Here is a 142949-nt window from a genome sequence, read left to right as displayed (position 1 = left end):
TACAATTTTTAATTTACACACACCTGTCTCCAACGTCCGGTCTCTGGTGTATAATATTCTAGTCCTGCAAGCCCAGCCCGCACCATATTCAACCAGTTCACGTATAAAACATCTTGTGCTTCCTGAGCTTCGTGTCCAAATATCCTGCACACAGAGATATAGAGATGGTAGAGAGATATAGAAATAGCAATAAAACAGAGAAGACAGAAGCATGGTCTCCTCAAGGAGAGGAGGACATATATGCAGACAGACTTTCCTCCATATTGTTTTGCCTTCAGAAACACAAAGTAATCCAAATACTTCTTAGAAGAAGTTGGCTTGTGTTTGTTTTCCTTACCGTAGGACTTCTTCATTGACACACAGGTACAATCCAACGCACTCAGCTCTGCACTCTTCATAGGAAGAAGCAATGGTGGAGAACTTACTGTCCCATGTCTCACCTTGCTTGTACCAACTTGTTATCTGAGAATGGAAAGGAAAACAAGGTTATAGGGATATGGGGTGGTGTCAGTGAACCAAAACAGAAAACTAAAAGAATAAGAAAAATGAATAACATTTGATAGATAGTATGAACAAAATGAAAGAAAAGAAAGTGGAGAGGGAAAATATATGAAATACAGAGAACAGCAAAATAACGAACACACATTAAAAGGGTACATTACTCACCAGCTCCCCAGTTTCTGGGTTAATCACAGTCTCTTTGTCAAAGTTAAATGCCCCTTTTTCATCCTGTAAAAAAATGAGTAATTTGTGAGAGCCATAATAACAGAAAGAAAATTATTTGTTACAAGGATACACTGTGTGTTTACCAGTCTATAAGAAACGTACAACACCAATAAAACTGTACGACATTATGAAATCAAAATAACGTATATTAGGTACTTTCTGGATATGACATTATTGTATGTGGAACTGTCATGGCTGTACTTACCAGAAAGAAATCTATTATGTTACAGCGGTCCAAGCGCCAGCAATTTGCGCTATACAGAGGTATATGATGGCATACTATTAAATATTTATTCTTCGCACAGAGGCAGAAACAAATCTATGTTTTCATGCAAAGCAGCTGTGTGATGCCGTGAAGATTTTTAGGCAGAGAAAAACATATTTAACTAAATGGCTAAAGTGAGGTAAACACTAGAGAAAATAACCAAATCCCTGACCTGTACAAGGAGCTTTCCACTGCCGTGGCCGAGTAGCTCATGTAGACCAACTTGGACTTCAAAAGAGGGACCACGATACTTTATAAACAAGTCCTGCAGCAGGATACAAAATATTAATGCATGGTGAGGAATATTACGCATCAACGTATACACATCCTGAGTTTAGAACCCAATGCAATGCTCGACAATATCCACTTAGTTTGCTGAAGGCCAGGAGGACCCCAGACATGGCCTTTGTAAGAGTTATGCTTGTTTTTGGTCCAAGTGCCTCCTACTCATTTACATGAGCCTTGCTGTGTCAGTATCCCTATTTCAAAAGAACATTCAAATAATAGATGATCTGAGAAGGGAGAATATGGTTCTTGGTGCCTGGGGCAGGGTTGGAGATCCCGTCCAGTGCCAACGTCACATCCTCTGCAAACTTGCTCCTCTTGCTCCATGGAAGTTATTAGCCCTTGCACACAATCATGAAATGATAAAGTGCTAACATAGCCTGAAGTCACTTATGGAGGGGAAGGTGTTGGCGCTACTGCACCACACAGAAATAAACTGGCAGTATAAAACATGAAGAGTTGCTGAAACAAAAACCCAGGCGGGTCCAGGTCATGTTTACAATCACATAGTCATTATGCACGCATGGTTATGTTTTTGCGATGGAACAAAACAAACTCATTAATTTGTGCAGATTCTCACCATTGCAGAATGTTTACCAGTAGAATATAATGAGCTTCGTGCCACAACATAATGTAACATTGGTTGCAGATGTGCAGTGTAAAGAACAACGCTTGTCACGACTGGGGGAAAGCCGATGTAAGGTGCACAAGGAATCACTCCTGCAAGAGTAACTGGCAACAGCTAATGAGCCAATGTACAAGCCTGCTCTATAGGTCTGCCAAGGACATGTGGCAACGAGACCCTTTATTCTTGTCCCTTCTACACTCCAGATTGTAAGCTCGCAAGCAGGGCCCTCTTTACCAAATGTAACGGTTCTTTTTAGTATTGGCATATTTATGCTGCCTGGTTTCTCAAACTGTACTAGCACTAAGGATGCTCTGCTTTCTTTCTGATTATCAAACATATTTACCAAGGAAAGACTTGAAACAAACACTAACATGTGAGTCCACTGCAGGTGAAGTTCTAGCATGTGTATTTATAAAGGGTTATATACTTACCTTAGTTTTACAGTTGTGCACTGCATTAACACCTATATGTTCACAGTTATGTTATACAATGCTGTGTATGTGTGTGAATGGACTGTATGTGTGGGTGAATGGATTGTATCCTGCGAATAGAGGATTTGGATAAGGGTGTGCAGGATTGCAGCCCGCCAGGTTGCCATATTCGCATGCCAGCTAGCTCAATAAAGTGGCCTAAAAATATTTTATATATACTGTTTTGACTAAACTGTATACAAAGCAAAATAGAAAATATTGTTAAGTTTACTATAAAAGCTACAAGTGCAATCAGCACATATACTTCATATATTGTAGCAGAAAAGAAACTAATGGTCCAAGTAGCCCTCTTGGAAAGGTTGTTTACTTATTTATTCCTTAGGATAGCCTTATGGCCCAGGGCTACACAACTCCAGTACTTGAGGGCCACAGACAGGCCATTAAATATATGTGTATTGCTATCTGGAAATAGGTAGTTGAATTTATTATTAATTGAGGTACCTGTGCTTAAGCCCAGATTTAAAAAAACTGCAACCTGTTTGCAGCCAACAGGGATTGGAGTTGCAGTCCTGCTTTATGCACTTCCTACTCTGTAATGTTACCCCACATAATTAGAAACACAGAAACATAAAATTTGATGGCAGATTAGAACCATTCAGCCTATTTTGTCTGGTCACGTCTGCTGATTTAAAGACTCCAACCTTAATCAGTCCTTGGCCTTGCTAGGAGGATGTTCTACTTATCTACCACCTTCCTTATTTTACATCTAAAGCCCACGTCTACTTTAAGATGACCTCTTGTTGTAACAATTCTTCTTCTTTGAAATAAACTTTGTGAAAGGACTTCTGTTGTTGCTGGTGCTTTACTCTAGCACCAATATTTTTAGACATTAGTGCAGATTGGTGGTGTTTCTCAGTGCAGTTATTTTCCCCTAAATATATAGCAACATGTTTACTTAATATAGACATTAATGCAATAAAGGGTACCTTATCCTCTTCACGTAGAAATGTCAGCTTCTCACGGTCTGTGGCTGATCCTACTGACAGAACATTTCCCAGGGACACGTTCTTAAACCCAACAGTCTGTCTGATATCGTCATCTAAGAAAGGGAATAAGGGTAACAAGGATCAGCACTCAAGGAATCGTCATTAAAAAGAGCATCATGCCTACAAAAAATACCAGACCATAAATAGTAATACAAGTCACTTCCCAAACTTATGATATTCTAGCATGCAATAAAAAAACATATGCAACATACATAGCGATAGTCAATTTATGCAGTGATCTTACAGTTTGGGATATTGATCCCAGCGGGAATGCCACTTCCACTGAAGGATACTACATCCAGAGAGGTGAAGTCTGGTCGGAGGAAGGTATCCTTTTCAAATGAGCTTGGCCATGGGAGAGATGCCACAAGACTTTCGGCTACAGAGACCAGCATTGCAAATCGAGCGCTCACGGATTTATTGACCACTGCCACAAAGCCTTAACAAGAAGACAATGAAAACATTAGTTTCTGTTGACAGAGGCCGACATTAGTCTATCCCTTCTCTGCTTTAATTCAATATACCTCCAGTACAGTCATCAGCGCATAACCTTCCTTTAGCATGCATGATGTATGCTTCATGCCAGAATAAGCTGTTAACCTTCTGTGTTTCTCAACCTCCACACCAGTCAACTTAATGCCGCTCACTCTCGATGCCGCTCACGCTCACTCTCTCCACTCCTGTCTAAACCCCCCACCCAGAGCGTCCCAGTCATGGTCTCTTACCCTCAAACTCTCCACGAGATCCAAAAGGGTCTCTGTAGCTCTCAATAAATCCAATGTAACTGCAAAGAAATGTCTCTTGAAAAAACAAAATCATACTGCATGCAAGCTCCCATTTTATACTTGGATCCTTGCTAATCATCTCCACAGCACACTTAATTTCAACTTTTTTCTGGGGATTATTTTTTAGAATGCTTTACTCCAATTACCCTCATTAACAGCAACACTAACATTTATTTATTTCTTCTATTATTATTCCATCTGGTTTTTATTACCTCTCCACTATCGGCCCCTTGTCCTGTACCCAATATTTGGAACCCTCCTTATGAGCTTGAATAGATCCTTCTAGGAAGCTCCGTCCATATTCTTCAAGCATTCTCCGTTGGTTATCATTTGATGCAAAGGCCTGTGAGTTGCAGGGACAGAATACAGTGAACACTTTAATAAATACAATTGGGATCTTGTTTCCATTAAAAAGGTAGAATCTTGGGGTTTGGCGTGAAGCTTGGAGGCTTGAAAGGAAAGGTTCTCACCTTGGCCTTTTCCAGGCTTTCACACACTTTTAGCAGCAAGGGGGAGTAGTCTCCTCGTTTAACACAAATCTCATGACCCTCAAACTCGAAGACTCCCAGAGACTGTTCAAGATCTGATGACTCTGGGGCACAATCTGAGAGAAAGGGAGCAAAATAAAGAAATGGAGATCAGGTCACTACAGTAAAGCTAAATGCTTTCCTCCACTTGACCTTTGTTAATAATCATTGATTTACTCACCTTCCTTCTTGACAGAAGCCAAGCGCACCTCATATTTACTTTTGCGATCCTTATCCTGAGTCTTAAACAGTCTAGTGTTGTAAGCGCTAAGGTTCTGTGAAGGAAACCGAATGACGCTATGAATATATTGAATGGGTTAATGATGCAAAAACCTTCATAGATTGGAAATTTAGAAGGGTTAGTGGGGCAACAATCCAAACATTTTGAGATGGAGGGTTTACAGTGTCCCTGTTCTTTTGTTACCTTTGAGTCCAGAAATCTCTGAGCCAGTTCTGCGTCTTCCATGGTGCAGTTTCCAGAGAAGTAGGTGGTTATGCCCTGAGATAAAACAGGATACTTAGTACTTATATATTACATTTATAATCCACAACGAGTGCATATTTTGGTCAGAATAAATATATTTAAGGTAAAAACCTAGCTGACAGGCAAATCCTTTTAGCATTCTTCACTGTTCTGTCCAGTGGTTCATGCTTAACAGTTCAAGAAAGTGTTCAGAATTGTAAATCCAAAAAGGTCTTCACAAGCATGGGCAATACCAGCATGTGGAGCATCGGACACATCAAGTCTAATAATATAACTACAGTAACTGGCATTCCATTTGGAGTTATCATCTAATAGTGGCCATGTCCATTAAATCCATATGTTGCTATGTTCCATTATTAGAGCCTGCAGCACTCACTTGATCTCCAAGTCCCAGCTGACGTTCTCTCGCTTCCAGTGAGTACATGCGATCCCCAATGTCTTTCCATAACAAATCCATTCCCTCCGGGTCCGTGGCATATGCTTCACTTGCATGCAACAGCTTCTCAAACTTTTCCTGTATAAATAAAACACATTATGGCCCACGCTTCCACTAAGACAACACAGTTACCGCCATCAAAACCCACAGCTGAAGGTAGCTTACCTTTGCGACATTTGGGACAAACTTAGTGTCTCCAAATGATTTGTAGTTTCCCATATTGGCAAAGAATCCGGCAGAATAAACCAGTAGAGCCTGTACAGTGAGACAGAAGTTGCATATAACAAAGAGGATAAATTACTGTAAAATGCGCATGCAATACATTTTTGAACAGTTCACAAAGGAGTGAAAAAAATGGGAGATCTAATAATTACAGAATTACACTTTCTTACTTGGGGCTAACTATATCTAAAAGCACTTAGTAGCCTCGGAATACCTAATGAGGGTGGCACAACTACTGTATTATGTAAGGCTTGTCCATCCCGAAACAAAGAATTAAATTATTGAGGTCTCAAGCGACCTTTTCATCAAACTAAGTCAAAAATTCATATTCAAAATGTAAATATTTAGATTTTTGAGATTCATTTAGGTTATATTAGGTAATATAATGAGGCAGCAGTCCCTGACGTCACAGTATACATGATTATATTGGTACAGATTGGTTGTCAGATAGAATGGGGAGGTTTACTGGAATTCCAGTCAAGAGATCCACATTTGGCATCACCATCTTAGTCTTCACCATCAAGCAAATTTGAAACCAGGGATAGAGCTTTTAAGATTTTTGAATGCAACACCTACTGTTTTTTGCAATGGGTAACACAGTTACAGGGTTAGAAATGGATAAAACATGTTCTTTACATGTGAAATAGTTAACTGAACTATGTGGGTTAGTTGAGTAACTATTACTATAGTACAAGGTACCTGATACTCTTCCTCTGTCCATCCTTGGTCCAAGGCAACCACCTGAAGTTTTGCAGGCTCCTGGGACCTGAAGAGCCTATTTAGCAAAATGTATATTCCTGGAGATTCTGGTGATGTCTGAAACAGGACTATTAGACCACCATAAAAAGACGCTCGAGACAGAAAGTGTGTGTACAGCTTCTCCTCTGCCGACAGAAGGGAGAAGGCCTCCTCGCAGTCGAGTAGAGCCACAGGAAGATCATTAGGAAGGATGTACTGAGAAGGGGCAGCCATGTTAGGTTTGAGTGATGGTGAATCTGAAACAGAAAGAGTGTATTATTTTTTTTATAAGATTATAATAAAATGGGTGCAACTCTCTGCTCTATGTTTTGGAAAGAGTTTGGTGAGCAATGGATTATATTTGATCCTCTACCAGTTATTTTTCGGGACTTAACTTCAGTTCTGGAACGCTTCATATGTTGTCACCACAGCGAGATCTATATCTGTTTGGTCTCCTTGTCTTGAACAGCTAAGGTTGGGCTTGCAGCACAAAACCAATGAGCTTCAATCTGGAGTTCTGCCAGTAACGTCATTGGGATCCACAGCCGATAATACTCTGATCTAGTTGTTTTATATAGTGTCTACTCTGATCTAGTTGTTTTATATAGTGTCTACTCTGATCTAGTTGTTTCATATGGTGTCACTATATATGCTGTGGATTTGCCCTTCTGTTCTGGGTGTTACACTTGCTGTGACTGCTCCCATGGTTAAACAGGAAAAGAGAAAATGGTTTTAAACCTAAATTATGTTGTTTTTTATTATCGCATTAAATTTTATTAGAATTAAAGTTTAAGATCTTAATCTGGCTTTTTATTTATTTTTTTTAAAATGAAAGAGTGAGATTGTAACTCTAGCTTCAATTTAGATTCTTACTGTAATGGTATAAATTAAACAAATGTATTTGCCATTTATACGTTTCTGCAGGTAAGCTTGCTCCGTACAAGCAATCTATATATATTATATATTTTCCACTCATTCCTCCTCTTTTACTCACACAACAAAATAGTTTCATTTCAAATATTAAATGCTAAAAAGAACAAAATTGAGTCCTAGAAAAACTACTTTATTATCACTTTTAACTTAAAAGTGTGTAATTCTATGTCATTTTTTCTTGGTAGGTGAGACATTACAGTAACGCAAGAAGTAAGTAGTCATCGCCACAGGTGCTGAAGAGAGAAGCCATCACATATATATATATATATATATATATATATATATAAACCAAGACACAAAATACAGTTGCTATCAATTATTATGAATGGGAAGAGTCATACAAAGCGGTATAAAAGGATGACACGTCTAAATCCATAGACTGCATTTATATTACGTTAATGCGAAAGATATCTATGTCTGTTACAGTCTCTGACATCAGCAGAAAAGTAACAACAGGGTAAATAACAGAACCCCAAAAACCGTATTTAATCCATTCATAAGAATACTCACCTGTTTCTGCACGCTCCGAAACTGAAGGCAACCAACTTCCGGGCTAGCGTCCACCCCTCAATCTCACTTGCCCCGCCCACAAATAGTAAAATCCGTCTATCCAATCAACTGTTTGAGTAAAGACAGGGCGTACCATTGCTGTGAAAGACTGTGGCTGGCAAGCTCAAGGGGCGGAGAAACAGTGACCAATCAGATTAAATCTGTGAGTGATTTAAGAATGACAAGTAAGGGTACTGATTTTGAGAGGAATAGAATGATGTTCTGTCCCGCCTCCCTGTAAGTGCAACCAATCAGAGACAAGCAAGGTCAGCGCTCCATTGTCTTGCTGTTGAACGTATTGAGAATGGTTGCCGTATGCTCGGTATTGGGAAGCCCTATGGGTTCCTATAAGACATTTCTGGCCAATGCTGGAAACGTTTGCCTTTTTTTTCTGGCACTGTTTGTTTGAAAATAGACAGGAATATTCGTGTTGTAAATAAATAAATGGCTAAAAAACAACAACTCTTTTGCAGAACCAACTAAAGCTGGGTCCTTCCAGTGAGCTTAACATCTGGCATCATGGCTACCCTCAGACCAAGGCTGGTTTAAAAGAGATGTGTTTTTTTTTTTAGGTGAGTTCCTGCGGGAGACACCCTGCAGAGTGGTGGCCCAGTCTCTTTGGTGCTGTGTTGGTTAGTTCCGCAGGGCAGTATTATGATTGTGGCATGGACAGGTTGAGGATATATGACAATGCATATGGCAGACAGATTCCCAACGCCTGTTTACACTGTCAACACTATGTGTTCAGTGGTAGCTGTCTGTCTGCTAAGTATACAGGTTTGCTCATTGAGCTGATTGAAGTGCAACGGTAATGCTATGACGTTGTCCTCCATCACTCCCCCAGGCTAGGCTGACCAAGTCTGGTGCCCCAATCAGCCACACCAACAAAGAATGCATATAAAAGTTTGTAAATACCTTAATATGCATTATTTATCCTTTAGGTAATGGCTTAAACAGTGAAAGAAAACACTCATTGAAATCACGCACACGGGGTCTTGTTGGTCAGTGCTGGATCTGATTGCAAGTGAATACCCCATGTGGGTGCAAGTAGCTGGAGGAAGGGAAAGAGGCAAATACACATGGGGATTCTGTAGTATCTGTCCATGCATTTGCAAGGGGGGATTACACAGACAGTTGGAGAAACCACTCAGCTATGCATTAACGTGTCCCTATATGGCCGCCCCCTTACCCAGAACTCTGCGTTAAAGTAGGAATCGAACAGAAGCAGAAATTATAATGTCATAAGTATTTCGAATGCATATAAGGTTATCTTGAATACAAAGTGTTGGAGAAAACATGGGTTGGGTGTGCCGGATAATACTGTGTTGCCATAATTGCAGAGGTTTTCATGTGTTGGCACTTTTACACATCATTTACATTATTTACCGACTATCCTGCCTTGCTGCCTCTTACTGTATCTGCTAACATGAACAGCATGCATGAGAAATTGCTGGAACCTGCTAAACAGGTAATAAAAGGAATAATCTGATCCGGAAAATGTGTTTTAATAAAACAGACACCCAAACTAGAAAAAAAAAAAAAACAATATGGAGACAAACTGCATTGTATCCTGTTTTTTTTGCCATTGAGGTGTGCTGCTCCAATGTGAAGAGCATGAGAATGCTCCAGAGAGAGCCACAGAGGTGGCCGAGTCCCAAAATCTTTAGAGGAGACCCTCCCCGAAGGGATATGCCACCTCTTCCTTCCTTCTAAGACATGAGCCTGAAGAAGGTCTAGAACTTGTATGCCATTTCCAGCATTCATTATATATATTAAATTATATATATATATATATATATATATATATTCAAAAGTAGAGGGGGGTCATGTGTAGGTGAATATTCTGCAGAATCCCCCCATACGCATTTGCCCCTTTGCCATGCAGGAAATGTTTTCAGACAAACACATCTCACCGCACAATATGTTTAGCACTATTCAGCTCCAGCTCTGATTCAGTGAGCATTCCGGGGGTCTCAGAAGACCCCCACGTGCCTTCATAAAAGGCACTCCTATTGATTTCAAAGGAAGTGCTTTCCTGCCACTTTAAGCAGCCAATGAGGTCTGAGATAAGAGAAGTAAAACCAGTACCCGTGTATGTCACAGGCCTCCCTCATTGGTCACTGGGCCCTTGCTGTCTGGTACCTGAAAGATAAGCTCCTCCCTTAACGTATTTTATTTTTATTGTACTTTTTTTTTTTAGCACGTTAAGTGGAGTGCTTTCATACGCATGCGTTGCTCGGTGGGCTGCCTGGGAGTATTCTGTAAGGATGCCGGCTGAGCTTCCTGTTATCCTCGATTCCTAGCAACCCCTTCACGAATCTATGTGTAATGCTCTCCTGCAGACTTCAGAGTTCTGAGCAAAACAAGTCACGCTGAAACTTTATCTTCACGTCTCCACTACAGGAGCCATTTTGATGGAGCAATCTGCGTAAATCCAAGCGGAACCTTATAGCCTGCAAAATGGCCGCCTCAGGACAAATATGTGCCGCGTACTGGAGACAATCCAGGACTTGAACTTCTATTGGTGCGACAATGTAACCACTCTGTTTACAATTAGTCTAAGGGGATTCGAACTTTAGAAAAAGCCTCTGGTAGAAGATGCTTAACCGATATTCGCTTCCCGTAGCTCTGGGAAGTAACACGAACAGTAAAGTCTGTAGGTCCATTCAGGAACCAGCGTGAAAACTAACACAGCAACAGCCAATAGGGGAGAGAGGAAGAGCATATTAGTAAGTTTTAACCAATGAAAGGACAGAATTGTGTCGAGTAATATTGACGTGTTTGTTGACCAATAGGGAGTTGAAATGCTGTTTTTCGTCCCTTCATCTCCCTGCTCCGGCCAATTACGTTGAGCTGGAAGTGTAAGTCATTCACATGGTTGTAGTGAAGGTCGGAAGACGGCCGCTTAAATAACAGGAGAGGCACACGGAGGCTGCAGGAAATACGGTAGGTCACGGAGAGCGATTGCTATGTGAACGGGTGACACCCGGCGCCTTTCAGTCGGAGTGGCTAGTAATGAGTGACCTCCGAGAATGACTGCAAAAGTGAGGGTGTGATTGACAGCTATTCTAGTGTAAGTGACAGGGCTGAGTAAAAGCGACAGCACTATTGATAGCGACCCATGGCCAGGGAATCTGCATTTTCTTGACTCATATTACAGGAGCCATCAGATTTCATTGGCTGAACGATTTGCAAACTTTGTCGTTTATTTCACAGATTATTTTTTTTTGCAGCCATGTCTAAAGCATCTCGCGCCGCCAAAACTGTAAAGAAAATCGATGTGGCGGGAGTGATTCGTGCGTACGTCAGAGCTGGCCAAGCGGCTCCTGGCCCACCTTTGGGACCCACCTTGGGACAGGTATTATAACATTTTGCACTGCACGTTTAAAGCGACTCCACTGTATCCCTCGATTATTACCTTAAAGCGTGGTATGCTAATATATCCAAGTACTTAAATAAGTAACTTTATTGATAGGCTATTTGGGACACCAGGTTGTGCCTTTTATTTTGTTTTTTGTTTGTCATCACCTTATTTTTTTTTTCTCTCTCCTTTTTAAGAGGGGGATCCCAATTGGCCAGTTTTGCAAAGAATTCAACGAGAAGACCAAAGACATCAAAGAAGGAATCCCTCTTCCAGTTAAAATTTGTGTCAAGGTAAGATTTTTCAACAAAATAAAACTCGTATAGTTCTAGTAGCCCATATGCAAACGGAATCGTTTAAATAAAATGCTTTTCAAATTCAAAAGAAAACATAAAGTTAACAAAAATCATCAATAGAGTAATTCAAAAGCATACAAATTTAAAAAATGCCCCCAAAAATCCATGAAACAAAAGAATAAGCAGTAACAGGAGAGCTGTACCGCAGAGTGCTGAGACATTGGGGGATATCCATGGAACAGCTTCTTTGTCACTGCTTATTATTTTGTTTCATGGATTATTACTTTTGTTTATTGTTTTTAACTTGTGTGCTTTTGAATTGCCTTATTGCTTTTTTCAACAATATTGTTTTCCTTTGATTTTTAGTGCTGTTGTTTTGAGTAAATATTACATTTCCCTGATCTGTTTGTTGGTTTTGTGCACCTCCTCACCTTTCTGTTTGCTGTAACAAGGTAAGATTCTTCAAAATATGCTGTGGTCCCGCGCAACACTAATGTGATAGATGCTCCATAGCTCAAAAATATTAGATGGGGAGCTAAAATGAACACATTTTAGTGCTTCACCAGCAATGGTATCCAATGGATATTTGTGCATCCCTTACCTTGTGCAACAAAAAATACATGTTAATAATCATTGTATTCAATGAGGACCTTTTGTCGACAACGGTAGAGATAAGGTCTACATCAACTATGTTATAAAACCCCTTTTGCGGACTGTACTGACAAAATCATTTAAAAAAAAATACTGCAGGTTGACTACCTTGGCCAGTAAGTTGGCTTTGCACACCCATTAGCTAGTACATTTTTGCTGTTAGATGTTCTCTTAAGTAATTTAATCCTCAAGATCCAGGTTGAGATCTAAACCAATGCCACAAGTCCATGTAAATTTCCAGATGAGCTAGTAATGTCATTATACCTTTTTATTTTATTTGATAATTCTTCATGGGAGATGAGACACACACAGTTTAAACTTGAATGCAAATGTTTCAAGTTGTCGCCATGAAATTACATTTCACAATGATGCAGGACTAGTTTAACCCTGCTTGTACTTGGTTAACCTAGTAAATAAACCCAACTGACTGTTTCCGTCACAAAATAATGTATTTTTTTCTCTCTCAATATTTCTAATTTCAGCCTGACAGGACATACGACCTGAAAATTGGGCAACCTCCGGTGTCATATTTCTTAAAATATGCAGCCGGCATTGAAAAAGGAGCTACACAAACGGGTAAAACAATACATAACTTCCATGAATAAGGGGGTAGAATATATTCCAATAATAACAAATCCATTCTCTGACTATATGTGCAAATCTCACCTACTAAATCATCCTGTCGCCAGTCTAGTGCAGTTTCCTCCAGTGGTATTCAGTGCCAGACTTTGTAGCGCAGTGACCGGGTTTGTGGTTCATATATATGTTAACATTATTTTTCTTTAGTTATTTATAGGCTTAATGATATTCCCTTTTTTCCCTATTTTTCTTGCTTCAGGTCATGAGGTGGCAGGAATGGTGACGCTGAAGCAGGTCTATGAAATAGCATTGGTGAAGTCAAAAGATGAAGCATTTGTGCTGCGGGATATGGAGTTAAAAAATGTGGTGAAATCCATCATAGGAAGTGCAAGATCATTGGGAATCAAAGTGGTGAAAGAGTAAGCCGCCATTGCCTAATCTGGGATAGACAATTACACTTAAGTAATATTGCTCCAGGGGGTTAAAAAGAAGTTGAATAACAAAAATTTCCGGTATTGTGAAGGTTTGGCTTCATTTATGACCTGGTGTTCTTCCACGTTAATTTCACTGTGTTTCTCCGCAGCCTTTCAGCAGAGGAATATGAAAAGTTTTTAGAAGAGAGGCGACTATTTCTCCAAGCTGCAGCTGAAGCACAAAACGCAGAGGCCACAGCAACATCTAAGAAGAAATGACCTCAAAATGGAATGTGACTCTTTGAACTATGTGAAACTGAAAGGCCCCTCAAAGGACTCCATCCATGATTGAGACAAAGTGGCTTGCAAACCCCCCCCAAAAAACTGTTTTTGGTTATCGAGAAAAATGTGCCAGAGAGACCTGAGCAGGGTGTCCCCTGTACTATGTGTTGTAATAAAGAAAATACAGCCAGCTGGCTGAAACTGTTTTCTAACTAAGTTTCTTCTCCATTTGTTATCTAGAATAGTGTTAAGCGAGTGTTTTAGAAGAAAGCATTAAGTGTTCACTACCCAATGTAAAATAATAAATCGAGAGGGAACTCTGCACAAACCTGTTTGTTACACGGTGCACAACAAATCCGTTCCCAACAAACAAAATACCAGTTTGTATGCAATAATTGCAGCAGTCAGTATTTTTGGCAGCTCTCTCACTCTCGGAACCAAATGATCTCTCTTGCTCTCCTATCAGGAGGCTACTTAACTGCCTCTCCCATTAATTAGTGGAACCAGGTGAGTAGTAGGAGAGTTTCTGTTAATCTCCGGACTGGATTCTCACCTGCTGGTCTTCAGCTGCTCACAAAATGTGGAGTGGAGCACTGGCCCGCCCTACTCTCCAAATGCTCCACCCCAGGGACTCAAAATACACAAATAATAGACATCCAACAATTCCATTATTAACCCCTTAGTTCCCCTATAGACGTACCGGGACGTCCAAAAAACGCCCACAAAGAAACCCCTATGGACGTCCCGGTACGTCCAGCCTTTCGTGCAGCGTCAGGGACACATCCCTGCCGCTGCACGGGAGACCAGGCTGTCGTTTGACAGCCTGGACTCCCCCCTGGCAGCAGAAGCCGGCATTGCCGGCTTTCTGCTGCCCGATCTCCCGTAACAGCTTCCGGCATGAAAGCCGGTAAGCTGTTACGGTTGAAAGTGCCCGATCGCGCGATCGCGCAGTTGAAACGCGCGATCGGGCATTCCCTTCCGGGTTACGTCACTGCTGACGTAACCCGGAAGGTCATCGGAGGACAGGATATCCCCTGCGGGGATATCCTGCCCTCCGATGAGGCACAGAGACGCTGCGATCTCTATGCAGGTCTGTGAGGACCTGCATAGAGATCACAGTGTGATCGGTGCAGGGGGATCGCGGGGAGGGGAGTGAGAAACCATCTCTCTCACTCCCCCTCCCGTCCTGTAAGAAAAAGCAGAAAAAAAAAAAACGGTTAGTCATTTAAAAAATAATATTAAAAAAATCATTAAAATATTAATATAAATAATACAAAAAAAAATTATAATGTGGGATGTGATGTCATTGTGACATCACTGGCATGTTCAGGAGGTCCCTAGGAGGACCTCTTACCATTACTGTGTAAAAATAATATATGAAAAATAAAAAAAAATGTAAAAAAATTAAAATAAAAAAAAAATTAAAAAAAAATATATAAAAAAAGATAATAAAAAAATTATTAAAAAACCTTACTTCCCATTGCCCTAGCATAACATCTAGCCAGTATAACCCTCCTGCCCCTGTTCACAACCCCCAAACCCGTTAAGCCATAGGCATACAAATTTTACAAAATTGTACACCTAATAGAACGCTCCCTGGTGCTGGGAAAGTCTGGAAAATCTATATAAATTAGGTATTTCTGAAATCAGGACACCTGAATTAATAAACTTGGAGGGGATTTTCCATCACTTTACCTAATTTTGTGAGGATTCAGAGGGAAAATGTAAAAAAAATTAGTTTAATTTTCTAATCTTCGCTAGTTTTTACTAAATTTCTCATTCTAAATTTCCAGCTAATCATCCAACTATGGTATCAAACGAAAGCTCTATCTCTCCTTGAAAAAACGATATATAGTTTACATGGGTACACTATTCACAGGAAAAGAGAATCATCGCTAAACCGACATACCCCAAAAATGGCAAAATTGCTCTGGGCTTTGAGGTACCAAAAACCCCTGGGATTGAAGGGGTTAACAATACATCTCCCTGGGGCTAGTAGATACTATTGTGGGTAACCACCCTGCAAAATATAAGGGGATATATAAACTCCCTCCATTATCATCCCCTGCTTTCTGTCACAATATATATATATATATATATATATATACACTGCTCAAAATAATAAAGGGAACACTAAGATTACACATCCTGGATCTGAATGAATGAACTAATCGTGTGACATACTTTCGTCTTTACATAGTTGAATGTGCCGACAACAAAATCACACAAAAATTCTCAATGGAAATCAAATTTATCAACCCATGGAGGTCTGGATATGGAGTCACACTCGAAATCAAAATGGAAAACCACACTACAGGCTGATCCAACTTTGATGTAATGTCCTTAAAACAAGTCACAATGAGACTCAGTAGTGTGTGTGGCCTCCACGTGCCCGTATGACCTCCCTACAACGCCTGGGCATGCTCCTGATGAAGTTGCGAATGGTCTCCTGAGGGATGTACTCCCAGACCTGGACTAAAGCATCGGCCAACTCCTGGACAGTCTGTGGTGCAACGTGGCCTTGGTGGATGGAGCGAAACATGATGTCCCAGATGTGCTCAATCAGATTCAGGTCTGGGGAATGGGCGGGCCAGTCGATAGCATCAATGCCTCCCTCTTGCAGGAACTGCTGGCACACTCTAGCCACATGAGGTCTAGCATTGTCTTGCATTAGGAGGAACCCAGGGCCAACCGCACCAGCATATGGTCTCACAAGGGGTCTGAGGATCTCATCTCGGTACCTAATGGCAGTCAGGCTACCTCTGGCAAGCACATGGAGGGCTGTGCGGCCCCCCAAAGAAATGCCACCCCACACCATTACTGACCCACCGCCAAACCGGTCATGCTGGAGGATGTTGCAGGCAGCAGAACATTCTCCATGGCGTCTCCAGACTCTGTCATGTCTGTCACATGTGCTCAGTGTGAACCTGCTTTCATCTGTGAAGAGCACAGGGCGCCAGTGGCGAATATGCCAATCCTGGTGTTCTCTGGCAAATGCCAAACGTCCTGCACGGTGTTGGGCTGTAAGCACAACCCCCACCTGTGGACGTCGGGCCCTCATACCACCCTCATGGAGTCTGTTTCTGACCGTTTGAGTGGACACATGCACATTTGTGGCCTGCTGGAGGTCATTTTGCAGGGCTCTGGCAGTGCTCCTCCTGCTCCTCCTAGCACAAAGGCGGAGGTAGCGGTCCTGCTGCTGGGTTGTTGCCCTCCTACGGCCTCCTCCACGTCTCCTGATGTACTGGCCTGTCTCCTGGTAGCACCTCCATGCTCTGGACACTACGCTGACAGACACAGCAAACCTTCTTGCCACAGCACGCATTGATGTGCCATCCTGGATGAGCTGCCCTATCTGAGCCACTAGTGTGGGTTGTAGTGTGGGTCCGTCTCATGCTACCACTAGAGTGAAAGCACCGCCAGCATTCAAAAGTGACCAAAACATCAGCCAGGAAGCATAGGAGCTGAGCAGTGGTCTGTGGTCACCACCTGCAGAACCACTCCTTTATTGGGAGTGTCTTGCTAATTGCCTGTAATTTCCACCTGTTGTCTGTTCCATTTGCACAACAGCATGTGAAATTGATTGTCCATCAGTGTTGCTTCCTGAGTATATATATATATATATATATATATATATATATATATACCGTACTTCTATTTTGTGTGCCATTGCTGCTTGGATACATTTCTCTATATATATATCTATATATAATATACAAAGGCACCAATGGGAGAAAAGAAAAACAGAGTAACGGTGGGACTGAAAAAAAGTTGACACACTGGAATTATAAAAACTTCTGAGTGTTCTAAGCCACTGGAAACAGATGTTTGGTATATGATTAAAATAATAGGATTTTAATTTTGTATAAAAGGTAGTGAAATTATTATTATTAAAGAGGGCTGAGTTGTCCATACATAATGAGATCGGCAAGTGAAAAAGTTCTACTCCCAGGTTAGTGAATACACCCACATTAGCTAATCTCTCATGCTGCAGTGATCAATTGTATCAAAAGTTTTTGGAAATTTAAGAATTCTGAATTGTTCCAGCTTAACCCTATGAGGTAAAGTGACCAGTATGCTTTTGAGACCCGAACCTGTGAACTCGGGCAAAGGTTTCTCCTTAGGGGGTACAGCGAACAAGATATAGACAGAGATGATCTTATAAAGGAGGCTAGGTCAAGAGATGACCTGTTAACTAATTACTATTAATTGTTTTAAATAGCAGCATCAAATTCCGTAGCGTTGTACAATAGACCCACCATGGAAGCTTCTAATGCACCCAAAATGGATTACAATGAAGTGATCTTCTCTTTCATATGATAGAATCAATTCTAATTAGGTATCTGTCTGTATAGTGGTTTGACAGAATATATATAAAGATATCCTTAAAACAAGTGTTACATTTGTGCCCAAAAGAGCTAAAAGTTTAAGAAATATACCGTCCATAAGTTTTTTTAGTTTTTTTCATCTAAACTAGCCAAAAAAGCCACATACCCTTGCGGTCATAGAGTTTGTACCAGATATGCCCATGCCAACATAAGTAGACCGTTTTCTTCCACAGTTAGAACAATATATAAACTGCTCTACACGTTATGTCACGTATTTAATCCAATGTGGTACTCAATGTGGTGGCCGCGCTGGGAGGAAACTCAAAGAGCGCGTCAGAGAGCATATCTCAGATGTGGCAAATAAAGTTGAATCATCCCTACAAGGCAAACGTTTCTCCTTGTGAAATGGTGGAAATGTATCTCTTTTTAATTTTATAGGCGTTGAACACGTTACCTCTTCACCCCGAGGTGGTGATCTAGTAGCACGCCTCAACCAACATGAGGGTGATGCATCCTCTGCGTGTTAGCCTCATGCATCATTTGCTTATGATCTTTTCTCTCGTAGATAGGTACACCAATTGGGTATTTATTTTGGTGCTTTCAATTTGAGTTGAAAAGTCTGTTTTTCCCTTTTTTTCTCTTTGCTGACTAAACGTTACACTTCATGTTGTGCGTTGCACCACGTTGCCCTGTGAAAACCTGCCTCTCCTTGCAGCTTCTTATCCCAGGAACTCATTTTGTTTTTTTATTCTTGGAAAGGTCTTTTGATCCTCCCGTGACCCTGTATTTTTGTATGCACTCACTATTTGGGGGGCATGTAGCTGCATTGTTAGGAAGCAGGTTTCCTTAACGATCAGGATAAACTCTCATTTGCGAGGTAATTTTTTTGTTTGTTTATTCATGCTTTCTTTGTATTCTATTGTGGTCCTGGCCGGTGCTCTATAATGATCTATTATCCTGTTTTGCTTTTGTATGCATTTACTATGTGACCGTCACTAAGTAATTGAACTTGATCGCTATGCAGTTAGTTTGTTTTTTATCCCTGTTTGCATCGTGTATATTCTCCATTTAACATAGAGATACACTTATGATTCACAACTGCATATCACTACATGATTAGGGCTGCCGCTGTGGCCATCCACACACTACTGAGAATCAAAGTTCTGTTTTATTCTTTTTTTCTTTTCTTTTCTATAAAATATTTCTTTAAGGGCTCTTTGTCCTCATCTGAACTCCGTACTTGCTGGTGGGATTGTGACTGCAGTGCCAGATAGGTGTTCTTAGGTTTTATTCTTAATTCTTGCATTCTTCTTTGTTGGTGTCATCGGGGATAGTAAATTATAAATTTATGTACCATTTTTATATATTTTAACTTTTTTTATGGGAGAGGAGGTTTTGACAGCACCTATGCCTTCACAATGGCTGATCCCTGCATCCTTCTTTTAGATTTGTTGCCATGGTGGCCAGCAGCTACATCACATTGCCTGCTCCTTGCACCATTTTTTAAAGTGTAGGGTTGCCTTAAATTCATATATTTTTTCTGGGGACATGTAATTGTCATGCGGCATGGAAGCAGGCACTGATAGGTTGTTGCCACAGAAACTGAAAACACTTCTTAGAAGGTTCTGTGTGTTTCGTGATCAAACCATTACATTAAATAATGATATAACGCATGGTCTGCTGAGGTCTATTTTCTTACTAGAGAGTGCAAATAATATTTTGACTAAATGGAATGAAACCTTTATGCATGTCAGTGTCTGCTTTTTTCATACCAAGCTTGTTGCATTGCCCTTTTTGTGTGTAAATTTAGAATAAAAAATTAGAATAACGTTATGTGATTGTAAAATAATGAATTTATTTTATTTTAGTAAATCGGCAAGATTGGCTTGGATACCGTTGTCAAGCTTGTAAAAGGACTAAATGGTGAACCCTATACCTTCCTAATATGTTATAGTGGGAATAAATAAAGGTATTGAAACTAATTGAACCAAATATATGCAGTTAAAAAAAAAACTCAAACTGAAAATCTAAAGCATCTAAAAAGTATAAAACTCTAGAATCCCATCATTAAAATAGACCATGTTTCTCGTGTAAATGTACCAACTAAAAATGGCTAACTTATATCCTAATAGAGGGGTCTATGAGTGAACTCTAACTGGCACCCCCTGCCTAATTGCATAAGACATTGTCAAGCTTGTATCCCAAATGTTTCTCTTGGCCATTAAAAAATATATATATATATATCTATATCTATATGTCTTCAAATGATGGAGGTTAGCCCGTAGCCCAAATTGGGTGCCATTGTACTTGTTCTTGTGGCTGAGGTGCTAAATGTAACTTTAAGTACTAAAAAAAAACCCATTAACAATTCTTCCTTAAATAGATGCTATTCATGTAGTTGTGCCCTGATAGAGATCTCTCCTGCCCTGCACCCAATTCATCAGATTGTACCCTTTCCCCCCGAAAACATTCAAACAACTCTGTATATTTTTCCATTTTTAATAATCTCCATTAAAAAAAACACTTTTTTTTACAAGACCAGGACATTACATCACCAGCCCATCACAAATCAGTTCAATAGACATTAGAAAAAAATTATATTTATAAATATGTATATTTATAAATGTACACATAATGTTTTAATATTTCACCATTTCTCTCAAACTTTGAAAAATAGCAGTTCAGGAAAAAATATCCTTATACTTAATTCGTAGCAAAATCCTACGTCATCTTTTATGGCACTCCGCAGCACCATAATTTTGATAAATAAATTCTTTTAATGACATTTTAAATAAGACATCTTTTTAAAATTTTAAATAGATGTTCACATTTTAGTTGGGATTTTCTTTAATCCTCTATTAGGTGCAATAATGTAAAAAATATATACCGATTTAAAAGGCACAATTTACATTGTGTTTAAAAGCTGTTTGTTCCAATGTTGCTCCAGAAATATTTATCCATATTTTAATATAGATAAATGTAATTGTTACACAGGAAAATATCCTTTTTTTAGTGGAAGAGAAAATAAAAATTTGTATTTTATTTTAAATTTTGGTTCTTTAAAATTTATATCATTCGGAGAGTTTTTTTTTAAATTACAGAATACGTAATTGTATGTTTTTAGTGAAATACTGCTTTATGAGACAATTATCTTTGTTTCATTACCTTAATATGTTTTTGTTTTGTTTTGTTTTTTTTATAGATGAAGCTTTTGCTCATTTACAGGCTGGTGTAGTATCTTTTTTTTTTTCTTTTTGCTAAAATGGCTTAAATGGACCTCAAATATAAAATCTAGCATTGCATTAAGGTCCATCCAATGAGAGACCATGAGTCCCAATAATATCCTTTAATGGATATATTAATATTAAATTAAACCATTTACATTACACATTACGCCTTCAATATAAGGACCGTTAATAATATTAGCAATATCTTTGTAATACTTTTCCATGTATGCTTTTGTTTCCTGCACGTCTTTCTGGGATTAATGTAACCCCAGTATTTTTTTTTTTGCACTTAGTAGTTATCCATTTTGTAAAACAACACGATTTCACATGAAAACGGAACCAACGAACCAGTTTTAGATATAATCAAAAAAATACATTTAAAGGATGAAAAGTTGAGTTTCACCTAGTTCATGCCTTCTCAAAAAAGACATTATAAGGAGAAACAGTTGGGCCTATTTTCTATGAACATGTGATAAATATTTTCATCAGCGCTGATAAATCAGGAATAGTATTAAATAAGAGGCCTGAGATATCTTTAAGTGAACTTAGCTGTTTCATGGTAGAAAAATGAGCAATACAATACCCATTTTATCACTCCGAAATTTAACAGGTCTGGAATTTAGCATTTTCTTGATTAATTCACATTTTTAGCAAGAATATGGTCTTTTACATGAACTTAAGTACATGCTTAGGCCGCCTTATGTTTAAACATTAATTTTTTAAATTATTTTGTTTGGAAAACAGGTAGATAATATACGTTTATATAATTCTTTAGTTTCACTACGAGTGAATACATTTTGTTCATATGTAAGACTACTTACAACTTCCTTACACAATAACCACTTTTTCTCTCTCTTCAATTCTTCAAACCCTTTTTGTATAAATAGACATATTTGTTGTACAAAAGTTGCGTCTTCGGAACAATGGCCCATCCTACTATTGACATTTAAATTATGACTTATGCTTTAAAAGGAAACTCAGGTTACATAAGGAAAGAGGAAGATTTTGATTGTCCAAATGTCATTAATTGCACCTTATGATTTTAGTTGTATTTTGATTATATATAATAATATATATAATTTTTTTTAATATATTGTCTTGTTTCCCTTTATGAAACGATAGATCTGTGAGGATGGGCCATTGCTTTTCATTATTATAAATGAAAAATAAAACGATATATCGATCTGTATCATGTAAACGTGCACTAAATCCAGAAAAAGAGAGTAGAGGAACGAAAGAGAAAAAGGGAACGAAACAATTTAGCAATGAGTAGGGAGATATACGACACAGAAAGTCGTGTTTTCTCCCCCATCTTGTGTGTTTTGTTCTTTATAAGGCAGAAAAAAATCTGCTCAGGATATGACAATATGCCATACATATCGAAGTAAGTCACAGACTTATTTCAAAACGAAGGTTTTCCACTTCCATCTGTAGAAAGAAAAAAGAATAGAATTAGTATGTTCTAATCCACTTCCAGACAATAGCCTATCAGTAATAATACAGTTAGATTACCTTTGCTACTGTACTGTACTATTAAACATGTTACAATAATAAAGATTTCTTGTTCTGTTTGGGGTTAACATTTCAGATGTCAGTGTCATCCTGGACTGATATTTCAGACTATTGCATTTGTAACTTCTTTTTGCCTTTTTCTATTCAGTTACCGAGATATGACCCAGTAAATGAGACACTAAGCAAACTAAGTTGGATCTGTTCTAGCTGACCTTGCATTCATCTTATTTCCTTTTCATTTGTTCACAAAAATACTCTTTGACCCATGCAGTAATATCTCACCTTGCTGGAAGCCGTCTTGTAGCTGAATCTGGAGTTGATACAACTCATCATTAAACCGGTCACATGGAATCTCTGAGGCACCTGCCTCAAGGTCTGTTTTGTAGGACATCAGTTCCTCTAGGAAGTTACATTCTTCTGGCGACAGATCAGTCGTCACATTCGAAGTTATGGATGGAGATACGGAGAGGTTCCCTCCTACTTCATCTTCATCCAGGGGAATGCAAGGAGACTCTCTGGCTACAAAGGGTGGTGAATCAGGATAGTCTTTAAAAAGGCTGCAAACCGGATGGCTACCGGCTGGGAGGGGTTGCTCTTGACACATCAAGAATAGAGACAGATCAATGCTTTTCCAGGATCGAGGTAAATGAAGGGAGACATCAGCATCTGGAAGACTGGCAGGGAGGGAGACACTTCGGCATGCCAGTCCATGGCCACCCACCATCATGCTATCAGAGCAGGTGATGTCCTTGGTGATATCATTGTTAAAGACATTGGCCAATGAACCTATTTGCTTGACCAAGAGGTCAATCTCACTTTTCTCTTGTTCTGAATACCTGAAGATTGCTTGGTTGATAGGCGAGGTCTCTGGTGTTACTAAACCTTCTGGAAGCATTGGCAAGTCCACAAATAAGGGACCAGGAATTTCAGGTACTGTCATGACTGTGCAATCACCACCATCCCCTGGGCTGTCTGGGGTTGGGGGCAGCTTCTCATAGAGGGAGCTGCAGTAAGAGTAATACATTTCTGGGGTAAGTGTAGTGGAATCTTGACTACTTGTTGCTTGAGGGGCACCTTCAGAAGCCCCAAATAGGAAAGATAAATTTTGGTGTGGCGTATAAGGAGGAGTACAGGTGAATTCTTTGGAGGCAACGGCCCCAAGTTGATCTCTTGTGAAGCCCATATGTGCAGGTTGAAAAAGCGTAAAAAGAGATTGATTTTCTGCCTGCCCTTCACTGGCAGCTGTGTCTTCCATAAGTGGGGCAGTACTTTGGCACAGGATTGGGTCTTCCGGGCTGACCGACAGAGCCTCAGTAAACTCAAAGGATTGTCCAATGCTTGTAGGTGTATTTGGCAATGGGGTGAACACCTGGTCTGGACTTGAAATGTCTCCAGGAGACAGGAGGGTGTCCTGTAAGGAGGGGGTACCTCCTGTAGAGAACGGAAGTGGTGTCTCCTCTGATGACAGCTGCTGTCTTAAGCACCATGCTTCAGTCTCACTGGAGAAGAGAAAAATACTTTGCATTAAACTACAGTTAATATAAATGAGACCAGATTGCTTATATGATTATATGTATATGTGTGCCATTGACTACAGTGAAAAATGATGGATTCACTCCTAGTATTTATGTGAAGGCTTACCTAATTATGTAGTTGTAAGATATGATAGTGGCCTCAGTGTTCTCCAGTAACAGGAGTGAATACATCCAGGTCCACTGCTGGTCACTTCTCTGTAGACGTAACACAACTTCCGCTTTTGCTTCACCAGACTCATTTACTGCATGAGAGAATGCAAAATATTAAAGGAATTGTTTTCTTCTGAAATTTCATTTTTTCCATCCCGCATTCCTTCATCCTTCTAGTGGTGAGTGTCCCCCCCCATTTTCTCTATGTCTTCTATGAGCCCCCACAGCTTCCCTTCTCTCCCATTTGCTGTTTTCATTCACATATTTTATTTACTGTAAATCCTCTTTTTATTATTCAATGGCTGTATATGTCCTTTTTGTATAAAGGTGTGCATTTTTATCTATATGTCCTTTGTCTTTAAGTTTCCTTATGTTTGTAAATATCTCTAACACTTTATGTAGTTAACCCAACAGGTCTTTTCGTTTAAACAAAATATACTTACATAGTCTGTAATGCTGTGTGGACAGTTGAGTGAGATCTTCGGGGTGAATTAAATTGTACCACGACTTGCAGATTAGATCGCTTTTCTCATAGCCTAAGTGGAGCAGTGAGCTGAAAAAAACCCACAAAACAATTGTTACCACACACGTAGTTTTTAACAATCTCATAAAAATAATACAGTGACGCTTCTGCCACCGTTTTTGAAAGGGCAGACATTTATAAGTTGTAAGCCTTTACCTCTCTTGCACATCCAGCACTGAAAGGTCCTTTGCATGTCTGCTCTCAAAGAAGTCCACCAAGAAATGATTTTGAGTAACCCTGGGCTTTGGATCCAAAGGAATGCAGAAAGCCGTGAAGACTGGGTTTGATGACCAATAGGTACCAGGTGGTGGCTGCTGAAACCTCCCTCTGATCAAAACAAGTTTGTTTCCTGCACTCTGCCTTCTGGCTGTCTTTGACGTGTTGAATCGGCATCTAAACATCCGCTCTATAAACAACAAAAGATTTCGTTAACTTTGCTACGTGAAGGACCTTTTTAAGAGAACATATCAACGTCTCTGTAAGAACATAACTGGGAAACTAGCATCAGGGACAGACTACGCTGATGAATTATGTACTATAGTCAGGATATGCTTAAAGGAGTGTTCAAGAGGGCATTACAAAAAAGTATTTTGATGTCATAACATATCACTTACCAGTATCAAGAGATGATGGCATGGCAAGCTGGTTTCTCATGACAAAGTGGTCAGAAGGGTCAATTATGTCATAGATGCTGTCTCCTTGAGCAACCAAATCAACCTGAAAAGCATTAGAACAATATATTATGAAATGAAGCATTTGAATATGGATTGAAATGCATACACTGTCTAGACACTATCCTGGCTGTTTCCATTTGTCTTAGAACTTAACAAGCAAGGGGCAAACTTTGGACTCAGCCTACAATTGTGTTGCTATAAGCAGAGATATAATTATTGTTCTAAATCACCAATTCAAACTGGTTTGTTATACACAGCTACAAGCATCGTCAGAGTCTGACTCACCATTGAATGTCCTAAATGGTCCGTCACGTTTTCAGACACGTAGATCAGTTTTCCTTCACTAGTATATGTCAGCAGGAATCCAGGGAGAGTGTGAATAAAATCCATTATTTCTTGGCTGGAAAGGAGACCTTCTAGCTCATTCAACTGTTGACCTGTTGATTAGACAAAAATATGAAATCTTGTTAAAATCTGTTTATTTAATTCTATCCCATTATCAGTATATATATTTTGTAATTATTATGCATTCCTTTCTGTGACCGGCTACATCCAGAAAATCCAGATGTAGACTTCTTGCGAAGCTGAAGACTTTTCAGAACCTTGGAAAGCGATCACCACAATTCAATAAGCCTTAGCATTCAGTACCACGGACAGCAACAAGTAGTGCATTTTAGTCATCAAGAGATTTTTTTTTGCACAAAAAGAGAAAAAATTATGTAGTGCCATCATTACAATATATTTTCAAATGACAATTCTCACTACTGGATGCTTTTATGCTTGTGAATGTATACCAGGTTTCTCAGAAAACATTAAATCTAGCAAGAAATCTATTGGTATTAGCATCAGGTGAGTCAAGTGCATCATTGGAAAATAGGGCAAGAAATATATAAAATGTACACATCTTTTTGTGAATCGATGGCAAAGCATGCAGCACTCATCACTATGTACTGTAGATTTTATTACGCATACATTATAGCCATTTCAGATTCATGTATTCAAAAAACATACCAATCATTTTCTTACCTTTGGAGAAGAAAACAGATTTTCTGGTGTATATGCAAGCCAGGGACATGATGTGAAGGTAAGAGAGTCGGACTTTATCACTTTCAGAGATAGGAAGAAGATCTTTCAAATTTCGTATCTCAGCGTTGATCTGGTCTCTTCTGGCTTTGGAGGCACCCTTCGTAGACCTATACATTTTGAATGGGGTCTCTGGGATGCTGAGGAATAGTCAGTCCAGAGATCCCCTTTCTCCTGAATGTGTCTCGTCTTCGTCTTCTGTCTCACTATCTCTATTTTCTTCTTCACCAGTGGGATATCCTTTTTTTTCTCTATCCCTGATGCCTGTCTCTCGGATTCTGGTTTAAAGAACCGTAGCTAGTGGTTCTCTTTATATAGTAACCAAGGAGTGTGTGGGCAGGTGAGACGCTAGGGGAGGGGGAGAAGAGTGGAGTTTAGCATCAATGGGTTGCATGGTAAGGGAACTGCCTTTCTCTGCTATTACAGGCAGGCGTCATCAACTCTTACGGATGACGCTGAGCCACGGGAGAGGAAAGGGATGAAAAGGAGGGGGTAATGGAGGGACTGGGGGGGAGAGGGCGGGTGGGTGGTTGGATAGAGAGACTTGAGCAGAGCCAAATATCACATTCTGTACCCAATTTGGAGAGAATTACAGAGAAAAATCAAAATGATTCATTTTTACATAAAGCGTATGTGTGCACTTTGAATTTTAACACACAATGTATATACACAAAGGAGCACATTAGAATTCCCAACAAATACACATCTTGTTATAGATGCAAGATCAAAAAACTCAACGTTCAGTCCCAAAGAAGGACTTTTTCTACATGTACATGAATATGTGGGTAACTGCAGAGCCTTGCAAGATTTGATAACTCATTATCTTGGTAGTATACCAACATGCAACAACATTATGGATATACAGACGGATCTTTGGTCACTGAAGCTTGGAGATCTGATGCAGGTCCTGGAAAGATTTCAATAATTGTACTTAAAATGAATGTACATTGAAATAGAATGGGTCTAGAATGCGAGGAAGCACTTGGATATAGAAACTGTTGGCTGAAATCACTGCAGAACAGGGGGAAAAAAAAACGAAAAAGCCAGGTGAAAATAAAATCTCATTTAAATAAAAATGCAGCTGATTTCCCTGTTATCTAACAGCCCACACAATCCAGATTTGGTTTCAGAAAAGACTATTTTAGTAGGATATGATTAATTTAGCAGCATTTTACCCACTCTCCACACCAGCTGTAAATAGGTATCTGATTCTCATTTTCCTGTCTTTCTATATATTTATGTCTCCATCTCTCTCCCTCTCTTTTTCCCTTTTATTGTTGAAGGGATAATTAGATGTAGGTTGGAGTGACGACACTCTTTTGTGAATGACGGCTGCTTATTTGCATACTCTCTGTGTTTTATCCATATTTGGTAAAGGGCTCGGTATATAGCAGTTAACTCTATGTAGCTCTTCAAATCTCGGTTAGCTGTATTCGGAAATGCTTTCCAGCTGAGCTATTTTTATACTCCCCGGTTATGGTGTGCATCTTGTTGATAAACAGCTCACTGCAGCACAGTTCAGGCTTAACATAAAAAGTCTGGGTAGGGTTTACTGTCATTGTGATTGATCAACCCCATTCTTTCCGGTATCTTAGAGGTCTACATTTTGCAGCCAAAAAGAAACATATTGGTACTATGTACAAAATCAAACCATACATTTCTTGTAACAGGACCCTCTACATGTCTGCCATGGCTTTCTTGTTAGCTCATCTCTGTATAATGTGTTCTTGCCTCCATTCTTCCCCTTCTTGTTTATCCATATTGCTGCTTTATGATAGAACTATATACAGTGTAGGGTGGATATTGAACACACACTCCCATGAAATGGAGTAGAAGCTAAGACAGTAATAGGAATGTAAACATGCATGGGATCAGCCTAAAGCTTTCCTGAATCTAAAATGAGACCCAAGAGTAGGATTAAGGTCTGATCTTTACAGCAGCAAAATGAGCGGACTAGATGGGAAGAATGGTTCTTATATGTTGACAGATTCTATGTTTCTATATTTCAAAGAGGACTATTCTTCAACCAGGGGGAATGGCATCATTTAATGACACTTTGGGGTAGTTTTTGGGGGATCCTAAACTCAATATCTGTTAAGGTGCTGGAACTTAACGTACAATGTGTCAGTAGTACATAATGTAACATCAACAATGATCAGACTGTAACTGCTGGTGTCAAAACTTGTTGCCACTAGAATGCTTACTAATATCATCAAGGTCAAAATCTTTTCTCTATGTTCTAAGCTCGGTAACATGGCTTGTTTCCATATAACTTTGCTGTGTTTTGTATATCGTTATCCATGATCAGTTCTATAGTTTGTTAAATCTTTCTGACATCCCCAGTGTTGTTCTGTATAGCTGCTGACACATCTATAAGGCAATTATGCAACAAAACTTTCTAAGATAGATAACTTTTTGGACCAGGGCTAGAAATCATTATCAATAATGAAATAAAGGAGAGGTTGTTGTTTCCTAAACAATCTTATCCAGGTATAGGCATGTATCCATTGTACTCATCAATTTCAATGTGAGTCTAGCCAGATGTCAGGGAAACCCCCTACAGAAGGAGAAGGTGTGAGATACCCTTCTGCTGACCACCTATGGTCTGAATAAGAATACATCAGTATGTGGTCAATGTGACATTATGTGTGGATTCTGGATTGCTGGTGCTGAAAGGAACAGCAATACCCAGTGTCTAAACCTCAAAGTTTGGGTTTTGAAACCCAACAAAGTCAAGCTTCCACAGCGGATACTGATGACTGATTCTACAGTTTCAGAAACAGCTTGAGCTGATAATTTGGCTGATGGTCAAATATAGCATGTACATTTGTGGGTCAGGAAGGGACTGCTACCTGCGGCTTGTGGGTTGAGCCCAAAGTTTTTAAAGCCATCAGAAGAAAGTCTGAGTATCAATGTACAACAGAATACAAAGTGAAACTTAACATGCAATATTAGGGTTGAGACAGACAGTGTTTCTGTTTAAAATAATAGGACAAGGTCAGAGCAATCAGAAGGTTGGATCAAGTAATCTAGATAACAAGCCAAAGTCACGACAAAAAGTTCTCCAGGATCAAGAACACTTAGTTTCAATAAATTGTGCTCTTGATCAAGCAAAGAATCAGTGATACTTTGCTCCTCAATGACCCCGTGCCAAGTCATTGTGCAACACACATTTCACCTTTGCATGTAAAGGAAAAGTAGAGCGTTTTAATGTTATAGGATCCAATGTATTTAATTCTGCCACAAATTCTTCGTAAATGGCATCATAACGTTTTTTCCAGGTGTAGGTCAGTGCCTTGGGACTTACCTGTGATCCACTATCCTGCAAGGGAAAACCGGGGCTGTAATTAGGGATCTTTGTGCTTGGGGGCAGCAATATGAAAAGCGCCCCTAAGCCAGCTCCATAAAGTGTGTGACATCAGAGTTGATCGTGTCAAGTCAAAGGTTGCACCCAAAGCTGATGCCATGGCATAAGGAAGCATACATAGGAACAGGGCTATTGCCACCTTATGGCGCTCGGGCAGCCCACACTCTTGCCCCATGGAAGTAAGAGCCTTGGGGGAAAAACTACCTTGTATGCTTATGATATTTTTTAAAATTAATAAACATTCTCCAGCTGTCATAGAAAATCTGCCAAAACAATTTTATCCGGGTTGACTAAGCTTTCCTGTACATATTGAAGTCAAGATAAAATGGTTTATCTTTTCCAGAGTAGGGGAGGGCAAGAAGGAGGAGAACCATACATATAGGAACCTTACAGAACAAGATAACAAGAGTCCTTCATAGTTCCACCATCTGCTCTCAGATGAGCATAGAGGCAACTCTTAGTCAAACGTTCAGCTATTATGGGTTTCTGAGAATTCTACATGTTCTGGGTTCATTCCCAGAGATGAGTATGTACTCCCACAGACCTTGAATGTTGGATATTTTTAGATAGACAATATGTTCATCTAACAAAGAGGCATCTCAATTAATGAGATGACACATCAAGAAATGTAGCGATGCATTGCTGGACAACAACATTATCCACAAAGAGGCTAAGAGATGATCCTGGATTTAGAAAAAAATATGCTGCTTTCTAGAGAATGTTAACAATAAGTATAATAGTTAATAAGTATAATATCTGCAGTCTCGGAATACAGTAGGTGTGGATTTACCTGCATTATTTAGGGTTCTCCTGTATAGCATATTCTACATGCAGTATAATGGAATGAAAACCATCTGGTAAAATGAAAACATTTCGACTCAAATGAGGGTCTGAGTTTAAATCAGACAGATGGGGGTAACAGGTAAATGATGGAATAATTATAGAAACAGAAATGAAGGAATATGTATTAATTGATAAAGTCCTACACTCTTAGTTATGGCGGTATCAGTGGCTATGGATCAATAGCCAAATGGAAAGTGTCATAGTGAAAGATATAGAATATGATGACTAGTGGCAGCCTGCCATGGGCAACACAATTTGAAAATTTGTTTGAATAAAAGCAATATAATTATATTGACTCTTGAATAGCAAGTAGAAATGTGTATACAAAATTGTGGCTTTTTGTGTGCTGAAGAAAAGCGACAATGTAATCGTTCCTCGCCACATTGAGTTTGTAGCCAGTATTTGAAAACAAGTCCATTTAGAGACTTTGTGTAAATCACATGTTCCTACAACATTCGCTCAATGTCTTACAGTGGTCCTTCAGTTTGTATGGCTCCGATTGAGGTATGCGAATACATTTAGCATATGACAGGAAAAATAAGCTGTTATCAAGAGGAAAAATAGACACCAAACACATTCAACTGCGCAAATCAATAAAGAGGTTTAAACAACACAAGTGTTTCAAGTATCTTATTTTAAACCAAACCAATACGCATTAAGTCATTAAGGACATATCGTCTACAGCTCAGGAAAGCAAATAGCAATCAAGAACAAGAACAAAATAAATAGTATAACAAGGAGATGGAAAAGAAGAGTTGGGGGAAATGTGAATCATATGATGCAAAAGATAGAGGCTGTCAGCGGGTCAGCAATAGTCAATGATACTATTTGACGCGGTAGGATAGAAGGTATGGTCATTTTTTTAATGCTAGGTAAATGGTTGTCTAGACTCTAAAACAGAAATAGTTGTTTTTTTCTAATGACCTCTTTCAACACTTGATATTAAGTTATCTTTTTGTCTCTATGTATTAGTGTGCTGTTTTTGTAAATTCCCAGCGTCCCATGATTTCTTCATTTACTAAAGGCGTTTATACACCAAAGTGGCAGTTAACAGGAGAGCGTGCTGGTTTCCCCATGCAGAAAGAGCTGAATTGGACCTACATCATACATGGTGAACCTACATCATACATGGTGAACCTACATCGTACATGATGAACCTACATCGTACATGATGAACCTACATCGTACATGATGAACCTACATCACACATGATGAACCGACATCATACATGATTTAACTATCCATTATACAGAGTATGCCAAGCTCTTCTACAGACAGAAGCTTATTGAGGTTTGTGGTTTTAAGTCTCCTGCCAACTCTAAATGTTCAGTTGAGTTCTACAAGAAAATATTTAACATGCAGATGTGTATCAAGTTTCTCTATGTGCTACTAAGCCAAGTATGTGTGTCATTTTGTGTTACTGACACACTCTGGAGCCATGCAATCAGGTGTACAGTGATGCACAGGTTTTCATTGAATAGCGCTGTTATTCAAAGCCTTCGTAATTTGTATGATTTGAAAGCACAACTCCTGTTTAGGTTTGCTATGCTAGTCTCAGAGGATAGTTACTGCGTTGAGGTCCATGAATATCACCCCCTATCTCCCTCCTCTTTTCCTCTCCCACCTTTCCTCTGCTTCCCTCTGTCCTCCTGTCCCCAGCAGTGGACTACAATGCTGCCTAAATCTGTTGCTAAAAATACCGTAGGTGACTCAGACTGGCAGGCTGTGACTCAGAGGCATATGGAGACGAGAGAGAGTTGTAGATAAACAAAGAGCACTGGTATAGAATTGAAAATGAAATGCAATGAAAGCGTGAAAGGAGAGCAAGACGAATACAGATCATAACTCAAGATGGGAATACAATACACAGATAAAGATTATTACGATATATACACAATGGTAGATTTTTTTATGTCCGGGTGTCATCCTATTTATCTTTTCCTGATTTATTTAGTCTCTTGCCATTTTATTATGCCATCCACATGTCTTCATTTCACAAACTGCCTTGCCATTTCTCTCAGTCCATCTCTTATCTACTATACTGTATCGACCTATTTCCATGTATTTTTAAATTCAATGTTCTTTTCACACAATGAGCTCTCATCTTTTTAGAGCAAACTATTTTGTCATTGTACTGACAATTCTGTGTAACTGCCCATTATAATTAATAGACGTGGTTTTGCTCCCCAAACTAGAGGGCAGAAAAGAACCATTCGGCCCATTTAGGCTGCCCATTTTTTCTGATGTAGAGACCCAGACCTTAATCAGTACTTGGTCTTGTTTTAGATTCAGGATAGCTTTATACCTATCCCATGCATGTTTAAATTCCCTCACTGCATTATCCTCTACCACTTCTCACAGCAAGCTGTTCCACTTATCTACCACCCTCTCAGTAAAATAAAACCTCCTTACAGTACATTTAAACCTCTGACCGTTTTAGATTAACATTTCTTATCTGAAATAACGTTATCTGATGAACTTTGTTATGTATTTAAATGTTTCTAATACATCTTCCCTCTTTCCTCCAAGCTATAAATATTGAGGTACCTTTACCTTGTATACTAATATCTACAAGACGATGCTATAGATTTCAGACCTCTCATCAAGACGACTATTAAAAGGAATTTATTTTTGGGAAGGAGATACAATAAGTGCTGTCTATCGAAAATGGTATAATGAGTTTGTAACTTGTACTAGATATGACTTTTGAGTAACGAGGGCAATTGAAATGTTTTCCTGGAAACTTTCAGAACATGCTTAGAATGAGCCAGTCATCTAGTAAGCAAAGTGGCAAATTGGTTAGTTGAACTTTAGTTTGTTGCCAACCCATGATCATACTGTCTTGAGAGGTTGATCAGTATTTAGGAGCACCGGAGTTTCTGTGCTATGGAGAAATAGAGAATAACAAGCCTGGTTTAAGTATAGGTTGAATCAGTACCATGGACAGCGATTCATGATTTGGATTACAGAAGTAGGTTTGTATCAATCATATGGTAATTGCAAGAAAGGAAAAAGGACTGTGAGTCGTAATAGAGATCTATAAGAGATGTGTGGCTATAAAAAAATGAACATGTTGCAGAGAGTATAAAACAGTATACAATGGTTAGTAAAAATAGGCTCTAAAAAGGCAAGATAGAATGCAGTACAGGAGATGAATGGCAAACAAGTGGCTGGGACAGACTGACATAGAAAGAAACAACAGGAGGACTAGCCAGAAAAAAACAGGCAGTAAAACAACAGAAAGCGAGTGAACTAGAGAGGGAGGGAGAATGAGTGAGCAAGAGAAAGAGGAAAGAGGGGAGAAGGGCGAAGGAGGAATGCAGGGGAGAAACAGAGGAGTTTAATCATCAGAGAAAGTTCTAAATTTAGCCAGTGATGCTATTTATATTACAGGACAAATGTATACAGGGATAAAAAACATGTACATAGTGTACAAGCTATATATAGACACATCAGAATTCCTCTCTACACAATACATTGTATTGTGTTTACAAATATGTACACAACCATAACATAATCAGTGCACGTTATCCACGTCATGTACAAACACCAGCACCTGTCTGTCAGCGCGCGCCCCTTAAACAAATATAATATATATAATGTATTTTAATGAACGTTTCCATTCTTAAAAGCTGCTACACAATAGTATTACCAACCCTGGGGTCCAGACGGGCTGGTATTGAGTTGGGCTTTTGAGTGGACATAATGCAGATTTGTAGATGAATGCATACATTGCTTGTATCTCTCATGTCTGCTAGTAGTAGGCTGGTGAGCATACCATGGCGTGGCTTCAAAAAAAAAGGGGAGACTGGCATCGCTATTGCTTTTGATGTTACTGGTCAGAGAGTTCCTGTCAATGGGTTTGAGATATAGTTTTATGGATAAGAGCATCCCTAGGTACCATTGTGAGATACTGTCTTCTTTTCTCTAGGTGTGTGCTGTACCTGTGCATTTTATTTGCATGTATTGATCTATGCATTGTGCGAATTGTATGTAAAAGGGTTGCTGTTTACAGAATACATAAAGGAGCCAATGTAGTTAAAGGTTGGGTAGTACTGAATGCAAAAGTCTAAATGGCTTTCAGTGTTTTAGGTTACCAGTGTAAGAAGGAGGCTGGCACTGCTGTTGCGGCATAAGCTGCATCACTATCAAGGAGTTATAAATAGAAGAGCTAAAATAAGGATTTCATTATAAGGAGGGGTGAACAGAGAGGGAGAGCGTGGGAGAGAGTGCGTGGGCGAAAGAAAAGGAGGGAGAGCAAGGACAGAGAAATGTGTAAGGATCAAGCGCCAGAAAGATAAAGGCACAAAGGAGAGAAATTGATGGATAGATTGATGGATTGACAGATAAGTAGATACATAGATAGGTAGATAGATAGATAGATAGATAGATAGATAGATAGATAGATAGATAATTCAACGGGATAATTGACAGACATACAAACTAAAAGGCAGTCAATAAGAATGGATCATATGGTAGATAAAATATATTACCTGCCAGATTACCTGAAGCAGATGAACCTAAAGGGCGATCAGATTTCCCAGTTTGCCATTGCTCAATAGCCTCTTTGGGAGGCTTGTAAACCGTGTATTTACACTATGGCGGCATACCTGGGAACTCTCTGGGTTTCACCCAAAGACTCCTAGTGAAGTACCACTTCTCCCGGTGTCCAGGTAGGTACGGGGAAACTCCAGGTCGCAGGAGCGGAGTTGCAGCACGCCCCACTCCCCTCCCGATTAAAAATAGTGTATGCCCCATGATGTCATTGGATCCACCCGCAACGTCAGCGAGGCCGCCCACCAACATCAGCAGGACCTTCTACCCACATCCTGCAAGGGTAGCCTGAGCCAGAAAGTTCCCAGGTATGTATGTTCAGCGTGTGCTTAGCTGTAAAACCCCCATTGTATCTCTTCTCCCTGGTGTCCCTTTGAGTGCCTGGATATAACATACTGTCCCAGTGTTTAGCATAGAGGATGCACAGCAGAAGGACAAGACCCTAATCAAGGTGGTTCCATATGGGGTGATGCCCTGGGTCACCATAAATAAATGCATTCATCGATAGACATACTAATAAACAAATAAATCAATTTAATAAATTAAAAAATTATAAAAAGTTCCTTTCTATGCCCTCTTTTTCATGCCCCCCACTCTTTCCTGCAATAAACTCCTTCCGTCACATTTCAGTTTAAAAAAAATTTCCGCTTCCCACGCAGAAAAGAAAAAAACATTGTGACATTGACAGAATAAACACCAGCACTTATCAGTGTAGTACTTTCTGCAATGTCCACATGTTCCCTGTCAGATAAATACTTTGTAGAGACTTTAAATGGGTCTAATGTTCTTTTTGGTTCCTAGGCCAAAGGACTTATTCTTAACAGAGAGGTCACTTAGAAAAGGTCTCAAAGCCACCCAATAAAACCAAACCAACCTTAGTTTCTGAAGGCCTTCTCCAGGTATTATTGTGTGTTATTAAACAATGCCCTAAGTGCTAAGACATTGGATTGGATTTTGTAGCATCCAATGAGAAAATTTGACACTTGGTATATTCCTCCAATAAAAAAACTTTTTTTTGTGACATTTGTGCACATGGTTTCCAGGTTCGTAGATACAGCCTTGGTGGGAATATGTAGCAACACAGGCAGCACCCCCAGCTGTCTCGTCTATGGCTGACGTCCATACTTCTGAGGATATGATGTGTGATGACTGTGAACAGTGAGCTATGGAGTCTGTGCTCCACAGTCTAAATGGGCCAGTTGGGGAAATCAAATATATCCCTTGGAACTGGCCCATTGAGCAGCTGTGCACTGAGGAACCTGATGGACCAATAGGGCTATCTGCCCTTGTTTGGCGGCAGAGGTGCTGCTTCCCCCCTCGTGGACCTGCTCTTCAAGGTCTAGGACAGAATACACAGCTGGACCCATACGTGGCATCCAAAGCCACATTATATCCCCCTTTTATGTAAAAAAAAAGTACTGAATGCAGAGCTGAAACTTAATTCATAGTTTAGTTTATCCATATTCTTTCTCTGTTTCAACTGTTTATTAAAGTTTTTAGTATTTTTTCTGCTGAATCCCAATATATTTTCTTTTAAACCTGAATTCCTTTAATAGTATACCTTGACTTTTTCTGAATTTTCCCCTCACCTCCTCTCCTTATCTGAAAATAGCTTATTTCCGTCACATTTAGGATATTTTCTTTCCATTTTCCCACATTATTATACTGACAGCATAAGCACCGGCATTTAAACACTGAACAATTTCATATATTATGCAGTACATACATCATTGTACTTTTGTTTTGTACCAGATGAATGGTAAGAGTAACCTAACAATTAAGCCGTCTTCTGACGTCGTCTTGTGATATTTGGGATATTTTTATATATCCTCCCTATCTTGACCAGGAAATGGCATTTATATATTTAGTAAATATGCTCTGATTCAAGTGATTATTTGAAAGTATTACAGTGTACTTTAAGAAAACAAAAGTGAAACAGTGGTGCTTCCATTTCAATGCCTTGGTCTGAACTAGAATTATATCTATCTATCTATCTATCTATCTATCTATCTATCTATCTATCTATCTATCTATCTATCTATCTATCTATCACTCTGTGTTAATCTAATATCTATCTATCTATGTATATTCATCTATCTCTATCTATCCATCTATCTCATCTACCTCTGTATCTTTTTCTTTCTTTCTTTCTTTCTTTTTCTTTCTTTCTTTCTTCTTTCTCTAAACTCTTTTAACATGGTTTTCCTCCCACGCAGCCTTAGCAACGGGAACCTGTCTCCCAGCAACAGCATCTTACGTGAAGGCAGCGTGGGGAGGGAGGGCTGAAGGGAGAAGGGAGGGAGGAGAGAGATGCGCCAGACGACAGCCTTATAAGGACTTTTTCTCGCTCCAAAAATAAAACAATCAGGGCTTTTTTTCTCTCCCTCACCTCACCAGGGAAGGAAAGTTTGGAAAGAGGGAAATCCCTATAAACTTTATTTTGATACTGCTAAGGAATAAGGTCAATAAAAGAGGCAATCTCTATCATAAGGGTGACAGTGAATGGGATTATAGGCATACATGTTTCAAAGGCAGTTGACATCAGTAGTGTTGAGGACAGAAGGACAGTTTTAGGGCCTCGATGAATGAAATGATTAAATAGCCATTCAATGAAGGTCCTTGCCACAGGACTAATCAATAGAACACCACTTGGAATAATTGTGTGTTATCAGACTCAGCTAAAACAGTTAATAAACAATTCAGTTGTTTGGTGTCAGCCATGGACTGGGTTATAAGCTCTGCTATGTACATTTTTGGTAAATATCTGGCATAAGAGGGGTTAATCACATGATATCATAACCGGCTCTGATAGATGAGTAGTGCTTATACAAGAAAAGGATGTTTTGGATGGTACAAAATCCAAAACTGGGTTTTTGGTCTTGGCCATAAAAATAATTAAGGGAAAATCAAGTATGTAATAGAAGGAAGGAAAATTATAGAAAATTATAGGTATAGAATCACCAGATGGGGAAAAACAAAGCAATGCTCTCTCTTTATATCAGATAATAAAGGTATGTGTTAAAATTATGAAAGGGGTCATGGTCTTATTTTACTTTATCTTTCTTTTCTCTATTTATAATGTCAGCGAATGAATGAAATGTGTATTAAAAGATAGAGACAAAGAGAAGACAAGAGAAAGACTGACTCTCCATGGTGGCAGCCAGCAGATGAAGTAAGGATTAACCAGGGACACCAGCTCTAGGCCACACTCTCCATAGGTAAATTCACTCTAGGAGTAGAGGTGAGCAGTAGATGCAGTCCTCCCATTTTTGGGACACAGCTCCCCGCCATAGTATTGTCATCTATGTTGGCATTCAGTAGTTGCGTTTTGCTAATAACTTTTGCTGAAAGCCCACCAATATAAGCCTTTCTTGTAGTCTAAAGCTTTGAGTCTATTAGAGAAAGCCAGAGTCTCAGCAGTCATGGTATATGGGTGAATACTTGGATTTTGTCCAGAAAGTAAAGCAGTGCGCCAGAAACAACTCTGGGAGACAGGTTTGAAGAGTGCTTCAGAAGTCAAGCAGGTCAGCTGCACCCAACTAGGACCAGACAGGGTATAGCAGAACAGGCAGTGGCCAAATATCCAAGGTGAGAAGGTCGCACCATGTTTACTGAAAAATCTATTTACATTTTTAAGAAAATAAAAAGCGTTCTTTCCAAAAGATCTCAAAGCATATCTCAAGGTTACGATGGGACCTAACCTAATTGTGCAGTTAAGTTAAAAAATGCTCTGAAGAACATGCATTTGTTTCATTATGCACCATGATCTTCTGCAAGTCCGGATGTCCCTTCATAATGTATGATGAAGCTGCAGAGGAAAACATCAACTCCTGCAAATTCCCACTCTTGTTTTAACGTGTTTCTTCTGTTTCTGTGTGGTTCAATAAAAAAAAAAATTGTGTTTTTAATTATCTCATATTTCTGAAACACGTTTTACCCCGAAGTATCCCTTAGAAGCAAGGATAGGCCTCAAAGGTCTTGAATATTTTTTGGAATCGACATCTTGCTCTACAAACCTACTGAATGGTGTCAGACGCTACTAAGTATACTTTCCTTTCTGGCACCGGCATTTTCTGTTATCTGCAACGCAAAATAAAAACAAAGATCTTTAGTGCTACCTACTGGCCAGAATAATGATACAGCAGGTTTTATAGCACAGTGAAAAGCCGCTTTTCTAAAGGGATGGGGTGTTAATGGCATCTGGAATCATCCCAACTGACCATGGTTGTTAGAAATTACTGTATTATGTGATAAGACCTACTTTTGATTGTCACAATTTTCTTCCACAATAATAATGGGAACACGATCAGTGACCTGGTTTCCTCCTACTTATGTCACCTTGATTATTCTTTCATTCTTACCTCTTTAGAACCTCAAAAAGACTCCACCAAGCATTATATTTCTGTGTCTTAGTCAATTGCATGAATAGATGTTATTTAGTAAAGAAGGGGTTTATAGACAGGAGAGTTGCAGTTGCTACACATTGCAGGTTTTGTCTCACAATAGCAACCAATAAAATACATTTGCTGATCCCTCCATGCCTCGGTTGCTATGGTAATAAATTTGCACCAGAATCACTTTTTATTAGTGATGGGAAGTTCGGATCATTAAAGTGAATCGGATCATTTCGATTCGTTCACTGAAATGATCCGATTCATGATCCGGATCTTCGGATCACTCAGTGTGTCTGCACGGAGTTACTGTTTTCCAGTAACTCCGTGCAGGCACACTAACGATTGGCCCCGCCCCTTTCATTATGAATCCTCCCCCCTGCCTCCAGTGATGTCAATGAAGGCAGAGAGTCGTTCAAAGATTCGGATCTTACAGGGATCCGAATCTTACAGTGATCCGGATCACTGTAAGATCCGGATCATTGTAAGATCCGGATCATTGTAAGATCCGGATCTTTGAACGACTCTCTGCCTTCATTGGCATTCTAATCATTCAGAGAATGTCACCATACTGTTATAAATAATACATTAATAATCACTGCCCCCAGGATTTACATTCCCCTTTACCTGCAACAGCATCTTAAGCTAACTTTATTAAATTAATTAAATTAACCCTCACCATTAAATTAACCCTAAACACCCCATCAACCATGACTGCCCTAAAATTAACCCTTAACACCCCATCAACCATGACTGCCCCTAAAATTAACCCTTAACACCCCATTAAGCATAACTGCCCCCAAATTAACCCTAAACACCCCATTAAGCATAACTGCCCCCAAATTAACCCTAAACACCCCATTAAGCATAACTGCCCCCAAATTAACACTAAAGACCCCATTAAGCATAACTGCCCCCAAATTAACCCTAAACACCCCATTAAGCATAACTGCCCCCAAATTAACCCTAAACATCTCATTAAGCATAAATGCCCCTAAATTAACACTAAAGACCCCATTAAGCATAACTGCCCCCAAATTAACCCTAAACACCTCATTAAGCATAACTGCCCCTAAATTAACACTAAAGACCCATTAAGCATAACTGCCCCCAAATTAACCCTAAACACCTCATTAAGCATAACTGCCCCTAAATTAACACTAAAGACCCCATTAAGCATAACTGCCCCTAAATTATCCTTAAACACCCCATTAAGCATAACTGCCCTCAAATTAACACTAAAGACCCCATCAACCATACCAATTTATTAGGTAATTTATCTGGAGTACATGCAATAAATTTAGGGGCAGTTATGGTTAATGGAGTATTTAGGGTTAATTTCAGGGGCCGTTATGGTTAATGGGGTCTTTAGGGTTAATTTCAGGGGCCGTTATGGTTAATGGGATCTTTACGGTTAATTTCAGGGGCAGTTATGGTTGATGGGGTATAAGGGTTAATTTTATGCTGATGACTGAGGGTTAATTTAATTAATTTAATAAAGTTAACTGTAGGTGCAGTTATAGGTAAAGGGGGGCAAACTCAGGGGAATCTAAATCCTGGGGGCAGTGTGAACATTATTAATGTATTTATTTATAAAAGTATGGTATCAGTGATATTCTCTGAATGATTCGAATCTCTGTAAGATTCGGATCCTTGTAAGATCCGGATCCCTGTAAGATTCGAATCATTCGACTCTTCGGTTCATTCGACTCTTCGGTTCATTCGACTCTTCGGTTCATTCGACTCTTCGGTTCATTCGACTCTTCGGTTCATTCGACTCTTCGGTTCATTCGACTCTTCGGATCATTCGACTCTTTGAACGACTCTCTGACTCTATGAGTCATCGTTCCTGTGTGAATTAATGAGCTGTAACCTGACCCCAGAGTGCTCTGCAGATGACTCACAGCTCTAGGATCAGGTTACAGCTGCATGATGATTCACAGACTGAACCGCTACAAACGAATCGTTCAGTCTAGTGAACCGACTCATCCGGATCACTAAAAAGAACCGGATCAAATGAACGATTCGTTCATGATCCGGACATCACTACTTTTTATGACTGCATAATCCATGATGAAGAACCCATCCTGGTAAGGTTCCCCTGGAGGGAAAAAGTAAATAAATAATAATATTTAAAAATAATAATCAGACATCATAAGGAGTACCATAACATTATGACCACCTGCCTAATATTGTGTATTTCCCCCTTTTGCCGCCAAACCAGCCCTGACCCGTCGAGACATGGACTTCACTAGACCTCTGAAGGTGTGCTGTAATTGCAAGGTGGGACCTCCATGAATGCATCCTGGTGCCATGTGTTTTCCAGGCAAGCAAAACACCCAGCCATCCATGTGATGTAAAAGAAAACATGATTCATCTGACCAGGCCACCTTCTTCTTTCTCTCTGTTGTCCAGTTCTTATGCTCATTGTAGGCGCTTTCGGCAGTGGACAGGGGTCAACATGGGCACCCTGACTAGTCTGAGGCTACGCAGCCTCATACGCAATAAACTGCTATGCACTGTGTGTTCTGACACCTTTCTACAAGAACCAGCATTAACTTTTCTATTGGATTTGACCACATGGCCCATCCTTCGCCCCCCCCCCCACGTGTATCAATGAGCCTTGGCCACCCATGACCCTGTCGCCAGTTCACATCTTTTTCTTTCTTGGACCACTTTTGATAGGAACTGACCACTCCAGACCGGGAACACCCTACAAGAGCTGCAGTTTTGGAGATATTCTGACCCAGTAGTCTAGCCATTAAAATTTGGCCTTCGTCAAAGTAGCGCAGTTCCTTACACTTGCCCGTTTTCCTACTTCTAACACATGAACTTTGAGTTCGAAATGTTCACTTGCTGCCTAATATATCCAACCCACTGACTGAAGATTAAGTGTTATTCATTTCACCTGTCAGTGCTCATAATGTTATGCAAAAGGGTCCCTTAAAAAAGTTTTAAAAAACTAAACATGTGGGGCATTATTCTACTCGTTGAACACAAATTGCCGGGGGTTAGCAGTGGAAATCCTAATTAAAAAATGTGTTTTTTAAAAATGTTAGTCATAATAAATGACAGACTATGAAAACGATGGCATTAGGAGAAACCCTAGCTGTCCTTGTAAAAATAACATATAATTTTTGTGATTACACTAATCATGGAAAATAGGAATCATGGTTAAAAATATGCAAAAAAAAAATTGCGAAAAACTCACAATGGAATAAAACCCCTAGTCACGAAGCTGCTTAGTCATTCCCCTAGTCCGGTTCTGGTCCTGTAATACGCCATTGTGAGGTCTTCCTTTAACGAAACAAGGTTTTTAACAGAAGCCTAATTAGTCCAGAGCTGCAGTTTAAGAGTGGACAAAGGGACAAGGATTTTTAGTTTATCAAAGCATTGTCTGTTGAATCATGTGAGCCTATAACAGAAAAAGTCAATTTTAATGTTTATAGCCACTTTTATGTTGAAGACAGGGTTTAATCCATGCATTCAGTTATCGCCAGTAGGCGGCAGCAACATGTTTTACCAGTAGGAAGGTCGACAATAGACATGTTCATAAGAGTGTAAAAGAAGAACTCACAAGCCATTGATTGACATTGCCTCTGTAAAAAGTAGAACATGTCATAGATGTGTTTTAGATCTCCTGTCTCCTTCTAGTTCAGTGACTTAATGTGTAATCATTACATTACACACAATAAAAAAAAGGAGCTTTATTTTGCTTCCCCCAAAAAGTGGATTTTGATAGAGCTTTTGAAAGTCATGTACGAGGGAGAAAGTCTGATTGAGTTCAGAAGGAAATTCCAGAGAAGGGGTACAGAAAAGGTGAAATCCTGAATACGAGAGTTAAGGACTCAACAGGTCAGGGTCAGAAGTTTGAATTTGACTCTGATGAGTATGGGGATCCAGTGGAGTGACTGGCACAGTGGAGCAGCAGATGAGAAACGGTGACAGAGAACGATTAATCCAGCTGCAGTGTTAAAGACTTATTGGAGTGGTGAAAGGCAGGAGAGGGGTAGAACAGTTAGTAGGCAGTTGCAATAGTCCAGACTTGGATATCACAAGGGAGTGGATGAATAGTTTTGCTGTTTTTTTTATTTTTAGACATAAATCTTCCCTTAGTACCTGAGGCATTAATGGTAGGGATTCTATCACACTATATGACTATACATTGCTTAGCCCACTACTATATACACCAATTAGCCATAACATTATGACCACCTGCCTAATATTGTGTAGGTCCCCCTTTTGCCACAAAAACAGCCCTGACCCGTCGAGGCATGGACTCCACCAGACCTCTGAAGGTGTGGTATCTGCACCAGGATGTTAGCAGCGGATCCTTTAAGTCCTGTAAGTTGCAAGGTGGGCCTCCGTGGATGCATCCCGGTGCCATGTGTTCTCCAGGTAAGCGTCTATCCACGTGATGAGAAGACATCAGACCACTGCTCTCTTGTCCATTTCTTATGCTCACGTGCCCATTGTAGGCACTCTTGGCAGTACACAGGGGGTCAGCATGGGTCTCCTGGCCTCATACCCAAAAAACTGTGATGCACTGTGACACCTTTCAATCAGAACTAGCATTAACTTTTTCAGCAATTTGAGCTACACTACTTTGTTTGCCGGTTCACCTCTTTTCCTTCCTTGGACCACTTTTGATACTGGCCACTGCAGACCGGGGACACCCCACAAGATGTCAGACTCATATGATGTCATATCTCAGCTTTACACACAGGAGGCCCACTTATGGTAAACACAACCTGACAGTAAACATGGTGTTTTCCCATTGATGCGTCACAGATTTTAAGCAGGAAATATGTGATACAACAAAATAATTTAAGATAGATTTTGTTTATTCACTTCATTTGAAGAGTGGCACAGAATACGTTATTAACCTGTCTGCTACAGTTTATATATGCAACAGCTACCCCAGGGAGGGAAATCGATGGAATGCATGTAATTACAAACATATGTTGGGAAGAGGTTATGGTATATTATTTGGCAACAAGCCATAAAACCTAAATGGGGCCTTTCTGCAATTGCATGAATTATTTTAACATAGAACCTGTTACAGACCACTAATATGCTTTATTCACCGTGTTCTCCGGACTGTATGGTTTGGGGAGTTTCTGGATCCATTCACAAACACACAACTTGCTAGTGACCCCTCTGCTCCGTCCCCAATGGGCCATGTGTGATGAGGATTCATATATTGAACGACGAGGGCTATGCCAGATATTCCCATGTCCCCTGAGAATGTGGATTAACCTTTTGACGTTCCTATGGATATACTAAAATGTTCACAAAAAACCCATCAGGGTGACCCTTAGGATGTTTTAGTATGCCTAGTCTTTTTTCTTCTCTCAGTGGCGGTGAGATCTGGACTCTCCCTTCCAGCAGACACAAACTTATTAAAAATAGAAGCACTATAGTCTCATCTTTCTAGTTTTATGAGATTTTGTTGCCAAAACAGCGGCCAGCTAAACAACTGCTTAACTTTGAAAGGGTTTTATACTATTTGCATGTCCACAATTGCCTTTGATTTTTTAATGAAATACGGGGTCAATGTTTACACAATAATTATTATTAATATATTTTTCAAGATGCATTTTCAATAAAGTAAAATATCTGGTGTGGAATTTTAAAAACATTTTGTGGGAGTATGTGGTATTAAGAGCACAATTTGGGGACCATCATGGGTCCTATCCTTTATTTTCAGGGTCATCTACCAATATTACTTTATGGACAACTTTTTAATAAAAAAAAAAATAGTTGCCTGGTCATTCATTTTGATCAGAGCTAAAGACAATTGTAATTAAAGATGAATAGTTTGAGTACACATGCAAAAATGTGAATGCAAGGTTAAAGTTCTTTGTGTGATTTTAGTGCCATAGCAATGAGCATGCATGCATAGGGGGATTAATTACATAGCAACCAGTGCCTTGGGCCCCTTACAAAGAAAAATAGGCTCAGAAATCTTTATATTTTATAAAAATAGCACACAAAGGCCTCATGACAAAAAAAGAAGACTTTTTCCAAGAAAAAGACACAGAAAGAAAATATCCAGAAGCAAATTTTTACCTAAAATGTTCTCTGCAAAACCCAAAGAACTAACATAAAAAAGTAACTAAGGACCAACTAAAGAAGCATTTGGTTAAGTTTATTCAAAGACAGAACATACATACCATACATGCCACAAAATAAAAGGTAACATGTGACTTAGTGCACAACACAAGCACTGACAGCCTAACCAAGCATATACAGGCATGACGTTTGTGTACAGTCAATAATTGAACGACAACACCTGAGAAAAACAATCAATCATGCATTGGCATGAAACATAGAACAAAGAGGCTACAGCATGACAGCAAAAAACATGAAACAGTTCCAGGGGCCTAAAAAGCGGTATTGTGGTAGAAATGGCACCCGTGTATGTGGTGGTTGGCAGAGTGTTTGAGCAAGCTGAGGAATCTATGAATGATTTAATAGTTTGTGTGATGTAATAAAAAAGGGGATTTAGCTGCATTAGCCCAAGAGAACATTAAATCTTTAGTCAAAGTTAATAACTTTTATTGGGCAAACATACATCTTTTCTTGTGTTGGTCCAATAACATCTGTTAACTTTAACTGGGGCTCTGTACAAACAAAATTTACATACCTCAAGTGGGGAGTGAACAAAGAATACATAGCAGCACAAAAACAAGCTATACAACTACATACTCAGTAACACAATAACAAGACTCAAAGCAGAAGATTGTCCCAGGGAGCTATCTAGTTCCTCTCTATTTAGGCCAGCCAAAGGGTCGTATTCCCACATAAGTTATGCAGTCTAGATTTCAATAGTCTACTTCTGTTCTCTTATACTTAGGACTACATGTATTATTGACTAACAAATGCCATAACATCCTCATCGTCGGTCCAGTGTGCGACCACATGATTGCGCAACATACATGCATGATGTCACTGAGCCCTGGGTGACCTTTTATAGGTTGAGATGACCTTCTTTTATGACCTGGACTTGCTATTTTAACACTCCTACGTTGATTTAAAATAGGGGTTCCAACCTACTCTGTCATTACAGACACAAACACGCTAACAGCATATTTTCACATGCTAACACTATACACTCACACACTAAACCCATAGAGTGCCACACTAACACCGCATGCTCACATATACACATGCACTCTCTTTCACTCATTTTCTCACTCTCATACTTCTCATCTTCAGTCCAGCTTGTATATCTTACATCACGCGGAGCTCTGTCTTCAGTTCAGCTCACACTTTCTGTGCAAACTGCCATGCCACTACTACTGCGGGATAATTATGGGTTCCCAATGGGTGCCTTGGATACCGGGACACCTGGTTGCTGGGCACCGACTGCATCCCCCTTGGGATTCAAAGAACATTGCTGCCCAAAAGTTTTATTTTTTTGGGTGCCTTTTCAGTTGTAAGCAATGTTCCATCTAATTTTTCTTAGGTGGCGCGCGCAGAAAATTTCTCTTGTGCAAAAATTTTCCCAGAGTCAAAATCTTGTGCGCACGATATCCGCGCCTCATAAAGTATCAAAAAAAAAATAATATAGATTTTTTTTTATTGGGAAAAACTGTTGTGCGCACAATTTTTGGACGTGTGCGCTCTCTAAAAATGCTATGTGCGCGCGCACAAGCGCACAGCTTAGAGGGAACACTGGTTGTAAGTAACATTTAAAAAACCAAAAGCATTTCTTTCCCCTATGAACCCATCAATGTTTGAAGATTGTTTCCTACATTCCTAAAATTATTCATTCTTTCACGTTTCATACTCTCTCTAGGGAGTAAAAATATATTACATCTTAATAACTGCCAGATGTGGGATATCAGGTAGTTTAAAATGTGGTATGAAGGCAAGCATGTTTTTTCTTCTTAGTTCATCTCTGAAGTCATAACTTTTACTAAAACACTTATCTCTATTGCGCACGGACACTTTCATATTTCATGTGTGCCTGTGATTGGCACCTGAAGATTACATAACTAGATGGAAAGATGAATAAAGAGCTTTACTGGAACCAACACCACCCTAACCCTAAAGAAGCGCAGTTAATACAATCTCTTGTTTGTGTTGCAGGTCTATGGACCTTCACAAGCCTTGCCACGGACACCGGTGTCCTTGTAACCACATTTTGCCTATCCCTGGACAAGACAAGGCCTTATACATATATAAAATAAATCCCTTTACTAGAATGATGAATATGCATACTTGGGAAAGTCTCAGGGTTGGCTATGCAGAGACCCCCCTCTTATGAGTGTGGAGCTTTAGTTATCTGTGGGGCTAGCTGAGGTTAGAATTAAGTAGGTGTTGAGTGGGCAAGAAATGGGTGGGAAAATTGATGACACCCACTGTCAGAAAGCCTCACCCACTCTGCCCAACCCACATAATTAGCATAATTAGCCCTCTAGTTATGGGAATGCTACAGTCTTACACTTTTGCAATGTGTGGCCCAGTGAACCCTGATGGTGACTGAACACAAAGGTGGGGGGGGTCTACAGCACGAGTGGCAATGAAGGCACATTTATGAATACATGCATACCTATATCTAAATAATGAGGCTGCTCCATTGACAAATCAAGTCCTGCAATGTAATTGTGCCAGTGGGATAAGCAGGGCCATAAACTGTGAGAGTATGAAAAACGTAACAGGCTGCATGAGGTTGCCAACTTTTACCAAGCCATTTCTTGGAAATCTTTGAATGGTCGCTCTCATGGGTGGTGCGACCAGGGTATGGTCGGGGCATGGTTGGGGTTTTATCAAGAGCATCACAGATCTCTGTCACAGCTCCCTTATAGTGCAGCACAGAGTGTGTCCATCCTTAAGAATGGGTCAAAGATTTGAGCTAACATGAGAAGCACGTTGCAGTTGTCACCATTGAGTATAATTCTAATTTTATTTTTATTATAAAATAACCATATTGCCCACTTAAACAGGAGTGTGTCTGTAGAATATGTCATACAGGACTATAAGTACTAGGTAGCATCTGCCTTGCAAAGCATGTGCATATTTGGAGAACACATCAAATGCGTAGGCATCAATAATAATTCAATAATTTATTACTACCATCTGCTTAAGATCAGACTACACATCATATGCAGAAGATACTTCATGGCGCCTAAATAAATTGCCTGAAAAAATGATAATGCAGTGTGTGCTAAAGGGAAATCAATCATAGTACAAAAATAGAATGGTCATAAGCAACCATATGTATTTATTCTAGGAAACATTTATATATCTTCTGCTAGGATGCTAGCTCAGATACATAAAAGTTGCAGGTCCAGTACAGCTTTGCAGCTACCAATTTTATGCCCCTGGCTCAAGTAGAACTTGCCCAAACCCCATGTATGATCCAAATTGGAGCAACTCGCAAGCTTACCTTGCCTGCAACCAAAGGAAGCTCTTTGGGTGTTCATAAAGGACTTTGAGGTGACTTGGCTCAGACACATGTTCCGCTTCGCTTCGGGATCCAGATCCGAGCCAAAGGTTGGACTGGAGCCCAACTTAAGACAAAGGGAAATGCAGGCTCACTGATACACCATACAAAAAGTGAAGCTGGTACCTAATAACACAAAAGGTTTTACCCGTAAAGAAACTATTTCCTACAACCTTGCCTTCTCCTACATGGGCTAAAGGCGAGGATGTAAGTGGGATATAAAAATATATATATATTTTTTTATTAGTAAGGAAGATGTTGGTCCCAGTCGCTTTTATTTCAGCATAGGAAATTATATATATATAACTACCTGATTTTAGAAATGTGGATTTTCCAAAAATGGAAAAACTGGTTGGTGAGTTTTTGAGGGTCTGGACATCTGGAGTTCAGGAGAGATGGAGCTATGTAAGAGATATCCTGCAGCAGGACATTGATAAAGGCAGCAGAACATTGCATTAACCTTATTAGCAAGAATAAAAGAAAAAGGAAGTTACTTTGGTACTCCGCAGATGTGGCAAATATATTGAATGAGAAGAAGTGAGCTGTTAAGAAATATAAAGAGACTCAAAATGAGGAAGATGGGAGCAAATATGAAGTTACATTTAGGGAGGAAAAACAACACATTATTAGACGCACCAAAGCACACACTGAGGAGAACATTTTCAGAGCTTAATAAAACCTTTTTTAGATATATGAGTGAGAGAATTAAACATAAATCATGAATAATTAATCTAAAGACAAATGAAAGGAGTTGTATAAATGAAGATAAAGATCTAGCCCACTGCTTAAGATACTTGTTCTGCTCTGTTTTTATAGACATGGACCCCTGTTAGCCAAGAGAAATAGGATGACACGTGACACAGCTGTGTTTATAGAGGAAGAACTTCTATTAGAACTCTCCAAAGTAAAAACAGACAAATCGATGGGACCTGATGGGATAGATGCAACATAAGGAAGTTCTACTTTACGCAGAGGGTAGTTAATAAATGAAACGGTCAGTGCACCAAAGGATACGTAAACAGGTCAGTGTAGCACACAAACGATGTATATTTAAAGATGTAGATAAGACAATAGTCAGTGCATGTGGATTTAAATTAATGTAGAAAATCAGTGACCAGCTAAATTTGCTCTTTGAACAGAGACCTTCCCTTCAACAAGTCATAGTGATCTTCTGAACGAATTTTTTATGTTTATGCAAGCATAAGTTACCATATTTCTTGTTTTGCCAAATCTAATCATTAATCGAATCTAACAAATGTCCAATATGTAAGAATATGACATTCTCTTCAGTGTGTCCAAATGGTACTATATGGATATACATTAGCTGCAAACCTTTAACAATAACACATAAGTAAGCAGCGTCCTTCGCACTATTAAGCCATGCGTCCTAGTCCAGAGGGTTCAATGAGCCATGTCGCTTCAAGTGTGAATGTAAATAATGTTATAGTAGACCAAGCATACACTTTATTGATTTAGGAAACATATATAAATAAATATAACGACAATCTACAGAGAGTTGTCATGTCAAGATCACATGAGACTTAAAAAAACCCTGTGAAATGTCTTATATTTGAAGTAAAATCCAGATTTTATTCAATTACTTAAATATACCCTAAACATAATTGTAACTATTTAGACAAGGTCCATCAGGACAGTATGTAGATGGAGTTAAATTGTGGGTAACGTTCTGTGTTGGCAACCAAATATGTTAATTTGTAAATTGCTTTAGGGTCATGTTTGCCAAAAATGTTAATTTATATGGTATTTCTACAGTGACTGATTTCTAAGAATGCCTAAAACATTTAGCGACTTTCCATCCCAGTGTGGATTTTCACTCTTCAAGGCCAGTGAAGATCATACATCAATCTTTTTAAAGCATGAGTTATAGTAACTCTAAAGAGCCAAAGTCGCAGCCAGGCATCTCTGAAGTCCAATGCAAAAAAAGTTTGGACTTAAAAGACTCCTTTAGTCTAATTCTGTTCATGGGCTCATGCCCGTTGGAGCACTTTACAATGCGGTGCATGAATCAGGGAACACTCATACATTGTATACAAGCACTGGTTCACGAAACCAGCAACGGGGCTAACATAACTGTTCCTCTGTGTACCAAAAAATCAATAAGGACCTTGTCATAAAATTTAGAAAAAGAAGGTTAATGGAAAGTCTCCTGGCAATTCACCACCGGTAAGTATCTCCTCTTAACTAAATATATCCTTTGTTCTTTTGTCAAGGTTTCTACAGAGAGGGTTAAAAAATAATGTGGTTGACCTGCACTTGGGTCATAGTTTTGAAATATGGTCTGACTGATCTGAGATCTGCACAAAATGTTTATTATGTGAGGCAAATAGTTGTTTTCTTTACATTACCACAAGTGAGTGGACTATGTTCTTGTGTCTTCCTATACTGGACAGTCACAGCTCTGAACACATAATTATGGCTGTTTAGTCTGCCAGCCAGAAAAGCAGAAAAGTGAAAAGGTGAAAAAAGGCTTCCCCACATAACATAAAACCTAGGCTAGCGGTGTAAATATTTGCTATATTTGTCTTTTATTTTTTGTACATTTCTAAATTGAGTCCATAAAAGTTTTTGTATTACTGTGAATATGTGATGATTAGTGTTACCATTCCAAGCAGCCTTATAGTGGTAGCAGCTTGAAATGAGTCAATCCTAAATGGACTACTTGATCTGAAAAATCTAAGATTTACGAGTACTTTACTGTTTGGCTGTGTATACTAACCCTAACTCATCAAGAGCTAGTAGCAGCAGAGGCCTTCTTCAACTCAGGCAAAAGAGGCAGCTGTCGTGGGATCAGGCTTATATAAGGGGCTTACAGCAGCTGTCTCTTGAGCCTCCTTGAAAGCTGGCACAGACCTCCCTTAACCCCTTAATGACAAAGCCCGTACATGTACGGGCTCAAAATGCATTTTTTTCAATGGGTTTAGGGACCATCCATTGTCCTTAAGGGGTTAATGCTTCTATCCATGAACCCTGTACGCCACCTAACATTAGAGTGTGTAAGTAGATGACATCTTGATGCCCACCAAGAGGCAGCAACTGACTGTAGAGAAGGCCAGGTCAGGTCAGATTAGCATTCTAGGGAACTCTCCGGGTTTCTCCTGCTTCTCTGGTTCTCCGGATTGACACTTCAATCCTCCTGGTCGCAAGGGTGGGATCCTGACGCATCCCACTACCCACCATTTCTCCCTTAAATGCGAGTGTGCCACCGTCAGCAGGTAGTCCTCTGGGCTCTGGGCATTTTCAATGAATTAGAATGGGTGTGTGCCTATAATGTTATAATGTCCCTGTGTCCCCTCTCGCTTTCAGAACGGGATGGGATTCGAGCACAGGCCCCTAGCTAAGGCGCCGCAAATCAGCATCTTCTCCGAAGAATAATATGTGACATTGCAATTAGTCAAAACACTAATTTAAATTCTTAGCATGTTATGCAAATAAGTCTTTGCAGATCTGTTATTTTATTCTTTGCTCTACAGGTGTAGTCACATATAAATAGCATAGGTTTCTATGACAATATCCTATCACTCCCTGGTTGTGTGTCACATGACGTATGACTAAATAATTACGATACTTCTAGAAAGGGTTTGGGCTTTCAACATTCCTATGAAAGATGTTTACTTATAGAATCAGCAGTGCAAATGGAACAATATCCTTTTACAGTGAGAAAACCTCTCTTTTGGTTATTTTTGCCTAAGGAAATTAAGTAAACCGATTTATTTTCGGATATAGACTCTATGGCCCGTTATCACTCCCATCACTCCTGTGTTCCAATGGCACGTTGAGTTTGCTAATCCAGATTTAAGTTTAAAAGGCTAATTGATTGTTGGAAAACCTTTTGCAGTTATGTTACAGCTAGAAATATCATTGTTTTCCTTGAAAACAGCTAAGTGACCCCAAACTTTCATTTATCTTAGCTAGGTATGGAAGCTCTCCAACTTCCCACGACCTAATGCAACTCTCCATGTATTTTATTTATTTGTTTTGCTTACTGATATAATGAGGGAGTCATTGTACACAGGGCCGTCTTTAATGCAGGGCAAAAGTGGCAGCTGTTTTAGCCCCCCCCAGGAATGACTGGACCCGGGCCAGCTGCCACTTTTTCCCTGCGTTAAAGACGACCCTTGAGAAGCATCAATACCTTAAAGAATCGCAACTCGCATGTCTGTTTCTGGTCACTCGCCAGACCCACACCATTAATTTATTCTCAGCATTGTATGCTGTCCTGCGAGTGTGGCGTGGAGATGTCTCCCATAGAGTCACGTTGAGGTCAGATGGAGGGAAGACCACATCGACTCTGACAGTTTCCTCTTAACTTTCGGTCAGTGGGGCAAGTACATGTGACCTCTAGATTGAGCGCCCCCCAGCCACATCTACAGTGCCCCCGGCCACATGTTTTTTTATATTATATAAATAAATACTTGTGGCTGGACAAGCGGCACACACTTAGCTGACCGGTCACCCACCAGCAAGCAAGCCTGGTCCATCCTATTGTGTTGATTTGCACTTAAAGTACGGTAATTAAGATATTAACATGCTTGTTCTGCAAACAAAATATAACTTAATAAAAACACAGTATATGGTGGCAAGTAGGTACTGTTTAAGGTCAAGCTAAGGACTTATTTGTGAACCAGTTCTTCATGATTACATAATTGATTGCATGCTGATAGGGTGCGCGGGGGGTTTTGGGGGGTCACACACAAATAGCCAGAGTCCAAACAATATTTAAGACTTATTGCTGCTGCATTCCATAGACCTTACATTCAACGCTCATTAATATTAAAATGCAAACGAACTAGCACAAATAATTGAAACTATTCACATAATTGCTTTTTTGGTACAGTAGACGGCCAAAGGCAAAATAATTATTTAAGCCATCAAGGTCAAGGTAGTTTTAATAAAAAAAGTTAAGTACATAAACAAGCCAAGGTCAGCGACAGGAAAAAGCCATGACACTTGGTTTACCCCGGGCAGTGGTTGGGTGGGCAATTTGCAAAGGATCGAGGTATGTGTTACGTAATCTTCACGATTAATCAAGATCACAGTATATATATAAAATGTTACCACAATGGCAGCTCATTTGTTTTTTTTTTTTAAACAACAAACAAATAAAGGGTCCTGATTAGATACCCGATGGCGGGTATGGGAAAGCAGTGTCGGTACAAGGACACCGGTGTCCATGTCAAGGCCTTTGGAATCCTATGGTGGATATGGGACATCTAATGAAATGCCCATCACAGCCTATTCTTGCCTATCCCTGGTTGTAACCTTCACTGCTGTCTAACGTGACAACCCATAATGTTCAGTTATAGACAGCCTCAGACAATTATATCTAAGATGTCAGATTTCTGCTCAGGGAAACAATAAATATGAGGCTCTCATGTCGAAAGTTGCGAGTAAGCCTTGGGGCAAGCATTTTTGTGTTGTAGAAAGAGCTCCTGAGAATGTTGGTTTGCTGAAAGCTCGTAGTTGGCTGCGCGCGGTCTGCAGTGTTCAGCATTTCTGCAGGCAGCAGCGGCCATAGATCACACTTTGAAAAGTCTAAAAGTAGTATTTCCTCTCAGATGATCTGGGGAAGGTTGCATATGTAGCATTCAATTCCTACAACATATTCCCAGAATATATTTTTAGAATAAAAAACGATACTAATTTTATTGTACAATAAAATCACAACAACATCACAGTCTCACATGGTAGAGGGCAGGTTATACCGCTGTGGGACACAAAAAAACACTTATGTGTCAAATTTCTTATGAAAAAGTGTTTTTATTTGTCTTAAGGAATTTTATGAACAATTATAGCTTATTTTAGAAAGAGGCTAATATTTATTATCCATACTATGAATGCCACTTTACTTATTACTCTTTGCTTTTCCCTAATGTAGTCATTTACAAGTATCAACATCCAAAGTGGTATACCTGGGAGATTATAGACTGTGAAGGAATGTATCGTTATCAACACTTGAGCAGGGATTACTATTGTCAGTCCTCAATATATCCCCCCTCATTCCCTCCCTGGTCTAAACCTAGGGAGGCTCAGATCTTCTAGCCCCCACACCAACACTCACAGACCCACTCAAATTACGCATGGTACTCTTTAAGTGCCCAGGCAAGTGATGTGAAGAAGTGCTCCTGCATAGTCACTATACGTGCCAAGCGCCCTTGAGGACCAAAATAGGGGGACTCCAAAGTGAACTCTAGTTTCATAAAACCTGCTTGGCCTTAAGGCCAGAGGACCAAGCTTTCCTTCTCTTACAGATACTCACTTGATCTTAGCTAAAAGGGTGATAAGTAATTTTAGGCAAGTACAGTTATTCAGCTGCGCATAATGGACACGTTTGAGATCAACAGCATGACTAACACAGGCACTGTTATGTGCATACTAGGGAACTCTCATGGTTTTATCTGAGTCTCAGAGTTTTTGCCCCTAGGGTGAAGGGGTAGATTTTCGGGGACACACAGTCTGAAGCTGACTCATTCCTATTCTACACTGCTACGATCATATCTAAGGATCAAATTGATGCTTTTGCTCCCAGTATGTTATGGTTGATATCCCTACTTGAATGCTGGTGACCAGGGGAGGACTGGCACCTTCAGGCTTGAAGAGCAGAGAAAGACAAGTGGTCCCATTGGCCCTGTGCCCCCTTGCCAGGAACTCATGTATGCAGTGGCATACATATGTACACACAGTCTCACGCTAACATGTATACAGACTCATCCATACACACTTACATGCCCAAACACACATTCATGCTAACACACGTGCATACACTCATACTGTACATACTCCCTTACCCTTTCACTCACACACAGCTTTCTTTCTAGCGCTCGCTCACTGTGTGAAGCCTCACTGTGTGTGAAGCCTTACATGACCCTGCTGTGTTCCTGCCTCTCCGTGCCAGTCCAAAATTGTTCACAAAGGAACAGGGTTACATTTTGGGGGTTAGCTTGGAGATTTGGGGATGTTTAGCTGGCTTAATGATAGACTTAAACAATTTAAACAAGTTATAATCCTATGCAAAGTAGGTGCCCCAGGGGGATTGTCTTCATACAAAATGTCACATGTGCAAATTGTTTATGCTTTAATCCATACTAAATTATTAAATATGTATATGGAAATAGCCTGAAAAGGAAGCCTCAGTTGGAAAACTAGGGATGAACAAAACAATGCTAAGATGCCAAAATAGCCCCTTTTTCTGTGGTTCAGAACATTCTTGGTTATGAAGGGTAAATACCACGCATTACGGGGATGTCATTTCTTTTAAGGTCATAGTATAAACCTTGAGGGTCAGTGAAAGGATAGTATGTATGCGGTACAGCTCCCCAGCAGAAGTAGTAGAGTTTAACGCGGTGAGGGAATTTAACCATGCATGGGATAGCCATAAAGCTTTCCTAAATCTAAGACGAGACCAAGGCTTTAGTGTTTATGGTAGGCAAAATGGGCACACTAAATGGGCACCCAGTGAGTTCATGCAACGCGTGTTACATGGCCCAGCGGTCCTCAGAGAGCACTAGAGTGAAAGCTGCAGTGAGGACAGGGCTCTGTGCAAGGAGCCTCAGATGTATTACATGTTTACACTGTGACTTGTGTGGGGTGTTTTTTCCTATGCTAATCCTACGCCATGCCTGGCTGTGTGCATGCGGTGTGACTCAGGCTGCTGATGTAATGTGATTCACGAAACTCTCCTCCCTCTGACGCGGAAACCCGGAGCGCGAGAAGACCGAATACACACGTGCGAGCCGGTAAGTGAGAGCTTTTCTTTATTTATTAATACGGAGCTCGCTTTTAATTCATTTCGTGCGACTAGGATACAGCTGGGGTTTTTTTCCTGACGTATTATTCACTAATCCTCATTTTTCCCCGTAAAACACAACTCGTCTTACGTCGCCTCGTCTACCCTTTCAGTAAAGAGGGCATCACCAAACCCGTCTTTGCGTTAACCCCCTGCTAACCAAAAAATAATAGCCACGGCGCAGACCTGCTCTACGGTACCCGTAGTGTTAATAGTTTAGCCCCCTCGTTATCCTCCGTTCATTGCTTGTATGGGATGCGAGGAGGCGATAGAGCCGCGTTTTTTCTCTAACGAAATGTTCTTTTGTGTTTATCGTTCCTACGGCGCTCTCCTTTGTTTATTATCTGCAAGGAACGTGACCTGCTCGTTCTCCCGCCTCCTTATCTCACCAGTTAACGCAATTGACCGTGAAGGGGCTGGTCGGAGTCTGAGTTGTGTGTTATGAAGAACGGTTGCTGTCCATGGTCAGGCAGAAAACGGTCATTTCGTACCAGTATATGGGCAATAAGCAGAGTTCGGTGTTCCCGCTCTTTTGACATCACGAAGCGCGCCGATTTTGCTGTTGAGGGAAATGAAGTGAGATACGGCGACGGGTCAGGAAATCCTGGCCCGTGAGCCCTGGCTGCTAGAAATCACTTTTACAAATGCTTCATAGAGTTATTAAAACGTCTCCTAGCAGTACATGTGGGGGCTTCATAAGGGAAGGATACTAAGTGATTAAAACAATCACAAAATATGTGTGGAACCCCAAACCAAAGGAGACAGTCAGTGACAGGAAAGCCCCCCACAAATTAATAGGAGCGCTCTCTGTGCATAGGGGTCTGAATAGACTGCCGGGGGGGCAGCCTTCATCGGGCTGGAGCGGCCTGGCGGCAGGTATATCGCGTGAGATCTCTCCACTCTCATGTGTTAAAGTGCATATGATGGCAGGAGTGTCCCTTTCAACCCTTAAATATCTCTTCTGGGCATCAGCCTCTGAATAAGCGCGTTATTACACCGTTATTACACTCTAACATTCGTCTTAGGCTTATAGGGTCTAGAATGGTATGCAGTAGACATTGCAAAGGTGAGCTTTGACGATGACCCTGCTCATGATGTTGGCGAAGTACTTGTGACTAAGGTGGAGGCTGCTTTCTTGTCTAGCACTTGGGTGAGATATATACGGGCACTCAGGCATCAACATGTAAAAATCATGTGTCGTCCCCCCAAAAAAAAGCCTGCAAACACATAATGCAAGTGACTGATAAGCGTTAGGAGCCATGGCTCGAATCCCTTGGTAGAAAAAGGATTAAAGAGTTTAGATGTCGGGGGTTCAGCGATTGTCATGGGCTGTTCCAGAAATCCCTGTGAACAGAGGATCGAGAAGGATTGTATTCCCAGAATAGGCAGAAAACACATAGTCTGAGACATGACGCTATGCCTGGGTATAACTGGAAGGACAATTCTGAGTCCTGACATGGATGTGATCAGTTTCCCTTCGTCATATCAGGGAATGCACTCATCCTGAGTAATGTCCGTTGACCTCTGGCTCTTCCTTGCACTAATTTTGATTACTTCAGTTATGACCTTTGAACTGCGATATCCCAGACAAATATCGGCCAAGTGGATTTGAAGGCCATAAATGTGTGTACAAGTTTTGTGCAGCCCAGTGTTGACTTGTGTATGTGTCCTTGTGTAGGACGTTTTTATCTTCAGGAGACATGCAGATGTTGTAATTGTCCGTCACTTTATCCTCTTCCATTTCGAATAAAGTCCTTATGGATGATTTTGGCTTTTGTCAGGTCCAGTTGCTTCTGTAACCTCTGGCTGTAATAAGCGATGCTGCATCCCTGTGGGCACTAGACCAAGGTGGTTTCATTCCCCCTGCAGACATGTCTTGTGCAGCTGACTGGACCTACATGCTAGCTATAATATATATTTTCATTTAATTTATGAATGGATGACATTGCCTACCCACAGTGTTAAATTCTACATAATCTGTGTACCTCTGCTAACCATCTTTTCTGCATCACGTCCGTCACCTCGGACTGCACGTGGTGATCATCCTATTTTGTGCTGGTGGTTTATGGATGCTTGTCCTGCTTGGGTAGAATGAGGTTTGGCGCAGGTCGTGATGCACCGAGGTGTTTACGGATAAGGAGATGTTATGTGTGTCCCAATAGGTACAGATGCTCTTTAGGAGTTGGGACATGTCACTATGGTTTGAGAAGGGTGATGTAAGGGTAACTAAGATAATAGACTAGAGAGGAGCTGATCTAGAGCCTATCTAGATTTATACCGAGGTATTCAACAATGTCCTACATAGAAGACATAAATTGCAGTCTTTGGGGTTGAATGCCAGAATAGTTGAATGGATAAGGCAATGGTTGAGTGATAGGAAGCGGAAGGTTGTAGTAATTGTATATTCAGAGGAAGAAGTTGTCATTAGTACGGTACCTCAGGGATCAGTATTGGGACCTGTACTTTTTAATATGTTTATTAGTAATATATAGAAGGCCTTAACTGTATGGGATGTCTTTTTGCAGATGATACAAAAGTCTGGAACAGGGTAGACATTCCAGCTGGAACAAGTCAAATAGCGAATGAATTAAGTAAATTAGAAGAATGGTTGAGAGCGTGGCAGCTGCAGTTTAATATTGATAAATGTAAAATAATGCACTTGGGATGTAAAAATCCCAAGAAAGAATTTAGCATTGGTGACTGTTCTGTCAGTAACAACGGAAGAGAGAGACTTAGGAGTAATTGTTTCTGACGACTTAAAAGCAAGCAGATAATGCAATAAAGCAAGCAGGGTGCTGGGTTGTATAGGGAGAGGCATTACTAGCAGGAAGGAGGTAGTTCGGCCACTTTACAGATCCCTAATCAGCTCTCACCTAGAGAATTGCGTAAAGTTCTGGAGACCCCAGAAGGATATTGACCATGGGGGGAGAGTCCAGAAGAGAGCTAGAAAAATCGTAAGTGGTTTGCAGGACCGAAATTATCAGGAAAGGTTAAAGGCTCTTAATATGTACAGCTTGGAGGGGGATGCAATAGAAACATTTAAATGATTTAGCAGAGTACAGTAGGCAAGCTTATTTGAAAGGAGGAGCAATGTTAGAACAAGAGGTCATGGTCTAAAACTCAGAGGGTAGTAGATAAATGGAACAGTCTCCCAGCTGTAGTGGTGGAGGTTTACAGTGAGGGAGTTTAAACAGGCATGGGATAGACAAAGCTTTCCTCATCATCGTGCATTTGAATGGCAAATACTGAAGACTGTTTTGAGGTGTCAAGCGGTCCCCTGAACCGTGAACCGTCGGGTAGCAGTGCCATGGCATCATGTTAGGTTTATTGGGCACTTGTTTTCACAATGTCATGGAACCTCATGAAAGCTGTAAGAGGAGTTAAGAATACTAATTTTAAAAAAAGCATCATAGTAAAATTGGGATAGACCCACAGTCATTTTATTTTGTTTTATTATTCGTCATAAATCATTACAAACTTAACTTTTCTTGATACATGTAAATATCTCCAGCTGGGGAAAATGTGAGTGTAGAAATGTTACTGTAACTTATCACCCAGACAAATGGCGACTAATTCTCAGCTGCTGTCAGGCGGAGGCACGTGGGGCTGGATTTCCTATTGCTGAGCTGGCGTTTGCAGATCAGCTCAGTAGTTCTAGCCGTGGCCGTTCTAAAAACACAGTGCATTAAAGAGTTTCAGCTATTTGTAAGTATACCACGGTGACGGAAACGAATGGATTATTGATCTCACGTTCCATCTGGTCCCATTTAAATACACATTTCTTTCCTTCCCAGAGGGTTCTGAATCTATTCCGTGTTGCTGCCACACGGAGGTAGTCCGCACCGCGTGTGCCTTTTTCGCTGTGACTGGGCTCATTCATTTCTTCACTATGTTTGTCGCTGTGAATAACACAGAGGGCAGGAAACGTGTTAATTTACTTTGTATAATTTATACACTAACAGCGGGTCCTTTGTGTGCTGATTAATCTGTTTACACAACAAGGCGAGCTTTATTTGTCCGATTTCTTTAAGTGTTTCTATCTATAACCTCATTCCACTGGTGTTTATTTTTATGGGTTGTGAATTGGGTCAGGAATTCCCTTTCAGATATAGGGATTTCTGGAAGCTTTCATCTTTCCCACCATCACTGGTTCAAGGGGACATTTCTGCAAGATAAGCGTTTCTATTGTTTTTTTATTAATTATCCTTGTAACAACAAGTTGTAATACATCACTCAGGAATACCTTGTATGTTTTTAACAATAATAACAGGGATAAAAGTAGCAAGGGAAGGGCTGCAAGAAAGAGGAGCGGTTGGTTACTGAACATTTGAGAAGGGGGGGCAGGATAAGGAGTAGTGAAGATAAAAGGGCTCTGGATGAGTTTGATAGGAAGGTTGCTGTAAGATGAGTGAGTGCCAGAGTTTGTGTAAAGGGTTAAAAGGGAGTTTGGAGGGGAAGAGCTTGAGGACTTATTGGGCAGCTCAGAGAGGAACTGCACATGGGGAGGAGCTGGGTTACGCTCAGCCTATTTCTGAGTTACTCTGGATTTTGGAGATATCCACGTGACATTCTCTCCTCATCTCCTGACAGTCTCCGCAGGATTTTAGATCGGGATCCAGAGCTCCCTCGGACAGTTTGCAGGATGTCTCGTAAAGATGAGCCTAATGACAAGTGAGTAATCCACTGTTTTATATTTCCTCCTCCATCTCGTTGCCTTCTCTGCCCCGGTACCACCTTCTCCAGATCCTTCGGTAATCCTTATTCCCTTGTGTTTTCCTCATTCACCTCGCATTTTTCTGCTTCCTTCTCCCTGCTTGTCCCCAGTGTTATCTCTGCCTATGTAATCCTCTTCTCTGTGCCGCTTTCCTTTTTAGCACCCTCCTCCCCTCTCCTGTTTTCATTAGTCTTTCTCTCTCCCTCTGTAGCCAAGGGCGTTTATTACTAAAGGACAGGTTACTGCTTCCGGAGAAACAAGTTCTTTATGTTGCTCTGAAATAGAAGACCTTTCCTGTTCTCCTCACTCTTCTGTGAAAAGTGACAATCAGCCATATTTAATGTCAGCTTGTATTACCGAGGTTTCCTATTTTGTTCAATGTGTTCATGTACAAATAATGCAATTCCCTTATAACCACAAATCAGTGTAGCCATGGGAACGTTAAATGGGAACACAGTGTGTTATTGCTTGTGATGTTATTTTTGGGAAGACAGTCACTTCTCTCTCAAGTGTCTGTACCTATATTATGCTCCATCCATAGGCCCAACAGCTAGTTTCAACCTGTTATTAAATCTTTATGAACTTGTTGTCTACTTTGTGTTATAGATACTGTATGGTCGCAGTGATATTCTTCATCTTGGGCCTGGGAACGCTGTTGCCCTGGAATTTCTTCATCACTGCTATTCCTGTAAGTGACACACTTCTAGACATGTTTAATATGGGTAATTGTATGTGCAGCCTACACAGGTGTAGGTGTATGGGGAATATGTAACCTTAGCTCTTTTCCTATGCTCTGCGCTACCACATTTCTTGTTCAATGTTTGCTTAATATGGTAAATCCTGGTTCAGCTGGCCTGTGACAGGAACTTAGTGGAATTTTGGCAACAAGTTACAAGGCTACCATTTGAATAAACACATCCTTTTCTTATCCTGAAGGGAACTTAAGTAAGAGTTTAACCCCTTCAGTTCCATATAGACGTACCTGTGCGTCCTAAAAATGCATCTAGGAAAGGTCTTTAGGACTTACAGGTACTTCCTGACTTTCTTGCAGGGACGCATCCCTGTCGCTACACAGGAGATCAGGCTGTTGTTGGCTTTCTGCTGCCCGATCTCCTGTAACAGCAGCTAAACAATTTTGGCCGGGTTTCTCTGCCGTAACACATACCCTGTCCAAAAAATCTAAGCAACACAGAAGTGTTGGTGAAAAAAAGTGCAGGAAATAATTTCTATTGCCACCTGTGACTGTGATTGGTGGTCAAATAGCTGCATGAAAAATGCCCAAATACCACTGATAAGATAGTCTGGGTTGTCTGCTTTACAGAAATATATACTTTTGTGGGTATTTTTGGTTTATTTGTTTAAAATTAGAGTTGCAATCCCATCATACCTAATGTAAAAATTATAGTATGTTCCCTATAAGTGCTGGGAAAGTATGGAAATTCTATATAAATGAGGTATTTCTGAAATCTAGTCACTGTTGTATATACTTCTCCTCTCTCAAACCAATACCACCAATTGATATGAGTGGAGAATAATCCGCTCTGCTGAATTGATACATTTGGAGAGGATTTTAAGTTTATGTTTCTAATTTTTCGCTAGTTCTTACTATATTTCTCATCTTACATTTTCTGCTAATTATCTAACTATGGTATAAAAAAGACCCCTCTCTCCTTGAAAAAACAATCTATAGTTTACATAGATACACTATTCACAGGAAAGGGGAACCGATATACCGCAAAAATGGCAAAATTGCTCTGGGACTTGAGCTACCAAAAATTCCTGGGACTGAAGGGGTTAAGTATGGTTATACAGTTTATTGGCTTTCAATGGACAGTTAAATGAAACCCATCACAACTACTGAAGAATAAATGCCATATTTACTTTTTACCTGCACTGTAATTCGTACATTTTTTGTGTTTTCGTGTTTCAGTATTTCCAGTACCGCCTGCAGCCAGAGAATACGTTTGTGAACACCTCTGATTTGTCTGAGAATGGTACTTCGTCCGAGGGAGCGCGTTCTTCAGGGGACGAATTTAACTTCAGTAATTGGATGACACTTCTGGCCCAGCTTCCTTTGCTGCTCTGTACGCTCCTTAACTCTTTCCTTTATCCATGGTAAGGCACTTGCTTTATTCGGGAAGCCCCGCAGTCACTTTTTCCCCTAGTCAGCTAGTATAGGTCCATGCCCTTTTCAGAGGGGTTTAGTCATTTAATAGGAGAGTTGCAGTTTGTACGCATTTATGTGATTATGCAGTACGGGGACACACTCTGGTATGTTTAACATGCAAGAGCAGCTAAGTAGACATATACTAGCCTAGATCACAGGTCCCGAGGTGGGGGTTCGACAGCAGCCCTTCTGCTGTAAAACTCGGGCAGATTAACCTTTTGGTTCCTGATGTGCCTCTACTCAATTAATACTTTACAATGGTAATCTCTGATTTCTCCCAACTGGCCCGTTCACACAATTGACGTCTCCATCATATGCTGTACCTGTGCTGTATGTCATGCTGAGGTGGAGCACCGGGATGTAGCGTCGTATCCTGGCGCTAGAGAGGATGGTGGATAGAGCATTGAGTCAGTCCTGGGGCAGCAACCTACCTGAGTATATTACTGTGAGCAGGGCCTGCTGAAAAATCACTAATTTATGCATTATACAGGGCTGACCAAGCTCTTCTTGCAAAAACTCACTTCATAATTCATGTTGGTGAATTGTAAGTGGCGTTTAACTCTAATGCTGTTTAACTTTATTTTAGTATACAACAATGATCTCATACATACAGTCCTGTCTGGCTATATTTCTGTACAGGATTAGGAAGTGTTTATAATCAGCGATGTGTGTACACAAATCCACTATAGACTTAATGACATATTTATAAAAAGCTTTGCTGATATTAAGCCATAAAATGAGATCATTTTGGATTATTTTACCAGAAGGGAACTAGACAGTTCTTGCGTTGCGCATCAGGAGTCATGTTTTTTGTAATGCGTTCGTCTTATACCCTCCCTTTCTTTTTCAGTATACCAGAACGGGTCCGAATTGCAGGCAGCATGCTGGCCATCCTTTTTCTCTTCATTGTTACCGCTGTCCTTGTTACGGTTCAGATGAGCCCTCAGAGCTTCTTTGACGTCACGATGGCCACCATTTGGTTTATCAATGGTAAATATTCCTGTCCTAATTCGGTTTGCTGTATGTTTTTGTGTCCATTCTCCACAATAAGTTTGCAACTTAAGAGAGGAGTATAAAACAACCTTTTCTTTCTGTAACGGAAAATGATCCAAAGTTCCTCCCTAATGTTGTACTGGTCTGATCCGCGGCTACCGAAAGCACTTGTTTGAGGTTATTGCTGCCAAAGAGGTTTGACCAGTTATTAAATTCGAGGGTTCACTTACCCCCCCCAGCACTGTGAAGGTTTAAGGGTTCATTTATTTTTTCTGATCGCTGTAGATACCAAGCACTGTTTTGTAAACCAGTCTTTGACGTTTTGTATTCAGTATTTCTAGTGTTGTAAAAATCAGCAACTAGCTTTTCACAGTAATTGCGAGATGGGCTCTCTGGCTGCCTGAACAAACACCCCTTAGCTGAGCAATGCCACTACAGATGACTACTCAGAAGCCCCTGTGTTGGAATCCTTGTCTATGGTGCTAATGAATATCGAAGATCCTGAAGTAGCGTTGTAATATGAAGTATATACAATGCAGTATTGCTGAACTTACCGTCTAATTATTACTTTTGTCTCCTCCCCTCCCTCCATTTCTCTAAATGTTGTTCTCTCCCTTTGTTCACCCCTTGCTCCGTCTGTCCGTTCCCAGCATTCTGTGCGATCTTGCAGGGCAGCCTGTTTGGTCTGCTGGCCCTTTTCCCCCAGAAGTACAGCAGTATGTTACTAAGTGGTCAGGGAATGGCTGGTACATTGGCTCCTTTGGCTATGCTGCTGTCCATGTCAAGTAAGTATACCATTCAGAATCTCTATACTCCATAATTATCTAAAGATCTCCTTACTGTTGACCTACTTTTTACTTCTATGCAGCCTTTCCGGTTCATTATCTAAATTCCAGATACGCCGAACATTAACATACTGGTATCTTCCATCTTATAATCACTCTCTGGCTTCTATGTTTCGTCCAACCATGTATGTGTCGATCGTTTTATGACTTTCTCTGCCCGTCTTGGCACCTCGTTTCTGATCCCGTTTGTATATCTAATTATTAGCAAGCCTCTGTGAGTCACTTAGTAGCACAATCTTGGCATGTTGGTCGGTAAGCTGTCTGCATGCAAAAATGTTGGCTTATTTTCCCTGCGCCTCCCTCTGTCTATATATAGATAAGCTGCCTTGTTTCTTTTGCCTTCTGCAGTTCTCTTCTCATTCCCTATTTATATTTATATCCTAACCGCTCAGTGGCATTTTCTCCTTTGTAATAACTTTGTGTGAATTGTTGAAGAAAGGAGCAGATAGCAGGCATTGTGTTGCCGCTCATTTATTTAGCACAGCAGTTCTTCCAATCATTCCGTAGAGGAATGAGGAGGATGAGGTATCCGAATGAACAAAAATAACTACTTTGCAGCTCTTAAAAAATGGATATTGCGGTACGACAAATCCCTCTGCATAGAATACAGATAATTACGATTATTTAAGGTAATACAAGCATAAGTTACTTTAACCTGAAAGATTTCTACTGCCCTGGATCGTTCAAGCCTGCTTTAATAAATGATACTTTCTACCGCTGAAGTATGATGAAAATGTTTATTATAAGGGAGCTAGAAATAGCAAATCATTAGATGCTGTTATCGTGAGTCATTTGCTATATTTGGCTGTAATTATGTGTTTTGGTACACGCTGGGCAGGCATTGAAACCTTTAAAAATAATAGTACGGTAATACTACTGTTGTCTAAAATCAAGAAAAATAAGAATAGAAACAGGTCAAAATATGTTATAGTTAACTTTATTATTTCTTGGCACAGTCTGGGCTTTGAAACTTCTGCTCTAAGTTGGCAGGATAGTGGCAGGAGGACGCTGCTCCTCACCGGCTGTGCCATCAGCAGGCACTGTGGTGTCCACATATCCACAATAAATTGGTATTTTATCAATATACAATAATAAGAATGTGTATTCACGTTAATATAATTTTTTTTTTTAATTAATTCTGGTTCACGTTATTTCTTGCCTATCTTGTTGTCTACGTTTTTTTTTCTCACACGATAACATTTCATTCCCTGCACTCTCGAGTAATTGTTTCTCTTATTTCTCTGTCTTGCGGTTCGTTCGCTCCGTTTCCCGCGGCACACTTTCTTCCTCGATCTTCACAGCTCTCTCTTTCACCCCCTCAGGTGGGACAGATGTGCGGACCACGGCCCTTGGGTACTTTATCGCTCCATGTTTTGGAACTTTCATTTCTATCGCGTGTTACCTCCTGCTCTCTCGTTTGGTAAATATGTTTGTTTATATATCATAATTTGCTATGTCATGTTCTCGAAGGTGTAATATGTTTAAAGTCTTGAAAAATAAACAAACATGTTGCCAGTGCTGTGTACACAAAACATACTAGTTCTTCTGTTTTAATGAACTGGCAATTTTATATTTTTGTAGATTATAACAAAGTATTATTTACATTAATTATAAATTTTTCCAGATACGAATTATTTTTTAATTCTCCTAAATGGGTAAATGTGTAAAAAAATAAATAAAATAATAATAATAAAAATGATAAATAGTCTTTGCAAGAAACATTCTCATGCTAGGTTGTTTTCATGTTTGTAAGCTTTTTAAATATTGATTTCTTTAGTTTGAAATTATTTGAGAAAGCTGTTTACATCTTATTTGAGTGATTTGGATTGAAGCCTATAGTGAGCCCCAGAGTTCAGTGACAGGCAATCCTTATATATAAATAATAATTTTAAATATAATTTCATCTCTGTGCTTCTTAGCAATTTAGGTAACAGCATGAGGCACATGCAGTGTAATGCAGGCAGTCTATTGTTTGCCACTGTGCAGCAAGATATGGCCATGTTTAGTCTTTTCAGTCGGACTGAGATAAGATAAATACAGCTAAATAAAAGGTAGAAACTAGTAACTAAAAATATGCAACAGTGTTATATATGAAAGTAAGATTGTGCCCCCCCTCGTTATAGTATGTATAATAAGAATGCCTATTAAGGTACTCGGCATTACTTCCACACGAGGGTCTGAACAGACCCCCACCATTACCATGTGCCGAGCCACGCTTAGCGCTGACTGTTGGTAAAGTATATCTCGTGTAAATAGATTTCCTCGAACACATCTCATTCACAGAAGATAGATGGAGGGCCGGCGAATGCATATGTGAGGATTCAGGAGATTCCCCCCATGCATTTGCAAGGTGGGCGCCATGAAATATATACAGTAAACCATGCGGCTGTCGTATGCATTGAAGTGTGTATGAGGGCTGGAGTGTCATTTGGGTAACACATGGTTGTATGGGCCTTGTCACTTTCTGTAACTAACCTGAAATCAAACGTTTTGCACATGGCAAGAAATATGCTGTATTGTGTCCTGAAACCTTTACTTCTGCAGCATTCAAAGGTTTAGATAAGCCTGATGTGCGCACTATTCCATTTTTGAGTGTTTGCTTGACTTATATGTTATCATTGAGTATCCACGCGGTATGATTGTACCGTTCAGCATGCTTATCATCAATGCGGAGATGTGTAGCAAAGGCATGTGTTGCAGTGATAGATAAGGTCCCTGTCAGTGTGTAGATTACATGGAATGTCCTTAAAATGTTTAATGTGCTGATAATCTTAGCCGTATAGGAATCGGATTACTTATAAGGCTAGGAGGGCATGCACATGTACCCATCTGCCTTACACTGACTGCTCGCTCACATCGGACTTCAGCCGCGTGATCACGGGTAACGCTGCAGATGCTGCCTCTTTTAGTTAGGAAAAGTGATGCTTTGCAAATATTAGGAAAGTTCATTGCTGACCCCTGGCACATGCAAAGATATATACAATATATATATATATATATATATATATATATATATATACACACATATATATATATATACACAATGGTCCCGTCCAGCTACCTTTTTAGGATTCAATAATGACCAAAACAAACTCCAGGGCACACGTCAGCCCAAGCCTTCATCTATGTCGCTGTCCTGGGCATCTCTGTACTCCCATGCCTTGACACTTTTACGTTTGAATGAAGGTGATGTTGCGTTTCATCTTACTTGATGTTTATCGATGCAGGAATTTGCTCAGTATCACATCTCTAAATCCAACGCAAAGAGTTCCCAGAATTACGAGGTGGATACAGACGCTGAACTGTTACAGAAAGGTACAGAGAAAGGTAACTAATACATTATAGGGTTACTGTGTAACATGTGGGACCGTGGACAGTATTTCAGCTTAACCTTGTTTATTCATAGAGGTAAATGGAGATGCTGAAGGTCAGAAGAAAGCAGTACTGTTGCTGAAGGAGGCTGAATCTGGTGTGGCCGGGGAGGAAAAACCGAAAGTTTCCATCTGTGTTGTTTTGAAGAAGGTACGGATTTCCCTTTCTGCAAATAAATAATATAAACTCAGAAACAGATTTATAGTTCCTGCTTCTGTTTCCCCATGAAAAGCCCCTGTCCCCTTAGCTATCTATCCTTAATGTATATGGGATTTTTAGAATTGTCAGTTGTCCGTACCATGTATGCGGCTCTAGTGATTGCCTCCTTGTTCTTTTACTTTATTGTTTCTTTTATCATTAATGTGTTGGTTTTCTCTCTCCAGATCTGGGTAATGGCTTTGACGCTGGTGATTGGGTTTACTGTAACGCTCTCGGTGTACCCTGCAATTACAGCAAATGTTGAGAGTAACACAGAAAACAAGACCTGGCGTAAGTGTGTCTCTTACTTTTTTTTCTCTCAACCTCAACAGATACACCAGCATCCTTAAAATACATAAAAACAGCCTCCTCTTGCCTGTGTGCGCCGGGACAAGCAGTCGATATACCGAGTGTTGTGTCCTTAACTCCCTGGGCTTTAGGGATCGGCTTGTATTTATCAATCAGACTTCTTCCTCTGACTTTTTTTTTTTTTTTTTTCTCCAGGCAAGTTTTTTAACCCCGTCTGCTGCTTTCTTATATTTAACATTATGGATTGGATCGGTCGCAGCATTACCTCTTATACGCTGTGGGTTAGTATGATTATCATCCGCTGCTGGTACTTAATATTTTGTGTCATGCGCCGTTAATTAACCTGATGGCTGTATTACTTGCTGAGTCCTAAATCAAAACAAAAAGCCTTGCTTTTGTGAGCACTAACTAATACAGGGTTCTCCAACCTCACTGCAGTTGGGCGGCTTATCCATTCTAACAAACAAAATAAATTGTATGCAATAATAGCAGTACTCAGTATTTTGGCAGCTCTCTCCCTCTCTCTCAGGGAGCCAAATGATCTCTCTTGCTCTGAGATCAGGAGGCTACTTAACTGCCTCTCCCATTAATTAGTGGAAACAGGTGAGTACTAGGAGAGTATCCGTGAATCTCCGGACTGGATTCTCACCTGCTGGTCTTCGGCTGCTCATAAACTGTGGAGCGGAGCACTGGGCCGCCCTACTCTCCAAAATTCTCCACCCCAGGGACCCAAAATACACAAATAAGACATCCAACAATTCCATTATTAACAACACATCTCCCTGGGGCTGGTAAAAACTATTGAGGGTAACCACCCTGCAAAATATAAGGGGATATAAACACTCCCTCCATTATCATCCCCTGCTTTCTGTCACAATACATACATACAAACATTCATTTACTCCCCCACCTTACCTGAACTGCAGATCTTCTGCTGCCGCTCGCCGACTTCTGTGGGGGGCGCTGTTTCCTCTCTGCCTTGCTTGAGCAGGAACAGAAACTGAGCGGAGTCATGTGATGCGATGTGCATTCGCATGACTCCACCGGGTTCCTGTGCAGCCGTTAGTGAAGATGCTGTTGTGTAGCTGAGGATGGTGGGAGTCGTGCCCCCAGCAGCCTCTCCTCTCACACTGGTTATGAATACATTAGCGAAATGGAAAGATTAAAGGCCGGGCTCTTCTGGAGCAGCGATAAGTTGCCCTTACATACAGAGATTCATACTCATAAGGAGTAGGCAAGTGAGTTTTCACCTCAACTAGTGATATTAGTGATAATTAGGGATATATATGGATACGGCTTATGCGTATACCACTTTTATTACATTCTCCAACCATGTGTGAGGCAACGAGCCCATGTTAATCTAGGCTGCGCACTTAAGGGCAGTTTGACCCAATGATTTGTCAAAGCGTCCTGTCTTACCGCCTTGGTTTCCAAAGTAAATATGCAGTGTTCACTTGGGTGTTCTTAACCGTATTCTGTTCTTCTCCCACAGCCTGGCCCTGACTGTAAATACCTCCCTCTGCTGGCGTGCTGCCGTGTTATATTCATTCCTCTCTTCATGCTGTGTAACATTACCAACCGTAACTACCTCACTACCATCTTCTCACACGACGCCTGGTTTGTCATCTTCATGATCTTGTTTTCGGTCAGCAATGGATACTGCATTTCTCTGCCGATGTGCCTGGCCCCCAAGTAAGTACCGGCAATATCTGCCTACAAGTAAAGTAGAGGCTCCTCTGCTACATTTTCTTATGAGTTACTAGAAGAATGTGAAAAATGTCTTCGCTTGAAATATTTACACATGAAAAGGGGAGTCCTCGTCATATTTGGCCAAATTGTATGCCATGCATTTTTTCTGTTTTTCACAAAGATTGTTTCCTAAGATAAGAATTTATTTTTTTTTCTAAACGTAGAGGCATGATGAATATTTCTTCTCAGGTTACTTTGATCATGTTATATATGAATGACATTAAGGAGTTATGTGAGTGTATGTATATATATATATATATATATATATATATATATATATATATATATATATATATAATGTTATATAATGTGATTTTCTGTTGGCTGCGGTGGAGTTAAGCCCACATCTCAAACTTTGCACCTAAATATTTTCTTCTACATAACCCTTGGAAAAATTACAAAATGGGGGGGGGGGAGGTTAAAAGGTGCCATGAACTTGGATATTAATGGACTGATTTTAGAGTTTTAACCATCTGCCTATTTTGAGACTTTTTTCCATTCTCCATCAAGGAGAGATGTATTTCTGAATGTGTGTCCTCTGTCTCTTCACGCTCTTTATTATTTCCCCAGGAAAGTGGAGCAGCATGAGGGTGAGATAACGGGTGCCATCATGACCTTCTTCCTGGCTTTGGGTCTCTCTCTTGGAGCAGCGCTATCTTTCGTCTTCAAAGCTCTGTTATAAGCAGGAAGACTGGTGGAGCGAGTCCAATGTCACCCACCAACAATCACGCAGTCTTCCAGGATCCCGATCTGCTTCCCTTCCTTCAACATCCTTCACAACAACAACAAAATGTACCGGGAAGCATCGCCACCCCCTGAGATCCGTTGCCATTACCATCCCGCTCACTCGCTCGTTTACCGCTTGACTATTTGTGGAAATGATAGACATTGGAAGGATTTTGTTTTATTTTAATATCTCACAAAACTAATAACCTCGGCAGTGGGGTGGGTTGCTATAGGATTACTTATAAATGTATTTTCTAATTACACGTTTTATTTATCCAACAAATCACCAAACTGATTTATTTGTAAAGATGCTTAAAAAGAAAACCATGAAAACTAGGGGTGTTTTACCTAAATCATCCCCGTAAATACCCTAGTCATTCAGTGCTGCACAACCATGTTTATCTTAGTTTTTATAAACGGTAGGAATTACTATTATAGGACTTTTAAGGGATTTTTTTTTTGCATGCAATTTGTAAACTGTTGTGTTCCGGGACAAGTAGGAATGTTTTTGTAAGGAAGACATGCCGTATTGTCAAATGTTTTAGGAACATATTCCAGACTTTTTTTTTTAAGTGTTATTTTAAACTTATTTTGCTAGTTTTAAAAGAATTATATTTTGTATTTGACTTAAGCCATAAAGTCTCCTTCCGTGGATAAAGGAAAGGCAGATCCAGGTAGCCATTTTTCATCCCATAATGACGTAGAGCGTCTACGCCTTCGGGTAGATTGGGGACGTCACTACTGTTTTAGTTTTAACCCCCCTAGTCCTTATAAAGGCCGTCTGAACCAATCACCTGCCGCTAAACAGAAGTAGGAACCTGACCAAAAGAGGAGGAAAAACTTACTGCATAGGAATCATTGTAAAAATGTCAAAAAAATAATAAAATGATAATATACCTTATACACACAAAGTGGGTTTCTAACACATATGTATTTTTATTGTGTAAAAAAAAAACTACCTAGATTTATTTAGTGAATTAAAGTGTAAAATAGGATTTGGGAAAGAACCTTCTTTAGAAGCTATTAGTGAGCGCAGTAATATGAAGTAACTGGAAGTGTAAACGTGACATCAACGTGTAATCATTTTAATAAATCTCATAAAGTCGCATTGGAAAGTATTGCTATAGGAACGGCAATGTTATATACAAATATTGGATATTTATTTAGTCATTTCTGTACCTTTTGTGTTTTTAATGACTGGGAAAAACTGGAACTGTTCTGTATTTTTCTTTTATTGACTTATTTTTATATGAATAAAACATTTTTTTAAAAGAACGTGCTGTGAATTAATAATCATGACTTCTCATTATTTACACAATGATACATACAACACTTACATTATTTATCAAACATACAGGTCCCCTACACACTATTATTATTATTGTTATTATTCTCTTTCATTTATACACACAATAAAATCATTGCATACTTGTAAGTTTTCTTAAGATAAAGGTCCGTGGTGAGTGATGGTGAACATTTCCTACACTCTCTCAAACCACTGGGTTTATTTCCCGAAGAGGGAATTTTCAGAACCGGGATGTCGCAATTTCATCTCCATGTCTTCACTTTATATAATGAAGGGTAACAAGATAGCCTACTTTATAGCAAGCACTGACTTATTCGGCTATGTATCAAAGAGGGTCGACTCAACCTTTCTTTAAGGAATGTGCCCTTTATAATGCATGAAGAAATGTGTTGTGGTTGGCAGCGGTAGAGGCAACGAAACCCCTGCCAACGCTGGCTCGAGGACTATATTAGCAGGCTGGTCATGGCGCTTATTCTAGACTTTTGTCTCTACCGTCTCAATAAGACACATCAATGCAGGGAAATGCGACTAAACGAAGTGTGAATATCCACACAAATATAGTGAGGATTGTATTAATTTTGGGTAATGAAAAAAAGCTGAAGTTTGGAAAGTAACGGGTGCATTTTCGTGGCACACGATGTCATCGCAGCAACCCAGTAGAGCTGGCATAGAATCGCTGTTCCTGATCAGCCTTTACACCGGTTGTCCGTGGTGCATTCTTGAACAGGTCTAAGCTGGGGTGGCAGTCCCTCTGTTGCTCAGTCAGGGGAAAATTACCCTATTGGGTACACTGCTGATAAATGGGTCGGTTTCTAAGCAAGATCTCCCTTACCAGCCCATTTACTCCAGGTTGCCTATGACACACCAAGGAGGGTCACACCAGGCCAGACGCAGTGCCCAGCACTTATGCCACTCATCGCCAGACGCTTACTGAGCAGACTTGGCTTGATGAAGCAAGCACATGACACACAGGATTCAGGAGCCGCTGGTTGGCTCAAGCACTGCATTCACCATGTGGTTACCTGGGCCACCTGCCACTGGGCAAGTTATGGCCATGCCAAACTCATTACACTTAAAAACTCTGAGCTCCTTTAAACAAAAAAAAAATAAAAAAAGGTTTAGAGGGATATGGGTACTCTCTACCTAACATTTAGGAGTTATGATGTGTATCTAGATATTCAGATATAATCTGTCCATTTTAAAACGTGTGTTTAGGTTTCTATATTGGATGTGTTAAGATAAAAATGAAACACGGAAACAAAAACGTACAGCAAGATCTGCGCGATTGGTGCTCGAAATAAATCAAATACACAAAACAGATGATCACCGACGAGGATGGGATTCGAACCCACGCGTGCAGAGCACAATGGATTAGCAGTCCATCGCCTTAACCACTCGGCCACCTCGTCAGATACGTAAGCCCTGGATTGACTCATGCTGTATACATTAATAGGACATCGGCGAACCGCTACTCTTTGATGTATATAAAATATATCGCCCATCTATACAGTAATACTTTTCCCCAGCGTACGAGTGCTGTGAGACGGCCATAAACTGAAGTTCCATAACCCGACTTGTAATTCCCCCTCCAAACCGCTGGATGGCGCTGGAGATATGAAGGGACGATCAGCAGGGTATTTGCATTAAACCCGTGCGCACTTGTATGCATCGAATGAACGCTGGGTAACGGAGCTGCTTCAATCGGGTGCTTAGTGTTGTTGGTGGGTTTGTATTCGCGGGCTTTTGGTTCGTGAATGGTGTTCAGGCTGTTAGGATGGAGGATCAGTTGATTGGTTTGCGTAGATAACACATCGGGCAGGTTCGGCTTCGTGATTAGTAATGAATCGTGCACCCGGGGGGGTTACACGGGGTGCGCACTTTACGGCTGCATTACATTTATTATAAGTATATTTTCAGCTATTAAAACAAATCCGGAGGCTTAATAGATCTGTTCGTTTTTTAGTGGATCTCTGGTTTTGGGAATATAATGTAATGTGAGAAATACCTTTTTTGTGTCTGGTGGTCGGTAATTAAATATTTTGGGGATATGTGAGTCCAGTTAGGAAATGTTACAGCCTCTGATTTTCTTGTAATCAGAGAAATTAAAATAATGGGGATTAAAATGTGCCCCCCGTGCGCTGGGATATAGACGTACTGTTTATAGTTGGAGCTGCAGACTGGGAAATGCCCCCTACTGTACGCTGCTCGTTTTTCCGGGTGGCCCTTGTGGCCCTTCTGCTGGTTGCCCTTCTCCAGCTTCTTTACCTGTCCCTCCTGTCCAATCTACATGGACAGCAGCAGCAGAGATTTGCTCACCCGGCCCATGGGGGCACGGTTCACACGGAGTCACGATGGCAAAAGGAGCACAAAGAGCACCTCAAGTCAGTCTTGGCTGGTGGTGGAGTGCTTGATGCCAGCGGGCAGTACCGAATCTACCGAAATCTGGTTACGCACGAAGAAGGCCGTTGGGGAAACGTAGATGTTGCCCTGGCATCCCATGCAAGCCTTAGCAACTTAGGGCATTTGGAAGAGCTGGTACAGCGGTGGGATGGTAGGATTTCACTGGCTGTCTTTGCTTCTAGTTCTTCCCAAGCAAAGCTGGCCACTGTCCTAGTGTATGCCTTGGCTCAACTGTGTCCCCCTGTGAGGCAAAGGGTATCCTTCCACCTGGTCTGCCAGTCTGGAGACATGGCAGCCATTCCAGAGTTGGAAGACCAGGCAGAGTTTGCCCGTCTTCGTACATGTCAGTCGGTGTTTGCCAAGGCGTCAGGCTTGGGCACTAATGTGATAAACTATTCTGGAAATGCCTCATACCCCAACAACTTACTGAGAAATGTTGCTAGGGCTGGTGTTAAAAGTGCTCCGTTCACCCTTGTAGTAGACATTGATATGGTGCCCAGTGAAGGACTGAGGGCAGGATTTTTGGCTCTCGTAGCTGGGGGGGTAGATCCCCGTACGGTGTTCGTGGTGCCTGCCTTTGAGATCCGTCATACTCGGCGTCTTCCTGGTACCAAAGAGGAACTCCTGCGACTCTACCAAGTAGGCGAAGTGCGGGCATTCTATGAAGAGCTGTGTGCCAAGTGCCAGGCACCTACAAATTATTCTCACTGGCTAAACCTGCCGGATAAGGAAAGCACTTCCAAGCTGGGTGTTGCGTACCTTGTGGACTGGAAGGACCCATGGGAGCCATTTTACATTGGAGGCGCTGAAGTTCCACCCTACGATGAGAGGTTCAAGCAGTATGGCTTTAACAGAATTAGCCAGGTAAGGACATGAGATTAGAGAAGGGCTTGTGGCCGATGAATGACAAAGATATCTGTACATATACTAATGGGGTGCAATAACCTGCATATGGTATATGCTTTAGAGTATACTTTCAGTTGATACTGTGACCTTTCTCTTTTTGCCTTAGGCTTGTGAATTGAACATGGCTGGCTTCTCTTTTGCTGTGCTGGACTCTGCCTTCTTGCTTCACAAAGGCCACAAATCACCCGGGGACTTTCACAGCCAGAAAGAGGCAGAGAACCGGAGGAACCGTCAGCTGTATAGAGGCTTTAAGGAAGAACTAAAGAATAAATACCCCGACTCAAGCCGACGTTGCTAATATGATTAAAACCTGTAGGACTGGCTGGACTTGGTGTTTGCTCTTTATATTTTTCCTTATCGTGTCCTGAGTGTAAAAGGGAAAAAGAAACAAAACACTTTTATGTTTTCTATTTAGGAACCTGAACTTCACGCCTGACCTCGAGACCTGAGCATCCCTTCTGTAACTATTTATTGATTGTATCTCCTCGGTATCTTTGTATAGAATGTGACCTTTCCCTTTTAAACAAATACGGACTCTAATCAATGTATTAAGCTGTTGCTATACTGTTAAGTATTACACTGGATCTATAGTATTATATCATAAATATATTTGGAATAAGAATGTAAGAAATAATCCTTTGCTAGCCAGTTCATGGGGAAAAAATGCAAATGTCCCTCAGGAAGCTTATGTACTATTTGTTTTTTTTTTTCTCTCTGTAATTTGACTTCTTGTTTCACACTCCATAAGTGAAGTTTTACTTGCCATTTGCTAATATTAGTTTAATAAAATGTGAAATTTTGTACAAAGCATCTCTTCGGTCCAGTAATAAACTTAAAGGGACACCGCCTGTAAAAATGAAGTACTTTAATAATCATTATTCCAAAACACAGAAGACGCCCTCCTCCTCCTCCACTGTCTGAATGTTCTTGCCACCCGTTGGCTGCTTGAAGCAGTCAGTTAGTGGCAGGAAAGCGCTCCCATTGAAATTAGTGGCAGCACTTTTTACAGGTGTGTGGTGGTCTGAACAGACCCGCGTTCCCTGAGCAAAGAGGGGAGATGGAGATGTTTGCCCATCCCAACTAAATTCTGTGCGGGAGTTCTGTTTGGCCGAAGAGCGGATATATGATGGTTGGAATGTCCCTTTGGTTATCTCTAAGGAAGGGGATTGTTTTCTCCGGTTAACCGGAGAGTTCGATGTTTCATCTCCTTGACTTCACTATGCATTATACGTTATACAGGGTCAACAAATGCACTCATCTGGGTCAAAAGTATCCTGAGTGTCACAGTCAAGACAAAAAGTAGGTCTGTGAATGAAAAGAGAGTATTCTGCTTCCTCGCTATAATCTCTCAGGGCAAGATGTCCACACTATGTGATCTCATCCCACTCCCTGCCCATTTCCCGTGACATCAGGGGGACTTCCTGTAAGCATCCCGCAAGGGGAGGGGACTCCAGGTAGCCGGAGCCATAAAGTTCCCAGGTATGCTTATATGCATCACCCCCATTGTTAAAGTAATAGAATCATTTAGTATAGGGCAAGGTACAGCGCTTCAAATGTGTGTAAAAAAAACTTGATTAATTTATATTAAAATATACAATTTTATAAAGAAATCACTGGCAAATATACACAGTGTATATATGGTATAAGAAGTACACAGCTATTGTAAACTTGCGAGCAGAGCCCCCTATCGGTTATATCACATTTAATCCCAGTGCACTCAAATAGTTAAACGTCGAGCCCACATTTTCCTTTAAACGTCCCACAATGCCTTGCAGCAGGCGACTTTGCGTGTACTTTCCTGCCGCTACCTCACACTCTATTGTCAGCTGCGCTATGATTGGCCAATAGGTTGTCTTAACGACAAAGCTGCAGCCGGGCGGTGTCTCCGCCTTGGTGAAGTATGATTGGCTACTTTCCCTGGTCCTTTGCATCTGATTTGCTCAATGACTGTCTGTCCTAGAAAATTCATGCGACACGTTAATCGTGACGTCACTAGAAATAGAGGAAGACGCGAGACGCAAAGAAAAGTAAATGAAAGGGGATACAAGAGGGGAGGCGGGTCTGATACCTAATTAAAGGTATTTGTATATATGTTTATATATCGTGCCGATAGGTTAACGTAGGGGGGGATAGAGTGCTGTGTAAATGCTGAGTGCCTGCAATGATGTAATGGGAAATAATTGTGCACGTCACGATCCAGAACGGAGAACGTACTCTCGTGTGACAAAAGTATTAAGTTCAAGAAACTACTCCATCAAAACATGTGCTATACGTTCTGTGTGTAATAAAGCGTTACATAGTATTTGTCGTAGGGGCCCGGGTGAAGTGACTTGGGGTGACAGGGAACTGGAAATATACGGACAATTAACACAACGTCATGACTTCCTCATTCTCTCACAATCCTAAATAACGACTTTCATAGGATCCTGGAGCTTGTTGTATGAACAGCAGGTAAAACCATCAGGGACACACACTGAGTGTATACTATGGAGAAGTACCTAACTAGAAGTACCTAACTAGGACTGTATATGGATCTATATTATATATATATATATATATATATATATATATATTATATATATATATATATATATATATATATATATATATATATACATATATATATATATATACACACACACACATACATACACCAGTATATATAAAACAGTATATGATATAGGAGGGTCATCGTCAGAGTAGTAAAAAAAAGTTTTTAGTGCGTGGAACTGCCGACAATCCCACCTGGGGATGGAAATGTATATCGGCATATCTGATTATTACATATTGATCATTTATAACAGCGTGCAAGGATTATTGCATTCTTTCCTGTTATTTTCTAAAGGTTTTAACGGGTAACCCCCGTCTGTCTTTTGGGCACCCCTTTATATCGTATACCTGGGTGCTATAATTCACACTCCGAGCAGGCGAGTTTTCATTTCTGTGATGTCCGAGTCTTATAACCTCATGTCTCCCCAACAGAATCTTTGCTTCCAGAATGGAGGCCGAGGCAGACTCTGCTGCAGAGATGAATGGGCAAGAAGAGGCTGACAGTGATGGGGAGGACAGTGCGAGTCAGTCCGACTCCGAGGAGGAGAGTTCTGGTGCGTATTTCAGGCGGGTCTTCTTATTAGCTGATTATAATCAGGTATTGTCCTATATGCACAAATATGGATGCATTGCTCCCCGAGAAGATAGTCTAAAGAATTTAGTGATACATTATAAAGGACCACATTTTTAGCTTTCAGGGCTTCAATGACCCTTCTTCGGATGTAACCTCTAGACTGGTGCTTGACAAGCTCGGTCCTCGTGCAGGATCTGACACACAGCATCAGATGACCCCACTGAACATCTCTTGCCAGCAGTGCATAAGAAAAAGCTGGCTCTGTGTATCGCTGGGTGCTGATCACATGAATCAGTTGTGTATGGAGCTGGTTCATGTGTCCAGAAGGTGAAACCCGCAGGCACCGCTATATATCACGGTGGCCTCCATTCTGGGTTTTTGGACAAGCCCTGCTCTGGACTTAACATATACAGAGCCAATATTCAATACGATCCAAAAGAAGGCAAAAAAAACCCTAATTAAGCTACTTCCAATTCTGCCATTTGGAGGAAAAATTCCTTCTTGACTCCAAAAGGCAATTGGATCTCTCCTTGGATCAAGAAGCACTAAAATATTAATGTTATTCTATTTATAGCCCTGTATGTCAGTAGTAGTAGGAAGTAGCTTAATTAGGGTTTTTTCTTCTAGAAACAATATCCAGACCCCTTTTGAAGGCATCTAATGTATTTGATAACACCACCTCCTTTGGCAGTGAATTCCATACCTTTACTGCCCTTACTGTAAAGAATCCCTTCCTTTTTCGTCTATGAAATCTCGGCTCTTCCAGTCTCAGAGGGGGACCTCCTGTTGTACTTAACTGTAAAGCGAAGCATTGAAGCCCCACTTATTGATGACATCACATTTTGTTTTCCAGGGAGCGAAATCCTGTTGCACTGATCTGTGAATGTGCTTTCTGAGTTAAAAATTCCAACTTCCTGCATTATAAAGGAGCTACCACACTGAGCTTCTCAGAAAAGGGCTGAGTCAGCATTATGCTGTTCCACTTAGTCCGCTGAATAAAACACAGTACTCAATGCAGCATCAGCAACGCCATTCCTAGTGATGCTAAATGTCCAAATCCCAGAAATAAGTCTTTACACAAGTACAAAACCTCCTTATTCTTCATTTTATTTTGTGGGAACACCTAATTGTAATGTGTCACAAATGCAGGCACAAAGATTGTTACCATGGAAACTTAAAAGCTTTTTTAATGTTATTCTTAGTCGATGAGAGGAAACTGTTATATCACCGATCCGCAAAGTGCTGTGTGATTAAGCAAAGCCCGACTTGAAGGAGAAGCGCATTGGGTTAGCCCTTCAAATAGATGAGGCAAGATGAGATGTTTATACCATCGTAACCCGGTCACAACAGTCTTTCGCTTTAGACAGACAATCTCTTACTTCTTATCTCTCAGAAGAGCTAAAAGGTGGCAGCTCTCAGTTGTGATGTCATCAAGTTGCAGATAATGAGACTTCCCCTATAACTTCTAAATTCCTTATGCTGCAAGGCGGTCTGTGTATACGTGGTCATTACGGAAGATCTATGCTTCTGCTGTAGTAGACGTAGCGGTATTGGCTGGGCTTTAACTCGGTAGTAACTTGGGTCTGGTTCAATGCAACCTGTGCGACATCTATCATTGTCTCTTGCTGTTTTCCGACAGATATGGATGATCTTGATTGCGAGCGTCGCAGAAATGAATGTCTGGATGAGATGTGCCACTTGGAAAAACAGTTCTCTGAACTGAAAGAGAAGTGAGTCGCTGTGCGCTAGGGAGGGGGACTGCTTAGCCTTTTGGATCTATTTCTTGGCACGATCCTGCATCCTTATTGTTTATAATTCACAGACTTTGTTCTTTGTCGCTCCTTCTCATTTTATCTATCCTAAAGGTTATTTAAGGAAAGACTGAACCAATTGAAAGCCAAGTTAGAGGAGGTTACCTCTGGGAGAGCAATGGAGTATATTAACCCTTTAGCAGACCTGCAGAAGAATATGAAGATCAGGATTGAAGTTGCAGGTAACACTTATTAAGTAAACAAATTATTAATTACATATTTTATATATATATATATATATATATATATATATATATATATATATATATATATATATATATATATATATATACACAAAACATTAAGATGTCATTTGTTACAAAATAAAAAAGTAACAATAAAATTGTTTCTTTTCTTTGGTTGGTTTTGAATCTATATAACTTTGCTATTTTAGACATAGACTGGTTTAATATGGTACGATAGCCAGTGTAGGCAGTGGTTGAAATGTAATCATGAGGCCAGATCATTGAGATGTCTAGCACTTGCTGCCAACACAGCTTCCGGTATTTACAGAGGCAACATATTATTACGTCTTTCATTCATGCACATTCTGTATTAAAGGTCAGGTCATGTTGTAATTGGCGGGAACCCAAAATGTGTAGCTGTGTAAGTGTGATACTCATGCTTGAGTTATTTCTTGAACTTGAATGTGTTCCGTTTTGTTTTCAATATTTGTTTAATGGCCAGTCATCACTTCTTTTAATTCATAATATTAATGTTTAAGTAGGATTCTTTTTTTTATAGGTGCAGGGTTTCTTCTTGGGAATGACTTGTACCTTGTACTTTGTAGGTATCTACAAGGGGTTTTGTCTGGATGTTATCAATAATCGCCATGAATGTGAGCTGCAGGGAGCAAAGCAACATCTGGAAGTGAGTGGACTCTTCACATCTCATTTCATTGAGAATCCTAAAACATATCTTTGTACTTTTTGCCAAAGGAGACAGAAATCTAAATAATAAATTAAAAAAACACAGAAGTGATTGGTTCTTGGTTGAAAGAGAAAATCAATATTTATTCCTCATGTTATAAAAACCACAATAATCCTGTTTGTTTTAGAGGTTATTTTCTAGTTTAGAATTTAACAAGCAATGGCATTGGCGATGCACGTAGAGTGAATTGGAGTCACTTGGAGTTATAGGTAGACTGCCCTAAGAGCTGAATCCCGGGCCAGACTGGGGACAAAAACCTGCAATTAATGTCACTGACACCCCCGCTAAATAAGAATGTATACTAACGTACTCTGAGTAATTTAATATATATATATATACTTCCAAAATTAACAAGAAATACAGACGTAGAAGTTGCAGCACTGCTGCTGCAGCTGCTTTCCTCTCCTCTGATCAGTTGTTGCCACTGATTGGCTGCTGGTGCGTCCCCTTAAAGGCTAGCAGCCAGTAAACTTTGCACATGCAGCCAGTGGCCTGATACTTTGACATTAAAGAACAGAATGTGCTGCGCAAGCATCAATGAAGGTATTAGGCAGCAGTCAACCTTGAATTTGCCCGGTTTGCCCAATCACCTGTCTGGGTTGGGTTGAAACAATTTCCTGCCCCAGACCTCCAGTGCTTTTGGTAATTCTCCTTTTATGAGTGCAGGACATGTATGCACCTACTGGACTCGTGGCTGGCCAGTGCATGTTGTGGCTGTTTGTATTTAGTTAGCCCACCCCTCTCTTTGCAGAGTGAAAAGGTCCTTCTGTTTGATAATATGCAATGTGAGCTGCTGGAGCGTATCCAGAGACTGGAGGAGGACCGTCAAAGTATAGATATCTCTTCAGGTGTGTCCGTCTTACATATTGGCACTCTTTGCAAAGATCGTTTTTCAATTCTGCGTTACTTTATAAAACACCACTCTTTGCACTATTTTACTGTTCGTTAGAATGGTGGGATGAAGAATTAAGATCCAAAAGAAGCCGCAAGAAGTGGGATCCCTTCCGATCTGAGAAGAAGAGGAGAGTCCCTCTTGTGTCTGGTATCCTATTTCTTTTTTTGGTTAAAGTGTTGTACCAACAAATAATATGCCCTTACTCAAAACTGCACTGCCATAGTGTTACGTTGTGTAAATGTATAACTTATTTTTATCACGACTTTCCCATGGAATTGCCATATTTCTTATCGTACACTCGTTTTCACGCATTTTGTCTTTAATAGATATGGCTAATAGGAAGACTCTTGTATCGTGGCAATTAATTTATGTTGGCAACCCATTAGTTCTTGATGAAAAAGTAATACTTACTGTCCCTGGTCTGTCTACATTTCTTTATCTGTATAATACCTCCCTGACTACAAGAAATAAGCAATCTTGCCAAGTGAAAAAGAGCAGTATTTGTCTGCAGAGATCCATTGTGTGAGAATTTCCATGTCCACCGTTATGATCCCCTTTCACCTCTGTTACTAACCCATCTTTAACACAACTTGCAGGTCCATACATTGTGTACATGCTGCGGGATCTGGACATATTAGAAGACTGGACTGCTATCAAAAAGGTATATATATGTTTATATATATATATATCCAGAAGTTTGGGTTCACTCTAAGAAATGTCTTAGAAAAGTCCTTGCTTTCTGTGAAAACAGCTTAGTGACCCCACATTTTTGAACAGTAGTGTGTGTGTGTGTGTGTATATATATATGTATATATATATATATATATATATATATATGTGTGTGTGTTTAGAACAGTATATAAATATATTACTTAGCTCATACATTTTAGTCTGTGAGATGGATTTAGTACAATTCTTGTTAATTTGTATGTCTTTCGTTTCCTTATACACTGAAGGGAACATTTTGAGAGAAGTGTTATGCATGCCGTGAGTCGAACCTTCTTGTCAAATTCATGTGTTCATTATTTAAGGTCCGTATACCATGCAGTGATTGCTTTTCATGTTTTTCCCTTTCGTTTCATTTCAGGCTAAGGCTGCAGTTTCGCCTCAAAAAAGGAAATCTGACAGTAAGTTTTTTTTAGGCGGAAGCTCGTTGCCATTTTTCTCTATTTTTTTTCTTTGTTTTACCTAGTTGGCGCCCTCTCTTTCCCCCGTAGATATAAAGGCTGAGAAGCAGCATTTTAGCGCTCGCTGTGAAGATGGCTGTCTGTATTATGAGGGAGAAAGCTTTACCAAAGGAGAAGCCATTATATTAGATATGAAGGATGAACCTCCATCACAGTAAGAGAAATCCATTCTTGCCCATTTCAATACACTCTATCCCTTCTAGATGTATTATTAATAGCTGTCCATGTTTGGGGTTTATTCACTAAGTGGTGAGTTGAAAATGTTTATCCCTCCCACGCTATGTATTATGTTGGGTCAGTCTGGTGTTTTTTCTTTCTTCTTCTTTTCTGTCCTGGAACCTGTTTTGATTGTTTCAGAGTCACTTTAACAGTTTATCCCTTTTTTCCCAGGGCTGTTATAACGGCAGTGAGCACAGGGGAGGTTTGGCTGAGACGTGGAGACAGCAGCAAGACGAAAATTTATGTGTCGCAGCTACAGAAGGGCAAATACTCCGTCAGGCGGGCAGGAAAATAACGTTTGCTGGTCCTCTTTTAACCCCTTTCACGACAAAGCCCGTACATGAACGGGCTCACAATGCATTGTCATCAATGGGTTCAAGGACAACACGTTGTCCTTAAGGGGTTAATATGCCTAGATATCTGCGGATGAGGATCTAGTTTGGGTTTCTGTATATTTAGAGATGAATCTGGAATATTTTGGTGTGTTTGTGTACTGGATGCTAACAGGTGGGTTTAGTATGTATTTGTGCGTGCGTTGTACTGGATGCTTTGTGTGGATGGTGGAAACATTTAGAGAGCTGGGACTTCTACACAACTCTTTAGTTAGAATAGAATATTGGGTGTGAAAAATAAAAATGTGGGGATTAGAATAGGATATTGCACTGCTTTACAGATGTAGGATATAGCTATTTTCCTATTAACTTTTTTATGCACAATTAATTAAGATATATGTATTTTTCTAACCAGCCGAATTATTATCCATTAAAGAACTGCATTTTAAACTAGGTTTTGTGATTGCATTGGTATTTGGAATGCGACCGAAGTACAAAATATCATAATCAGGCAATTTTAAGCGCAAGCTTGATTTGTCTTTAGGACCCAAGAGGGGATTTATCCATTGGGACCAGTATTAAATAGCGATGAAATGACGGTTGCCAGCAATGAACTCTTAAGCTCCAAAACTCACAATCAGAAACAAGGCACTGCCTTTGCCATTTAACTATATCCGTGCATGCGATCTGCTGTAGGCTGACCCCTCCATGACGTGGAACCGTCTTTTACCGATGACCGGTATGTCATTTGTCCTCTAGGGACACATTTTCATGACATACCTGGTATGTAATTGGTCGCAAAGGGGTTAAATGATACTGGTTAGGCAAAAAAACAAACAAAAAACATCAATATCCTTAGATCCTCACACTTGCCAGATATTCTGATTTTTTGGTGGGTCAACAATTGATGCTTGATCGTTATTATTTGGCTTTATGCCAGGGACCACCAACAGATGCCCAGCCTGCTATGGCTAACTACGGCTTCAAAGATATTTCATCGAACATAACCTGTCAGCTAACCCTGCGTCGCAAGATTGTCGATACATGAAAATAAAATTATCTTGTTTGCTAGTGATGTGATTGTGATGGCTCACCAGCTGCTTGAGCCATGTTCAACGCAGACAGACGGTATTGGTATAAGTCACAGCACTTTTATTTTACATAAACATTCATATATTCTTGACACTATGTAATTTTTAAGTGGCGTCATAGTCAATCTACTGCAGCACGACCACACTGCTTTATATAGAAAGACAACCAAATAATTGTGTTTCAGCACTCCTTCTATGCCTTCTCAGTGCAGCTGGCCACCTTATGATCCTGCAGGCTATACTTGATGTGCACGGGCGTGTAACCGGGGCGTGTAACCGGGGCGTGTAACCGGGGAGTAACTGGTGCGTACGTCAATGCAGGATTTGTTTAATCAGTGGTTACAGGAAAGGAATGTGATGTCCTCTTGAACTGGAGAGGGCAGGTACGCAAAGGTGTGCAGGACGGTGACCATTTTATATATGTATTTTAGCAATGTCTGTGAGATTTAATTCATACACATGCAAGCACCTCATGCCTTTTTTGTTTTTGTTTATTTTATACCATTTTTATGTTACTATGTTGCACATTTCTGTTGAGTGTCGCTTTTTTACCCCATTAGTTATTCTGTCTCTAACTAATCCTTGTTCTCTCCCTCAATCTGCCCACTGTGGCTCACTGGCAGACTGGATGCTTTTTGACTAAGGGGCAAATTAAGCCTACTGACCCAGATATCTGACTGCCAGTAGCCTTTTTTGTCCATAAGAAGAGGGCTGGGAAGGTTTATTAGGTTATTTGTCTAAGACAGCTTGAGACGATAAAGGACCAGAACTGCGGTAGTGCGTCTCGGGAGGTGTATTTCAATCATTTCTCTAATTACTGTAGACATGGGACAGTTATACTTCCCAGAAGGTTATACATTAGCTGTGGGCTCAGCCTCAATTTCCGGTGTGCACTCAAGGGAGAGTTAATGGACTTTTTACTCTGATGCTACAATGGATACAAATTCCGTTTTGTGATGCTTCTGAAGACTGCGGAAAGTAAAACTGGCACCCTGATTTGTTTATGAATAAAAGGCTGGATAATTGCTTGTCATCCCTATTCGAAGATCAACTTGTGGTGTACAGATAACATGACAACTCTACAAGAAAATGACAGTCTACATGTTACTGTACTCAAGGGCTACCAGTATACCAGAGAAATTTGGCCACCTCCCATGAAGAAATAATGCTGTCTATGCCCATAAGAGAGTCCAGCCACCAGTTGGTGTAAAGGTTATGTGTACTACCTTAAAACCCCCATAACTCCTGTTTCTATTTGTATATGATGGCTGTGTGTGTATGTGTTTGGTGTTTGTTAGAGTGGACGTGTGCAAGTATATAGAGTTATAGTCATTGTATGTGTATAATCGTGTGTAAATATAGTGTTATAGGCTGTATGTGTATGGAAGGGTTTGGAGTGTGTTCAAGTGAGTCAGGAGTAGGCATGCATCAAATGTGGAGGCAGTTAGTACAACCACCTGGTGGCATTAAGTTTAGGCTTTACTGTCTGCCACATGTGGGGTCGCTGGTTCAATCCTCCTTGCCTTGCCTCCAGTCTTGCCTTGACTGTACTGACCCCAAACTTAAACCTGGGTAGACTTTTTTTTTGGGGGGGATCCCGATTTACAGTTCTAAGATGTAAATCATTGTATGATTGGTGGAAAAATGGGTCCAACATTTAAGTTGTTTTAAAAAACAATTTCTGGTTCAACAATTATTCTCAAAACACAATGTCTTAATTGTGGCATGGGTTTATATCTGCTTTCTTGGTCTAAAATAGACAAACATCTAAAAACAATTCATAGGCAGGACTTCAATACCATAGAAATTAGCTCGGTGCCTACAATGGCAACCTCCAGATCTGCGGACCAAACTAACTTTATAGGAAATGTGGAACAAAACCCAGTCCTGAATTAATAAGTACCGTATTTTTTAATGGGCAGTTTAAGGACATCATAATGTGCTTGTACCTCACTCATCCACTAATAGTATTATTATTAATAATAATAATAATAATACATGCAGTTGCTAATTCAGGATTCCTGTTGGCTTTGCAGCGTGTGCTGACCCATCAGAATAAGAAACCCTTCAGTACATTATATTGGATTTCCAGTTGGGAAAATTCTTTTTGTCTGTATTTTGACCATTTTATTATTATTATAAGTGAATGAGGTCCCATAGAAGCCTCCAGTCTAGGCGTATCTACTAAGGTAGCTGTCTGACGAATGATGGTTCCAAGCATGCCAAACGAGCAATATTCAAGAAAAAACAAAGTTATTTAGAGCGGCGCTTTAAGGATATTTTCAATGGGAAGTACTATGGGAACCATTGAGAATTATAATAGCTAATTTCCACAATATGCCATCAAAAAGCATTAACAATTTTTTTAATGATCAATTTATTAAAAAAAAAATAATCAGAGCACTTAAAAAGTATTATTTAAAAACTCCTGATTAAGGTTCAAATTCTATAACGTGCAAAGTTTAATTTTTTTAGAATAAAGAATCTCGATTGAAGAAAATAATGTTTGGGCATGCCCGATTCGTATTCGCTGGTGTGCAGATTTAACAAAATGCAGCATGTACAGAACATGGAATTTTGTCGAACGTGAACTTTTTGAGGCCGTACGCACACAGATGCCGTGTACAGCGTGCACAAACATGCATTCCCTCAACGTACCCCCCCCAAGTACATGTACATTTATGTTGTCACCTTATTGGTTTATTGTTACATAATGACAACAATCAGGAAAAAAAAGACTCTCCTCTTTTTCCTCGCTCTTACTTCTATCTCCCCCCCCCACTGGAATCTCTAGCTGTCTGTATTTCACAAGTCTGTGCAGGGTAAACGCGCAAGAAAGTTAGAGAGAGAGAGAGAGAGAAAAAAAGGGAGGAGGGAATTGGAGAGAATATTCATGGAAATCATGAGTGAGCAAGGAGCTGCGTATGCACCTTGCAACACTCTAAGGGTTAGTCACCCTGGGAACACCCTCCGGGGTGGGGGAAAAGAAAGAAAGAGAGGTTCCGGACTCAGTGGATCCCGGTGGAGAAGAAGGTATGTATAACATACTCTTATTATTATTATTATTATTATTATTATTGCGTCTTGGTACTTCTGTTTAATAAACTCGCCTGCACGACTTACAGTATATATATATTCACATGTTAAGATGACGACAGGTATACGGTAGCATATGTAACACATCTGTTGCCTTACCTGCAGGGCTTGAAGTTTTTGTAATATATATTACACACACACATATATACATATACACATACACACACTACCGTTCAAAGTCACTTTCTAGCTGTAACATAATTGCAGAAGAGTTTTCAAATGATCAATTAGCCTTTTTAAACTTAAACTTGGATTAGCGAACACAACGTGACACTGGAACACAGGAGTGATGGGACACAGGAGTGATGGGAGTGATAAAGGGCCTCTGCACAGCTATGGAGATATTCTATTTAAAATCAGCCGTTTCCAGCTACAGTAATCGTTTACAACATTAACACCTTCTGTGCTGTATTTCTGATCTGATGTTATTTTAATGGACAAAATTTGCTTTTCTTTCAAAAACAAGAACAATTTTAAGTGACACCAAACTTCGGAGCAGCAGTGTATATATATATATATGTTTTATATGTATATAGTGTAGCATAGTGTACTGTACTGCATCGCTTGCCATCTATATACTGTATGTTGTATGCAATACATGCATCACCTTTACATACATAGTAGAACATGTAACGGCATCTTGTTCCCCGGAGATGCGTGTTTTACAGAAACGTTATAGAAGGAAGCACATTACCAGGAACATCTGAAATCCCACAATACAAGTCCAGTAGAAATAACACAAGAGATCTGCATAGAGTTCTATTCAGTAACTTTACATAGCTTGTAGATTTCAAAACATATCCATCTGTCCATCCATCTATACGTCCATATATCTATTATAATGGAACCATTATACTACAGATCCTACCAATTCCGTAAATGTACAGTATGTTACATATACGCAGTAATGCATATGAACAATTGCCTTCAAGCGTTTACAGTCTAAATGCACAATGCAGACAGGAGCATTAACTCCAAATTACCAATAAACCGTAGCATACAAGGATCGCAAAGTAACCGTAATAAAGTTATGTGGGTGCTCGTTACAGAACATGAATGGTTCTTTGATCTGACCGATAATCTGTCTGGGTTTTATTGCAGCATGATCCTATAATCCTGTCCCCAAATTCAGATTAAGCGCCTTGTACAAAGGCTACATTAAAAACGGAACTGAAATTACTGGAATGGACACTGTATCTGACCATTGTACTGGAGGGTATGTATTTTTTTTGTCTTCTGTATATTGTTCATATGTATACATATACATACAGAATTCTTGATCTTTGTCTACATATATAGTTTGTATGCGTAAAACAGGTGCTAACTTGATCTGTGTCACTTTTTCCAACGTTATTCCTATTATTGACCTATATGTAGTAACAGCTTTATATATGACAGGGAAGGAAATCGATTAATCCTTAGAGGAATCTCTTCCATCAACATCATTTAGTGAATTCCCTCTTGGTCAAAAAAAAAAAAAAAGTATCGAAAGATCCCTACTACATCTTCTATTCAAAATCTCTACTATGTATGCTGTATAGAACATGTCAGAAACTGCCCTAAACGCAGCTGTTATGTAGAATATGGGTAACATTCATTAAGCTAATTTAATAGTTAAACGGGAAAGCACAGTTAGTCTGTCTCAAGAGCTAAGAACACGAGAAACCTCAAGAATTGCAGTCAGAGCTGTTATCCGATTGCCGGAAAAATGTAGAGCTTACATCACTCTCCACTTATCCCACGATATTTGCTTAGTAGGTAGAATAAGCAGTTTCACTGTTAACTTGTTTATACTTTTTTATTATTATGCAATGCAGCTTATTCACTATCGTTGTATAAATACCCTGCATGCATTACATTGGAAATGGGGGGGGGGGGGCGGGGGGTTGGGGGCAAGACCTCCACAATCTTTCCAGAGCATGGGAGGATTGTGAGCATTTTAAGACTTTGTGCTACTGGAAGAAGTGTCGCTGCACCAGCTGGTTTTTATAGATCATCCATACTTATCACAATGTATTGTTTCTCTCTTGTAGCAACAATATAGTGGAACCTGAACCTGTGTATGATTATCCTCATAAAGAGTCCTCCTGTTCCCCATCCCCAAGGGGTTCACCCACCTCCATCGGCATCACTGACCGGCTTCTCCTCACTCAAACAGTGTGGTTCCACCCAAGGGTCAACTCAGCTACTGCCCTTCATATACTACAGAGAGAGCCACCAGGGGTGAGTGTTGGGCATTTTGAAAGCATAGACAGAAGTTTGGATTGGGTGTCACATCTATACCATGGAAATTCAATTGAGTTTCTTCAACAGCTCATTATGGTAGTCATATAGTGCTACAAACAGCACCATCATTGTTGGCATAGGTAGCAAACTGCAGTGGGGTGCCCAACCACTTTTGTTGAGTCTGCGTGTAGAAGGTCTGAGATGTTGAATGGCTACCTCTGTAATGTGGGGACCAAACTCCAACATGTATACTGGGCCTGGAATATTACTAAAAAAAACACTAGACAGAAAACTGGAGTACCATAAGCACTAGTGGGTTGCAAACTATTTTTCCAAGGCAGTAAGAAAAAAAAAAACGACCTGCAAAAAGTTCTGTGCACCTTGGCCACCACTTCTGTTCAACAAGCAGGAGGCTTGCTTAGAAACCCCATGGAAGGTACACAGACATGGCTGCATCCTAGTTGGGATGAAATATTTTAAAGATAGTTGATGAAATATTGCATTTGCTTTGCTGCAACAGTGTTATCATTATCCGGCTTTGCCATTATTGGTGGTATTGGGCATTTACAAGGTTGTAAAGCACTGATCTACAAAAACTGCTTGTTAAGCCAGTGTCACCAAGGGATACAGCAACTTGGACAAATAACAGTTATCAAATGTATACTCAATTTGGCATTTTTATATGTAAATCTCTCCTGCAGACATTCCTGGTGAGAAAGTCTAGCACTCGGCAGCGAATGGTTTTATGTGTGCGACTATCGGATGACCGCGGACCAAGTTTTGTGCATCAAACTAACATACATGAGAGTTCTGCAGGTAGAAAAAGCTTATAAACAAAATAACTTCTCTTTTATGTCACAGTCCGTTGACTTAAATTACAGTTTTGTGAAATATACAATCAAACGGGTCAGGCCAGCTCGAATTAATTGGCTGAAACGGAGCAATTTGTCTATTAACTCAACTTTGGTTCACACTGACTGCCAGCTCAGTCAACTGCCTATTCACATTCATCATAAGTCGAGTTGCTCATCAAGATGAGGCATTCATATTCAATGGTTCCAATAGGAGAAAAAATAAACCCAATAGAAAGGGCCAGCCTGTTGAGTGACTGACTTGAATGTTGACTATGACAATTCACTTCACATGCCAGTAGTTAAGACAGTCAAGTGGGTAAATTGACCTAAAAGGCAATATGTTCAGCTGCAGTGCCACCTTGTGGCTTTTTTTTTTAAATCCAGATTGGACACTTGACGCTTTTGTATCTGTTTTATAATGCAGCTATGGAACGACTTTTCCCTGAAAGTGGTACAGATTAATATTACATGTTAAATAGGTTAGACAAATATAATCCTAATTTAGCAAAGAAGAGGACCAATGCCATATCTGAAAGTGTATTAGCATATAAAAAATAATGTGTGTTACATAGATTTATATAGATGGTAGTTTAGCAGAATTTCCTACAAAAATCATTGCTTTGGAAGACCTAATTCCAATTTTACATTTATTTTCGCCAATGGACAGACAACAATGTTTGGAGTCCTTAACTATAAAACTTGTGAATGTCATAAGTAGGTTTTACAACAGGTTCACAGAGCAGTTTAACAAGTACATGCGCTGGTCATAGTGGATACAGGCAGCATAGCCACAAACTCTTAACACTTCACTGCCCAGCTGTAACACTCATATTAGCTCCGTATCTCATACTTCCCCTTCATGTTTGATCTTCTAACCTCCAAATGTGATTAAATGCTCAATCCTTTTTTCCTCAAGCATGTTCTTCTGGGTTTCCCTTACAAATCTGAAGAGAGGATCAATCCATATTGCTATGTAACAAGGGTTTTCATAAATGTATTACATATTTAGTGGTTTGGTGTGTCAGTGTCACTCCTGGTCCACAATGGCTTGGGTGACGTCTGATGACGCCATGGGGAGTCACCGTGGCTTTCCACTAATCTTGCTGTTAGCCCATCTGACATTGTGTGTGTTTTTTTTCTGCAGGTGTTTACCTGGAACAGTCAACACTAACATTTCCAGATCTTGTAAGACTGGTGTCTTATAACATTAGTGAGAGGTAAGTGGTTAGGTGAAGGTAAACTTCACCCAAGGTCTGGTCCGCTTAGAATTTGCCAATCTTTACAAAATGTGCAATTATCTTTGCTAATTAATACATTAATACTATTAATAAAACAAATTTAGAATGTTCTCTTAAATGTACATTTTTCATTTTAGTGTATGAATGTGATGACTGTATTCCCCCTATAACCAGCAACAAATATTGTGAAATGGAATGCAGCAAGGGCAATAAAGCAGTATTTCAATTATATATCTTCCAAAGTACATTACCCAATGCAGGGTATTAAAAAAAAAATACCAATTTGTATTTAGTAAAGGCTCTTCATGCCTATCCGTTTAAGCTCTATTATCTTCAGTTTCACTTCTTCCTTAGTTATGTAGCTCTGTTCATTAAAAAAATACTTCATTCACCGAAACTGTTCAGCTTCACCTAAATTGTTATTCCTTCTATGCATGTTTCAGAGATGTTCTTCCTTATGCGCTTCGACTTCCAGCAGCTATAGAGAAAGTAACTTCACAAAAGCAGTTAGAAGCAATTTCCCACCTCGGGCTAGGTGAGTTAGCAAGAGACACATTGATGTTATTTCTTACAATAGCTACCTTTTCTTTTGTTATTTATTGGTAAAAATGATAGAAATATCTGTGCTTATTACAAACAGGCCATTTACTAAATTGATAATCCCTATTATATTCCTTTTCTTCAGAGTTCTGGAACTCATCCCTCAATGCTCGAGATCCTTCTGGAGTGTCAACTTGTTCTTACTCTACATCTGCCCTTCCTTTGACACCAACTCCCCCAGATCTTCCAGATCCAATCACTCCAAGTATCCTTCCTACACTTAAAACCCGAAGCCCACATGAGGTTTCTACAGAAAGCAAGGAGGGTGCTCTTTTCTTTTCGAATCCTCTCTTTAAACCCAAGGACACTGGGGCTCTCAAACGTTCCCACTTTCAGAAAAGTATTAAGGTTAGGGTATCAACAGAAAACTCTGGTTCTCTTTCACCTCCCCTAGATCCACCTCCTCCAGTTCCTACCCAGGAGACAGTCGCAGAGGAAGAAGAGGTAGTGACTACAGTAGCATCCCAGGAAGTAGAGTCTGAACAAACAAAAGAAGCATCAGAAGACCAAGGGTATAGAAAACCTCGGTCTTCCCTTAGACAACGACTTAAGAAGAGCTTCAGCAAAGGAAGCATTGAGTTAGGATTAAAAAAAGTGCCCAAAGATGTGGGGGACTATAATGTCCCTGTGTCTGTCAAAAGATTACCAGACCCAAAGGACATGGGAGAGCACAATTCACACGATGTAACTCCTTTGGAAGAACAGGATAGTGGGTCAGTCAGCAGTGCAGAAGGCGGCACATCAGAGGACGGGGGGAAATTTTCTCCACAACTTACAAGAAGAAAAAAGAAAAGGAATGGACGTTCCTCTTTTCGAGCCGTTAGCGGGGCCTTTCTGTCTCTTCTGTCCCCAGAAAGGAAGATCCTTATGTTTATAGAAGAAATGGGGAGGGATGTTACACATGAGTTTGGAAAAGAACTGAAGGCATTCTTGAGGAATGTAGAAGAAAGTAGGAGTGTGGCTAAAAACAAGGAGACAGAGGTCGGTGAAGGATCCCACAAAACGTTGTTAACAGAGGTTAGAGAGTTCATGAACAAAATGAAGAATGTACTTAAGGGAAGCACAGAGTTGGAGCTCCACGTGCTTTCTTCTGAAGATGAAGGTAAATCAAAGACAAATATGAGTGCTTAAAATGTATGCTTCCACTAACACACAGACAAAAACATGTCATCTTTTTATTGAACACACCATGTAAACATTTACAGTGCAGGATAGAAAAAAACTGTCAACTGGTTGAGTGTCCTTTACAGTAATAACCTCAACCAAGCATTCTCCATTATTCCTGTCATTCACATTGGTCTGTAAACATTTTGAACTATTCCTCTTTCAGTGCAGCAATATTCTTAGGATGTCACTCTCTTGAAATCAAACCGCAGCATCTTAGTTAGGTTACGGTTGGGATTGGGCCACCCTAGATGGCATATTTTTTTCTGTTCAAACCACTCTGTTGTTGATTTACTTCCGGGCTTTGGGACCTTGTCCTGTTGCATCTCCCAACTTCTTTTGAGCTTCAGTTGGCGGACAACTGGCCTATAAACTATTGGTTTAATTCAGGCAGTAAAGCAGTCTCAAACAATTATGCCCTTTTAACCATAGTTTTGATATTGGCGTGTTGTGCCTTTTTCTCCAGACAGAGTTGTGTGTGCCACCAAAACAACTCAAACTGAAGTTTGGTTTCATCTGTCCACAGAATATTATGCCACTAGCACTGCGGAACATCCAGGTTCTCTTTTTGGAACAGACATGCAGCAATGTTTTATTGGGACACTGGTGGCTTCCTCCATATTGTTCTTTCATTGATACCATTCCTGTTAATTGTTGAGGTACTGTAGACTTGTAAAGAGAGGTTTTAGCACGTTCCACACATTCCTGTAAGTCTTTAGCTGATGCTCTGAGCATTCTGTGCTCTTGCATTCATCTTTGCAGGACATGCATTAAATGTACATGGAATATGCGTAAAGCTACCATGAGTAAAAGACATGACTAAGGACTGATTAAAGTCTGCGTCTTTACATCAGGGAAATGGGCTGACAAGACAGCTGAACACTTCTTATCAGCATTTATCTGTGCTTCTATGTTAACCTTAGGTCTTCAGAGATCTATTTTATTTGAGGCATGGTTCACATCAAGCAATACTTCCTGTGAAGGGCAAACTCATTCTTTGTGAGCCGTTTTTTTTTATAGGGCAGGGCAAGTTCACAAACTTTTTCTACCCTGCACTGTAAATGTTTACACGGTGTGTAAAGACCTGGAAATATATAATTGTTGTGTGATACAAGTTGATGCAGAGTCTGTCTATTGTAAAAATGTTATATGTATGTATATATATATATATATATATATATATATATATATATATATATATATATATATATATATATATATATATATATATATCAGCAGAAGCTTCTCACATGTACTGTACATAGAGGTGATCATAAGACACCCATATTATTCCTTTTCAGATAAATAATACACAAACTGTGCTATCTGACTCTGGCACAGAGAAAAGTTCAACCCGGACAGTCATGGGTTTTGAGGGGTTCTAAGCTGAGAAATTTAGAGAACCCTATTAGAATAATGATGCATAAACTAAGAAACACCATACCTGCCATGACAAGTTTTAAAATAGATATATTATAGTGATGTAACATTATAAGGAATATTTTGATGAGAACCCTTCGATTAAGGTTGGTCCTTTGCCTTTAGATAGATTTAACTCTGGAAGTGCTTCCACAAGATTTGTGCAGAATGTTACTATTCACTTTATTACAATACTCTTTTAGAGCATCCAAGAGATTGTCTAGAGACGTCATAGTATTATAAATGTAAAATGTTCAATTCCGTAATTAGCTAGTTAGCTTTTCATGGTTTGGTCACTTTAGGTCTGTCTAGTCTTACTTTGGATGAAAATGATTTGGTTTCAAATAAATACATAGTGTCACTATTTTTTTACATTAAAGCAAATGCTGTGTGAAAAGGATATTCTTAAATGGCAATGTTCTTAACTGCATAGTTAGGTTTTGCTAAATAGAATGTAGATGTAAGTATACGGAAAATGAATATAAACATAGTACTTTTTTTCCTCTATAGACCGGATTCTTGAGAAGGCACTTCACCGTCTTATCCTGAAGCCACTGAAATCTCACCTTGTGAATGAAATCCAAAAAGGAATGGAGGAAAATGGAGAACTTGAGAGACTTGGTAAAAACATGCAAGCAGTACAAAGAGGGGGACCAACCCTTCTTGGTGTTTCTTTGGGATCCCCAACAATTCAAGACCTGGAGAGGATTCGACACAAGCTGCTGAGAATGCAGGAAAAATATTCTCCATGTGACAAGGTCCGTCTGCTTCTCCAAGCCTGCAGAGGGGTTTACCGGAGCATGGACTCGTTGCAAGGTCAGAGGTTTTTTAATGGCTCTGTTTATTGCCAATGAGTGCTTTACAGATCTCTACTAGCCCCATGTATACTTAGTTATCTCTTAAAACATTAGCAGACCCAGTGCTCATGTGGGCCAATATTTTAATCTGCAAAACTAATTGGATTTTTGGGCATCCATATTAGTTACCTGGTGTGGATGGCTCTGTTGCATAAAGGTTGCCAGTCTGGGTCTGATATATCTGTCCAAAATCTAGGGCAAGGAAATCCAAACTTTCCAGGCAGAATACAAAACAGAGTCAATACACATTGGCCTTGTAGTATTGAAGAAAAGACTAACTTTCACCAAGCTCACCGGGACCTAATAGAAAAAGAACCACAGAAGGGGTCCAGTCATATAAGAAACAAAGTCTAAAGACACAAATGCAAACTATCCCAGAAACCTGACAAGATAAATGAATATTTAATATTTTCATGTTTCCCATAGACGATGCATGTGGTGCCGATGAGTTCCTCCCTGCCCTGTGTTATGTGCTGGCTCTGTGTAATATGCCCCAGCTATTGATACACACTCACTATACAACAGAGCTCCTGCCCCAGGACACCCTCATGGGGGAAGGTAAGAGCCACATATTTTACTGCTGTAATCAGATTTATTCTAACATATTTGCCTTTTTAACGAGTTCTTAACTCTTTTCACTATAACCTATACATACATAATGCTTTCATCTCACATACTTACCGGTCTTCCTACCTCCTCGTTGAATTTGCATCGTTATGATTCTTTTTTGCATCATTGTCACTACCAGGAGGCTACTACCTTACTAGCCTGTCTGCTGCCTTGTCCGTTCTCTCGTCGCTGCACACTCACCCCCAAGACACTGGACTATCTCTAAGAGAATGGCACCGCCGGAGACAAGGTCTACCTTCACTTAACGACCTCCAGGTACAAAATATATTATTCTGAGTCTGCTACTTGATTGATGTCATTGCTGGTCATGCCAGTGTAGGCTTGAGCCCAATGTCTAAGGTTTCAATTGTTTGCTATGGAGAGGGTGTGTGGCTCAGAGATGAGCCTAGCTGGCTAAAACCTCCTCACTCATGTTCACCTACATGGACCATCTGTATATGATGGGCCATACTTTACGTAAGCTTGAACCAGATCGCTAGGAGGCTGCCCACCCTGGATGGCTCTTCCTGATTGCATGCCTTTTTGTATCTTTCAAACTCTTTGGAAGGTATTTTATAATACATTAAATGCATCCAAAATGTCCTAAGGTTGGCTTTAAGTTACAGCAATGCCATTTATTTAGGGATTGGCGAAGAAAGCACTTTTAACTTCACTATTAAGTCTATGAGCTTAACAATGAGCTCAGCAATTAACTTTTTCCGCTTTCATACCATTAAATTGGTTGCATATTTTATAACATTTACTTTAATAAGTAGCTTGTTGCTTCTACAATTTAATCATACTCTTTGTGCCATTTTAAGGCTTTTAAGATTTACAGTACTTGAATAATATGCACACATATTTTAGGATATTTACATTTGTTGAAGCACCTTTTTGTTATTTCACATAGTGATATATATATATATATATATTGAATTATATATTTTATTATTACTATCACTTACACCCATGACAAATTCATACATTTTTGGCCTATAATCTCTCCCCTTTCTGCTCCCACGTTGGGGGACAGACATCATAGAGTATTCTTAACAGTGGTGCCATTTGGTCTATGACCTGCCCCGATGCCAGGATCAGCAAAGGGGAGAGGATGAGCTATACAGGCAAAAGTAGGGTTTTTATAGAGGCAATGTATTTATTGTGTTAATTTGTTGTAATTAAACACCGTATGTTTCCTTATTCTAGAACTTTCTACGAGTTGCTCATCAAGACCCAATGAATGGCTGCACTACTAAGACCATACTCCTGCGCCCTTCACAGACAGTAGCTGACCTAAGCCATCTCTGTGCCCTCAAATTTAAGCCTATGGTTCCTGAGGAATATGTCATTATTCTCCACTCTGGTGAGGATCAACAAATTCTCTCTCCTGACTCTCGGCCTCAAGAAATAAAAGCAAAACTAAAGGAAACAGGATCCAGTTTCTACTTCTGTTACCAACGTGTAGAGGACTGCAAAGAAGAGGAGCTTACAAAGGATGTGCCACAGGACCTATGATATTTCATAACTTTGATGAAGAAAAAAAATCAAACCGCATAAACTAATAAAAACCAGAAATGTTCAATTGTTTGCAATGTAACAGTGCTTGAAATATCTGACTTTTTATGGGCATCATGGGAATATTGCCCCAGTTCTACCCACTGTAATTGACTACAATGAAAATGGCTGCTTAAAGTGCCAAATAAATCTAGGAGTAAGTCGGCGATTCTGGGTAGGTCTTTTAATTTTTATCAACACCAAGACTCAACCTATGGATGCCAAGCGATTAACAAGGTCATTCAATACTCCCAGTGAGCCCAAATGCTCCATAGGTTTATTGTATTGCTTGATCGGTCCCAGAGCTCTGAAGTACCAGCATTTGGAACAGTACCAAAACCGCAGAAACAAGAAAATAAACAAAATCCTTTTGCTGTACCTGTGTTAATAGGGCATAGGATACATGAATATAGCCCTGCACTATCTGAATTGTGCACCACCAGCTCTGCCACCTTATTTACCTGTATGGTAGGTTGGGTCCGATTGATTTGCATAGCTGTGGTATTTAAGGTTGTGAGATTCCTTTTAGGACTCTTACGTTGTATTATCGTTGTATTGTATATATAATGTATAGAATAGCTTTTTGTTTATTTACATACATTGATAAATATGTTACCAAGAATATCCTGTGGTTAGTGTTTATATAACTGTATGGTAGAGATACATGTACAGTATACAGATAATATACAATTCTATGAATCAAATAGATGTCAGATTCATTCTGTTTGTTTGTGTGAGACTGTCTGAGGATGGCTTCCATTGGCACAAAAAGGAAATTAAATAGTTTAATAGGCAGGGTATAGGTAAAGTGAGTGGCGGATGAACAAAAAAGATTCCCTCATAAATTGAGGCTCGCCATGATGAAATTATGCAGTGGTAAATGTATCGTCACTTCCCTGATAAATATTTTCCATAAAAAAAAACAAACATTCATTTTTTACACAATACAGATATCATATATTTTGCAGCATACTGCACATTGTGAAACTGCCCAGTGGTCTCCCACAATCAAAATGAGATCATGTGCATAATAACTCAGTACAGATGCTACACAATTCACATTCTGCTGCACATACATGGAATCAGCAGGGTAGCTTCACAATCAAGACAAAATCAAGTGGATAGACAATGCTGAAGACCAGAGAATTCTATTAAATGTAGATACATTGCATGTATTATAGAAATGAAGTCACGTTTGTAGAGTATCTTGTTAATATTAAAATTGACCAACAAAAGGAAGAAATCGAACCATGCCTCTCTATCTTTTAGCGTCTCCTTTGCTGAAACTTGTTCCTCTCCCCGACAGCTATCTGTTGGTGTTCCTCAGGGCTCAGTTCTTGGGCCTCTACTCATCTCCATCTACACCTCTTTGCTTGGACAACTAGTATCTTCCTTTGGCTTCCAATACCACTTATACGCTGATGTATATCTCCCCTTCTGATCTTTCATCCTCTCTTACTGCTCATCAGAAAGGGAAAGGGGTACGTATCGTCTCCTATCATTTATAACTTGCTTAAAAAAAGTCACCTCTTAAAAGCCTTTACGAGCACTCTAGGACACCCTCCACCCATTTCTGAAGGCAACCACTGCCCTTTCATTGGCCAGGTCATGTCCCCTTCCTTCTAAGCAGATCAGTTGGACTTCTGTAAAACAAATCCCCACTGCATAACACAAATACACTGCAATGAGTTGTTCCATGTCCATACTATGTGCATGTCATGAATATTTGTCATGCTTTAGGTCTCAAAAAAAAATCTGCTTGGTGCTCAGCATTAGTTCAGATGCAAATTATATCATGGAGTTCTGCACAGACCTCTGTAGTACGAATTGGCCAGCTTCTAGAGAGATCTTTAATCGTCTCAGCCCACTGGGAGCTAAGGCATGTTAAGGCCAATTGTTAACAATAAAATTGAGCGACCAGGGGCTGCCATCCCCTGGCTCTTCTGGCCAGTGTTAGAATGTGCCACTGCTTCTATCTAACTCCATACTCAGGATCTTAAAACCCTAGGAAGACCCTGCTCTGTCTGCATTGTATTAACATGAAACCCTCAGGAGAAATTTGTTAAAGGCACAGGTTGTGCAAATTACATCAGAAATATCATAATATCTAGTGAACTACTGAAGAAATTTGGACCAAAGCTTCTTAGACTAGTAAATTAAGAGAAAACACTTGGGCAGCTTGTTTCCATTATGTTGGGTTTCCAGAGTTCCTCAGTAGGAAGAAGATGAACCCAATTCCAGCTGGACAGAAGTCCGAAGAAGAGAAAACCTGATTTTTTTTTTTTACCTCTTAGCTGGCTGGTTATTTTTTAGAAATCATTTTTTATCCCTATTTTTGTACAACCACAACAAATGATAAAGTCGAGATGTAAAAAAAATATTTTGTCTATTAAGATCATCCATTGTTCTAAACCATAACCATACCCATAAAGTTGCGTTTAGTAATAAACCAGATCATTGGTGCCTTATTTTTCTTAAAATTATAATGTCTCATGGATTACAGTCCTTATTTGTTTTTCTAGTTCTTCTATTTTCAATATTATTAGCATTATATATATTAGAAATACACAATGTGTTGCATAAATAAATTTTTTGTTTGCTCATAATATTTTTGCATCTCACATTTACCATCTAAAACATTGTTAGCGCTTTTTTTCTTTTCTTTTTACTAGATGCAGTTTCTAAAAATTGTATTCATGGATAATTCTCATTAATCGTGAATATTAATGAGGCCAATTATTCAATGGTTCTGGGATCATTCAGATATTTCAGAGTCAGGTTTATTTCCATTCCAGGCCCTGGTTTTGCAAGGTATTGTGGTCTTTGTAGTTCCATTTTATGAAACGTTACTATTTCTCTGGGTTAAATGTAATGGAAAGTTACGGACTTTGCTCTTAGCCTGATGATGTGGATCCTGCAATCAGCTGGGTAGAAAAGTCTGAAAACACGTGTGGAATACTGATTGGGGCCCTCCAGTACATGACAAAATGTGTGAATTGGTCAAAGTCCTCCTTAAACAAATCAATACTGCTTTTTAAAGGTAGATATTCAGATTATTAATGCATAAACTCATTAATCTACCATTCCAAACGCTAAATCATTTTCATGTGATTGGACAACTGATGTGATGTAATTCTTACATATCAAAAATCTCCTTGTAAACCCCATTTGGGGCATCAGCTTGAGAGTACCAAGCCACCTTGCGTGAGAGTATGAAGAATTTTCACCATCACTGCCTTTTCAGCTGTAGCTCTAGAAAAATTAACATAATTGTCCCGGACTAAATACGGGTCGGGACAAATATATTTTTGCAACAATGCACAGTATGTATTTATAACTAAACCTTTTTTTTTTAGCCTAGGGGATAATCCTGGTATAATGATCGTAAAATGGCTCAAAGATGTGAGGGCAAAATGCCAGCAAAATTGTCTCTGGGGCATGACACTGGTTATCAATTATATTCAACAGTGTATTTTACTTTGTAAGCAGGCGTTTTGCTGTTAATTTAGCTTTAACAAGCGATTAAAGCCGTCTAAAAACAATGCAATACTGTGTTACTCAGTTACCCAAGTCTGTCTTATTATAGAGATATAGGAGTGTGCTGTGCTTGCGCAAACATGTCAGCTTTCTTTATTCAACTGTATTGTCTATTAGAAATTGTGGATTTCAGGTGCTTTCGGTAATTTGGTCACTTTTACATTATATAACCAAAAGTATCTGGACACCCTCCAAATGATCAAGTTTAGGTGTTTCGGCCTTACCCATTGCTAACAGGTGTATAAAATCAAGCACGTAGGCAGCCATCTTCATAGATGAACATTGTCAGTAGAATGGGTCGTACTGAATAGCTCAGTGACTTTAAACATGGCACCGTCATAAGATGCCACTTTTTGCCACAAGCCAGTTTGGCTAGATATGACGTGGTCCACTGGGCTATTATTTTGAAGCAGCTAGGAGTAACAGCTCGGTCATAAAGCGGTAGACCTCGCACACTCACCACAGCAGGGCCACTGAGTGCTGAAGAAAATGTGTGCATTTTGTAAATGATGTACATTTCTTGTTCTCTATAGCATCACTTACTACTGAGTTCCAAATGGACTCTGGAAGCAACATTCGCACAAGCACTGTGCGTCGGGAGCTTCATGAAATGGGTTTCCATTGATGAACTGGATCAGCTGGAGTGGTGGTTCCAATGAAGCGTAATGTCAATGCTACAGCGTACCAACACATTTTGGACAATGCTATGCTTCCAACATCATGGGAACAATTTGGGGAATCCCTTTCCTGTTCCAGCATGAATGTGCCCAGTGCACAGAGCAAGGTCCATAAAGACATGGTTGGGTGAGTTTGGTGTAGAGGAACAGTTAGTATGGTACTTTCAAATGCTCCTCCAACATTTCAGGTGACCAAACTGTGACAGAAGATGTCGTAAGAGTGGTGTTTACAGGGATAAATTAGACACCCCAACTATAGAAAAATGCATATTAAACTACTAAGTAAGTTTAACATTAAATATAAATACATACTTTAAGGAACAATCATCTGTGGTCACTTTTTTTTTTTTTTTATGGCTGCAGCACCAGAGATAAACCGAGTACATGCTGTCAAAAGGAAGACTATATTATACCGTTATCACCTGGAAATAGAGGTAACAGGTTACGAGGTATTTCGTTTCGAGGAGGTGTGTGTACGTGTTGCAGGTTAAACCCACTCAGCGCAGCTCTGAAAATTTGACACGATCGCAGATTCCACAGGCCTAGGAAAGAGGCCCACTGGGGAAGCACAGAGCCAGGTGCCTGCCTGGGGTTCTCCATACCTCATTCCTTCTGGATTGTAAGCAGGGCCATCTTTACCTAATGTATCAGTCAGTTCTAATTTTTGGAAGACCCCTTGAATCTATGGACTGTAAGAAGCGCTGTGTATATTGTTGGCGCTTTATATTAATAAATGAGAATAATTATCTACTCTACTCAAGCTCTGCTGTGATGGCAATAGTATATACTATTTAATTTGTGTATATATAATTTATATATGTGTGTGTGTGTGCAGAATATGCAGTGAGGTGTTTCCTCACAATATACAGGCAGTGCTCCAGGATTTTGGGGGTTAAATCCCTGCAGTCATGCAGTACAGGATTGCACAATCATCTTGTTAAAGGGACAGTCTGCAAGCTTCAGCCTGTGTGTCTCCTGACATACATTTTCTGATGCAATCAGGCTGTGTGTTTGTATCTCCACAAGCTGTCAAGCGGCCAACACAACAAAAGGAAAGTAACAGTGATTTTCCACTCCCCGTGTGTCAGCACAGCCTGAGACACCTAATTACAGCTGAATGAAAAAAAAACGTTATCGTGGTCCCATAATTACACAGACCAATGAAGCTATCACTTGGGATTAGTAAAATGACTTTAAAAGTTGGCCTGCTGCCAGCTGAGGTGGTCTTATAGCCTCTATACATCAACGTAACTACAGATACAATGCGCTTCCCCTTCAAGATGGGGCCCCATGTCTTGGCTCGTTGCCAGCAACAAACTGAATGACCCCATCCCCAGTAGCTGACTGTTATATTTGCATAACCACGCCCCTGAATGATCTCATTGGCGCCCAGGCGCCTTCAGAGCATGTCTCAAGCAATCAGAGAGGCCATGGGCGTGACTAGCAATCGGCAGGCTCAGCCGTGGAGTTGACTGTAGTGACGTCATTTCATGCTAGCTGGACATTTAGGAGGCGGTGCGCTTTTTACATTATAAATAGCATATATTAGGTGTTTTTTTCTCTTCACTGAATAGATTTTGCTAATGAGGCCTCGTGGAAAGGGGTATAATAAATACAGCAGGAGCTTTAGTCGCACACGAGTGGCAATCCACACGGTGATATATTAGGTCCTGCTAGAAGGAAACCTCATATATATATATTTCTGTACTTCGATAAATAGCTTAATAGACACTATTTATAGATTTAGTCATTTTCCTTTCCTTTGTATAGTTTTATAGAATTCAGTTGAAATTAATTTGACGTCACAGACCCCAAATCACCAACCATGGCAGACGGTAAGTGTGCAGAAGGTGGGTTGTAAGAGATGAGTTGGATCTGTTGTCTTCTCGATTGATGACATTTAGTGAGGTCATCAGCATTGCTGGTGAATTATCACGGCTGCATATAGTTCATGATCTGGCATTGTAATATGATGACATCAACTGCTGTGAACACGTAATCTAGCTGTCTTTGGGTTGCAGTTTTATTTATAATAACAGGACCCATGAGAAAAATGCATGTCCTCTTTTTATGATTTCTCTTTTTTTAAATGGAAATATGGTGACCGAAAAGACCAGAAGGGTGACATTGAGTAAGGAGAATGCTGGAATCTGGTGATACCTGATCCTGTTACAATGTGTTATAAATCAACTCTGTAAAGTCATCTGTTACAATGTACCTGGCCATAAACTGAAGAGGCGGAGGGGTTTTTGTTTTGGAGTAGGAATTGTGTAAAAACAATTGACATATTTCTATAAACAAACATATTTATTTATTTTTATATATAAAATGAATACATTGTTTTAAAAGCACTTGGTTGTTGAATGACAGTAGGTGGGTTCAGGAGTAATGTGTTCTACCCCTTTACATCTAGATGATCACGTTGTTGTTATTAGTACTTCTTGCACCAGTTGAACATCATACAGCCTTCTCATAGGCCTTGCTGATGCAACCTGTTCCCTCTGCTTGCATGCACATCCTTTAATTTAAAAACTAGGGTTGGGAAGAAGATATTACATTGCTTTTTTGCTGTTCTTATTAAATTTAGTATTTGATGTTTTCCTTTTTTATTGGATGTGGCATATAATAAGTAGGTGTTCACATACTTTGAGTCTGTAGTCTAACTGTAGTGCTGTATAACCCAAGATGAGCCTCTGGAATGTGCTTCTCCCTTTGCCCCTGATACAGACATCAAGCTCAAGGCTACCCCAGTTTGCCCAGCCTTAGTGACAGAGATCAGAGGTTATCAGGATAGAGCAAATCAATATACAACCTCAACTTTTCTTAGCTGCGTATCAGGTGGGCTCTGATGAAACATAACATGTAAACCCTACATTGTTATTTAATGATCTATCGCACCCTTTTGTACAATGGGGCATAGAAAACCTTCTCAACAGAGCTATATTTCCTATGTCAATACAATGGCTCGTTCAATTTATAGATTACACAATGCTAAAGCTGCACTTACACTGTGTAACGATGTAGATTGGTAGAACGTTGAACACGTTGGATCTTGATTGACTCTTGGTCACAGCCGGCTGTTTTCCTAATTCAGTTGTTTGTCTTAGCAGAAGCTCGTCAAACCATGACGAAGTTCTGGGAGGAACACTCTCGAGATGCCACTTTGGAAGAGATGATGCTGGACTCCAGTGCTAAGCTCTTATCTAAAGAGGAAAAGCCAGAGATCATCTCGCTATTACCCTCTCTAGATGGGCTTTCTGTGTTGGAACTTGGGGCCGGTATAGGGTAAGAAACAAATTATTACAGCATAAGACTGATGACACGGAACAGCTCATACCTCAACCCATCTGCCTACTGTAGTGGATTTTTAAAATTCTCAGATTTGGATAATTCTTGCGACAGCGTACCACACCATGCCTTAAGAACCTTTTTCACCCACATCACTGGTCCCTGTTTTTTTAATGAACGGAACATTCTGTTAAGGTGTACTTTCCTGGCAGCTGTCTCCTGGGGCCGGAGCATGCATACACGATGCTGCTCACCCATGGACAGGCATTAGCAGAAATCATTCCTGTGTCCTTAATGCATGCTTTCCATAGCAGTTCCGAAAAAAGGCTGACAACCTCTTGTAATGTTCACAGAATGTTTTTCTTTGCAATGAAAGGGTGAATCAGAATCAGTTTTTTTTTTCAGTTTGGATGAGGGATATAAAGTTTGTCCCCTTTCCAAAAAATACAAAATTAGATATTTAATTTTGTTAAGAAGTCCACCAGAGTTATACTAAGTAGCACTGTTTTTCTCACCTTTCATTGATGTGGCAGGTGAGATTTGTGTGCTTTGGCCTAAATACACTACCAAAAAGTCTTGGATATAATACATACCTGTGAATAATAAGGGGGTAAGAACGTAGTACCTGTGTATAATACGCACCCACCAGATTAGGTCACTGGCTGGTGATCGGTGAGACTGATCAGTGTCCTAAAGAGTCATTAAATCATTCATTTAGTTAAGAACTGTTAAAAATAAAAAATCTGTAACCACTGTCTGATCACTTCTAAGTGACAAGTTTAGGCCACTAATAGTGGATTTGATTAATAATCGGTGGCCTAACTTGTGACTAAACAGCGTTTAGTTTGTGTTTGTTGAATGTATATTTGCAGGGTTGGATTTGAGTGCTGGTAAAGCTAAATTATTGTTCATTGCAGCCTCCCACTAAATTGGGATGGAGCGCCACCTGAAGAAGAGACATGAGTTGTCACCATATCTCTACTTGAATTGGTCTCATGTGTTTCAGTGGTCAGTGTAGAACTACTCAAATCCCAAGCTCAGCAATTTGTTTCTGGATCAACTGTAGCTGAAGGGGACTTTTGAACATGGTAGTTTTATACCATATCATTTACCATAAAAACTTAGAATTTGATGGCTGATAAGAACCAGCCCATCTAATCTACCACTTTTTCCTGATGTAAAGACTGAAACTTTAATGAGTCTGAAATCAATCAAGGTTTGTTCTGCAACTTGTGCCGCCCTTATCCCTTTCTTTTCAGTTAACACCATCCTGTTATTCTCTATCAGTCGTTATACAGGGCATCTTTCTAAGTTAGCAAGCCATGTGACTGCCGTTGACTTCATGCAAAAGTTTATTGACAAAAACCGTGAGGACAACGGATATCGAGGAAACATCACATTCCTGCAAGCTGATGTTACCCAACTGGAACAGCCAAGTGAGAGGTGAGGCATCTTACTTCTTGCTTTGTGCTACCTTGCACCTCCAAAACATGTCCACCATACCCCAACTGGATTTTACCTTTCTCAACAGACCTCATCTCTTCTTCCATAAAGTCAACAATCCCCTTTATATCTCCCCTCCTTGCTCAACATCACAACTCACTTTTAAAATTACCCCCTCTTACCTGTTTGCTTTTCAATTCCTCATCTGTTTGTCCTCCTGCGTCCCAAAAACAGTAGCATGCTAATTGTGCAATAGGCAGGTGATTTTTTTTTATTTTTTAATGTGAGTAATGTAATGGAAAAATCTAGGGCAGTGTGTTAAGACTTTTTTTGATCTCTATTTCCCTTTCCAGTTTTGACTTTGTCTTCTCTAACTGGCTGTTCATGTACCTGACTGATGAAGAGTTAGTAACGCTGATACAAAAAATGATGAGCTGGCTAAAACCTGGAGGGTACCTGTTCTTCAGAGAGTCCTGCTTTTATCAATCAGGTTAGTACTGGTAGCATTAACATCTTGGTTCTAAAGTAGCAGTTACTCGTGTCTAGTCCTCATCCCATAATACCATGTTTGACAAAACGAACTAAAAAAACTATGAGGTCAGAGGCTTAAATGTAATATAAGGACTTTTGACTTCACTGAGAGGTCCGTAGATGAGTGGGACAGCCTTCCAGCAGAAGTGAATAAAGTTATTACAGGGATGGAGTTTAAGAGAGGCATAAGGCTAGCCTGAATATAAGAGAAGACCAAGGACCAAAATAGGTTTGAGACAAATAATTCCTATCTGCCGTCAGATTCTATACCAGTTGTGTTGGTGGAACAGAGTTAGTTAGCTTCATCTTCTCACGGATATTAGTCTAGATTATGTAAAATGAAGAATATTAACACTTGCTCCTAATAATAGTTAAACTAATGGATAATGATACAAATGCAATTTTACGAACAGATTAAGTCTGATGTGTCATTGTAGGGGACTCAGAGCGGACATTTAACCCCACGTTTTACCGGACCCCTGCTCAGTACAACCATCTTATTACGTCTGTAACCTCCACATCAGGAAACAATGGTTTTGAAATTGTGATGTCAAAGTCTGTACAGACGTATATTAAGGTGAGAACACATACAATTTGTTCTCTTAGACGGCCCTCTATATTAACCCATTTGATTTTCCCTTATTTTTTTGTGCTGACCTTCATTTTCCTCTGTTATTTCTGGTGATCAGATAAAGAAGAATCAGAACCAGGTGTGCTGGCTCCTGCAGATGGTCCCTCGGGTTCCTGATGCCCATCAGGGCTATGGGACGTTTCAGCAGTTCCTGGATAACCAGCAGTATTCCCGAAGGGGGATCCTCCGATATGAGAAAATATTTGGGGAAGGCTTTGTTAGCACAGGAGGCCTTGAAACCACTAAGGTGAGGGCTGAAATGAATTGTGATTAGAGTGAATTTAATATGGTACAACTTGAACCAAATACTGTTCTCTTGTTCATGAACATTTTCTCATTCATGAAATATTTCTATCACTAATCTGCAGGAGTTTATCTCAATGCTGAATCTGCTTCCTGGTCAACGTGTCATTGATGTGGGCTGTGGTATTGGTGGAGGAGACTTCTACATGGCCAAGGTAGAGCCCTTTTATATGATCAATGAGGACAGCCTAGTTCCTACAGTTAGAACACAACTGATATTAGCAAGGGATTGTTCAACTCTAATTAAAATGCTGCCAAGTCTTCATACATTTAGAGTTAATCAAGCAACCCACAATTAAAGATCCTTAGATGAGTAGATTTTCCAAACCTAGTAGAGTTCCGTTATGACACTTAGCATACAACTTAACAGATCAAATACTAATTTATGTCCTCAGACAATTGCCTTTTTACTCTAGTAATGAAGGTAAATTCTGTTTTTTTTTCCCATCCACAGATGTATGGGGTAGAAGTCCTGGGGATGGACCTGTCATCTAACATGGTGGAGATCGCCATGGAGAGAGCCATTAAAGAGAAGACCCCTCTTGTGAGTGATTGTGTGTAGCTGTTGTCATGGAAAGCTTAGCCCAACCAAGCATTTACTTAACTCTTATAACTGAATCTGTTACCTACCCAAACTATTCATGAAGAGGGCTAGAGGGACAGGAGTTCCCAAGATCACCGGTGCAGTAGTAGGCACCACCTCAGACATGGGTCCACAGAAAGTGTTTTTTTCAGATAATGAATATTAAATTACTTACAAAGTATATGTATTCTTTGATGGCCTTCCCATTCAGGAGGCAGCCTCGAGGTAAGCATTTTTGGTTGCCATTTTCATGCCAACCTTTAATAACAACAGGGCTTGCCAGGTTTAGTACACCAGCAGGAGGTAGGGTGACTGTATTTCAGGATACATCATTTTCCTTATTGCTGACTAGCAAATGAAAAGTGCTGCTCCCCGCAGTATGTGAAATGTATAAACTCATGGAAGGGAATTGGTTACTCTGTTATAGATCTCTTACGCTGCAGGGCAGCACCTAACCCATGCTGGTCAGCGGGAAAACATGGCCCGTGTGGCCACCCTAGCAGGCAGCAGGCGCATAGAAAGGAAAAGCTGGCTCTGTATAGGAAATGTTTGTTTGATACGAGAACCGAGTCAGTATACAGTCAGTACAGAGTACTTAAATATGCATTCTTGTATAGTAGAGGTGTCTGGGACATTAGACAGTCCCTTTAACTGGCTTTGAAGGCAATCGGTTGTGCGTAAATAATAGGGGTTGACTGTGGTTGGCAGCCAGCAACAGCCTTTTCTGCGTAGTGCTCACTTTGAGTAATCCTGTTTATTTTGCAGTTTATATGTTTTATTTTGGCCTGTAACATATGTTTATCATGTATGACCTTTCCATGTCTTTCCTATCATTCTGTGTCGGCATCCATCATTATACACCTTATCTTCCTTTACCCTTCACAGGTGCAGTTTGAAATTGGAGATGCCACAAGGAGGATATTTCCCGAGGCATCATTCGATGTGGTGTACAGCAGAGATACCATCCTTCACATCAATGACAAGGGCGCCCTATTCAAGAGATTCTTTGTAAGAAACGTGACATTTTGACGGATCACTTTTCTCAGTTTTATTTTGTCCTGCTACTGATAAGTCTAGTGTGTGAGATCTGGAATATTGGTGGGGAAAATCTACAATATATATATATATATATATATATATATATATATATATATATATATATATATATATATATATATATATATATATATATATATATATATATATATATATATATATATATATATATATATATATATATATATATATATATATATATATTATATATAACACTTTTATTCTCATCACTCACAGTCTTGGTTGAAGCCAGGTGGAAAGCTCTTGATCACGGATTATTGTTGTGGGGAGCGTCCCTGGTCTCCATTGTTCCAGGAGTATGTGAAGCAGAGAGGATACATTCTGTATACACCCAAGGAGTATGGACAGGTACATAGCATTAAGGCTTTTAAATGGACATGAATGGGTGTAACTGGAAGCGTGAGTGCTGGTGCTGATCATTATCATGCTTGGTGGCTTGCACCACTGGCTGCCTCGTATCTAATCCTGTATGTAAAATTATGGCTGGTTAGGTAGTCTTGTCATAGCTTGGTATCTTGTTTAAATGCACGATTGTAAGTGCTGTTTTTGCTTTGTATTCATATCATGGCTATGTTAGTGTCAGTCTGGTGTTATGAATGCATGTCAGGGTTTAGTACAACACAAGCATGACATACTTTACCTCCATGTTTGCTAGGTGAACATATCGGTCATGAATGTGTTTGGGCACTGGCCTGCAGTTGCCTGTTCTGTTATGTCAACAATAAACTTTGCAGTTCAATTAATACAATGCACACATACGGTGGGGATCATAGGGACCTTGTAGACCTCCATTGAAGAATACAAATATTTTACTTTATAATTTGCGGTAGATGTATGTCACATATTCAGAATTTTAGTTTGCATGCAGCCTATATTGTGGGTGTTATTTAAGGGCAAGTTGTGGCTGGTTGAGCTATACCAGTGGCCAGTATTGTTTTACCAATTTCTCTACTGCCTTGTTTTCATATAGTTCCTGGAGCAGGTTGGCTTTGTAAATGTTCAGGCTCAGGATCGGACAGAACAATTTGTACAAGTACTGAACACAGAACTTAAGCGTACTCATGAGATCAAGGAGGAATTCCTGCAGGTAAACAACATGGCCTTTGGGATCAATGGGGAAAAGGTAGTCTTTCATGTGGAATAGTACGTTCTTGAGTTGGTACGTCTTGGCCAGGTGGAAATGGTTTAGAAGACTGTACCTCTAGGACTTGTAGAGTAGGCTAGTCTGGTATCTCACCATTTACCTCCCTTTCCTCTGTTCGCTCTGCAGGGTTTCTCTGAAGAAGATTATAACTACATAATTGATGGCTGGAAGGAAAAACTGCATCGCTGCAGTCTTGGAGATCAACGCTGGGGACTCTTCTATGCTGAAAAACCACTAGATGCCATTTTATAATTCTGTACATTCCTCCTTCATATCAAGGTCTTAGCCACGGCAGGGAGAATCATTTGAGTATTAAATTAAACACATTTGTTTATATATATAATGTATATATGCCTTGGTTTGTGTCACCTACACCATGTGGTTGCAAGGAATCTGTTTTCAATTTCTAGTGATACTTTGTGACCAAAATGGGCTTTACAACTATCAATGAATAATATGCAGTGAGTGCCATCCAGAGGATAATGCTTATATTACAGTTAAAGATGTGATGGAATCATAGCATAGAATATGCCAGAGGTAGTGGATACTGGAATATCCGTTTTAGGTAACAATTCCGGCTGTCCAAGGGTAAGTAGCATGGGTGTTGTAGAGTCAAACTACACAATTAGACTTTTAGCAAAGCCGAGTCTTTTAATTTCAGCAGCTTTTTATCTTTTTTATCATTGTTTTGGAAATTACTACTGACAGATGCCTAATGTAGGAGTGAGAGGGGTGGCAGACCAGCCACAGCTTCTGTCCCCTGAACTGATCTCCTTGATGTGATCTCTAATGCAGCAAACATTGAAAAGAGCTAAAAGAGTATATAGTCATACACTGACAGTCTGCCCTGTACAGTTACCAGAGGGTGCAAGAGACGATTTGGGCCAGAAGAGGCACAAATGCTGCTTTCACCCTAATGGACCACCTCAAGTATTGGGGGGTCCCTTAATTTATTTTTAGTGGGGCGGCAGGAGGAATCTGGGAGATGCCTAGGGCAGCGCCACAAATGTATCAGCAATTAGAGAAAAAAAATACTATTGTTACCAATGCACAAGCCTTTTGGGCTACCAAAAGAACAGTGTCTGGTCTTTATGAGATATATACAACTGCTATTGTCAATAAAAGTGATTTATAAATGTATTAGTTATGTATCGCAACTATTAATGTGTAAGTAGATTATGAATGAAATCATATAATTTGAAAATATGCCATTTCAGGAAAAAACATGGTACAGACATCAAAATACATCAAGTGAATAGTATCCACTCCTGAGGCACAGAAGGCAGGATGTAATATAAAGAATAGAAACATTAAGAGGGCAGTCATTAACGTTACTTCCTGTCACCCTAGTTACCATCACGGTGTTATCTATTAAAGAACTGGAAGATGAAGCAACGAAGGGGGACATTTTAGGGTTATTATTTACAAATGGAGATTTGATTTCGCTGTAGGAGAGTGTTTGGGCTCCAGTGATCAGTCGGTGTGGTTAAGAGGTGAACTGCCGTAGAGACGAAACCAAGTCTGTTTTTTTCTAAAATGGAAACATATTTAAGAAGATTCTTTGACAACCCTGAGATTTTAAGTTGAAGTCCAGAAATCGGATTATTTTAAACATTTTACTGAAGACAACAGAAACGTTAAACTTGTCAGACTGTGCAAAAAAGGAAATCACTGGAATACTCTGCATGAGTGGCAAATAAGTAAAGGAGAAAGGGGTAGCAGAAGCAGAGTCCTCAGAATTAAGCTACCCTTAAGAAGGTAAAATGTATTAAATGCGCCAGAGCAGAGGCGTTTTAAAGTACTTTAGTATGTATTCTTCAAACTAAAAAAATAACTGAGTTAGTTTAAGGAGCAGCTATAGTATAAGGCCACCGACATGGTCTAATTTCCACGCCACTGAACCAAAACCCTTGTAGAAATCTACTAGAGCCTCCCGGCAGACCTTACTGTTTATTAGGAACCCTACTGACTACCCAACTATACTGAAAACTTAAAAAACAAGATGCAAGACCCCCCTCTAACAGGACTTTTATTTGACTTTGAGGCCTACTACCAGCCATCAGATTGAGTAGGGCATCTATAAGAATAATGTATTTTATTTACGTAATGTAACTTATAAAGCACATTTCCTAAGCTTTCTATATACATTATTGTGATTTTTGGGGCTCTAGAATGCTGATACACTCATACCCAAACAACATTCTGAGCGCCGTGAAAGCATGGGAGGAAAGAGTAATTTGCGCCCCAAGGAAGAACTTCTCAAAGTAAACAGGAACACTTTGGAAAGGTATGGTGTAATTAGGGCGGATTGCACGACTGCTTATACTAACCGCATGCAGTTTGAGGGCTTCAGAAAAATAACCAGACTCTAGCTGTACTAAAATATATTTTTGATTACTCATCCAAGTTTTATTGGAGAAACACACTTTTTTTTAGTAGTTTAATAAGTTGGCAACATATTGTTAAGAAACATTTAGCCTTTTAAAGTTGTTATAGGATTGCTTTAGCAATAAATGATTTCTCTTATTAAAAAACATAATAAGAACACACTATAACTATCATATCTATATATATATCTATAAATATTATATCATGGTAAAAAAGCCAGCACTCACGGTCTTCAATAGTACTTAGCTTTTATTGCAAGACGTTATCCTGAGTGGCGGATCTATCTTAGGTGATGCCTTAAGCCTTACTCATGGCAGCGCCAACAGCTGCCCCACCCCGCTGCGTTTCTTACTTGTGAGATCTGAGATGACATCATACCCCGCGTTCTACCTTCTAAGGATGTGCAGCGCCGGGCAGAATTCAACAGTGGAGTCTGCACAGTCCTCTATAGTGTTAGTGGGCTGAATAGGGATGCTGCAGGGCAGCATTTTATCTGGGTTGGTCAGCAAAATGTATAAATTATATGTGTCCTGGAAAACATAGCTAATGTAGTCACCCTATGTGGGCAGTGGGAATCATGGACAGTTTGGGGGTCTTTTCTTATCTGCCCTTACTCCCCTTCTCTCTCCCAAGGACTGCCACATCCTCCAACAAAACCGTTGTGATTTGCACACCTGAAATATGGTTATTGTAAATGCCGTGGAACGTTTGTTTTTTTAGATTGGGTCTTGCTTCTTATATTTAGATCTCAGAAGGTCACCCAAAATGAATATATATTATTTTCCTGGAAATCTGTAGGTTTTCAAGAACAAACCTGGGGACATTAATGCTGTTTGTTCAGAATTATAACACATTTATGTCACGGAGAGCTAGAGTCACACTCATGTGGGCATTACAGACTCCTTTGACTTAAAAGGTTTGAGCCTACTTTGGGTTCTTGGTATTTTGTGACTCATCTGGGGGAGAAAGCTTATTCCATGTAAAGGTACAGAATGTATTGTGTTTGTTTCTTTATAGAGTGGCCTCACAGCATAGACAGGAAAGATTACAGTTCACAAAGGGATTTTGTCACCTAAACACTACTTACAGAGAGTGTAGCGCATATATGGTGATCTACATACAGTACCCTCTGTATTACAATACCTGGTATTCTTTGGAATAACTACCTGGGTCATTAAGGTGCATATGATATAACCTATCACCTTAACAAGTTAGCTTCCAAATTTATTAGGGAGCCAACAAACATATTTTCTGACTAACCTCATTTTGCCAATGATGTCAAAATCTGTTTCAGCCAATCAGCTGAGACTGGATGATGAGCTAAAACGGTGATAGACAAGGTCCAGTGAAAGACATACTAATGACCCTTTTGCACAGCCGCAGTAGAAGAAGATGGTTTCCCTGATTATTGATTCCATGACAACTTTAAGCCCCATCTTAATGAGGGAAAATACTCTATATATCATTACTTAAAGCACAAATTATGATTTGAAAAAGCAATAATGCCTAGGTAAGTATGCTGATTTATTGGCCCAAAATTGACATAGAAGCCCCTAAATGCGAGCAAAATCTGCGTATTTCTGTTTTACATGAGCAAGAGCTTCAAGTACTGTATACTGCACTTAAATCATCAAGCCAGCTATTTATTTAATATATTTCACTGCACACACATGTACTGAAAGACAGAGGTTTTGCAGTTTCAAAGAATGCTTTTAAAAAACAAAAGGTTAAGACTATGGTACCACTGGGGATCGAACCCAGGACGTTCTGTGTGTAAAGCAGACGTGATATCCACTACACTACGAAACCTCAATGGCTTGTAAGAAGGTGACATCACAGCCCACATGCTAAGAGATGAAGAAACAGTTATACATTAATAGGAAACAGTTCTAATGCAACTTTGTATCTGCTCAAGTCCAGACATTAAAGTTCTAATGTTAGAACAATTATGTTGTAAAGGTTCCAGTGCCCAGCAGATGGTGTGGATCATTAGTTAAACCTGCCACATGTATTGGTTACGAACCATGCTTTTGAAAAGCAAAAGTTCAAGAACATGGTTTCACTGGGGATCGAACCCAGGACCTTCTGCGTGTAAAGCAGACGTGATAACCACTACACTATGAAACCACTATGCAGCTTGATCACCACATGCTAAGAGGTCCATAAACAATTATGCATTAACAGGAACCTTTGGGGCCACCCTTGGTCTGACCTAGAGCAGCCACCTCCCCCATCATGGTCGAGATTTCAGTATAATAAAAGGCGCTATGCGCCTTTACAAAACAGAGTGCCGGGATATGATGTCATCCTGGATATGGCTCACAAGTACCAATCCCAGCAGATGGTGTGGATCATTAGTTAAACCTCCCACACGTATTGGTTACAAACCATGCTTTTGAAAAGCAAAAGCTCCAGAAAATGGTTTCACTGGGGATCGAACCCAGGACCTTCTGCGTGTAAAGCAGACGTGATAACCACTACACTACGAAACCATACCAGTATACGTCGGGTGACATCACAGCACACATGCTTAGAGGTGAAGAAACAATTATTCATTAATAGGTAACAGTTCTAATTCAACGTTTGACATTACAGTACCAATGTTATTGCATTAATTGGACAATAATGTATTAAAGGTTGCAGTGCCCAGCAGACGGTGTAGATCATTAGTTAAATCTCCATCACTTATTGGTTTTCCACTATGGAAGTCAATTGTTTAAGATATGCTAACATTGTTTTTCTCCAACCATTTTCATGTAGCTTGATTGCCAACAATTTATTTTATACATTTCCCTGCACATACTAGAGCCAGGTGTTTTGAAGATAGTATAAACTTGCTGGAAGACAAAGCCTGTCATGAAAAGCAAAATCTCAAGAACATGGTTTCACTGGGGATCGAACCCAGGACCTTCTGCGTGTAAAGCAGACGTGATAACCACTACACTATGAAACCACTACACTATGAAACCACTACACTATGAAACCACTACACTATGAAACCACTACACTATGAAACCACTACACTATGAAACCACTACACTATGAAACCACTACACTATGAAACCACTACACTATGAAACCACTACACTATGAAACCACTACACTATGAAACCACTACACTATGAAACCCCTACACTATGAAACCCCTACACTATGAAACCCCTACACTATGAAACCCCTACACTATGAAACCCCTACACTATGAAACCCCTACACTATGAAACCCCTACACTATGAAACCACTACACTATGAAACCACTACACTATGAAACCACTACACTATGAAACCCCTACACTATGAAACCCCTACACTATGAAACCCCTACACTATGAAACCCCTACACTATGAAACCCCTACACTATGAGACCACATTATGCTAAGAGGTCCATAAACAATTATGCATTAACAGGAACAAATTATGCATTAACAGGAACCTTTGGGGCCACCTTAGGCCTGACCTAGAGCAGCCACCTCCCCCTCCATGGTCGAGATCTCTGTATAATAAAAGGCGCTGTGTGCGCCTTTACAAAACAGAGTGCCAGGATATGATGTCATCCTGGATATGAGTGACACAAGTACCAATCCCACTTTTGACTTCCTTATGTATTAGTTTGAATGTTGGGGCAATATGCAGGGCAACTTCTTAAGGCTAAGAAAAGTTACTTAACTCAGGTTGCTTAAGTAATACCATCAAATGCTGGACAATGCCCGTATGGGTCTGGTAGCATGACAGACACCTTCAACAAGCTTGGTTTTTATTGTAGAAGACTCTCCTGAACAGGTCTGTTATGTTTTGTGAAAACCATACCTACAATATTCCTTGAAGCTCTTTAAGCTAATATTCTCATTATTTTAGATATATCACAAATTTAAAACATATACTCTCCAATCAGTTGCAGTAGAGTTTTTCTGAAAATTCTGTCTACATATTCATCTCCAACCTTTTCTGATCTTATCCAACCGTTTCTGTTTTAAGTGTTTCAGTATGGCTTCATATACTGCGCTTCTGACATCACCAAGGGACAAGGGGCATTGAGCTCTAAGCTATCCAAAACAGATACTGGGTAGTTTGGAGCTCATTTACAATCATTTAGGCTACGTGTGTCTTAGACATACACAGTTAAAACACAATGCTGCCTGTGCACAGTGTAATGCACTGGGAATAATGTGAACTAAAGGATATCCATGCAAAACTTTATGCAAGTTTTCCTGCTCTATACTAAACATCGTTTAATTCTGCACATGCCTCAACTCATAATTAATGTCCCAAAAAAGTAACAATAGCATATAAATGAGTCAGTCTCATGTGAATGATTGGGTTGGATTCAAGAACTTAAGTTTTTTTGCCCTTAGCTAGTACACACGAAAACATTAAGGCCCTTAAATTAGTCCACATATTTCAGCCAAATGCGTCATTTAATTTGCCTGCTGTCTTTTAGATTACATTCAGTTTCATAAACTCAATTGCATAACCAGTTTCAAAGTTCTGTTTAGTATTATGTATTCCCAGCACCCGGCAGGGTTAGTTATTGCCAGAAGCACGGATTATATGGCTCATGAACATAGTGGCCCGAAAGACATTTGGCAAGCAAGGTGGGCAATGCTAGGGTTGGCACATTCTCACTGGTGTAACTACAGGGGTCGTAGTATTGTATAGTATTTTGAACCAGAACGGGGAGACAGGAACATATCAGGAACATATTACATCACGTGACCCTCTGTGAGCAGTCAGAGAGAAAGATGCGTGTGTGTGAGAGCATGGATGTGTACTTGTGTGTCGGAGAGCATGGATGTGTACTTGTGTGTAAGCATGCATGTGTAAGTGGGGTGAGATGGAATGTGTGTTAGTGAGTTTGAGTAAGTGAAATTTGTGTAAGTGTGTTTTGTTGTAACAGACTAGCTGTTGAAGTTGGAGGGTCCCGGGCAATTTTCGCACCAGGACCCCATGGTTTCTGGTTACGCCCCTGCACATTGTCCATAGTTGCCGTACACAAAGGGGAATGTTTTAGAGGTCCTAAGAAGAAAATACATTGTTTCCTATCTTAAAGATGATAATAAAAAAGAATTAAATTATATTATATATGAATACCACATACTAAGAGATGCAATAGTTATGGTTACAATTTGTTCTGACAAAAAAGACTGTTATATAACATTATGAAGAATCTTTGTCACGTTTGTAAAGATCTCTTCCCTTCGTCTTCTTAGGGCTTAGAACAATGGGAGAAAGGCAACTGCCTAATCTTCTTATGTGTTTTATTATCATTGCTGGGCAATACATGTAAAGCCCTTTGGTTGGGGAAAGGCAAGAGAGAACATTATGGAATCTACCAGAACATTGGTAGATTATAAAGGGATGTTGATGGAGTGAGATGCCTATTTGTTAGAGTAAGATTAAAATGTATTATAGCAGTGTTCCATTAACCATTTTGGAATTTTGAACTGTCATTTTACAGTTGATATATGACATCATATAGGAAGTGTTAAATGCTAATGGACAGAACATGCTCCAGTGGTCTAAATGCTGGAACAACTAGAAGACACTGTGGCATGATTGACTATGGTATCAGTATGATATGAGTGGGTTATGATGCTTAGAATTATCAATTTTAATGCAGGTATAGAAAAATAAAGTATTTTTAATTAAATCAGTGTCCACCTCTCTTTAATTTGTTTTACTTTGTTTTAATCCTCTAAACAGTAAGAAATACTAGGTTTCTAAACTGTAGTGTAGCCACCCCTTCCAAAGCAGCCTGTCTTTGCAGGGTGATTCGTGACTTGATCTGCAAAATTTTCTGAATAACTCCTGCTCTGGAAAGGTCCTGATTGTCACCCATTCCCTTTTAGTGTCAAAACATATTTAGGCTTTTGTGGTATGCAGGAAGATGCAGCTGTAGGTCATAGGTCAGTGAAACGCTCACATGGGAATGTGTAGTCACTAGTCCCCGAGCTCTGTAACGTCCTAAAAGAACAGCAAGTCTTCTGTCAGCTGCTGCTGCACAAATTCCCACAGAGGCAAGAAAGTAGATTAAGGCCCACACACCCTTCTACCCCTGATACAGAGGACAGGCACCCTCTCCTGGGTGTTTTCCGCAACCACTGTACCGATAAGCTTGGGAAATAAGTGATTTCATAGCTAATCTGAATATGGAAAATGTATGTAGGGAAAAGTCTACCTATTAATTAATTCATCAGACATCAAGGCTGCCACCTGACTTCCCCGTCAACCAGTGCCAGTTAGCCCCACACGCAATGTTAGCAGGGACCACCCAATGATGCCTACCCGCATCCCCAAAAGGGAGGGCTACAGGTGGACGTTCCCAGGTATGCTACTTGCCCTTCTGGAATGCCCGGCCAGGTCCATCAGGGTCCTAGTTCAGAAAGCAGGAATGTCAAAGGTGATCAAGACACATGGAACATGGGGGGCAATAAAAAGGTGGTGCAGAAACACTACTCCTTTTCCATGATTATGTCTGCAAAATTCTAGCATCTTAGAGTAATTCTGCAAAAGGATGGAGTCAAGGTGTGCTACACAAGGACCCTTTTGCAGAAAGACCTGGATAATGGAGCTGATACCAGGGAGACAGGAGAAAAATGCGAGAAGAACAAGAAGAGGAAAGAGAAGAAACAGAGTGCCAGAGTGAAACAGTGTTAGAGAGAGAATGTGAAAGCAAAGAACATAAAACCAGTCTTTGATTTTTCCCATAATAATAATAAACATAATATGAATAATAGGATTGTCTTATATTCAGGACTTTTCTGTTTTTTTCTTTCATTAAGATCCAATGTTTGGAAGGTTGTCTTATAATCAAGGTCGTCCTACAATCAAGTAAATACAGTACCTGTTCCTTAAGTCTATCTGGGAAAGGGTGAATGAAATATACTTGTGTATAATTTAACCTTAAAGTGCTCTAATTTAATTTTGCCTACAGTGATACACAAAAAATTTGTTAACACAGGGCAACTAATCACTGTAATCATTTGTATTTTAATGGTGTACAGTATTTCAATTATATCGTTTTGTTTAATAGCTTCCTACTGTTAACTGATTAGTGGCTTAGTGCAGTGGTATGTGGCGCATATGATTTGTGTTTATTTTTGGAGTCTGGTCTGGGAACTATTTTCAGTGAATGTTAATTCTAACCACTTTGTCTCCAGAAACTACATATGTGTTGGTATCACATGAGTCATGCAAAACATGGGGAATGGCATACCTAAAGGTGGGATGATATGATGGTCCAATATAGGGAGGAATACATATATAAACCAATATCATGTAGTCCAGGGGTAGGCAAACTTTGCCTCTCCAGATGTTGTGGACTACATTTCCCTTGATGCTTTGCCAGCATTATGTAGGCCATCACAGGTTAGCATTTCAACGGCAAAGAGCGGCCATGACACGGTTTAATACTGAAATCTTCTGCATGATAAGAGCACAAATGCATGCCTCTAATGCCCATGGACGTACCACATCTTTTGCACATGAAGCAAACTCAACTCAGCGCTGGTTTCTTGAAGCCAGTCAGCAGGCACTGGTTAACAAGCTGTGTTTCTCATCTACTTGTGTGATAGAAGGTTGGAAAAACACAGGCATGACTGCCTCTTTAACTAAAAGCCACTGGATATAACACAGAAACAAAATTAGATTTTTCAACCACAGTTAAAACTTTGTCTCCCTTTGTATTATGAAACCAAACTTATGTTCCTTGGTGTCAGACTGTTATTTAGTCAATAAAATAAAACCATGCCATGGAAACCCCTAGAGCCAGGGTGTGGTGGCTTCTAAAAATGTTCATCTAGATTTTATTTAACAGTCTATAGATATTAACTGAATAGATCTGCCTAGACCCTAAATTGTATCACTGTTTTTAACCCCTTAATGACAAAGCCCGTGCATGTACGGGCTCAAAATGCATTGTTTTCAATGGGTTTAGGGACCATCCATTGTCCTTAAGGGGTTAAAACTTTGGAATTAATTTTCTAATTTGAATTCTGATGCTGCTTTAAGATTCTCCATCACTCCCCTACAAGATGATATGATGGCTGTGTCCACTTTTTGTCTTTGGTTTTGGAAAGTTAATTGTTTGCTCTATATATGCTCTGTAATGCTCTATAGAGTACGTTGGTGCTTTGCAATCTCTGTTGTCACCTCTAGGGCACGAATGTATAAAAAATATTGTGTCAAGGCACAAATAAACCGAAAGCCACATCTTTGCGGTTGAAGAATTATACAATGTGGCCATTGAAACCAATTAGTAGCATTAAAGTTGTGTCTAGAATGTTTTAAATTGTTTTGAGAGGCTGCCAGAACTTAGTCGGGGATGAGGCCGGAAGAAAGGCTTTGAAGGGAATGAAAGAAAAGCTTTGGAGGTCCGTGTAAACATACACCATGTGGAAAAATAAAAATGGAAGAATACACAGAAGGGTTTTTTTTTTTTTACCAGCTATGAGACATAAGGTCCCAGTTATCAGTGGAAAGTTCAGTGGAAATCATGGCTATACTTAAGAAGAGGCTGCTCATCTGAAATCTTAAACGTTACATAAATACAATAAATTGGGATGATTCCTTTTGGTTTCTGAATAACTTCAAGAAATATCCGTTAATTGTGTGTTATGTGGCAGAACTTTGGTTGGACCTATCAATCACCAAATATCATTGGTGAAATTGTTCCTCAGCAGTCAGTCATATTTACTAATTTAATGCTTAGCAAGGGTTGATTTTCATTTTTTAAGATATTTTTTTAAAAAACAAGATATAAAAAAAAATTCATTATGGAATGGTACAAAAAAAACCAAGTGTCATTCCTCACTTCTCTGGGGTGTGCTAGCTCTCATATCCAGAAAGAATGATCCATGACGGAATGATCCATGATTGCATAGAAGGAAAGGTAGACCCCATCGGCCAATTCTTTTGGCATATACTGATCACATCTTACTATGCCAAAGGTAGGCAACAGACAGCTTTCCAGTATGTGCTGAACCACAACTCGGGAATCTCTGCAAGCTTTTCACCAGATGAATGTTGTCAAAGGCTACTAGGAATTGTATTCCTACGATTAACTTGAGAAGAAGAAATAAAGACCAAAGCCCCATTCTTTTCACAATCATACGCATTTAATGCAATGAGCCTTAATGTTTCTTCTACGGAGAGCCATCGGAAAGCTATATCACTAGAACAATTTTGTTTTTTTCTATACAGATCACACACTTAAGTCTACATCTGTACATCCTGTGTTCCGGCACAGACTCCCTCCCACATCTATCCCAAGTTCCCACCGCTTGGGGGTAGTGAGAACATCTGGATGTGATTTGGGGGTGGGGGTGGACATCATTTGCTGACATAGCATACACAGGGATAGGGGTGAGACAGTCACCTCTTTCCTTTTTCGAATGAACTGAACAAAAGAAGGGTGTGATTTTGTCTACAAATTTCCATAACTATACAGAGTCTGTGTTCATTTAAAAACCTAACACAAACTCTTGTATGTTGCATCCTGTAACGTAAGGGCTTAAAGGTGCTGTTCCAACTACGTTGCTCTATTTAACACTTCTGTAACACAATGAAGCAGAGAAAGCATATTTTCTAGGGGAACGCCCTCCTAGAAATATATCTTCAATCATTTAAAGAGTTAAGTATGGTCCAGACATTTATTTTCAATGATCTTGGAAATTGCTTTATTGGGATGGAATTTAAATTTACTTTCCATAGATAAGCAGCATACCTGCGGACAGAAAAAAAGTTACTCTGCAGAGTTCACATTACCATGTCCTTAGTTGTCTACAACTGTAGCCGCATATGATCCTACGGCTACATATAGTAACATTTCTAATTCCCAGCATAAGTACATAACAGACGTTATTAGTAATTAGGAATGCTTTTTATTTCCTTGTCTATATATAAACATGTAGCCCTATATTATACATGCTCTCCACTTCTAGACAGATACTGTATGTAACATACCAACTTTTCAATAGCCCACTCCAGGGCACGTCTGGCCTCATAGGCGGTATGATGTCATGCCATGCGGCGCTCATGATATAGATCTCTGGCTGTTACTAGTCTACAACTCTCATAAAAATTTTGGGTTACAAATTGATGAACAAGGGTATAGACGGTTTGTGAAAGATGTAATCTGAATTAACCCCTTAAGGACAATGGGCGGTCCCTAAACCCATTGAAAACAATGCATTTTGAGCCCGTGTACGGGCTTTGTCATTAAGGGGTTAAAAGTTTTTGACCACCCTGTGTATTAGGCCCTGACTCCTATTTCTCTTTGTCTCCATCTCAATTGTTTCTGCTAGATCCAGATTCTTTACAGTTCCATTCTTCTTCAAAGCCCCCCCCCCCAATCTTTTTGGGAGGTCCATTCCATAGATTGCAGATACTAAATCTGTGTATTTACTCACCTCTCTGTAACACACAGCAACATCATTTAAAACCCTACAATGTCACATTTTTCCAAGACTATGGAATGTGTTACTGTGACCTTATTTCTGCTGTTTTTACAGCGTTCAGCTGCATCATGAGAATTTCCTGCTTTGGAACATGGGGCCTAGTTTGTCTTGGCTGGTGTTCTGTGATGTAATCGACAAACCTGTTGGTCTGTTGTTATTTTAATTTCCAATTATTCGCCCTTGCTCTAAAAATGGCTTCCCAAGGGGAGAGAGTGTATCGTAGCATTTACGGTATAAAAAGTCTCGTTACATACTGTAGATTTAGTTGGCTTGTGCCAGGGGTCTCAACTTCTAACGCAAACCTAACAAATGTGTTTTCGCAAAGAGGTCTATAAGAGGTAACAGAAAGCAGTGAGAAAATGCAACGTTACGGACTGGGTAGTAGGTACCAAGAAAAGCTTTCTGGAAGAAGCATGGGCAAACACAGTAAAGCAATTCAAGAACGTGTGCCATTTGCACAAAGCTATCATAAAGAATTAGTAATAAAAGGCCGTATCAAAGTGGGCAGACAATGTACTATGTATGTGTTCATGTATCTGTAAAGTGCACAGCTTCATCTAGCCTATGTCAATGCCACTCCCGTATCGCTGCGGTAATAACAGACCTTTCCTAATGATGTCAATAATTTCGCCCCAATACAGATGTTTTTGTGAACCGAATATGAACTTTGTTGCTTTGTAATGTCCAATGGGACATCTAGTACAAGACGTTCTGCTTTCCAGCTCCCATTACTTATGCCATAAAAGCGATGCTCGTGCAGTCCGGTACCAGTCCTACAACTTTAAAACATTGTTTTGCAGCCATCTGTACTATTCTGTAATAGACGGCTGTCCCGATACTATCTCTATTGCTAGATCCTCATTTGTACTTAGTTAACACACCTTGTCCTCCTCTGTATCATCCTCTGCTACTCTTGTATTGCCCCCCCAAGTCTCATATGCCCCCTGCTGTTCCGGTAAAGAGTTAAAGTGATTGGCTCTGTTTTATAGTAACTCCACCCAGACATCTGGGGCCCGCCCCTCCCTCTAGGCAGGGTGGGACACACAATCTGGTTTAGATTTGGGTGGGTCGGCTTGGTCCGGGTGTAGCAGAAGCCGCATGAAATCCGTGTTACTGTCACACAATACTTTTGTCTGCAGTATTTCTTTTTTCCTTCTGCGCATCTTGCCTCTGTGTACAATGTGTCACTCTATGAACATATATAACAGTTTTTATTTCTGTATATATACGTTGTCTGCAGTTCTCCTTTTATACAGCTTGAAGTTTAGCATATAATTGAATGCTATATGGAGATCAAATATCTTTACTGCTTTTCCAGAGCATTTCTACCTGCCTTCTAATTCCATCAGCTACACTCTCTTTAAATCAATCACTCAGTTAATCATTCTTTTCAGGGAGTTGCAGGGCTCTCCACACGCACTCCCCTCTACCCTGTCCATGTTTCCCTGTTTTGTTAAGCATACATTAGACATTTTTATCTTACTCTGTCCATTTCCAACCCACTTTTTTGTATTTTGTGAACATGGGTCTTCTCTCAGCCTCCCCTTTCAATTTTTCCTCCCCTCTCTCTCTCTCTCTCTCTCTCTCTCCTGTTTTCCTACTTTTTTTAATCTTCATTCATTCATTGCATTTGATAGCTGAGAATCCCTCTTGCAAGTGCATTGGGGGGGGATCGGCAGAATCCCCCATGCGGATTTTACATGTAGCAGATGTGTCTGCCAATATACTTGCTTACAGTCTGCTCCAGAGCTGAGTCAGCAAATGTTGCAAGGGTGGGGTGTCTACTGAGCCCCCCATGCGCATTCTTTCACTAAATGGCCGCATTAAGCAGAATAATCAGACAATGTAGGATACAGGGGTTTTTCCTCCCAAAGAAAAGCCCTTTGATTTTTTTTTTTAAATTATTACTTTCACATGCATTTTTCTTTGGGGATGCTGTCTGAGACATTAAACTGCCCCTTTAATTATCTTCCATCAAATCGTTTAACATCCCCTTTTTTCTCCAGATCAGATCACGTTTCCTTAGCTTCTCATTTCCTTGCCCCCTTTATCACTCTATAATTCGAAAATAATGTCCCAGCGGGGACAAGGGTAAGTTACAACTAAAACTAACCAATCCCGTTCCCGGGATCAAAAATACCCTTATTGTTACCCCACCCTAAAACATCACTTTTAGTATTTGTTAAGAGGTATAACCAAAAAAGAAGTTTAAACACACCAGTGTCACCGGTCCTACCGCAAAAGGTATCCATCACTGTGACATGAGGGCAAATGCCCACAGTCGTATAACACTAATAGTATCAAATCATATATACTGTTGACGGCTGCAGTCCTAACAACAAGAATAACTGAATTATGACCAGTGACACGGGCTTATTAAAAACTCAGACAAATAGCCCCCCTGACATATTTCACTCCTCAAAGCTTCATCAGAGGTCTGAGCTAATGGCTTCCAAAATGGAGACTGTTTGGCCTTATATCTCCTTTGTTGATGACATCACGGATTAGGGGAGGGAACAATCATATCCAATGGTTACCGATATATTAGATGTGTTGCCAAACCCAGCCAATTGCTTTAAAGGTAACTAAGCATGACATCACCCACATAGTCCAATAGAATTCCACACACATGATGGGCAGCGGTTCTCTCCAATTCCCAAAAGGTGAACAGTCAAGGAAGTTGACTGACAGTTATTCTCACCAATCATGTTCCTTGCTGCTCAGAACGACTCCTATTACTGGATCTCCTACCCGTTGTAATTCTTATTATTCACATTACACCCAGTTCACCAACAAAGATTGCTGGGCAGCACAGTGGCTCAGTGGCTTACACCACTGCCCTGTAGCACTGGGATCCAGGGTTCAAATCCCACCAAGGAAACCAAAATCCATCAAGGCACCACATCCAAAAACACCAGTGCAGATTCACATCGTTTTGCATATTCGCCATATAGTTATATCACAATTGAATAATTCCCTTCCCAAATATCCCTATCACAATATAAATCTCCATTATATAGTCATACCTCACTATAAAGTAAGTGAATCATTATCAAATAATCAATATTACAAATCAAAGAGAGTCCTATTGTTTTGAATCTACAAATAGGACGAGAAGGAAAATCCTTCATTTAAGGCTACAGGACTCAGACGTTTGAGTCTATAGATCCACTTGGCTTCCTCTTTTAATAGTAATCAATCCAGATTCCCTTTTCGTGGACCAAGTTTAAGTTGGGAGATACCCCAAAACTTCAGACACTCTAGATCTCCACCATGGAAAATATTAACATGACGGGCCAGAGATGTTTCTTCTTTCCTCCTAATAGTGCCCAAATGTAGGGATATACGTCTATGAAACTCCTGGATGGTTTTCTCTATATACAATTTGTCACAGCTACATTTAGCAGCATATGCAATTCCCTTACTTTTACAATTTATGACTTGTCTGACTTCATAATTCCTGCCATCCACTGGATTCTGAAATGTTTTTACAGTAGATAGATATTTGCAAAAGCTACAATTCCCACATGAATGTGAGCCAACTAGTTGGGATTTTAGCCACGTTTCTTTCTCTTTTTTATCAGTCATAAAATGACTATGTACAAGCATGCCTTTAAGATTAGGGCCACGTCTGTATGTAATCATTGGTCTATTTCCGATTACATCTTTTAGGTCTGGATCCATGGTCAATAATCTCCAATGCCTCTTAAAAATTATTGACACCTCAGTAGAGTAGCAGTCATAAGTTCCAATGCACCGTATCACTTGTGGGGAACCATTGTCTACATTGTCTTCATGGAGTGCCCGATCTCTGCTGGTATTCCTTGCCCTTCTAAACGCTTTCTTTAAACAGTTGATGGGGTATCCCTTAGCCATAAATCTAGACTTTAAATTTTCACATTCCTTTTGGAAAGTGGATTCCTCAGAGCAGTTTCTCCGTGCTCTGAGGTATTGTCCTACAGGTATTCCTCTTCGTAGTGGTTCTGTATGATAACTGGTCCAATGGAGCAGATTATTGGTAGAAGTAGGTTTTCAATAGATGCCAGTCTGTATTTTCAGACCGTCATCTATCACTCTACCCCAATTTACATTCCCTTTCCTCATTAGCATTCCTCTCCTTTATCCTTGTTTTCCATCTCATTCTTCCGCTATGCTCCAGTTCCAGATTTCTTACAACAATTCCATCTCAAGTTTTATCCCTTTTGTAAAATTTCTAGGGATAGCCAAGTTTATGGTCTGGGGGCTTACATTTATATGATGGCCACAGTGTCCCTTTAAGCCACCTAAAAAGTCTTTGTAAAGGGCTACCACTAAACCAAAAGTGTTCCTCTTTGGCCATTGGAAACTTTAAGGTATTGTGTACAATATGAATGGGCAGAAATCCTCAAGGAGGAATATTTCACACAATCAACTCCCTGTCCTAAAAAAAATCACACTTTTTAACTAGGCATGATTTCAGCAACATAACAGACCATTATGTTTCAGGAGATATCAAGGGCCGTGTTAGCGCGATTATTCTTTTTGCTGCGGAACAAGTTAAAAATATTTAAAATAGTGTAAATATAATAATGATATGTACGTGCTTGCCAATATAGGTAGAGACTTTATGCAGATTGAGATCGATGACAATAACGTGAAGATTTTTTTTTCTAAAATTTACTAGTACTTTTTTAGTACAGTTTTTTTGTCTTTTTAATACATTGTTGATGAATGTATTATTATAATTATTGTTTTATATAGCGCCTTCAATTTCCGTATCGCTGATGTAAAAGTCTTGTTGGTGCTGATTTCTCTTTAAATACGGTTTTTACATTTTTACCAATTTTTTCTTTATGCCGCTGCTACTCGCTGCCTGCTAAGTCAATCACGTGGCTAGTCTGTAGTCTGCCCCCCACCTACTTGTCTCACTAAAGGATTCTGTGACCAGGACATATGTAGAAATTCAGAGCCTGTCTGCTCCCTGTGGGGGTTAAATCATTACCAGCGGAAGTTTAGCATTCCTTCCATATCAACATCAAATCTTCTCCTGGGTTAGATTGGTTCCCAGGACTCTATGACTTACTCTTTCTGTTGTTAATGGTTTTTTTTCGCCCCCATTCTCCTCTTTCCCTTTAATACCAAAGATATAATGATGAAGTTTATAAGTGCTGTAGACTTTCCTCCTTGACATTTGCCCTTTAAATGTAATACCCAGTGTTATATTTTTAGTTTAAATGTAAAAAAAACCCAAAAATAGAAGTTATATACTAAAAAGATATCATATCCGTCCTACAGATAATCCGAGCACTGGTGCACACACGATTTCCATGATTATATAGTGCAGGAAATTCATTGTTAGGAATTTTAGTGCCCGTGTTTTTTCCTTATATGTCGAACAGAAGCTGCCTCCTAGTTACCCTGGGCCTCACTAAATGACATAACATTAGTGTGGAGACACAACCCAGATGACAACATTGCCAGCCTCCCCTCACACTCTTCATCATGACATGTATGTACACGGCAGCCATACCATGGCATGGATGTCTTTGCCATGATTTATATGTAGGGTGGAGGAATACTGCTGCTAATGCCCCCCCCGCCGCTTCGATTCACATACGTATACATCTACATGGATGTCTCTTGGAACATGGTATTGTCCATGAGTGGTTATGGAGGAAATAAACCAAAATGACCAGATGCTGAAATAGGTTGAAAGTAGGAACATAATTAATTATGGCACCTTCTGCCAGTCCAGCGATATTTCTGCCAGGGCCCATGGTTGTGTTTACTCAGTATTTTATGTATACAGTAGGTTGTATAAACTAAACCAAACTATTAACACTGCAGTTCCACAGTTATGGAGCCTCGGCAACTGAAGCTTGGCTGTGGCAGGCAATTCAATGCAACCATGGTGTACAGAGTACATAAGACTTTAGTTGGCATTCTGTCCTCTGTATGGTTTTTTTATGGGTTTTCTATGCAGTCGCTCTCTTTAAATCAACTGGATACTGTATATTGAATATGTCGTGGACCAAATGTGATTTAGGCTTTTTTATTACTTGCCCAATTGACGACCCTAGCCTGGCCCAGGGTACCTTTAGTTCTAGTTCTAAGAGTGACTGCAAAAAGATCTCAATACTTTAGCGTTATGAGCAAGTATCATTCACATAAAAAGCATTTATATAAACCATTTTTCTTATTACTTATTATAATTTAATTGAGATCTGTCACTGACATGCCTGTGTTTTAAACCGAAATGACTCTTTTAGTGAATCAATTTACTAGCCAAATTTTCCAGTCAAAGTTAATACATTAAACACATGGAAAAGACCATATTTTCTGCTTCTTTATGGGACCAGCCATATAACATATCACACATGTCGCTGTTATGAGGTCATAGCTTGGTACTGTTTATGGCTACATTCCTTCATTCATTATGATTGGTGCTGCGACAGCCAGTGGTTCTGGCATCTGCAACCAATTAAAGGTGAAGTTGTATTTAATTTCCCCAGGGATCCTACAAAAACACCAGAACCAACTATTTGAGGAACCTGAAAAATGTATGGGATAAAGAAAGGAGAAATAGTTGTAGGATCACACTTAACCCTTCCCTGCCCCGGGGAATACATTCCATACATTTATCTCATTTTATGTATCCTATGCTGATTATTGCATTTTTATCTATATATATTTTTATTTTTTGTAAATCTCATGTAACCTTTCACTATCTTTTTTTTTTTTTTTTTTTGCTCTGTTTCAGCTCTTACTATATCACGTTCCTATTCATTTTCTTTTTTATTTCACCCATTGCTCTTATAGTCCTGCCTCTTCATTGATTTTACGAATTTGCGTCCTCGGAAATGTTTCCAGGTCTGAGGGTCGGGCAAAGCCAGAATGAAACATCTAAGTATCCTCCCCACACATAGGCTTTCACCATTTCACCCCTTTCACCATTTTACCCCTTCCCTTCATTGGTCACAAATTCCTATAAACTTAAATTTTTCCCCTTGTACCTCCCCCTTTTCTTTTCGTTAATTTCTGCCTTTTTATTCTTTTCGTGTTTTTAGACCTCTTTACTTCTCAAACTCTGTTTTTTTCCATTTGGTCATTTAAAGCAACCAATTTATAGTGACTACTTCCTTATTATTCAAATGACACCGCAGGGCCATTGCTGTTGAAACTAATCCTACTAGAGAAGAAGACCCCTTATATTGCTCCTGCCTAATGATGCCTTTGTTTTCTTTTTGCCTCTCAATACTTGCCTCAGTATGTTTTCTCTATTTGTGAAAAAAATAAAATTGTGAGGAAGAGACCTAAGCACACACCTAGTATGCTTGCAAAAATACATTTATACTTATATATTGTTGTCTGGCTACAATTTCCTACCGATTCTCTCTCATTCCATTTCTTTCAATCTTTAATTGTGCCTCTCTCTCCTTTTCAGGCTCGTCCCTCCCTCCCCATTTTTCCCTCTCTGCCAAAATTGAAATATTTGCTAAATCTCAGGGGGCATGAAACCAGGAGTAAAACAGAGGAGGAAAAGAAAAAAAAAATAGAAACAAACTTTGTCCATACAAGGATGAAGAGGGGGAGGGAGCCTAAGGAGAACATGTGGGAGAGGGAGACCTCCCTCCTAAATCCAGAGGCAAAGCCATAGAGAGAGAACTTTACTTTAGGATATCCCTGTCTGTGAAAAGCATCAGACTAGAGGCAACTACGCTGTGAGGAAAAGCAGAGAAACTGTGAAGAAAGGAAAGATTGCTTTCACCATAGGACAGACTGAAACTGTTCACCAAAGAAAAAGTTGGAGACAAGGAATCAGCTAAGCAGAGCATAAGACAATTGTCTACAAAAAGCAGCTGTAAACACTATTTTCACAAATACAGAATTCATTCTGGGTGAACCCTCTGGCACAAGAAAGAATCTAAGAAAGAACTGTGATATGCTATACGTCTGGACCTTTGGAATGAAAATTGACCTTTAGCAAAGCGATGCGACCTAAGGTGTACACCTCAATAATAAGCTGAAGATTGAACACAAAAGTATTACGGACAAAATACTTACAGCGACTCATCTGGGTTTCTTCAAGTACTAAATCAGAAAGTAAGATTTCCTGATTGTGGTAAAAAAAGAGCAAGCTATTTGACAACAGTCTTGGAAAAAGACCATGTTCAAGGCCATCTTTCTGCTACCCTTACTAGTGTCCCTGTCATCCGGTGAGCTCAGAGAGCAGGATGCGCTCTGCGGGCCAAGTGATGCATGCTATGCTGTCTTCTACAAGCGTCATAGTTTTTTGGAGTCATGGAGAGCATGCAGAGAGCGAGGAGGCAACCTAGCTACTGTCAAGAATTCCCAGGAGGCTGCCCTGGTGGAACAGCTTTTAACCTCGTCTACAGGTTCACGTGGTGATAAGGATTTACTCAAACTCAGGCTTTGGATTGGCCTGCAACGTCAACCAAGACAGTGTGCCCCCCAGAAACCCCTTCGTGGCTTTACCTGGACTACTGGGGATCAGGACACAGCATTTACCAACTGGGCCCACCAAGCGTTAACTGTTGGACCACCCAGCTCTTGTTCAGCCCCAAGGTGTGTTGCTCTAGGTCTGGGCTATGGTAAACCAGAGGATGACTTCAAATGGCTGGAAGGTTCTTGTACCTTGCCTGTTGATGGTTTTATATGCAAATTTCGTTACCAAGGAATGTGTGCAGCACTAACTGAAAGTATTGTCCGCTATTCTGTACCCTTTGGCTACCAAGGTACCTGGCTTGACCGCCTCCCTTTTGGCACAGTGGCAGTCGTATCCTGTGAGGGACAACAGCAGGATGTATCAGTGCTGTGTATGTTGAAGGAAGATGGCACTGTTGGCTGGAACATGGATGAGCCCTTGTGCCAGCCTCCTTATATCAGGCAGTGTCAGGGTTGCCAGCACCTGTGTGGAGATGGAGGCGTGTGCTCTTGTCATGACGGGTATCGTCTCCAGCCAGATGGGCGTTCATGTAAACCAGAAGATGAAATAAGCTTTGAAGACCATGACCTAGATAAAGGATGTCCTTGTCAATACCAGTGTGTAGGCTACAGTGGCATGGACAAAGGATATCAGTGTATATGCCCAGAAGGCTATCAGTTGGCTAATGATGGGCTCCACTGTGAGGATATCGATGAATGTGAGGAAGGAGATGAAGGACCGTGTGATAGCATTTGCCAAAATACCCCTGGGTCATATGTTTGCTCCTGCGACCTTGGCTACGCCATCTCAGAGGATGAACCTGGGCATTGTGTGGATGTGGATGAGTGCCGCATTGCTCATGTGTGCCAACAGATGTGTGTCAACTATGATGGAGGGTTTGAATGTTTCTGTAGTGAAGGGTATGAACTTGATGGTGATAGAGTAAGCTGTAGACTCACAGGATATGACCCCAACCCACCAGTAACCACGTCTGAAGAAAGGAGTGAAGAGCATACAGATGAGTGGTATCCAGATGAAAACGGGGGTTCGTTGGAGGATAGATTTGAGTCTGAATGGGAGAATACTGGTACATCTAATGTAGGGAGAGAGGAAAGATGGGATTTGATTGATGTAGTGGAAGAAGAGGATGAAACCACCACTAAGGATGAGACAGTAATGAAAACCCCCTCTTCTTTTGAAATGTGGTTGCAAGAAGAGACAACTGTGTTCCCAACTAGAGATGAACAGACCAGCACATTGCATTTTGTTTTGTTGAACTCTGAGAAGGATGGAAAGATTTCAGAATCTGCCAGTAGATGGCCAGTTCAAAAAACAACACTTCCAATTCAGTTGCAGAAAGATATAACAATGAATGTCCAAACCACAACACCTACATTATTTTCAATGTCTTCAACAGTGGCAGCAAGGTTTTCACCAGAAAAAAGTCCATCTGAGAAAACTAAGGTTACAACACTGTTAGAGGCCAAAGTAACCTCAAGCATCTCCTCAACAACGGAATCTAGCACCACCCAAAGTTCATGGGTTTTTACTAAGAGTTCATCACCAGCTTCAAATTGGCTTGTGAGTAATCCAACTAGGGATATGCAGGAAGTGGTACCAAATAAAGATTTACCTTCAATTTTACCAGATGATAATGATCCTAAGGATGCTGTAGTAATATCTTCTGCTCCACCTTCTACTTCCTCAATACCACAAGAATCCAGGGGTAAGAGGGATAATAGATGGTTGATAGTTGCCTTGCTGGTGCCACTTTGTGTCTTCCTAGTGATTATGTTAGCAATGGGTATTGTTTACTGTACCCGATGTGGAGGTGAAACTAAACCTCGCAGCGTGACTGACTGTTATCATTGGGTGACTGGCGGAGGGCCTGAAAAGGGTGTTCCACCAACAGTGGTTGAAACACCTTCCTATCAGGCAAGTGTTTGAAGAAGGTGTATAGTGAGATAGAATGTGAACTGTTGGGATAGTGTTGGGTTCCTTTTTTTGATTTGAGAGCTTTATGTATACAATTAATTTTAGGGAGTTGGTGCAATTGGGGTACTTGGATCTTAAATGTGTGTTCCAAAACCTCCTTGTCTCTGTTGGTAGTCTTCTCTATTTTTTTTACTTCTGTCTGCTCCATCTGACCTTGTTGAGTTTCTTTAGTCTGTACTCTTTACCTATATCTGCCCAGTATATCTTTGCTTTCACATTTCATGTACCGTCACCTTTTGTTTCGACACATCTTTATATCAGCTTGCCACAGAATATGTATAATTAACTTCTGTTAACTTGCATACATTGATGCACTCTCTGCTTTTCCTTCTTATCCCCGATGCACCACTTAAGTATAGAACCTTTTTCTCTTAGGTAGTGCTGTTTAATTTATTAACCCATTCACCGACAGAGAGAAAGAATAAGCATTGCAGTGCATTGCATAGAAAACTTCTTTCTTGGCCTAAATGAGTTAAATGGGTTTACTACGGTATTTTTAAGGAAACTATGCAACAAAGGTGCAGCCTTTGTTCTTTTGGCTGTCTCCTCAAATATCACATAGCCACAAACAGACAGAGCTCAGAAAATGTATTTTCCTGTCCAAGTTTATTTAGTTCGGTGGAGATTTCAGTTTGTCAGGCTTGGTCGAAAATTCTTCTTTAAAGGTGTCCTCCTTGGAGAGGAAGCAAAAAGCTCAACTGAACAGGGGTATTGTGTTGTTTAGACAGTGTTTGGTTTTTCCAGCTATACATATCTCCTTAAGATATTTTCATCAAGAGAATTAGAATTATCTCAAAATAATATGCCATCTGCAGCAAGCTAAAACGTTCAGTGCGCTGGCAGATTCATATGGAAATATAGTATTTAACTTGAGGTGACAGCTACCTGATGTAAATATTCCTCTGTAAACTTTACAAACGCGTTGGCTCTTTTAAGCTCTCTTTAAACTGTGTTAATCACTTAGTCTATATAAGGGATTTCAACCACTATAATGAATTCCAAAAGTCTGTGTGCAGCCAAAGTGGAGACTTTTCATGAGTCATGAAGAAGCAGGAGGTGGATTAAAATTGAAATGTTACCTCCGTTTTAAATCTGTTAGTAATTTCTTTAATAATTGGTAAACAGATACCCCTGTATATTCCATTCATCCACATGTATGATATTGTCAACACTTGCAAGCACTCTGTTATAATATAAATATGCATTCAAAATGTATGTTGTAGGTACACGTTACCATTCACTGGAAAGGGGCAACTTGAGTTTGGGTGAACCCTTAAAATCCCATTAAAATGACAATAAAATTAAATGGCTCAATGAGGGCAGGGTGTGACTAAAATAGTGCCATGTATACTGCCCAGAAAAAGCCCCCATTTTGATGTAAAGCAGATCACCCAACACTGGGGTGCAGTTGGCAATCATTTGGGTTCCTGCTAGTATTTCATTATTGTTCCTCAGTTTTTGTGTCTCTACATTTACTCATATGTCTCTTTGGTAAAACCTTTTATAATACATTTCTCCATTCTATACATTAGGATGCAGTGCCTGGCATGATGGGCTGTTTAGAAAATGTTAATTTTTAACATATGTTTAATGTTCAATGATCTGTTTTATTACTTGGAATGGACTATGTGATTTATCTTGGAATGTCTGTACTACACACAGAAAAAAAAGCGTCTGCAATGCATTATACACAGAGCATGTGTATCACTTTTCAACAGTTCATCTATATAATGTGCAGAGAACAGGATCTGTATACCTTCCAACCTTCCTGTGTTTGGTGGGATTATCCGATGTGGAGGTTTGGCTGACACTCCAGTGTTCTATGACTGGCCTAGCCCACCATGACCCGAGTCATCCTCCCTAACAATATTGGCAGGGTTTGTACCTCTAATGTACAAAGAGCAGTGTGTATATATAAAGCACATAGAAGTTTTATTCACTGAGTAGTAAAATACACTGTGCGCAGAGCTGTGGCCAAAAGCAGAGTAATGTGTTTGTATTTTATCTGCGGTGACCTGTACTTTGTGATGTACAGAAAAAAAAACTTGGAGACACAGTAGACACTGTATGCAGCGAGCTCACAGTTCAGAGTAGAGGCATGGCCGGTGCATTCTATCACACAGAGATGAGATCTATACAGTACACAGAAGAGGTATAGCCAGTGCATTCTATCACACAGAGCTGAGATCTATACAGTACACAGAAGAGGTATGGTCAGAGCATTCTGTCACATAGAGATGAGATCTATACAGTACACAGAAGAGGTATGGTCAGGTATTCTATCACACAGAGATGAGATCTATACAGTACACAGAAGGGGTATGGTCAGAGCATTCTATCACACAGAGATGAGATCTATACAGTACACAGAAGAGGTATGGTCAGAGCATTCTGTCACATAGAGATGAGATATGTCCAGTTCAGGGGAGAGTACCATATAGTGAGTCATCAGCTAAATTCAGAGTTTGGTTTGGTACACAAATTGTTACACAGATAAGTGAATGATAGCCAGCAGTAACAGAACAGCACCCTGTACACATTGCAATGACTGTTGCTTCACACACAGCAGTACATTATGTAAAATTAAACACATAGCAGCTCTTTACGCAGCATGCGAACACAATTGTTTTACAAGGGGCAATGCGTAAAGGCAAATAAAGAGCAGCGATGAGTGTTATACGCAGAGAAGTGTCTTGTGTATAGAGACATGCTAGGTCGAACAATACAGATATGAGTGCTATATACAGAGACATGCATTATAATGAACAGTTGGATAGCACAAAGCGGGGCATTGCCAGCCCTCACCCAGTACATCAGGGATTTCTATTTATTTCTCATGTAAATGATATAATTTGCCATTTGTTTTCTCTTTGTGACCAATGTCTTATAAATAAAATTGATTTAAAAAGAACGAGAAGGCCTTGTGTTTTAAATTGTATTGGGTATTCAGCAACAATGAAATGGAACCACTTTATGCCTTCTACTAACCAGGCCCAATGTCTTGAAGTCTTCGACTCAAACCTCTCCTTCATCCCTCGCATTTAGTCCCTCACCAAATCCTGCCTCTTGTACCTAAACAACATCTACAAGAAGCCACAAAATTCCTGGTTCATTCCCTTATCGTTTCCTGACTTGGCAATCGCCTTGTGGTGAACCCCTCCTATGTCGTTGATTTTAACATGACTGCCTACTAGGAACAGGGGCCTGGCTGTCTGCCCAGGTCTTAAGGTCCCCCCCACCCTCTCTCTGTGTGAGCGATCATGAGGGGATACAGGGCCTGGGAACACGTCCCAGTACAGCTCATGTTCCCGTAGCAGATCATTTCTCTGACACCTCTCATACTGCAGCTTCCCTCATCTACCATCTCCCAATTCAATGTTCATTGCCCCTCATGACCTCACTCTCCAATATAAACTCATCTCTTCCTGTTATTTCAGATTCCCCTAGTATTTATATGAACTCCCTGCATTCTCTGTGATGTTTGTTTTTATGTTATCAACTCTTTGTCCCTGCTCTACTTTGCTCTCTCTCTCTGTTCTTTGGGCCACATGTGGGAAGCAAAAGCCATTTTAACTCTTGTGTTTCAGTGACTATACAAGAACTATACAAGAACTGCAGATATATGTTATAGATATTTTATAACCTTCCTGAAGCTGTAAATAGGCATCCTCTTTTATAACAGATTGGGGAATCAATTCATTTTGTCCTTCATTGTCTAGCAAGTCTCCTAGACTTTTCAATACTAGTAGTTTTGGTAGGTACCAACAGACCGGTCGTAATCAATAGTTTGCTCACGGATTGCTGTGGTAACGAGCCACTAAACATTTACACTAACTTAAAAATAAGATTGTTTTGGGTTTTCTGATGGAATTAAAAAAATAGGTGTATGTCCACCTCATTTTCTAAAGCTGTACAACAAACGTGTAAAGATTGCCCATTTTGGCCCATATATATATATATAATACGTCCAAAATGGAAAATAAGCTACACAATCAAAAGCCACTAAAGTTAAACAATACAAAACAACAAGACAAGATAAAACACAGAACCTGTTTGGTCAAGTTAAAAGGAATTGTTGAACAGCCTTTGTTGAACAGCCTTCAAAGTACATTGTATCTGGAAATCATGATTTAGAAAAAGTCTCAGCTGCATATACAGGACGATCTCCAAGAAATAAATAGGTATAATGCTTACTGACACAAATATTGCTTTTCAAGCTTACTTAAAATAGTTCCCCTGTGACTATAACTAACACAGGTTGTAAATAATAATGGAATAATATTTGGTTAAAGCTTTGGGCTTTAGCGGTGTTCAGTGCATGCTTTGGGATATCACTACAGTGTTAGACATAAAATGCTTGCACATTAGGCAACATAAAATGATTATTTTCCCTAAAAGATTACTCAGAAAAGTTCTTCTACATGATAAGCTATCTTAGACTAGCTTCCAAAATTGAGTTATGCCCCGTGGGCAGTGCGGGGGGATCATGAGCCACTTTCCTTTTCTGCGCATGTAGCAGATTCAGTGCTGTAATGTGCAGGCTTGATACACACAGCCGCACGCTACAAAAGTATAAGAGACTATCATATTCTCGTGCTTATCAAACCGCCTTAAAATACCAGGGCTGCTTTTCCAACCCATTTTGGCCCTGCTTCTGAGAAATAGTAATTGGGGATAGACGCCTCAATTATAGCATTTGCCAACATTGTTCTCCAACATTGTTTTGTGAGGCTAATCTAAGTCTTAAAATCCCACAGAACTTTATTGGGATCTATCACCCATTAAAGTTTTTTTGTTCCAAATCTTACACATCTTAATTATGGAAACACATTTGTGTTGCAAAAGATATCACGGACACAATTAAGCTTGAAACTGAAATTTGTAGACTGAAAACTCTCCTGGTGAAGCTCTGCTCTTCAGGTCCCTCTGCTCTTTCTCCAGGGCAGGGGAGAGTTGTTTAGCTTCACCCACACCTTGCCCAATTCCCTTAACACTCCAAGACAATTGCATGCTGATTGTAAGCCGGGCTCTCTCCACCTAATGTATCGGTTTGTCTTAGTCCGTCAATTCTCATCTTGCCATACCCCTTGAATATATGTATTGTATTAAGCGCTGCGTAGATTGTTAGCGCTATATAAATAAAAGATGATAATAATAATAATAATGTATGTGGTTAGCTTTCCCCTTGTTTAGCCCCTGAAGAGGGAGAACTCGGGGTAGCCTGACCTGGGAAGTTCTCAGTTATGCCACATGGACTACATCTCCCATACTCCTCAACCAGCCTCTTAGCTGAATTATGGGAGATGTAGTCCTGCAGCAGGTGGGGGGCCGCAGGTTGGACACCCTTGCCTTAGAATATGATCTTCATCTGTTTTAACTAATAGCATACATTTTTGTATTGTTCTTTAATCCATAATTCAAACATTTATGGCGGGTTGGAAAAAGTACTGCCCTCACTTTAACATTGCTGTCCGTCTGATGTTTTCCAAAGACCAACTTGACAGTCCACAACTCTACTGGGAAAATCTTTTGTGGAATGATGAAATTAAGTTTGAATTGTTCAGGAAGAACACGCATTATTTAGGGCTGCCTCAAGGCCTGGACAGCTTGCCATAATCAAGGAGACACTGCTTAGATTGTAAGCTCGTTTGAGCAGGGCATTTCATACTAGTAATAAAAATGGTGGGGGGTTCTGTTAATGTTTTATGCGGGATAAGTGGAACAACACATTTAATCATGTTTGCCTTCAACATATATAATTATCAGAATTTTATAGTTTCTTTTTATTATACATAATGGTTTATTCGCATTTCCAGTGAATCGGGTAGAAAATACAGCAACGCTTTTTGTTTCTCTCTGCAGATTTTATTTAGTAGAAAATAGAAAAAAAAGAGACTTCATACTTTGAAATCTAAAATTGAATGATTTCACTCCTAAGAGAGCTTTCGCCTTGTGTATCGCATCTCCACCCCGAGCTGCTGGCTACAGTAACGACAGCTTATTGTCTAACTACGCAGTAATGAATTGCATATTGTGGCTGTTCCAATTATATCTAAATTTAATCATGCGCATGATTTCATTAGTCATTAAAGGCTATCTTCAGCTCTCATCTAAGCAGTCATGTCGCAGACGTTGTAGGCATGTTTGAGTTTTACATTAAGGAACCACACATCTGGTCCATCCATGGCTCTGCACAATGATACCTATGCATTCTACGTGATGCGGAGAATGCCTCGTCAAAAGAGACTTGGCAACAGCTGGATGAAAGTTGTGCTGCCAGAGAGGAGGAAAAGATTAGCAACACCCTTTTATCCCGAGAAGAGAATGATGTGCTCATGAAGTCTATCGGGCCAGTTTATGATAAGCTTCTTGGCTAGTCCACCAGGACAACATTCATTTCTAAGAGAAATGCCATCTGGATCAGCATACAGATGTCTGTGTCCCCTTAATCCTAGAGCATACACCTATTAAAAGAGGAATTCAGACATCGAGAGGAAC

The 142949-nt window shown here is 39.9% G+C and overlaps 9 protein-coding genes and 5 non-coding genes across 16 annotated transcripts in view; 7 read left to right on the top strand and 7 right to left on the bottom strand.

The window, feature by feature from the left end:
- DPP3 (dipeptidyl peptidase 3) overlaps positions 1–8101 on the bottom strand; it is a 10797-nt gene extending 2696 nt beyond the window's left edge. The window contains exons 1-15 of the mRNA XM_053448381.1: positions 8017–8101; positions 6535–6830; positions 5779–5868; positions 5554–5691; positions 5118–5192; positions 4875–4968; positions 4637–4770; positions 4379–4509; positions 4107–4165; positions 3626–3820; positions 3322–3434; positions 1164–1256; positions 667–729; positions 338–462; positions 24–144 (exon numbers count right to left, since the gene is read on the bottom strand). Of these exons, the coding sequence (XP_053304356.1) occupies positions 24–144; positions 338–462; positions 667–729; positions 1164–1256; positions 3322–3434; positions 3626–3820; positions 4107–4165; positions 4379–4509; positions 4637–4770; positions 4875–4968; positions 5118–5192; positions 5554–5691; positions 5779–5868; positions 6535–6807 (1704 nt within the window). The 5' untranslated portion in view covers positions 6808–6830; positions 8017–8101. The remainder of the gene's footprint in view (positions 1–23; positions 145–337; positions 463–666; positions 730–1163; positions 1257–3321; positions 3435–3625; positions 3821–4106; positions 4166–4378; positions 4510–4636; positions 4771–4874; positions 4969–5117; positions 5193–5553; positions 5692–5778; positions 5869–6534; positions 6831–8016) is intronic.
- A 2758-nt stretch (positions 8102–10859) lies between these two features.
- MRPL11 (mitochondrial ribosomal protein L11) lies at positions 10860–13849 on the top strand. The gene is made up of 6 exons (XM_053448398.1): positions 10860–11001; positions 11289–11413; positions 11614–11709; positions 12846–12939; positions 13202–13361; positions 13526–13849. The coding sequence occupies exons 2-6, from the start codon at positions 11291–11293 to the stop codon at positions 13632–13634; spliced, it is 582 nt and encodes a 193-aa protein (XP_053304373.1). The 5' UTR covers positions 10860–11001; positions 11289–11290; the 3' UTR covers positions 13635–13849.
- An 8203-nt stretch (positions 13850–22052) lies between these two features.
- Positions 22053–26925, bottom strand: NPAS4 (neuronal PAS domain protein 4). Its single transcript, XM_053448407.1, has 8 exons — positions 26613–26925; positions 25872–26023; positions 25527–25629; positions 25069–25318; positions 24833–24942; positions 24346–24481; positions 22987–24203; positions 22053–22620 (listed from the first exon to the last, which is right to left on the bottom strand). The coding sequence occupies exons 1-8, from the start codon at positions 26785–26787 to the stop codon at positions 22595–22597; spliced, it is 2169 nt and encodes a 722-aa protein (XP_053304382.1). The 5' UTR covers positions 26788–26925; the 3' UTR covers positions 22053–22594.
- Positions 26926–56975: 30050 nt separating this feature from the next.
- On the top strand, positions 56976–72199 carry SLC29A2 (solute carrier family 29 member 2). 2 transcript variants are annotated; one of them, XM_053448390.1, is made up of 13 exons: positions 56976–57032; positions 61673–61753; positions 62403–62484; positions 63727–63911; positions 64814–64953; positions 65607–65741; positions 67124–67221; positions 69029–69128; positions 69208–69323; positions 69557–69662; positions 69876–69961; positions 71173–71372; positions 72000–72199. In XM_053448390.1, exons 2-13 carry the CDS (start codon positions 61725–61727, stop codon positions 72109–72111), a joined length of 1389 nt encoding a protein of 462 aa, XP_053304365.1. In that variant the 5' UTR covers positions 56976–57032; positions 61673–61724; the 3' UTR covers positions 72112–72199. The 2 variants fall into 2 exon arrangements, with proteins under 2 accessions (XP_053304365.1, XP_053304366.1); XM_053448391.1 differs by lacking the exon at positions 56976–57032 and adding an exon at positions 61443–61490.
- Positions 72200–74788: 2589 nt separating this feature from the next.
- TRNAS-GCU (transfer RNA serine (anticodon GCU)) lies at positions 74789–74870 on the bottom strand. Its single transcript has one exon. It is a non-coding gene; the product is annotated as a tRNA-Ser (tRNA).
- Positions 74871–75247: 377 nt separating this feature from the next.
- Positions 75248–77623, top strand: B4GAT1 (beta-1,4-glucuronyltransferase 1). The gene is made up of 2 exons (XM_053448392.1): positions 75248–76725; positions 76874–77623. The coding sequence occupies exons 1-2, from the start codon at positions 75646–75648 to the stop codon at positions 77063–77065; spliced, it is 1272 nt and encodes a 423-aa protein (XP_053304367.1). The 5' UTR covers positions 75248–75645; the 3' UTR covers positions 77066–77623.
- A 1105-nt stretch (positions 77624–78728) lies between these two features.
- Positions 78729–85718, top strand: BRMS1 (BRMS1 transcriptional repressor and anoikis regulator). Its single transcript, XM_053448394.1, has 11 exons — positions 78729–78845; positions 79750–79871; positions 81531–81621; positions 81757–81884; positions 82493–82572; positions 83384–83480; positions 83582–83674; positions 84124–84188; positions 84615–84654; positions 84745–84868; positions 85105–85718. Exons 2-11 carry the CDS (start codon positions 79766–79768, stop codon positions 85226–85228), a joined length of 948 nt encoding a protein of 315 aa, XP_053304369.1. The 5' UTR covers positions 78729–78845; positions 79750–79765; the 3' UTR covers positions 85229–85718.
- Positions 85719–89158: 3440 nt separating this feature from the next.
- Positions 89159–100017, top strand: RIN1 (Ras and Rab interactor 1). Its single transcript, XM_053448378.1, has 11 exons — positions 89159–89389; positions 90554–90668; positions 91486–91675; positions 92380–92494; positions 93677–93749; positions 94214–94305; positions 94456–95472; positions 97464–97769; positions 98237–98368; positions 98559–98695; positions 99626–100017. The coding sequence occupies exons 2-11, from the start codon at positions 90637–90639 to the stop codon at positions 99932–99934; spliced, it is 2403 nt and encodes an 800-aa protein (XP_053304353.1). The 5' UTR covers positions 89159–89389; positions 90554–90636; the 3' UTR covers positions 99935–100017.
- Positions 100018–105683: 5666 nt separating this feature from the next.
- LOC128466925 (uncharacterized) lies at positions 105684–114327 on the top strand. Of its 2 annotated transcripts, XM_053448389.1 has the most exons (13): positions 105684–105702; positions 105958–106022; positions 107298–107472; positions 108763–108918; positions 109272–109408; positions 109887–110026; positions 110139–110327; positions 110449–110538; positions 110838–110927; positions 111852–111974; positions 112260–112391; positions 113014–113130; positions 113314–114327. In XM_053448389.1, exons 2-13 carry the CDS (start codon positions 106013–106015, stop codon positions 113437–113439), a joined length of 1485 nt encoding a protein of 494 aa, XP_053304364.1. In that variant the 5' UTR covers positions 105684–105702; positions 105958–106012; the 3' UTR covers positions 113440–114327. The 2 variants fall into 2 exon arrangements, with proteins under 2 accessions (XP_053304364.1, XP_053304363.1); XM_053448388.1 differs by lacking the exon at positions 105684–105702 and having other exon boundaries at positions 105743–106022.
- Positions 114328–117311: 2984 nt separating this feature from the next.
- Positions 117312–117384, bottom strand: TRNAV-UAC (transfer RNA valine (anticodon UAC)). Its single transcript has one exon. It is a non-coding gene; the product is annotated as a tRNA-Val (tRNA).
- Positions 117385–117629: 245 nt separating this feature from the next.
- On the bottom strand, positions 117630–117702 carry TRNAV-UAC (transfer RNA valine (anticodon UAC)). The gene has a single exon. It is a non-coding gene; the product is annotated as a tRNA-Val (tRNA).
- A 292-nt stretch (positions 117703–117994) lies between these two features.
- On the bottom strand, positions 117995–118067 carry TRNAV-UAC (transfer RNA valine (anticodon UAC)). Its single transcript has one exon. It is a non-coding gene; the product is annotated as a tRNA-Val (tRNA).
- Positions 118068–118455: 388 nt separating this feature from the next.
- TRNAV-UAC (transfer RNA valine (anticodon UAC)) lies at positions 118456–118528 on the bottom strand. The gene has a single exon. It is a non-coding gene; the product is annotated as a tRNA-Val (tRNA).
- A 15077-nt stretch (positions 118529–133605) lies between these two features.
- Positions 133606–137542, top strand: CD248 (CD248 molecule). Its single transcript, XM_053448380.1, has one exon. The coding sequence runs from the start codon at positions 134178–134180 to the stop codon at positions 136401–136403; it is 2226 nt and encodes a 741-aa protein (XP_053304355.1). The 5' UTR covers positions 133606–134177; the 3' UTR covers positions 136404–137542.
- Positions 137543–142949: the final 5407 nt, after the last annotated feature.

Source organism: Spea bombifrons, chromosome 10 (genome assembly GCF_027358695.1).
Source record: "Spea bombifrons isolate aSpeBom1 chromosome 10, aSpeBom1.2.pri, whole genome shotgun sequence".
In the NCBI taxonomy this organism is placed as follows: domain Eukaryota; kingdom Metazoa; phylum Chordata; class Amphibia; order Anura; family Pelobatidae; genus Spea; species Spea bombifrons.
The sequence above is the reverse complement of the archived record's forward strand: the minus strand, read 5'-3'. Positions and strand labels throughout refer to the sequence as shown.

Bases quoted from the DNA above. Each gene is read 5' to 3' on its own strand.
- SLC29A2 (XM_053448390.1), top strand. From the start codon at position 61,725: ATGTCTCGTAAAGATGAGCCTAATGACAA. The intron at 62,485-63,726 runs GTAAGTGACACA...TTCGTGTTTCAG, and splicing joins TCTTCATCACTGCTATTCCT to TATTTCCAGTACCGCCTGCA. The intron at 71,373-71,999 runs GTAAGTACCGGC...TTATTTCCCCAG, and splicing joins CCGATGTGCCTGGCCCCCAA to GAAAGTGGAGCAGCATGAGG.
- RIN1 (XM_053448378.1), top strand. From the start codon at position 90,637: ATGGACACTGTATCTGACCATTGTACTGGAGG. The intron at 97,770-98,236 runs GTCAGAGGTTTT...TGTTTCCCATAG, and splicing joins GAGCATGGACTCGTTGCAAG to ACGATGCATGTGGTGCCGAT. The intron at 98,369-98,558 runs GTAAGAGCCACA...TGTCACTACCAG, and splicing joins GGACACCCTCATGGGGGAAG to GAGGCTACTACCTTACTAGC.
- CD248 (XM_053448380.1), top strand. From the start codon at position 134,178: ATGTTCAAGGCCATCTTTCTGCTACCCTTACTAGTGTCCCTGTCATCC.
- MRPL11 (XM_053448398.1), top strand. From the start codon at position 11,291: ATGTCTAAAGCATCTCGCGCCGCCAAAACTGTAAAGAAAATCGATGTG. The intron at 11,710-12,845 runs GTAAGATTTTTC...TTCTAATTTCAG, and splicing joins CAGTTAAAATTTGTGTCAAG to CCTGACAGGACATACGACCT. The intron at 12,940-13,201 runs GTAAAACAATAC...TTCTTGCTTCAG, and splicing joins AAAAGGAGCTACACAAACGG to GTCATGAGGTGGCAGGAATG.
- BRMS1 (XM_053448394.1), top strand. From the start codon at position 79,766: ATGGAGGCCGAGGCAGACTCTGCTGCAGAGATGAATGGGCAAGAAGAG. The intron at 83,675-84,123 runs GTATCCTATTTC...CACAACTTGCAG, and splicing joins GAGAGTCCCTCTTGTGTCTG to GTCCATACATTGTGTACATG. The intron at 84,189-84,614 runs GTATATATATGT...GTTTCATTTCAG, and splicing joins ACTGGACTGCTATCAAAAAG to GCTAAGGCTGCAGTTTCGCC.
- LOC128466925 (XM_053448389.1), top strand. The intron at 109,409-109,886 runs GTTAGTACTGGT...GTGTCATTGTAG, and splicing joins GTCCTGCTTTTATCAATCAG to GGGACTCAGAGCGGACATTT. The intron at 111,975-112,259 runs GTAAGAAACGTG...CATCACTCACAG, and splicing joins CCCTATTCAAGAGATTCTTT to TCTTGGTTGAAGCCAGGTGG.
- NPAS4 (XM_053448407.1), bottom strand. From the start codon at position 26,787: ATGTATAGGTCTACGAAGGGTGCCTCCAAAGCCAGAAGAGACCAGATC. The intron at 25,319-25,526 runs GTAAGTGATATG...TGTTGTTTATAG, and splicing joins GCCATCATCTCTTGATACTG to AGCGGATGTTTAGATGCCGA. The intron at 24,943-25,068 runs GTAAAGGCTTAC...GGTTTTTTTCAG, and splicing joins GTGCTGGATGTGCAAGAGAG to CTCACTGCTCCACTTAGGCT.
- B4GAT1 (XM_053448392.1), top strand. From the start codon at position 75,646: ATGCCCCCTACTGTACGCTGCTCGTTTTTCCGGGTGGCCCTTGTGGCC. The intron at 76,726-76,873 runs GTAAGGACATGA...TTTTTGCCTTAG, and splicing joins GCTTTAACAGAATTAGCCAG to GCTTGTGAATTGAACATGGC.